The sequence below is a fragment of the Mastigoproctus giganteus genome, chromosome 6 (genome assembly GCF_048544385.1).
Source record: "Mastigoproctus giganteus isolate SK-2022 chromosome 6, ASM4854438v1, whole genome shotgun sequence".
NCBI classification, from domain to species: domain Eukaryota; kingdom Metazoa; phylum Arthropoda; class Arachnida; order Uropygi; family Thelyphonidae; genus Mastigoproctus; species Mastigoproctus giganteus.
Genome location: NC_143580.1, coordinates 170,912,246 through 171,041,841, shown reverse-complemented (window position 1 = coordinate 171,041,841; position 129,596 = coordinate 170,912,246). Strand labels below are relative to the sequence as shown.

Here is a 129,596-nt window from a genome sequence, read left to right as displayed (position 1 = left end):
GTGGCAAGCAACAGGCGGTTTAATAGGTTCAAGCATCGCACTGGTTTCCAAAATATTAAAGTAAGTGGTGAAGTTACCGATTCTGCAGCTGCAGAGAAATTTTGTGATGTGTTGGAATAAAACCCCTTCTAAATCTCCACAGTCCTCAACTTCCGCAGCGGCGTGCTTATCAGCTGGAGAGTTAATTCTGGCAACAATGCTCGAAAGGTAAAACTTGCCGACGTTATGCCTGTCTCCTCTCTTTTTGTAATTTTATAATTTTGAAATTTTTGTAATTTTGTACACTGTTATAATTTTTCCTGCGCATGAGATAAAAATAATTGAATAAATAATTCTGTTTACATGTTCGTCAAACATTTCTTTTTTGTTTCAATCAAATTCAGTCAAATTTGCTTTAATCAAATTTGTGAGTGCTGCATAAGCATTTAGGGAAATTCCGACTTACATAAAGTTCTGCACAACACAACCCTTACGTAAGTCGGGAAGTGGCTGTACTGCATATGTATAGCAATAACCTCAGAATAATATATTCAACTGTGTGGTACAGTCATTTCTGCTGTAATGCACATTTTGGCAATGCAGATTTACTCCCGTGTGACTGAGATATTAGGGAACAATGTGAGTATAACGCGATTTTTGCATTGACTCGTGTACAATTTCATCTGCGAGTAGCACCAGGTGAACCCAAAACTCAACACCAAGCTGAGTGTAGCGACTTGCACATCAATACATACAAGTTTATGAAGCTTAAAAGTCAAAGGTGTGAGAGCTATATTTCCCATTTATTGTAGTTTTATTGAGCGGAGACACTACGCTGTATTCACAGGATATTGTAGACCGATTCACGTTTTCAGAGCTCACATTTTTTAGTTCGAATAGAAATGTCGTGAGGCTTGATAACATGAGCAGAGGAGCACATTTCTGGAGGTCACTACCATAAAACAATAAAAACAATTTGTCAGTCCCAGTGTATTGGGCTTTTCTGTTAGTATACCTATATCTGTGGCGAGAAGGAAGATGGGTTCGCCTCCTGCATAACTACATGGCCTACCTTGACCTCAGGCAACAGCTCCTCCTTCAGACCAACCTTCCAGACCTTCATTCGCTCCATTCCTTGATTGTAAACAAAGAAGCCTTCAGTGCTTTCCTACAATTTTGCACAGCTCTTTTCAAGTGTAGAAGACACCTTCTGGCCACTGCTTCCACACCTGCCATCCCACCTGCTCCTGACTCCTGACTAGCCACCTCATCTGAGCTACACCAGAATCCAGTCTTTTCCAAAATCAGTCATGAAACCTCAAGATTATTGCAAACCCTTTTGGATTTCATTGCAGACCACTATGTTGATGTGTGATGTCTCTGTGTCTGCACTCTTCTTCTTTTGGGAAGGAGTGCCTTCTGTCGATCTCTCAGCTCTCATTCCTATTTCTATCTGTTATCAACTTAAACTCTTGCTGTGCTTACTCACCCTTCTCAAGGGTGTTCTCCCACTGGCGGCTCTGATTTCCTGCTCACCTGGGACCTGCTCCTTGTTGTTCCCACTTTCTCAACAATGTTATCCCCCTTCTCTCTATCCTTACTTCATTTCTTGGGTTGTCTCCCTTCTTCCTTGATGGGGGGGGGAGTAGACCCTGACAGGCATCCCTCTACTGACCTGGTTCTGGCGAGAGGACCTTCTAGTAACTAAGTGGCTAGAAGAACAACACAACTACACTATATTCACAATACCCACACTACTCACACCTTCATCTGGCCTTGGCAGATTTTGCTACTTCACAGTGATACTTTTACACGGGTTTGTAGGGGACCACTAGTACTGCCGACAGATGCACACTATGTCCACTATTTTCTGTTAGTGCAATCTAATTATAAACAGGAAATTTCTTATTGCATTTGTGATAATACTGGCAGCTGGAATTCTGTGGGTTTTTATGTTATTATTATGAAATGTTTCCCCTTCCACGAAATCTTTAATCATAAAAAAAATAAAATAAATAAATTTTCAGAATCTCTGTTCATTTCTATTTTTTTAATGCATGGAATTGTTACTGCATATCTCACTTGTGCAGTTTGTGCATGCCGTGTTTTCGTAGTTATTGATTGTTTATCTTTTTACCGTAAAATTTTACCATTTTTTACTGTAATATTTATTTATTTATTAGAAATTTAAGATGTTTGAACCTGTGTTAGCAATTTTATTGGGTTTCTAACTTTTTTTAGTGTTTTACTCACTAAGTGGGGGGGGTCCAATGATGTACTACAGATCATTGTCCCCCATGTACTGCAGGTGTGCAAATGCATCTCAAATTCACAGTGGGGGATCGAAGGGTGACGCGAGTAATTACAAACCAGTTAGTTTAACTTCTGTTCCGAGTAAAATAATGGAGTCAGTGGTTAAAAATATATTGCAGGATCATCTAGACAAGACTGCAGCAATAATGCAGACACAGCATGGATTTGTTAAGGGAAAGTCTTGTCTGACAAATTTGATTAGATACTATGATGTGGTTACAAAAGAACTGGATGCAAAAAATAAGTTTGATATCATATACTTGGATTTCAGGAAAGCTTTTGACACTCTTGCACATGGAAGACTACTACTGTACAAATTGGAGCAGAATGGTATTAAGGGTAAATTGCTACAATGGATGAAAGGGTGGTTGAGTAGGAGAAGACAGAGAGGGGGTAATCAATGGATGCTGCTCTTTGTGGGCTAATGTTATTAGAATGTAACGTATATCAGGCTTAGTATCGAAGTTTGCAGATGATACAAAGGTTGGCAGGGTTAGTAATGGCAGTGTGCTACTGCAACAGGATCTAGAAAATTTGGACAGATGGCCTGAGAAGTGGCAACTGAAGTTTTTAACAGTGACAAATGCAAAGTACTGCATATGGGTAGAAGTAAACCCAGAGGAACGTACCAACTGTATGGTACTACACTTAGGGTGGTAGAAAATGAAAAAGACCTGGGAGTAATTGTGCAGTCAGATATTAAGTTTTCTGAGCAATGCAGATGGGCTGCCAGAGCAGATGATGGTGTTTTGTCAATGATATACAGGAATTTTGCTAGCATGGAAAAGGAGGTGATTATCCCTATGTATAAGGCAATGGTCAGGCTATGCCTTGAGTACTGCATACAGGTCTGTAGGATGTAGATATGCTTGAGTGTGTACAGAGAAGGGAACAAGATTGGTGAGGGGAACAAAGGGGTCCTTTTACCAAGAGAGGTGCGGCTGGAGACTAGGCTCCTGCAAGGTGATCTGATCGAGATGTATAAGGCCTTGTGAATGGGTTGAGCATGCTAAATTCTGATGGGATTCTTCCGCTTGCTCAGATTACGAATCTAAGGGGCATGAATTCAAATTGAGGAAAGTCAGTTGTAGAATAGATGTGTGGAAATTTGCCTTTAGCCAGCGGGTTGTTAATTGGTTTGAACAAACTTCATCTGTTGTTGTGGAAGTTAATAGCTTAAATAAATTCAATTAAGAACTGGACATTTTTAGATGGAAGAGTTGTATGATTTTTTTAAATTTTGTTTTTATTTTTGTTTTGGCTGATACTACATAAACTCATACACTTCCTTTCTTGAATCACATGCCTCTGTTACTATTATTACTATTACTAACTTCCATCACTTCCAAAATTACTCAAGACAAGTGGGCAGCGTTGGCAGGTACCCAAGATGAAAAAATGTACAAGATATTCTTGTTATACACATGTATATGTTACTTAGTACTTAGATTCCAGAAAAGCTTTTGATACTGTTGCACATAAGACTGCTGTACAAGTCTGGTGTTAGGGGCAAGTTACTGCCATGTATAAAGGGCTGATTGAGTGAGAGAAGACAGAGTAGTTATCAATGGGCACTACTCTTGGGCTAATGTTATGAGTAGGAGTACCCCAGGTTTTGTTGGGCTTGTTGTTTTCAATATTTATTAATGATATTGATGAAGGTATATGAGGCTTAATTTCTAAGTTTGCAGATGATACAAAGGTTGGCAGGGCGGATTTTGACAGTAATCATGGTATAGTAGCAATGAGATCTAGAAAAATCTAGTAGTTAGGCTGAGAAGTGACAATTGAAGTTTAACATTGATAAATGCAAGTTTCTTCATATGATTAGTAGTAATCCCAGAATTACAAATCAACTGTGAGATCCCACACTCAGGGTAGTGGAGAATGAAAAAGACCTGGGGATAACTGTATAGTAGTAGTAGTGGCACATGATGCAAGAAAGCAAGTGTAGGAGCTTATGCAGCATCAGCCAAAAAAAAAAAAAAAAATCACACCATTCCCTCCAAATGCCTGTCCAGTTCCTCCTTAAATTTATTTAACCTATCAACTTCCACAACGACAGATGGAAGTTTGTTCCAGCAATTAACCACCCGCTGGCTAAAGGCAAATTTCCGCACATCTATTCTACATCTGTCCTTTGTTAATTTGAACTTATGTCCCCGTAGGTTGGTAATCTGAACAAGTGGAAGGATCCCATCAGAATTCAGCATGCTCAACCCATTCAAGGCCTTATAGACCTCAATCAGATCACCGCGCAGGTGTCTAGTCTCCAGCCACTGCAATTTGCAGAACTTAAGCCTCTCTTGGTAAGAGAATCCCTTCATTCCCCTCACCAATAGTGTTGCTCTTCTCTGTACACGCTCAAGCAAATCTACATCCTTCCTAAAATGAGGTCTCCAGACCTGTACGCAGTACTCAAGGCGTGGCCTGACCATTGCCTTATACAGAGGGACAATCACCTCCTTTTCCCTGCTAGCAAAATTCCTATATATCATTGACAAAACCCCATGACCTGCCCTGGCAGCCTGTCTACATTGCTCAGAGAACTTCATATCTGACTGCACAATTACTCCCAGATCTTTTTCATTTTCTACCACCTTAAGTGTAGTACCACACAGTTGGTACGTTTCTCTGGGGTTACTTCTACCCATATGCAGTACTTTGCATTTGTCAAGGTTGAACTTCAGTTGCCACTTCTTAGCCCATCTGCCCAAATTATCTAGATCCTGTTGCAGTAGCACACTGCCATTACTGTCATTAACAACCCTGCCAACCTTTGTGTCATCTGCAAACTTCGACATTAAGCCTGATATACCTTCATCAATATCATTGATAAATACACAAAACAACAGTGGACCCAACACCGAACCCTGTGGGACTCCACTAATAACATTAGTCCACGAAGAGCAGCACCCATTGATTACCACCCTCTGTCTTCTCCCACTTAACCATCCTTTTATCCATTGTAGCAACTTACCCTTAATACCATTCTGCTCCAATTTGTACAGTAGTCTTCCATGCGCAACAGTGTCAAAAGCTTTCCTGAAATCCAAGTATATGATATCAAAATTATTTTTTGCATCCAGTTCCTTTGTGACCACATCATAATAACCAATCAAATTTGTCAGACAAGACTTTCCCTTAACAAACCCATGTATAGTCAGACATCAAATTGTGCAGTTAGAGTGGATTTTTCTGACCAGTGCAGACTGGCTGCCATGACAACTCATGGGGTTTTGTCAACAATGTACAGGAATTTTGCCAGAAAGGATGAAGTGAATATCCCATTGTATAAGAAAACTCAACAGATCACTGACTAGGGTAATGGCAACTAGACAAACCACTCACAGATACTCCATATCCAAAGCAAACTGGGAACTCTTCCAAAGTACCTTAAAAACCAGCATACAACAGAGACAGAGAAAGCTTGAGTGATTGAAGAGAGAGCTTGAAGACCCAGATCACCTCCAAAGCAAGCTCGCACACAAGCGACATCGCTTTTAAAAAGAAAAATCCAACCCCTGGGGCTGTGCCCTGGTGGAACCTAGAACTGCAATGACTCCGGAAAGAAACACAAACCAGAAGAAAGGCCTTTCAGCGGGCTAGGCGCTCCTGGCCGACGGTGGAGGTCGAAGTACTCTGACAATGCTACAAAGAAGCAAGAAACACTTACACAGCCCAAATCAGAATCTTGGGAGGGCCTTGTCTCCACTGTGGGAAACGAGAACCCCTGGGGAATTGTCTAGAAACTGACCATGAATAAACTCCCCCAAGTGGAAGTTATTGCTGCCACCATATTGACCCAAGGAGGCATGTCCACAACCTGGGAGCAGACCATTTCCAATATCCTGGACACAGTATTCCACCCAGCTATACAACCGGAGACAACAGAGCAGATCCAACTCTGCTTAGAAAATGAAAGCTAAAAAACAGCAACGACAGAACCTCACTTCACCGTGGAGGAGCTCAACAGTGTTGCCTCCCTCATTAGGAGAAATAAAGGCCCTGGACCGGACCTTTTGGAGCCCGAAATCATCAAAAAGACAGAGTGTTCCCTGAACCTGTTGCTCAATCTCTTCAACCTCTGTCTTCACTGTGGCACCTTCCCGACCTCGTGGAAGAAAGCAAACATCAAACTAATCCTGAAAAATCCGACCAAACCACCACACCTCCCGGAATCATACAGATCGATCGTACTTCTCACGGTTGCAAGTAAACTACTCGAACGCCTCCTCTATGGACGAATACAGCAATATTATGACAGGGCTGGCCTGGCCTCACCCAACCAATTTGGCTTCAGGCAGGGGCGCTCAGCCGTGGATGCCTTAACACACAAGAACAAGTAAGAAGATGCACCAAGAAGTATTTCCTCGTTATTGCCGTGGACTTTGCTGGGGCGTTCGACACAATTTGGTGGCCGAGTGTCTTGGCAAGGCTTCGGGTTGCTGGGATCCCAGGCAACCTCTACAGCGTCATCAAGAGCTACCCCACAAACAGATCCATCAGGATTGTTGCTCACTATGGGACCCCTCTCCAAGAATACATTTCGCAGCTGTCCACAGAGTTCGGTCCTTGGACCACTACTGTGGAACATAGTAATGGACTCCTTCCTAGCTATAGACCTTGACAAGATAAAATTGCAGGCCTTTGCTGTGACGACTTCTTTACTAACACTGTCAGCATACTCAAGGGCACAACTGGAGACACTGGCAAACCAGGCTCTGTCCACCCTTCAGGAATGGGCAAAGCAACATCAACTTAGAATATCCCTTGCAAAGACAAACTCCATTCTACTCGAGGGGTGCCTCAAGTTCAGGCGGCCTCCACAAATCAAGATTGACAAGAAAACAATTAAATTCTCAAAGCGGCTAAAGTACCTAGGCATGATTCTAGATCCGAATCTATCATTTCAGGACCACCTGAAATACTTGAGCACAAAAGTCAGATGATACACTGCATTGGTTGCCAGAGTCATTCGCAGAGACTGGGGCCTAGACAGATGGGTGCTACGTCTTTTCTATAAAACCATCTTCACCCCAATAGTCACATATGCATCTGGCACGTGGTATCAAAAAGCCACAACTGTTGTCAATAAACGAATCGTTGACTCGATTCACCGATCAGTCCTTCTGACCATTACTCGAGTTTTCAGCACAGTGAGCACACATGCCCTGCAAGTCCTTGCTGGTGTCCTTCCACTGGACTTAGAGATCATTTGACGGGGCCTCACGCACCACCTGGAAAAGGGTATCCCACAGACATGTTTGGGATTCACCACCGACATCATCAATAGCAAGACTATGGAAAAGAAAAAGCTGCATGCTCACCTGCTGCAGGTGTGGCAGGATAGATGGGCCACCTCGCAAAAAGGCGAAATCACCAGAAACTTTCTGCCCAACATTGGCCGGGTTTTTCCGAACTTCCTACCCTGGTTTTCCCTGGGCCTACAAGCCACATATTTACTGACAGGACATGGAGCTCTGAATGCAAAGCTATCCCTACTCAGAATACAGGAAGATCCCACCTTCACCTGCGGGGGGCTGGAGAGCTGGCAGCACCTCGTGCACGATTGCCAGCTCTATGATCACCTCTGCAGTGCATTTATCACCAAAATACAGTATCTACCATATGGCCAGGAGCACCACATCTTGGACACCAGGGAAAAATATCAGGCTTTCTCCAGCTATGCACTGGCCCTGTTCACAAGATGGAAAGCTCTTATCGCAGCGAACCGCAACCAACCACTGACACAATAAAGAAATGAACAAACCTCGAAGGAAATCGTCCCACGGAAGATGCCTGAAACCCAATGGCCTCCGATAATCAAGGCACTAAACCCTGAAGTGGACCTAAAGTCGAATCAATGAGAAATGACTCTATAAACAATATTGATGCAAACACCACATGGATGGGAAATGACACAAGAAAGACCCCACAAATGCCGACAAGCAAACCCGGACCTTTTGACAGTAAAGACTGTAGAACGGACGGGAACCACCCCATGAACGATCACACTTCGGTCCGATCACTCCTGGGAACTGACTAGGACCACTAGCAGCTCCGCTGCCAAATGCTATATGGTGAGCTGAATGGGGGTCCCCTAACCTTATTCATCTTTAATTCCCTATTCCTGGCAGGCGGGAGAGGAGACATGCTCTGTTTCCTCCCTCCCCTGCCGACCCATCTCTTCGCCTGGTGAGGCATGGGCCTGCCTCACTGACCACCTGGGGTCGCCTTCTCTATCGTCCCCATGCTTCTGCCTTTCACTTCCCCCCCAGTCTTCACTTCTTCCCCCACTCTACCTGTATATGTTATCCATGGCAGGGGGAGATAACGTTTCTTCGTGTCCCCCACCCGCCATCCAAACTTCCCTCTGGTGTGGCATGGGCATGCCGTACTGCCTAGAAGGGGTCATCTCCTCTATCGACCCCTTACTTCTACCCCCCCAGTCTTCAGCTTCCCCTCCCTCCCACTTTTATCTTTCATCTAACATATAACCCACATGTCTAAATTTAATAACAACAAAATTCTGCCCGACCTATTAGGCCTTTTAACACATCTCTCTAGCGTTCAACCCCAACCACCAATTTGCTAACAACAATCTTATTAAGAATTAACGTCAAACACGTATTATTTTTTTTTTTTTTTTTTTTTTTTTAGGTCCTAGCCACTGAAATCCCAGGAAACTATGTGGCAGGACCTGCTGGAGCAACTTGTCATGATTCTGGACACCCGGCTAGCCTCCACATGGCGAGGTATGGGCAACATCGGGCCCCACTAGGGGCCTGGTGGCCAATAAGCCGAACAAACAATGGGCACAACACATCACACTGCACAGACATGGCCCACACACTTTCAAGTCTCTGGCTTGACAGTGTATTGTCCTCGATACAGCGAACACACACACACACACACACAGAGATGGGAGAAATCCCAGGCGCCGTCTGACACGAACATACCTTATGTATAAGAAAACACCTCAAGCGACATACACCAGACCCTGCCACTCTTACATTAATAACATATTGGACCATATCTTCTACCTTCAATAACTCCACACACGAAGGAACAGAGAACTCTCTGTGAGGGGAATGATAAGTACTCCACCCAGACAGTGGAGCCCCCTTTCACGATAACAGAACTCAACATAGCTGCAGTCAAAATGCAAAACAGGAAAACTCCCAGTGAAGATCAAATAGAGCCGGAAATACTAAAAAAAGGCAGTGGAAATGATACCGGATACTAAACCTAGCAAATCAGTGCCTCGCGGAGGGTTTCTTTCCAACTTCGTGGAAGACAGCTTGAGTTATACTTATCCTGAAAAACCCCACTAAACCCCCAGGACATGCCAGGCTCATATAGGCCTATTGCTCTGTTGTCGATGCTGAGCAAGCTCTTTGAGCAACTCATCTATCACAGAATTGAAAACCGATACCAGAATGCTCAGTTGATGTCAAGAAACCAATTCAGTTTCAGGAGGGGATGCCCTCGAGAGGATCATCAATGCAGTCAGAAACCGTAACAGGAAATATTTCCTCCTCATCTCAATTGACTTCTCTGGAGCCTTTGACTCCCTCTGGTGGTCCAGTGTTCTGGCCATGCTCTGGCAGGTTCAAATCCCATCAAATCTATTTCGCTGCCTGGAAAACCAAAGAATCATGGTCAGCACTCCCTTTACCTCTATGTCCAGACCAGTTTACAGGGGCTGCCTCCAGGGATCTGTCCTGGGGCCGCTCCTGTGGAATCTGGTGCTTGATGAGTTTTTAAATCTGGATATTCCAAATGTCACTACACAGGCATACGCTGATGATCTGATTATGATACTTCAAGCAGACAGCAGGGCTCAACTGGAGGCCATAGGCAAGCATGCCACACACGTGCTATAGGATTGGGCCAAGAGGAATCTTCTAACAAACTCGATACTCCTCAGGGGTGCTCTTGACCCTGGTAGACCTCCACTAATCAAAATAAATGGAGCGACCATCAAACTCAAACAGGAACTAAAATATTTAGGAATAATACTAGACTGAAACTTGAACTTCACATCTCATCTCTGTTACCTCAGTACCAAAACAAGGAGGCTCTCAGCCCTGATAACCAATATCACCAGGAGGGACCAGGGACTAAAGAGGAGGGCCCTCTCCCTTCTATACAAAGCTCTCTTTATCCCTATCCTTGCCTATGGTGCAGGCGCCTGGTATCAGAAAGCAAACACAGCAGTCAACAAGAAGAAGCTGGAGTCGATCCACTGATCCATACTATTGACAACAACTAGAGCCTGCTGCACGGTGAGCACCCATGCGCTTCAGCTCCTGGCAGGCTTCCTTCCCCTGGACTTGGAGATTGTCTGCTGTGGGCTGCTACACCAGCATTCGAAAGGAAGAACCACAACTTATCTAGACTACACAACAGATCCACAGAAAAGCAAATCCTCAGAAAATAAGAGGTTAATGGAACATCTGCAATCTGGCAAAATAGATGGAATCTTACCACAAAAGGGCAAGTCACCAAAAAATTTATACCCGATGTCAGCAGGGTATATCCTATCTCCCTGTCCTGGTTTTCCCCTGGCTTGCACACCACCTTCCTTCTTACGGGACACTGCTCCTTCAGAGGGAAACTCCACGAGCTGGGAATCTCTGACAACCCAAGCTGCAACTGCGGGCAGAAGGAAACCTGGGAACACCTTATCCACGACTGTGACAACTATGAGGATCTCAGATGTCAGCTATACACACGCATCAACTCCTTGCTAAGGAACCAAGAAGAAATAATATTGCAAGAAGAAGATAATTACTGGGCTTTCACTGTCTTTGCCTGTGAACTCTTTGAAAGACAAAGATCCCTGCCACATCATCACTAATCAATGAAAACACAGACATGACTACTTCTAGTGACCACCTGAAGTAGATACAACACATGAATGTGACGAACTGGACCTGACTTCTGGACTTGGACCTCCACCAGACTAATGCAAAGATGAAGATTGTAGCTTGGACTCGGACCTCCACTGGACTAACAGAAAGGTGAAGATTGCATCTTATGATGCCATACAGCCATATGGCGCCCCGGCTAGACACTCTGTCTAGCCTACTTTTTACTCCTCTTTCCCTGGCAGGGGGGAGGGTACTGCCTGCTGTCTCCTCCCCCTCCTGCTGCCCCTCTTTCTCCTCTGGTGAGGCATGGGCATGCCTCACTATTTCAACAGGGGACATCTTCCCTATTGGACCCATTACTTCCAATTTCCAACCCCCCAATCTTCTGCCTCCCCTCCCATCTCTTTCCCCTTACACAGCACCTACCCCACACTTCCAAAATTCATGCCCGACCTATTAGGAAATCTTATCACTTCCAGTGCATATCCCTTATAGCCCCTCTAAATAGTATATAATATACCATCTATGTCCAAAAGAAAAGATTTTTTTTTTTTTAGGTCCTAGCCACTGAAATCGCAGGAAAGTAGGTGGCAGGACCTGCCAGAGCAAACTTTAAGGGAACACCTGGCTGGCCTCCACATGGCGGAGTACGTAAACGTCAGGTTCCATCTGGGGCCTGGCGGCTAACAAGCCAGATGAACAAGGGGCACAACATATTACACAACAAACCCACACACTTTTAAACCTCTGGCCTTGGCAGCGTACTGTCCTTGATACAAAGAACATATGCGGAGATGGGGTAAATCCCTGGTGCCGTTAGACCCGAAAATACTCTGTACAAGGGAGGCGCGTCCGTAGCCAGGTGGGAAGGAGCAGCAGTGCGTAGCACACGCTTCTTGATTAGACCGGGGTTCGAGCCCGTCACCACCAAATACGGAGGATGCGGAAAGGTCAGGGAATGACCACTGCATACCCCCGGAGCAATATGGCCTTAGTTGCTAATGCTCCTAAAAAAAAACCAAAAAAAAAAAAACTCTGTACAAGGCAATAATTAATCCACATCTTGAGTACTGCACAAAGATCTGGAAGCCTCATTTTAGGAAGGATGATCTGTTGGAATTGTTGTTGAGACGAGCAGTCGGGAGTATGAAAGGGTACTCTTACCAAGAAAGGCTAGTTCTGAAAATTTGAGCATTTGGAAACTAGGCACCTATGGGGAGATCTGATTGATGTATTTAAGGCATTGGATGGATTGAGTAAACTAAATGCTGATAGTATCCTCTTCTGTAGACAACACAATGGGGTAGAATTTAAATTAGGGAAGGATGGTTGCAGGATAAATGTGCAGAAATTTTCCTGCAGCGGTAAAAAATCTCCATCTTGGGTTGTGGAAGTGGATTACTTGCATAAATTCTGGGAAGAACTATTCAAATTATTAGAAAAGATGATCTATAATTTTTTTTTTTTTTTTTTTTCTGGGATTATGATGTATAAGCACACTTTCTTGCATCATTTGCCAGTATCAATACTACCACTCCAGTGTTCTGTTTTTATGATAATGAAAGTACAGTAGAAAACTGAAATGTTTTATAGTATACTTAATTTGACAACATGGTACTAGTTTATAGATACAGTCAAACTTGGTTATAACAAGCACAGAAATAACAAGATCATAGCTGTAATGAGCAAAAAGCCATAATGATTTTAATTTACCTATATTCCCATACAATCGTTCACTGTTATAACAGGCGTACTAGACGGATATACTATACAGATTTTGGTAATCATGCAAAGATTCTTAATTACTCAGGTAGTTTGAAAAAACCCAATTCTTGTAATAGACAAAAATGAAAGGGGTGACTTATATGACCACCTGCATCGGATTAGGGGCTGGTTTATGAATAACTTTGTGCATTGGCTTTCCGCTTGTAATTTCTATGGTTGCATTATCCTATTTACAGATTGTCTTGTACGTATTCACTGAACCATAAATTTATTTTGGGATTTCTAAATATTTTGGAAGCGATAATTGTTGGTATGCAGATAACTTTACTTTCATTTTAAAGTAAAATCATTTAGAAATTAACCCTTCCTTCGGAAACATGTCTACTAACCAAAGAAAGCGTCTCTCAATTCGCAAAAAGGTAGAAATTATTCAAGAGTTAGATTGTGGTGCAAAAAATGTTAAAGTGTGTCAAAAGTTTTATTTGTCCTCTTCAACAGTATCAACACTGTGGAAGAATAATCATGTTTACGTATTGGCGCTCTAGAAAACAACATAACCATCATTTACAAATGATGAAGCATTGCTTCATTGTTGCTGGATTTTCAATAGACGGTCTGATCTTGAAGGTTCAAGTGGAAAAATTTGCTAAACAGTTTGGACACAACAATTTTATATGTAACAATGGTTGGCTGGATCGATTTAAAAACTGATATAACATTGTTTATGCAAAAATTAGTGGAGAATCGTGATCTGCAGATCCAGTAATGGCAAATGAATGGATTGACTGTGTTTGGGCAGAAATCAGGAAAGATTTCAATGACGAAGACATCTACAATGCCGATGAAACAGAACTTTTTTTATAATTTGGCACCTGTTAATATATTTAAATTCAAAGCGGGAAACTGTGTTGGTGGAAAAAATCAGACTTGCTTGACGGTGCTCGTATGCACAAATATGACAGGAACTGAAAAAAAAACTTTGTTATCATAAAATCCTTAAAACCTTGGTGTTTCAAAAGTGTAAGTAAACTTCGTGGATTGCACTGCGAACAAGAAAGCTTGGATGACTTCGGATATTTTTTGGCAATATGTAAATGATTGGAATACGAAGCTATTCAAAAAGAAGAAAAATATTTTATTGTTAGTTGATAACTGCTCTGCACATCCCCACATTCAAAATTTGTCCAACATTCAGCTAGTTTCAGCCTCCCAATACAACATCAGTTTTACAACCAATGGACATGGGTGTAATCATGAGTTTGAAAGGATTTTATAAAATATTTCTAGTTCTGCAGCTAATCAGTTAAAGAGAACAGAAACTTAACGAGTCTGTATTAATATTGGATGCTATAAATTTATTGAATGATGCATGGAACAACGTTACTTCAACAACCATATCGAATTGCTTCAAGGTATCAAAATTAAATTCAAATGAAATTTCAGTCATAGTTGAAGATGATGGAAATAAGGGAAACAACTTACCATCATCCGAATTGTTATGTAACAACATTGATGAATTTGTATGAGTCAATGACAACTTGTTAACTAATGGTCTTTCTACAGAGAGTGATATTATAGATGCTGTGCTCAATAAAGACGATGATGATATGATGACAAGTGAATAAAAATCAGTGCCAACACTCTCCCAAGCTCAAGGTACAATGGACACATTAATCAATTTTTTCGAAGGAACTCGAGCAAATAATGAGACTTTTAATGCGTTGAGTGTTTTAAGAGAAACTTGAGAAATATCAAAGTAAAATCTGTAAAACAAACATCAGTTTTAAGATTCATAAATAAAAAGACTAATTGAAATAGTGTTTATTATTAATTAGTATTGTTTTTAATTACACAGAAATAAATTGTGTTTAGTATTAAGGGTATGGTTTTAAAATTACAGAAAAATAAATTGTGTTTAATATTAAGTGTATAATAGTTTATACAAGCATATTAATACAAATAATATGTAGGTATATACTAATATTATTTTTTTCTAATATTTCTTTTGTTTCTTGAATCATTCTTTTTATCAAGTTATTGAGAATTAAAATAATAGGGGATAGATTTAACTCATCACTGGCATTAGCATTAGTAGAGGCATTTGATGCAAGAAAGCAAGTTTATGCAGCATCAGCCAAAAAAAAAATAATAATAATAATAAATAAATAAATTAAATTAAATAATAAATAAATTAATAAATTAATGGTTATAAAGAGGAAATTTTGTCAGTCCCTTGATGCTCGTTATAACCAAGTTCAACTGTATTTAAAAACAAGTCTATCATGTATCCACTGGATCTATATGCAAACCATTGTTCTCCCAGTGCAATCATTTCCATCGAAGTTTGGTGTGATGTGCTCTGCAGCATCTTAGGTGTTACAAGTTTAAAAGCATCCTTTTTGGTTACATTAGTGTATCATTGGGATTGTAATTCTTTTGAGAAACTTTTTCCTTTATGAATCTTCTTATGGATTGTCACAACTTAAGATACTTGGATTTCTTGGGGCCATTTTATTGGGGCTGGCAAAGTTACAAACCCTCTCCCAATGCATTGATCAAGAAATGCCTCATTTAAATATTTAGAAACTCTCAAGGAATAGGGAGGCACTCCATTCTGTTGGAACAAAAGTTCATTCAACATCCCAAGGTTCCACAGTTTAGGAATTAGCCATGTTTGGAGATAATTATTTTGATTCACTTCACTTTCAAAAAAAAAAAAAAAAAAAAAACAGTGAATCAAACTTTCTTTGCTACTAATGTTGGCCATATCATAGTGTATGGCAGCTTGTATTCCAACTCTTCCATGAAATGAGCATAATCCTCCCAACTATAAAATGATATTGCAGGAACAGGAGCCTTGTAAATTGCATGTTCATCACTCAAGATGACCTTTCCTCATTTTGGTATGGTCTGAAACACTTAGTGTTTTCTCACATGTGATTCTCTGATCTGATCAGAGAATCACATGTGAGAATGGCTTTTAGACATTGAGGTTGACAGGGTCAGTCTTCAAATGGGTTTACATCATTGACTGTGATATACCAAATTCGGCAGGTGAATTTGTGTAATGACCTTAAAACACTTCTCAACACTTCTGCATGCCTCTCTTGTTGAAGGTTTGTTGGTTCTGGTGTGTATTTAACTGATCGTGTGATAAATATTTTATTTTCTACTGTGAAGAATCATTCTGTGATGAGGTTTACAATGAAATCTTTCTTGAAAAATGCTAAGTGTATTGCTTCTGTTGGCATGCCTAGTCTGTTATGAACACAAGTAGTGTCCACAATTCTTTTTTCTAAGGAACAACAATTCGTTGTTCCTTAGAACTTGTATCACACACACACTCAACTTTCTGAAATACACAAAAGGAAACCATTAATTGTAAACAAACACTAAAAAAAAAAAAAAAGCAAAAATAATCTTAATTATTAAGTGGTGTTACACAGTTAATTAAAAAACATAATTACAGTACTGGAGAGCATTTACATAGGTGTAACAAGATTTTCAGGACGTCTTGTACATTTTTCCGAACATTCATATTGTTAAGGAATTTCTTTTACAAATTTCATTATAATTTTATTATTATTTTTTTTATGGTGCAATGATTTTTTTATAGCACCAAACTGAAATTCATTAAAATGAAACATTTTACATCAAGATGCACCTAATAAATTGGAAGGGGATTGGAAATTCTTTCATTATTCTGTCGTTCATCATACCAGCATTTTACTGCATTATAGTCATTTGATAACCTAACAATTATGAGAACTTTCTTCTTTTGTATCATGCTTATTCAGTTTTAAGTACCAGGTAGAAGTAAATAAATGGCCTCAGATTGATTTTGAAAAGGACAGTTAAAACTAATTTCTTGAATGTTTCATTATCTTTGCAAAACAAAAGGACTATATTACTGAAACAGTAGAGACTATCATAGATTTATTTGTAATAAATAAACGGTTGGGGGGGAAAAATCTACACTTGCACATAACATTAGACTGTACAGATAATTTTGACTCTCTCTCTCTCTCTCTCTCTGAACTAGCAGTTTTCTTCCCGAAAAAATAAAAAGATCACATCAACATGTAACCCACGTTAGTTCAGAGCCCTCTGGTAGAGGTGGCCTCCTTTTCTCTTGTCTGATATCAATTTCCGGAACACTGAGATAGTGTTGATTATCGAGAGCTGTAAGTTGTTCTTTGATTAGGTTGGTGGGCTCACTACTTTTGCATCCATTGATGTCTTCACAGATGATAATTGGGTGCCTCTGTTTTTCTGGCTGTAAATGAAGGTTACCAATTCTAGACATCAGTTCTGTTTCAGATTCCTTGTTGCAGCTGTTGGTTTTATTTGTGTCTTGATTGACACCTTCACTTGTATTTGCAGAGCTCTCCAAAGGTATCAGTGTTACTTCGTCGGATAAACCAAGATACGTAAGTCGATTAATATTTTTCTTCGATAAATGTGCAATATGGTTATCAGCATTTTTCTCAGATGCAACTATAGGTTCCGTATTCATTGAGTGACAGAACATGTTAGACATGCTTGTTTGTTTGATGTGGTCAACGTGACAGATTCCTTTTTCTGAAGACTGCATGTCATTTCCTCTTGTCTCATTATTTTTTTCATTAGTATTTGGATTACTTTCTAAACTGCTTTTTACAATGTAGCTATCCCACAATAGTTCCTCACTGACTTCTGCCATTGGTACAGAGTCAATACTGAAATCAGTATATGGGACTGGATAGATATTGAAGTTGTTTTTTTTGGATATAAAGCTTTTGACTGTTTGACGATATGAATGTTTTTGGAACTTATTTCCAGTATATTTGGAAATTGCCTGTCTTATTTTGGAAGATAGTATCATTGGCTTATTCTCCTGCAGATAAATCAGTTCTTTTTGATGGTACAAGTCTTTAGCAAATATCTGAAAGAGATTTAAAATAAAAAACATTATAACTTATGAGCAATGTGTAGCAAGAAATGCAACATGAATATTTAAAAATATATAAACCTAAATGAACTAATGTAAGTAAGTGAAATAAGAATGACACCAAATTTTTAGTTATGTATAACTAAGAATTTGATGTACTTTTTTTCATTCTGGTAAATAGACTGCCTTCAATTTTTCATATAAGTAATAAATGAAATGAGCATTGCTCAGAACATAGACTAATGAAATACATAAATTTCAGAACTTTTTGTCCAATTCAAAGTATCCCATTTGGAATGAAATGTCATTCCCAGAATTTGTTCAAAGTGACTGCATCCTTCCCAGATATATGTTCAGCATGCCCCGAGTGATAACACTATTGCTGAACTGCTCGGATTCTGACAAGCAACTGTAGAAGCCATGGGAATAAAGCTTAAAATGCCATCCTAACTAGAAACTCCTGTGTTGCTGATGAGATTTTTCATGTTCCCCCACAGAAATAAATGAATTGGATTTGAATCAGTTGGACTGACAGACATGTGATGACCCACTGTAGCCAAGCCATGTCACGTCTCGTTGGGAGAGCATTTTCTGTAGCCTAGTGGTCAGGTGCGTGGGTGCCTTGAGTGACTGGGATTCAAGCCCGTGACTGCTGAATACGGTGCTGTTTCTTGTATTCTGTCTTATCTTGTGAACTCCTCTGACTGTTTGGTCGTCCCGGAGTATAAACAGAAAATTTATTTTTTTTTTTATTTTAATGGAATATATCTTCCTGTAGGCAACACTACGTAGCTGAGTGGTTAAGCATGAGAGCGCTAGCAGGTTTGAACGATCTGATTCAAACCATTGTATTCGTTATCTGAATGATAAATTCCTGTGACTTAGCAGTTGTGCCAGGGTATAAAAATTTTTTTTTTTTTTTTTTTTTATCTACAAAAACTTGTTTAGAGTATATAACTTGTGTGGTCTGATCAGCAGCCTTAATTTAGTGTTAATGCGTGGAACAGCATTTTGGGGATACAATGCTGCCATATAGATTAACAACTGAGTAGACAGAATTGGGTTTCACCTGTTACTGTGTGTGTTCTCTACTCAAAAACAGAAGATTGTTCATATTTAGTATCTTTTGATGTATAAAAGACTTCAGTCCAGATGGTCAACATAGTAGGGCACGATCCAGCAACAAAACTGCCCTCTTCAACAACACTGATTACAATCACTTCTTGTTAGGGAATCCCATTCCTGGAGATGGTGAATGGACATTGGATGTTAACAGGTCTGATAAAATCAGTGTGATATTTGGCTGTTGTAGCTGCATCATTTCCTTGGCATGTGCCAGACACAAGAATCACATCGGGTACCTAGGTAATGTGGTGAAATGAGTTGTGACCTGTCTTGTATAGGTTGGTCAGTTGCTCCACTATGGCAAGGTTCTTCTGTGATTTGTTCAAAAAGCATACACAGGATTCCAGCTTCTAAAAACAGTGGCCACTGGGGATGAGTTGGGTATTTGCCTACGACCCTGAGACTGAGTTGGAATATATGAAAGGCACACAAGAATGCCCCACAGCCAAAGCAGTCTTGCAATTAAATCGAACATCAAGGTCATGATCGTTTTTTTTTTTTTTTTTTTGGACGATGAGGGCATAGTGCACCATGAATTTGTGACTGGGGGGGGGAAGCATTACTGATGCTTACTACATTGAGGTTTTGACACTAAGAATGTGAGGTGAAGACCACTTCAAAAATGGATGCTGGATCCCTCACCATTACAATGCCCTCCACACGGTGATAGCAGTTCTTGGCAGTGGAAAAAAAAATCAGTCGTTGAGCTTCTCCCCCCCCCGAACTTTCAGTTGAGCCCCACCTTCTCCTCCACTTTCAGTTTAGGAAACAGCCAGAAATCAGCCATCTGATTTCTAGCTGTTTCCTAAACTGAAAGTGCAGCTTTTGGGTCATAATTTCGCCACAATGGATGACATCAAAGAAAATGCCGAAGCGTCCCTACTTGCACCCAAAAAAAAAAAAAAAAAAAACATGCTTTTATAAGGATATTTCATAACTCTAGAAAACACCATTGGTCTTCTCCAGTGTGTATGTGTGCACAGGAATGCAAGCACATAAGAAAGTTATTTTGGAGGTGATTAGATTAGCATGCCCAACTGTTCACTCAAACGTTTATAGTAAAATTCCTGGAACTTTTTGAAAGTACCTCGTACGTTATACTTACCATTTAAGCAGGTATTCAAGCTCACTGATTTTATTGGAAAGCTATTGACATTACTGTAGATGCAAACTATTATTTTTAAGTCTCCCGAATAAATAAATTCATCTGATGTGCATTGTGTATTATGTCAGTAAATTGTGTGTTCTATAGTCAATTTGCCTTTTTTGCTGGACGAAAAGCCAGAGTTTCCTGGGGAGGAAACCTTGCTATCTATGCCTGAGACCTACTAACTCAGCCACAGAGTCAAAAAAAAACAAATTAAAGTTCTTCGCGTCATCGACGAGATTCGAACCCGGCCCTTTTCCACCCATTGTGGAGAGGACGGTGACGGTACTGCTGCTAACCACGCAGACTACTGTAGATACAATTGAGACTAAGTTGTATGGTTTTCAAAAACTGATACATCTCTTGAAGTTATTTAGGCTTGTTTCCCCGCTCGTTTGAAACATCGCTATGTTTAGCACATCTTGCCATTATCGGATTTTGCAGCAGCATTTGTGAAAACCTGGCATTGTCGTCATGAAGGGTAATATTGTTTGGATAAATATCTAATATCAAACATATCTAATAAAAATTACAGGGCTCACCTAACATTAAGAGATTTTTACAATCTCCCTATAAAAGGTCCTTCAGTTGTCACAGACATTCTCTCAGATATACCAGACAAGTTGCACTTGCTACCTGGGAGTCTAAAACGCTGATGGAATTGATATTCGGGTGACACTCAAGTCAAGTGGACCCAATTTCGGCGAAGTCTGGACGGTCTGTGACAGCCAAATCCTCTGCTTGCACCTTCACGATGGTGGGACTGTTAGTATTCCTGGGTATAACCTCCATGCACAAGTACATGGTGGGTGACCACCCAGGTGTGAACCAACGTGAGCAGGGGTCGAGGTGTGGCACCCACACCATATGGAGTAATGCTGCCCCTCTGTTACCAGGCAGTACTAGGTGGTAGTGCAATACCACCACTTTGCTTATTGGAGGCTTGAAGTGGTGGAACCCATGTTTAGTCTCCAGAGCTAAGTTCCGATCAACCCTTCCCTATCTCTTCCATCATGCAGTATGATTGATGACTTTTGAGGTTATGATGAACGTCGTGGCAAGATCCCATATTCCTTACATTTCAAGGGTACAGATCTAAAACGGTGTTTGCACGACGGCAGCTAGTTAGTACACCGGACCAAACCTATTGGTAACTCTAGGAGGCTTCCGGATCAGCTAATGTATAATCTTGATACCTCTACTCTGCCAGATAGTGCCTGGAGGGAGTCTGAGTAGCGTATATACGGGGAGAATTCTCGAGGCCACGTTATGTCAAGGATCTGTGTATATTCTTACCACATGTACACCATATACAAAAATTTCATTACTTCATACAGCATGTCCCACCCACTTTTTCTTACTATTGAATACACCATGAATTGTCAAACTAATAGAGCAAGCTTATCTGAGAAAAGATCTAAATCTCCCAAGGACTAACTAATTCATTTCACAAATATACGTGGTCTCAACGATGTCCATTTCCGCTTGCAGTCTGCCAAACCTCGTACTTTTTCTGACAGAATCTCAGTTATCGGTTGATTCAACTACTGCTCATCTCAGATGCCCAAATTATTCGCTGTATGATTCCTTTTGCCTCAAAGGTGGTACTTGTGCATATGTCCGTTCTGATATTCCCTATCAGAGACTTGGCAATTTGGAATCTTCTCTGGCTTAAAATCTCTGTACCTCATTGTGTTGAATTCATCTGTTGTCTCTACCGTTCTCCCAACTCCACTAATTACTTAGTTCTTTCACTTCCTTTGGAACTTGACTTTCTCCAGTCCAACTTTCCTAACAGTGAGGCAATTTTCCTTGGTGATTTTAATGTTCACAACTCCAGCTGGCTTCCGTTTTCTAGCCAGACCGACCCAGCAGGTCGAGATGCTGAGGCTTTTGCAATTACTAATGACCTAGCACAGATTGTTCATTGCAACTTGACTTTCTCCAGTCCAACTTTCCTAACAGAGAGGTAATTTTCCTTGGTGATTTTAATGTTCACAACTCCAGCTGGCTTCCGTTTTCTAACCTTGCCCTGTTCAATCAGCTTCAACTTCTCAAAAATCTGCCAATGCCGATCTTCTGGTAATTCTCCAGTGGGGCAAAGACAACTTAGTTGATTTCAACCCTTCTAAAACTCAGTCTTGTCTTATATCTCACAAAAAGGATTCTTCTACTCCTATGCTTACCTTTAGTGACACTCCGATTTCTAGGCAAAATGATATATCTCTTTTGGGGATTACCCTGACTTCTAATCTCTCTTGGCACAAGCACATTACAAATATTGCAAACATTACAAAACTTGGTTTTCTCTTTCGCTCTATTCGTTACTTTTCTTCCAAACAGCTGCTCACTCTGTATAAATCCGCCCTGCCATGGAATATTGTTCCCATATCTGGGGTGGTGCACCCAAAACTTCTTAAGCTTCTTGATTCCATTCAGAAGAGGGCAGTTAGGTTAATTAATGATTCATCTCTAACAGTCTCTCCACTCGCTGACTCATAGACGTACTGTTTCTGCTGCACGCCTCTTCTACAGATAGTTCCATGGGCACTGTTCTTCTGAATTGGCTTCTATAATTCCTACTCTCTCTTTCAAAACAGTCCGAAAACGTGCCGCCACCAGCGAGTATCCATTTACTATCCAACTTCAAACTCACTGAACCAACTTTTCATCTTCCTTGTTTATTCATTCAACAGCTGTTTTCTGGAACAACCTTCCTGCATACGTATTTCCTGATAATTACAGTCTACAGAAGTTCAAGTCCAATGTCAACAAATACCTTCTTTCGTCTTCTCAACCACCAACCCAAGCACGGTACTAAGTACTATAGGTTCTAATACCTCTCGTGTTTGGGGTTTACATAAAAAAAATAATAAATAAATAAAAATCATATATTCATTCTTTTTTTGCATTTAAACTTTTGTATGCTGATGTGTAAGTTAGTTCAAGTGCATCATTTCTACATGCAGCCAGCTACTAAGTAACTAGAAATTGGCATTATTAAGTACATTTCATATTGTGAATACCTTTACAACGAATTACTATGAGATTGCACTATCTCGAATAAGTAACGCTTCACCAATGGAGAAGACTACTGTTACTTATTATCAGCAGATGCCACCACCCAGACGGCACCGGTTTGGAGCTTGTTTGCTCCTCATATGTGGATGGGCAGGAACCCTGGTGATGCAATGATGACGACCCAGTTGCGAAGTATAACTCCACGATATGAGAGGTGCCTAGTGGCGTGCAAGTGTGCTCTATAAACGTTTGTATTTATTTTTGCTTATATTAAATATACGTTATTAAAATATACATACATTTAAAAATAATATAGACTTATATTAAACTTTTCGATTCCCACTCCAAATTCCTTCACGTCTCGCCTGTTCAGAAAGATTGAGCTGGAAGGACATATGGACATGTGTTGTATCTTATGGAGGGCAGCTGCTCATGATTAATTCAACTCGGACGTGGTACTGTGATCAGGAGTGTGCTGGAGGGCGCCCGCGGAAATCCCTTGCTGAAAATTTGGCGATTATCGAGTTCCTTGTTAAAAAAAAAAAAAAAAAAAAAAAAGTTAGTTTGATAGAATTCAAACTATTTGAATAGGGGATGACTCTTAGCTGAAATTCTCGAGAGAGAGCCCCTTGACAGTGATATAATTCTGTATAATGGCCAAAGATCAGTTAGTGCTGTTTGTACAGTGTGTCATATGATTTGCGATTGCACTGTTAAAAGGGAGGATCTTCTAAAAGAGTGGTCGTCAACTTTTTTTTTTATATTGGGGTAGTTTTTGTCAATTAGATCCTTTTTTTTTTTCAGTTAATGGGTCGGTATTCAAATTCAAACAAATTTTTATCTGTACATTTTAATAGTTCTTATATTATATTATAGAATCTGTACAAATTACATACGTATATGCACTGTAAAAACCTTATATCTATAAAATAAAAAAAGCATAGACTTAAATAAAGTAAATAGACTTTTCATTTGTGTAAAAACCTTAGTAATGACTACTTTGGTGCTGCTTCTTTTCCCTTGAAAGCTTTGAAATATTTGGTGTATAATTAGTTGATTTTAGTAAAACAGGAAATATTCAACTTGGATTTATTTTATAATAAATATTTTTCTCATTTTTATATGGGTAAATCATATAATGCATACGGATTCGCAAACTGTTGTTAACAATGTAATGTTACATAATTTGATTTTTAAGAAAAAAAACCGTAATTTCACTAGTGGGTCAACTAAATGTTCTGTTTGGTCACAGATTGGTGACCATTGTAATATAAACCATGGTTCAATAGCAGAAGTAACTATGGGAGTGATGACTGATTTATACAAGAAGCTTAAATTTTGATGTTCAGGCCCCTGGCCTGGAGGGTGATGCGCATAAGCATGGCTATGAACTTTGAAGGAGAAACGGTTATTATTATTAGCCATGTGGTGCGAGGAAGCCTCTGGCTTATGCTGATGCACAGGATGTAGTACGACACCGATATGTTTAGATTGAAAAAAGGGGTGTTTATTCCTCGAGTTTAAAACTGGAGGTCTGTTTCAATCAATCATAATCTTGAATACAGACTCGAAATAACGGAACATTGAGATGGAATGTTTGCATACAGCGCAGATGCCTGCAGAAGAAAAAAAAAAAAAAAAGACGCAAGTCACGTGATTACTGTATTTGTTTAGGTTCGCCATTTTGAAAGTAAATTCTATACTGATATCACTGATTATACCGCTGTTTTACATTTATTTTAGCATTATAGCCAAAGTAGTTTATGCCCCATCAAACCCCCATAACAACAACATTAATTTTAAATTAAAAATTCCTCACTATGGCTCCTAAAGTTAATAAACTTCATACAGAGAAGAAAAGAAGAAGAACATTCAAGCTTAGTGACAAACGTAATATAATCCAAACTGTTTCATTAGGGTCACCCGTTAATTCATATACCCATATGTATTGTGCCTGTAAATTGCGTGTGTTCTCTAGTTGATTTGCCTGTTGTGCTGGACGAAAAACCCCAGTTTCTGGAGGAAAACCTTGCTATCTACACCTGAGATCGACTAACTCAGCCACGGAGTGAAAAAAGTTCATTAAAGTAGTAGTGGCATTTGATGCAAGAAAGCAAGTGTATGAGCTTATGCAGCATCAGCCAAAAAAAAAAAATCACACAATTCCCTCCAAATGCCTGTCCAGTTCCTCCTTAAATTTATTCAACCTATCAACTTCCACAACGACAGATGGAAATTTGTTCCAGCAAATAATCACCCACTGGCTAAAGGCAAATTTCCGCACATCTAATCTACATCTGTCTTTTCTTAATTTGAATTTATGCCCCTTAGGTTCGTAATCTGAACAAGTGGAAGGATCCCATCAGAATTCACCGTGCTTAACCCATTCAAGGCCTTATACACCTCAATCAGATCACCGCGCAGGTGCCTAGTCTCCAGCCACTGCAATTTGCAGAACTTAAGCTTCTCTTGGTAAGAGGATCCCTTCATTCCCTTGACCAATCTTGTTGCCCTTCTCTGTACACGCTCAAGTAAATCTACATCCTTCCTAAAATGAGGCCTCCAGACCTGTACGCAGTACCCAAGGCGTGGCCTGACCATTGCCTTAGTTCTTAGCGTCATCGACGGGATTCGAACCCGGTGTGGGGAGGATAGTGACGATTCCACTGTGCTACTTCCCGCGCAGAATGAACATGATATAATAAAGAAAATAGAATGGGCGTAGGTAGGAATGTAGTAATGGCAGAATGTAACATTGGATCGCCAACGTTTTTTTTTATGTGCAGTTCATAAAATTGCATTCTTAATCTCTATATTTCTTATTTAGCTTTATTAGTTCTGTATTAAATCTATTAAAAATAAAACTTTCTAGATAACGGAAAAATCGAAATAACGGCACCTTGAATCCCGGAAGGTGCCGTTATTTTTAAAGTTTACTGTATCACGAATTTTGTTTTTACTGGTGAAATCGTTAATTTATTAGCTGTAGTCCAGGAAATCAGATGAATAAGAAGCTTATTAGAATGCTGTTCAAGCTTGTATCTGGAATTACCACTTACAGTGATAGAGAAGTTATTTGCAAATGCCAGCTGTTGGATATTGTAAATTCAGTAGTTTTTGAAAACCATTTGTCGAAAGCGTAGTTCATGGAGATGACTGAACACAACTGCTGTAGATTGCAAATTTCTCAGTATCACACTACCAAAAATTATGAATCTCTGTTGTCCATAAGTTTTGATATCCTTTATGATTTTCTTATTACGATGAGAGTTGTGATATATAAGGTCAATGTTGAGGGTCAAACGGCACCAGGAATTTCTCCCATTTCCGAGAGTGTTCGCTGTATCGAGGGTCAGTACTCTATCAACACCAGAGATTTTAAACTGTGTGGATCATGTGTTGTGTAGTATGTTGTGCCCATTCTTCTGGCCTATTGGCCGTCGAGCCCCTGATGGGACACGACGTTGTCCGTACTATGCCAACGAGGAGGCTGGCCAGGTGTACCTTGAAATTTATTATACTCTGGCAGGTTCCGCCGCCTAATTTCCTGGGATTTTAGCGACTGGGTCTTAAAAAAAAAAAAAAAAATCGCGGTGGCATTATTGCAAGATCGCTATTAAGAGATAGTATGTGGGGTTTGTTCGCCGAAATGACCATGGGGTTGTACGCTAAAATGACAAGTTCTAGAGGCCTAATGGGACTGTCAATAATTTTGGTGTTAATTTAAATTTGGATGTGTAGGGCTTTCGTGGTGTATAGTCAAGAGAAGGGTAAGGAGATTGAAAGCTGGGGGTAAGAAAGAGAAGTAAGGGACCGATAGGGTAGTGGCCCCTGCAGTCAGTGGGGCATTCCCATGCCCCACCAGGGGGAAAGGGGGGTTGGCAGGAGGAGGAGAAGACAGCGAGCCATCTCCCCCCCCTGCCAAGGAATAGGAGTGAAAGCAGGTCGGTCAAGGTTACGACCCCAGATCGCCATATAGCTAGGTGGCAGCAATGTGCTGCAGTCATTTCTCTGAGCCTTTGCATGGTAGTCTTGTTCTCTTGATTGGGTTGTCAAATGCTTGTGCTGGATGAGGTTGGCTAATCGGGTTGTCACAGTGTGATTTCTTTTTTATTATTTTTTTTTTAGTTCATCACTTCCAGGTCAGGTCCAGTTACCTTATTCATGTCATGTTCATGTATTGAATGAGATTGTCACGTCAGGTGGATACATCTGTGGGTTGTCATAGAGATTGTGACATCAGGTAGACTCAGTTGTGAGGTTTAATTCCTTGGTTGTTTCACCCTGGTGTCAGTTCTTCTTCTGGGAAGGTTTCCGCGGTTTTGTTGACTTTCTGCTGGTCTGAATGGCATGGTTGTTTACTGCAGTGGTTGAGGCTGTGGGAGCGTCCTTCTCCTTTTGAAGAGGTCCTGGGCCAGCTGCGTGAATGGCTTGTATGTGTCAACTTCAGTTATGGCGAGGTCTCGATTTCGGTGGTTAAGCTGTGTTCTAGTAATGAACCTGCAGTAAAGGTCCTCAGTAAAGGGCAACTGTACATTAGGTGCTCCCACGTTTCACGTTCACCACAGAAGGAGCAGCAGTGCGTAGCACACGCTTCTTGATTAGACCGGGGTTCGAGCCCGTCACCACCAAATACGGAGGATACGGAAAGGTCAGGGAATGACCACCGCATATCCCGGAGCAATATGGCCTTAGTTTCTAATGCTCCTAAAAACCAAATAACATCACTGCAGTGGTAGCCTTGCGATACCATATTCCAGCAGCATATGTAATCGCTGCCAGGAAAACAGCTTTACAGTAGACGCTGAGGGTTTTTCTCCTCAAACCCCATTCCTTGCGTGTGATTAGCGCAAAAAGTGCGGAGTCTAATTTTCTTCCGTAAGTTCACTATATGTGGTGTAAAGCTGAGGTTCTTGTCTAGTTCGACTCCAAGGTGCTTTAATTCGGTGGTAAGCTTAATTGTGTTACATTGTATCTTGATTTGAGGGGGCCGTCTGGTGTCTAGGGCTCCTTTTAATAATATAGATCTTGTGTTCAAGGATGAGATCTTCCACTGTGCTACTACCCGCGCAGAATGAACATGATATAATAGAGAAAATAGAATGGGCGTAGCCCAGTCCTCAAGAGTTTCTATTGCTCTCTTGGCGGTGTTCTCCAGTTGCGCCCTAGATCCCCCCAGACAGCATTAGAACCACATCATCCGCATAGGCTAGGGGAACGACGTTGCCGAGTTCCAGGTTCAAAAAGCCGTCTAAAACCAGGTTACATAGGAGTGGACCCAGGATTGAGCCCTGTGGGCATCCTCTGAATACTTCTCTTGTTACTGAAGAATATGGTGCTCTGACTGTCACGAACCTATTCGACAGGTAGGATTTGATGACTTGAGACAGATTTGATGGTAGGTTGTCCTTCCGGAGTCGGGCCAGGACGCTTGGCCACAATAAAGTGTCAAACGCCCCAGCAAAGTCTATTGCTATGACCAGAAAGTATTTCTGATCTGTGGTAGTTGTGGTAGTAATATTTTCCAGGATATCCAGGGTTGAGCATCCCTTCCTAAATCCATATTGTTGGGCTGACTGCAGGCCGGCTGCAGTGTAGTGGATCCCTATTCTGTTTCTTAATAGCTGCTCAAAGAGCTTGCTCAGGACTGATAAGAGTGCTATGGGTCTGTATGACCCCAGAAGGTCCAGTTGTTTGTTGGGACTTTTGGGAATGAGGCACAAATTTACAGTTTTCCAGGCCTGGGTGAACAGGCCTTCTTTGAGGCAGTGGTTGTATACGTTATGAAGCACCTCTGGAATAGTTTCGACGGCTTTCTGGTGAGTTGGACTGGGAGAGTTGGAAGGAAAGCTTCCTATATCAAAAACAAAGGTAATCCCTGTTGATTTATAATATAATAGAATATAGGAATTATTGAGCATTTAATAGCTCTCTATTATCAAATATGTAAACTTTAGAAGGGAAGGGATGAATCAGATTGGTCCACTGGATATTAATGGTTCAACTGTTGATGATCCTGCTCAAGTAGCCAACAAACTAAATGAGTATTTTGCATCTATATTCACACATGAGGAGTTATTTAAGGGAGACGAATGCCAGAGGCGAATTAAACTCTGGCAGTGAGCTAGATGATTTTGTAATAACTGAGAGGAAAGTGGAGGAGATATTTTTGAAGATAAACATAAAAAAGGAACCCGGTGTGAATGGGATCTATCCAGTTATATTAAAGGAGGCAGCAAAGGAAGTAAGCAAACCCTTAACCATAATTATGAGAGCTTCTTTGGACTCATGCGAGGTATCCATGGACTAGAGATGTGCAAATGTGACCCCAATTCCCAAAGGAGGAACAAAGGGCAACAAAAGTAATTATAGACATGTTAGTTTTAACTTCTGTTCCAGGAAAATTAATGGAGGCACTGGTGAAAGAAGCACTGCAGCATCATCTAGACAAGACTTCAGCCATAGCTCGAACACAGCATGGTTTTGTTAAGGGAAAGTCTTGCCTGTCCAATTTAATTGGATACTATGATGTGGTCACAAAGGAACTGGATGCAGGGAGTAACTTTGATATCGTATATTTAGATCTTAGAAAGGCTTTTGATACTGTTACACATGGAAGACTGCTGCACAAATTGGAGCAGTGCGGCATTGGAGGCAAATTGCTACTATAGCTAAAGGGATGGTTGAGTAGGAGAAGAGAGAGAGAGTAGTAATCAATGAACACTGCTTATTGTGGACTAATGTTATTAGTGGAGTCCCTCAGGGTTCAGTTTTGGGTCCATTGTTGTTTTCTGTATTTATAAATGATATTGCTGATGGTATATCAGGCTTAATGTCCACATTTGTAGACGATACGAAGGTTGGCACGGTTGATAATGACACTAATGACAGTACGTTGCTGCAACAGGATCTAGAAGAGCTGAGCAGATGGGCTGAGAGGTGGCAAATGAAGTTTAACTTTGACAAATGTAAAGTACTCCGTATGGGAAACAGTAACCCCAGAGTAGCGTATCAACTCTGTGGTAAAACACTGACAGTGGTAGAGAATGAAAAGGATCTGGGGGTAATTGTGCAGGCAGATATGAAGTCTTCTGAGCAGTGCAGACGGTCTGCAAGAGTAGCTCATGGTGTCTTGTCAATGATATACAGGAATTTTTCTAGCAGGGATAGGGAGGCAATGGTCAGACCACACCGTCAGTACTGTATACAGGTCTGGAGGCCTCATTTTAATCAGGGTGTAAAGCTGTTGGAACGAGTACAGAGAAGGGCAACAAGATTAGTGAATGGAACGAAGGGTTCCTCTTACGAAGAAAGGCTTAAGTTTTGCAAATTACAGTGTCTGCAGACTAGGCACCTGCAAGGTGGTCTGATTGAGCTGTATAAAGCCTTGAATGGTTTGAGCATGCTCAATGCTGGTGGGATTCTTCCTCTTGCTCAGAATAATCACCTGAGAGGGCATAAATTCAAATTGAGGAAAGAGAGTTGTAGGATAGATGTGCGGAAATTCGCCTTTAGCCAGCGGGAATTGGAAGGTGGAACAGACTTCCATCTTTTGTTTTGTGAAGTTGTAGGGCTCAAATTTATCTAGGGCTCAGCCCTAAAGAAATTTAAGGCTGAGCTGGACAGGTATTTGGAAAGAACGGATGGTCGAAATGGGAGCGGTTTTTTTTTTTTTTTTTTTGGCTGATGCTGCATAAGCTTGCTTTCTTGCATCATATGCCTATGCTAATGCTAATGCTAAAAAGATCAGAGCCAGGAGACTTCTTGTTTCTAATCCTCATGGCAGCTGTTTCCAGTTCAAATTTGGTGAAAGGTCTTCTGTTGCAGTCATGCAGTAGGTTTCATGGTCCGTACAGAGGGTTATCTGCTCTTGGGTTGAGGGGGAAAGATGGTCTTAAACATGGTATCCATGATGTTAATAATTGTTTCCTGCCAGGTCCAGGTATAAGTACCCTGCTGTGGCCTTGTCGCTGGTATGGTCTCATCCTTGGGGAGTTTGTTTGTGGTTACTCTGTATACCACACCCCAGGGGTTATCATTCCCAGTGGTAGAAACAAGGTGTTCCCAACTGCGCATCTTACGCTGGCGTATGGTTTCAGTGTACAGGTTCCTTGCATCTCGGAAGTTCTGTCTTAGTGCTTCCACTTCCGTTACCGGCTGGGAGCGCCTTGCTTGCTGGAAGAGTTTCCTTCTTGTGCACCTTCTGCCTAAGCCTCTGTAGCTCTGCAGACCACCAGGGTACGGCCCCCGGGGGTGGGTTTTCTTTTTAATAGAGGTGTTGGCAGCTTCAGTGATGAGACCAGCGACCGTCATCTGGTGCTGATACTGGCTGAGTCCAATGATGTTCAGCGATTGGGCTGCTGTGGTCAGTGTGGCTTGGAAGAGTGGCCAATCCGCCTTCTCTATGGCATATCTTGGCTGTGCCAGCCTCACTGCTTGGTGTCGACTAAGGGAGCGTTGGAGCTCAACCGTGATGGCCCTGTGGTCCGACGTGGACCAGCTTTCTTGGACGGTCCACGATGTTAGGTGGCCAGCGAGGGATCTGGTAGCCAGAGAGACATCGATTGTTGCCTCCCCCATCGAACTAGAGAATGTTGCCAGATTGATTGGTCGGTTGAGGAGTGTGTACGGACTATTCGCTAAGTAATCTTCAAGTCGTTGCCCGTTCTGTACTCCATGCTGGGGACCTGCAATTCACATCCACTCCCACGACAATCTTACTGTTTGGGAAGTCTGTCTGGAGACTCCTCAGATATCTGGTTACTGGTAGTATATCTTCACCTGGGTGAGAGTATAGCGAAACCGCATAAAATTCATCCAGGGGCATGATCATATGGGCACATGCAGCCCAAGATGTGCAGTAGTTGGTTAGTTTTGTTGCTGTTATTTTGGATTCCGAATCAATATGCAGGCCCAGGGTGTTTCTCTGTTATTCTTCACTGTCCTATAGGCCAGGGGGGTAATCCCTGACATCCTTGCGATATGCATATAGCTCCTGGATGAGGAATATGTCGAGATTTGCCTCGTTCGCCTTCTTTGTGAGCTGCGCCGCTACTATTTTGGACCGTTGTGCGTTCAGTTGTATGAATTTTACTCTGTTGATATTATAGGATTTAGGGCGTGTGGCCATAATCTAGTCTCATTTGGAAAGTGCTCTTTGCTTTACAGTACACTGGACATTCGCTGTCCCTAACTGAGTGCTCTGCTGGCAGTTTATGGAATTTGAAATTTACACAGGTCGGCGGCTTGTCTTTATTCGGACACGTGTTGAAGTCGTGGCCACGTTTGCACAGTGGCCACAAGTGGGTTGGGTTTGGGCACAGGTATGAGTGGTATGCCCAAACTGGCAACATCTGAAACACTTAGTGACAGCAACGTGCTCCCTAAAGCGGTGACTGCCCCAGTTTATAAACACTCTGTCGGTCTGGCTAAGCGTGCCCCAAGCCGCTGGTGACAACTCCACGACCCAGTGGTAAGTATTTCCTGTTCTGGGTTTCGTCTTGAACTTGGGAATGATCAAGTTGGCGGGTTCTTCTTCCGGATGTGCGTGCTGGAGGTTTCTGTGGTACAGCTCCTCCTGGAGAGTAGTTGGTGTCAGATCATTGTCGAGGTTACATATCCTTATGCTAGGTCCTTTGAGTCTAGGGTGTAGGGCTTCAAGTCGGAGTGTTTGAATTTTCTCATTTTGTACGATTTTTGTTGCGTCCTCTTTTGTTTTGAGTCTCGATGATAATCCCTGCGTTTCGGGTCTTCCTTACCGATTTTATTTTGGTATCTCTGAAGTCGTCAGAGTTGTGATATAGGGGCGACTGTCTCAGATGGCTCTTTTGTAAGGATGAAATTTGAACAGTGAAATTTTTTCTTACCACAGATAGCAAGTTGTTGCGCCACGAATTGGAATATAATCCCTTTTCGGTAGTGTTCAGCCTAAATTGGCCCAAAGTGGTCTGGCCTCAAGGTAAGGCGAGCATGTCGGTTGCCTTGAGCCCCGAGTTCCAGTTGATAAAAAATTAAAATAAATAAAATGAAAAGTAAAAAATAAAAATTATATATAGGCAATCTTGCTGTGCACATAAGGAAAAGTTGAAGAGAACTGTAGAACTATCTTGCGTTGTAGGATAACAGCTTACAACACACTCAGCAATATAATATACTATAAATTATTTACTAATACCTATTTCTGTCATTATTTATCTTATTATCATTTATTTATGATCTTTTTATTTATGCACATAAAAGCCATTGTTTATAAATAAATTCTGCTGAACTTATATATACAGGATTGTTAAAATTAAAGTATCCCTATGTAGAGGGCTCTGGAGTGAGTTCTAACGCTCGTACTGAAGAGAAATTTGGACAACAGGTACAATAAAGAATGCGCTCGCCATTTATTGAAGAAAAAAAATTAGTTACAAAATTTGTCACTGTATGGCGCTGTAGCAATACAAATCACTTGAACAGCGCTACGATTGTACAATGTATCCTCCATTTTGGTCAACAACAGTTTCCATTCGAAGAACAGCATTTTCTACAGCAGAACGTAACACACGTCAACTGGAATAGCCAGCACATGACGTCTAATGCTGTCCTTCCGATGTGCCAGAGTTTGGCTTCCTTCCCGATACACCTGGTTCTTCAAAAAACCCCACAACCAGAAGTCGCATGGGGTGAGGTCCGGTGATTGGGGTGGCCAAGATGTCTGGAAACAACGGCTGATGACCCGTTCATCTGTAAAGTGTTGTCTTAGCAATCTTTGGGCACAACGGTGGATGTGGATTGTCACACCACCTTGCATGAATATAGTATTCTGAAGGCACCCACGTTGTTGCAGCTCTGGTATTGCGAAATTTGCCAACATTTCATAATATCGCTGTCCAGTGACGGAACAGGTGCGGAGTCCAGTCGGTGTTACCTGTTCAAAAAAATAAATAAATTTATTTTTTTTGCCGTAAATCCACACCACACTGTCACTTTTGGAGAATGCAACGGGACCTCTTGGATAACTCGAGGGTTTTCTGTTGCCCAAATGCGACAGTTGTGCTATTCACTGTCCATTTAAGCAGAAGTGAGCTTCATCGCTCCAAAGGATGGTCCATGGTCAAGTGGCCATATCCACTGTCATTCGCGCCACAAACTGAAGTAGTAGTGCGTATATGAAACGAATATCTGCATCACCATGTTTTAGCTGCTGTAGCGTGTGCATCTTATAAGGATAGCACCGAAACACCTGACGCATTACTAGCCTTACAGTGAAATATGGCATGTCCATTTCACGAGAAACAGCTGGCACACTTGCATGGAGATTGACATGATAAATCCACGACAGCCATAGCCACATCTTCAACACGAGAGGAGTTCACTCCTTTTCGACTTCTACCTGGTTGAACACCAAGATGTCATGTCGCTTCAAATTTCGCAATCATTTTGCGGACAGCGCAAACAGTCATAGTTCCACGCCTTATGCGCTTCTGACCCCGGAATTCTCTGATAACCGCAGCTGCATTATTGCTGTTCTGATAGTACAGCTTCACTAATAGCGCCTTTTCCTGCAACGTTGTTGGCATTGCTGCTGTAGTGCAGACAAACATCTACTGTATGATTTTGAAGAGACTGCTTTGCTTTTATATAGTACAGTAGAGCTGAGGTGGGGCTGTGGCAATAACTTACATTTATGCAAATAACTTACGTTATTTGCATAACGCGCCATACAGTGACAAATTTTGTAACTATTTTTTTTTTTTTCATTAAATGACGAGCTCATTCTTTATTGTACCTGTTGTCCAAATTTCTCTGACAAGAAATTTTCTCCACTTGTATTTGGTATTTCTCCACTTGTTACTACTCCACTTGTTATTTCTCCACTTGTTTACTACTTTCTCTGAAAAGAAATTTGGACAAGTACGAGCCTTAGAACTCGCTTCAGAGTCCTCTACATAGGGATACTTTAATTTTAACAACACTGTATATATTATTTATTAAGAATAATTCGTAATTAATACGTAGAAAAGATTTGACTTACTGTGCATACCTCTACATTTTACGTAGAAAAGCGTGGGCGAGCAAAGTCCCCTAGTATATATTCTAATAGTAGAATTTTTGCTTTAATTTACTTAATTGACAACTTAAAAAAAAATAATAAATAAAATGATAAAATATATGTACTACAAAAGTAAAAATAGTTTTTTTCAGAGTGTAGTTTTGAAAGCTTTATTTTTAACATATACCACACCTTCAGGAATAGTTATCAGTTACATCTTATCCATTGTACTGTATTACTTTTAACATAACAAATACATGTATTAATTTTTTTTTAATTCTTAAATTTTTTCTCCACATTACTGTGAAAATTTATATTTTTTTACTTTATATTTTGATATTTCCCTCTTTTTTATATATTTATGCTTCTTTTTCTATTTTTTTGACCTTTGTGAAATGTGAATATTGGAGAGAGAAAAAATATAAAAAAGCATACACATTCAAAAAAGTTAGAAATGTTGTAACAGATGATGGATTCTTTCACCGAATCATTTTAAACTACTTTTTCCTTTCTTTCTTTCTTTTCTTTTTTTTAATTCGAACGAATTCTTCTATAGCCGTATTTGCAATAATGGCTACTCGGCACCATTCATAATTTTCAAGTAAAGTTTTTTTTTTTTTTTTTTCGTTGTAAACCAGTACATTTTACGTCTTACACTTTTTTGAAAATAACATGTGCTAAGATTTTGGTGTAAACTATTCCATTTAAGCTAGACTTCCAAAAAACTGATAATAAGGGAATTCGGCATGTACCTAGAAATATTTTCACTTATAATGAAATTTCCACTGAAAGGGTATTCGTTTTAATGGGATTTATTGTAATTATATTCTCCTGTCCCACCCCACACACACACACTTTTTACAACCTATAGTTAGGTAAATTGTAACGGTGTTGCGAAAATTTATTTTTATTTTGTTACACAGAGCATTAAAACTACGATAAATGAATTAGCTTTCGGCTGGGTGGCAGCCTTCATCAGATTAAAATACTTTGAATGGCAGTTGGAATAGAGATGCACTGCCAGGATGGTGCGTGAGGCACGTGGTTAATTGTTTGTTGATGTTTGCGGCTGTGACGTATGGTGGTGACGTGGCCAGCGTTTGTCTATGGACAGAATTACTGCTTCTGTGATGGGGTTAAGTTGACAACCACTGTTCCTGTTCAACGAGGTATCCGAGCATTTTATACTTAACGATTCCAACCAGGTGCGCCTTAGGTAATGGTGGGACTTGTCCACAACCAAGACATCGCGGTGTGGGTCGATGTCGTGGTGGGTTGTCCAAACATGCTCGGCAATAGCTGAGTGTTCTACATCCGCCAAACGGATCGCCCTTTTATGTTCTGAGAGGCGTTTCTCGAGTCGACGTCCAGTCTCTCCAAAGTAGCAGCTCGTGCAGTCACGGCAAGAGATGCGATAGACCAAACCACTCTGTAGAAGGGTGGGGACAGGTGTTTTTATGTTGGAAAGGAGAGAACGCAGTTTCTTGCCTGGGAGTTGGATGCACTTTATCCCATGCGATCTTAGGATTCTACCGATCTGCTGTGACAGGTTGGGGTAGTATGGGATGAATGCCCTCGTGGATGACTCGTCACTGTTGGCGTTGCTGTTGGTCGTCACGTTGTCGCGTGCTTGTAGATCACACCTGTTAAGGACGTCGATGGGGTAGCCACACCTTTTATTTTTGTAACGGTGTTATTTGGACTTACATCTCACATCGGCTTGTAGGGTCTGCTGTAGCTTCATGTATATTATGGCCGCTGCACCCCTTCTGGTAAACCTGTCAGGGATTCCTGCGCAGGCACGCCTGTACATGTCTACCAGACGCCCGTAGTGCTTCCACACGCTCCGGTAAACCGGTCACAGTTCATTCAGTCGGATGACCATGGCATCGAGACAAACGACGTTTAAGCAATACTTGGCTTATTATTTGCAACGAAGAATTTTAAACGTAAAATAAAACGTAATATATGGTGCAAAGAATGGTTGAAAAAAAAAGAAAAGTTTATTCACATGTGAACTTGTTAAGGGAATTGCAGTAATTCTCAGAAAAATTCCCCAGATTTATTAAAATTTAATAAAATAATATAGTAATGAATTTTATTATTGCTGTTATTATAAATTATATTTATTGACAATCTGATATAAGTTAAAAATTACTTCTAATCCAGACATATATTTTTTTTAATCAGCGACAAAATTAAAAGTGAATTTTTTTTTTTTTTTTCATAGAATTGATGTAATTATTAACGATAGTCGAATAGGGAAATACCCCAATCTGGCAGTGCCCCTGCCACGTCGCTACACACGCTCCGGTTTGCCTGCACAGGCCACTCCGGTTCAGGCAAATCGAATGAGTTTTCATATCTCCTCTGGTCGCCTGTGCAGTTTTATCATTTACACGCTCCGGTAGACCTGTAAAGGCGTGCCTGCGCAGGCATACCTGACAGGTTTACCTGAAGGTATGTAGCGGCCATTAGGATTATGCAAAGTGCGTATGTTCTCAGGCGATTTATTTTATTGTGCAGTCTGGAAAAAAAAAAAAAAAAAAGGAACTCAAAATGATAGAATGATTTTGTCGATTTAAATAAAATTAGCCGATGATGTGTCAATCAACATCATAAGTTTAAATATCAAGCGGGACGTGATTTTGTATTTGTAAATTGCGACGTTTCGCATCATACTTGTATACTTTCATTTTATACAGAAAGTACAGTATGTATAGTATTGTAACCTTTCTTTCTTTATTATTATTTTTTTTTTAATGGATACAAATCAAAAATGTGAAACAAAATAATGATAAACATGTACTGTGGAAGAATTGTTCCACACTCCGACATGTTGGAGTGTGTAATGCATATGACTGAGATTCTATCCCCCCCCCCAACATACACTATTTTTTCCTTACTTCTAAGCTTTCTGCAATATAGTAAAGAGTATGTACTGCTTTTATCACCCTTAGGGCCCTAGTGAGTAGCACATGTGGTAGGATCGCAGTCCTCCCCACACCTGGTGGAAAAGACCTGAGTTCATGATCCGTCGATGACGGCAGGAATTTTTATGGGCCTTTTTCAGAACGTGGCTGAGTTACTCGGTCTCAGACGAGGGTATGTAGATACATGTCTAGATATCTAGACATGTAAACATGTATCTACATACCGGGAGAAAAAGTTATGCTACCCTCGCCTGAGACCGAGTAACTCAGCCACGTTCTGAAAAAGATCCATAAAAATTCCTGCCGTCATCGACGGAACATGAACTCAGGTCTGTGTAGCACAGGTGGTAGGATCGCAGTCCTCCCCCACACCTGGTGGAAAAGACCTGAGTTCATGTTCCGTCGATGACGGCAGAGATTTTTATGGACCTTTTTCAGAACGTGGCTGAGTTAGCATTAGCATTAGTAGAGGCATTTGATGCAAGAAAGCAAGCTTATGCAGCATCAGCCAAAAAAATTAAAGTAAAATAAATAAATAAAAAATAACCACTTCCACTTCACCCCTCTGTTCGTTCGAAATACCTATCCAGCCGAGCCTTAAACTTATTTAGGCTATCAACTTCCACAACAAGGGATGGAAGTCTGTTCCACCTACCAACCACCCGCTGGCTAATGGCAAATTTCCGCACATCTATCCTACATCTGTCTTTCCTCAATTTGAATTTATGCCCTCTCAGGTGATTATTCTGAGCAAGAGGAAGAATCCCATCAGCATTGAGCATGCTCAAACCATTCAAGGCTTTGTACACCTCTATCAGATCACCTCGCTGCTGCCTAGTCTCCAGACACTGTAATTCGCAAAACTTTAGCCTTTCTTCGTAAGAGCACCCCCTTTGTTCCATTCACTAATCTTGTTGCCCTTCTCTGTACTCTTTCCAGCAGCACTACATCCTTCTTGAAATGAGGTCTCCAGGCCTGTATACAGTACTCTAGGTTTGGCCTGACCATTGCCTTATACAAGGGAATAATCACCTCCTTGTCCCTGCTAGAAAAATTCCTATATATCATTGACAATACACCATGAGCTACTCTTGCAGCTCGTCTGCACTGCTCAGAGAACTTCATATCTGCCTGCACAACCACCCCCCAGGTCCCTTTCATTCTCTACCACTGTCAGTGTAGTACCACAGAGTTGATACGTTGCTCTGGGGTTGCTGTTTCCCATATGTAGTACTTTACATTTGTCAATGTTAAACTTCATTTGCCACCTCTCAGCCCATCTGCTCAACCTTTCCAGATCCTGTTGCAGCAGCATAGTGGCAGTAGTGTCCTTGACAACCCTGCCAACCTTCGTATCGTCTGCAAACTTGGACATTAAGCTTGATATACCATCATCAATACCATTTATAAATACAGAAAACAATAAAGGACCCAATACTGAACCCTGAGGGACTCCACTAATAACATTAGTCCACGATGAGCAGTGTCCATTGATTACCACTCTCTGTCTTCTCCCCCTCAACCACCCCTTTATCCATAGCAGCAATTTGCCTCAAATGCCACACTGCTCCAATTTGTGCAGCAGTCTTCCATGTACAACAGTATCAAAAGCCTTTCTAAGATCCAAGTATATAATATCAAAGTTATTCCCTGCATTCAGTTCTTTTGTCTGCATCATAGTATCCAATCAAATTGGTCAGGCAAGATTTCCCCTTAACAAAACCATGCTGTCTGAGCTATAACTGAATTCTTGTCTAGGTGATCCTGCAGTGCTTCTTTAACCAGTGCCTCCATTAATTTTCCGGGAACAGAAGTTAAACTCACAGGTCTATAATTACTTGTGTCAGCCTTTGATCCTCCTTTGTGAATTGGGGTCACATTGAGTTACTCGGTCTCAGGCGAGGGTAGCATAGCTTTTTCTCCCGGAGACCCGAGTTTTACGTCCAGCAAACACAAAATCGACTTCAGAATACATGCAGTTTAGCCTTAGTCGCTGTTGCTTCAAAAACCCTACCACAACAACAGCACTTTTAGGTCGTACTGAATGACCAAGTATTAACGGAGCTTTTATATCGTATTTTATTTTTTTAATTTAAATAAATAAATAGAGTTTTCTGTTTATGTTCCGGAACGACTACATTGGTCAGAGAAGTTCACAAGATAGAGCATACAAGAAACAGCTCGTTATTTAACATTCACGGACTTAAATCCTGGTCATTCAAAGCACGTGTACTTATGCACTCTAGAGCCTAGAGTGACCAATCGTCCCGAATTTTGTGGGACATCTTGATTTTCGGCTCTCTATAGGGGTGTATCGAAAGAACCCTCGGCGACGCCATTTGTTCCGATTTATCACATTTATATTAAAAAATAATATAAATAATATTCTGTTGATTGTTCGATGTTAATCTAATAATGAGTAAACATTTTATTTACCTACCTACGTGTATCTAATTTATTCAACCTACCTATTTTAAAAATTAATATGCCAAGATATACCTATATATGTGTAATAACCAAGAAGGTTGTTGTTGTTATTTGGTTTTTAGGAGCATTAGCAACTAAGGCCATATTGCTCCGGGGAAATGAGGTGGTCATTCTCTGACCTTTCCGCATCCTCCGTATTTGGTTGTTGCGGGCTCGAACCCCAGTCTAATCAAGAAGCGTGTGCTACGCACTGCTGCTCCTGGCTACGGAGGTGCAACCAAGAAGGGACATATACATACGTTAATATTGGATCAAATATTGGATATTGGTTAATATTGGATACATACAGGCTTGGATCAAAAAGCATGTGCTACTGCACTATCGCTTCTGACCACTAGGCTACGTCAGGCATTTAGTATTCATTAGAGAGAATATTGAAGATTACTAATTTATGCTGATTTGAGTTATACTGATATTATTTAAAAATGTGTCCTTAAAGTTTGATTGTCTGTTATTTATTTTAAATAAATAAATAAATTTTAGTTTTTATGTATTTATTATTTTTTTCATATTCTTCGTAAAATTAATTTTCTGCAGTTCGAAATTCTGGTTGCTAGTCCATAATTTCCAGTCAACATATTTAATTTAACTTTAGATATAAGGAACTGTGTAAACGATTTTTTTTAATGGAAATGTTTACAGTAATTTAATATATAAGTATGCCAAAAAATAAGGCAATTAACTTTTTAAAGTATATAATTAAATAATTTTGAATATTTAATTTATAATTGGGATTAAAATAATCCTTTATTTTTATCTGGCAAGGGTATGGAAGTTTTTATAAATAGTAATTACATTATTATTTATAAAAATTTTAATTTGCCAAGTGTACAGATAATGAAATGTATCAGACACGTCCCACTATTGTCATAAAATAGGGGTGGAAGCATTTGCTCAGCTTCAGGTGTACTCGTAAGAGGCTAATAATACTGTTTTATGCTGGCCGTTTGACTTTTGAGCATGTGCAGAGAAAATACTAGTCTAGAACGAAGATAGGGGTTATGTTTGGTTGTACAGGTGAAGTGTGTTGAAGTTCTGTGGATTTGATTTTTTTTTTGTCTTAATTAAACGAAGTTTTGTAGTTAGAAACAGTGAAATTGTGTCTCTAAGTTGCTGAAAGGAAGTTTTCTTCCTGAGATGATATCTTAAGTTGTTGATGACCCGTAAAAAATAAAGTAAGAAAGATTTATTTCTCTTATTATTTGACGCTATTTCGTTTATGCAAAATGCTTGAAATGTTAAGCCTTCTTTTCTTTTTAGCAATTATTTTCATGAAATTTGAATTGAAGATATAGAATTTGTAATTAATATCAACAAACTGCATATACAATTTTGTTGTTTGATATACTGTGTATGTATATTACTATTTTTTTTTGTGGGGGTTAGATTTTAATCAGTGTGTGAGATGCTATCGGAAGTTTTTCTTCCAACTAAAATTTGTAGCTGTACTGCATGAATTTACAATTGTACTTGCAAAACTCGCTCTGGTTAATAGCAGTAAAATACTAGAGGGGAAGGTAACATCTGATCCTGAAAAATTTCCAAGATGTCTGCTGCACTCGAGTGGTTGTAAAGCATTCCTTGTGCCGTAGCAATCTTAGGAGCATTGCTACTGTCTTAAAATCTCTGACCCGAAGATAATTGGATTTATGAGTGGGGGAGGAAGAGAGTGGGGGGAATTCAGAAATTTCTTTCACAAAATATACATTTTTAAAATTATTTTGTAATCTAAAAAAATTGTTAAATGCTATTTATTTATTAGGAAAAAATTATTACAAGGAATTTGATTAGTGGAATAGATTTCTAATTTCCCGTGTAGCATCTTATCAACACCATGATTTGAAACATTGTGTACGAGTATCAAATGGTTTCGTAAGTTACATTCCAGTTAAACATATAATTATATACAAAATATCACATCACTTCAAATAGAATGGAAGGCTTACTTTTTCGTTATCATTCTACAACCCCGGGAGAAAAAAACGAACCCTGAACGTCCAAAGAGGCGGGAGCACTATTCGAGTGCACTGATAGTGAAAAGTGAATAGCATTGGCAAGTATAAATGAAGTGGTTGTAATAAGCAAGTAATAATGGTTGTCTTATCAATTGATTGTTGGTTAAGGTATATTAGGAAAAAAAAAAAATAATAATAATAATAAATCTTTATTGGAAAGCAGAGTTGGCCACCATGAATAACAAGGAGGGGAGTACAATAGGGTTATAGGCAGAACATGGAAAATTCTAATTATGTAGAGGGAAACACATAAATTATCACTGTCGATTGTGAATGAGGATGTTGAAGAGGAGACTGCAATGTTCCATTTTATGGGTACACCTTGTCACCACGTCGCGGGCGCGGCCGAAGAACTGAGTGATTGTCCGGTCGATTTGTGATTGAGGTGAGTTTTCTTTGTGTTCAAGTAGTCATTTTTGTTTAGTGAAAAGTGGTTATGTTTTTACGCAACTTCGGGAAGGATTCAAGCAAAAAACAGGTCGTTGGCCACGGCCAGGACTGCCTTCTTTCTCGCCGAAGTCGGAGGTGTACCCATAATCTGGAGTATAACCGAGGAGACCAGGTAATCTCAAGCTGTCGAATTCAGCTGATTGTCAACATAAGCGACTGATTTCAGCATTTAATGAATGTGCGAATAACAAGGGTTTTAAGTGGATAGTTTCTTCGGGTAGCCCGGTATGGAGTTGCATTGGAACTTGAGTCAGGAGCTGGCCAGCGAAGATCGGGGGGGGGGGGATTTTTTCCTTTGTTATTGCTTCACTTCGACAGAACCAATCATATCTTCCACTTCTACTGTTCGTCTGCCACACCCAGGGGTACCCGATACCAAATTTCAGCATCTGGTAATAATAATTTCTTCAGCAGAGCTAGAGAGCGGGTTCTAAGATTAAGAATCACGAGATAGCTGTTTTATTGAATTGAAAATGTGGAGTAATGGGCTCAGTTTTTAATTTTTGGATTCCGGCATTTTATAATCTGCGCCTCCGTAGCCAGGTGGGGAGGAGCAGCAGTGTGTAACACACGCTTCTTGATTAGACCGGGGTTCGAGCCCGTCACCACCAAATACGGAGAATGCGGAAAGGTCAGGGAATGACCACCGCATATTCTCGGAGCAATATGGCCTTAGTTGCTAATGCTCCTAAAAACCAAATAACAAACAAACAAACATTTTATAATCGGGCCACGCTATACTGCTGGAACGATTAGATGAAATCCAGAAGTACTAAATCCTTAAGAGCGTAAGTTTTTTCATCATAGATGTATTTCTAGGAATCCTAAATGGAATTCTCACAACTCAAAGTTTCCCAATAGCCTGGAACCAATATATAGTTCGCGATATTCCAAAAACACATGGAGCTACCTCAGTATTACAGTTCAGACCAATTATGAATGCGTCATGCATTCTCAAAGCTCAAAGTTATGGGGAAGTGTCTTCTTCCCCTCTTAACCAACTAGGTTCTCCTGTGTAATTCACAATTTATCCATTACGCACTGAAACGCAGGTCCACCATCACCAACCTGCTGGCAACCACTAACACCATTCTGGAGACTCAACAAGACAGGGAGGAGAATTGTGTATCTAGATATCCAGTCTGCCTTCAACTGCATTGATGTCCAGCTCCTCCTTCATTTATGTGAGGAGGGATACCAGATTAAAGGAAATAACCTTGAATTCTTAAAGTCGCTTCTTACAGCCAGGGTTCTACATCTGACAGTGAATAAAAAATCCTTCACTAGGAAAGTCAGTGTTGGATTTCCCCAAGGCGGAGTTCTTTCTAGACTCCTCCTTACTGCTATCCACCTATTTCTGTGCCAGGAAACGGATTTTCTCAGCTACGCAGATGATTTGAAGGTCCTCTATTGGATCCATGGGACCGATCAACCTGAAACTGCTTCCAACACCATCAACAACAGCCTAAAAAGTCTTGTTACGTACTTAGCACAATTCTCTCTCCAGATTAACCCAAATAAATCTGCACAAATAGTGTTCTCACCCAAATCACACCCAACTCAACTAATCCAAACCTGAAAATTCATGGAACCTCTATCCCTCCAGTAACCAAGCACAGAGATCTTGGTGTTATTTCTGACCCTAAGCTCAGCTTTAAACACCATGGCGCAGATATTCACAACAAAGCCTGCCGATCCAGATGGCTTGCCAAACAACACCTCCTTCATGTCACAGAGTCCCAGTTCACCCTTCAATATATTTACTGGTTTCTTCAGTCAGTCATTACCAACGGATCTGAAATCTGGCCGTCGGTAGCAAAAACCACGCTAGAAACCATCTCATATGATGAGTACTTGCTTCTTCGGTGGGTGCTCTTCAAACATAAGCTTCCACCCCTCACACACACACTTCAGAAATGACCAAACTTGTAAACTACAGAAAAGTCTCAGAACGGATCTCTGAAGATCCGTTCTGAGACTTTTCACCCGTTACCATTAATATGATAGCGGGTGAAATCAATACCCCAAGTTTTTGGCAGATTTGTAATTAGAGAATCTGCCCGAAACCCTTAAGGGCCCTCCCTTCTTTACAGTCCATGGCGTGAAGGATCAGGAAAGGCGACAGATTCCTCCCAATGGAGATCCTCCAAAACGTCCAAGATATGGATGCTGATACAAGAAATTCATTGAGGACAAAGCCTACAGAAGACGTATCATTAGGGAGCAGCTCTAGTCTCCAGCCGAGTGACTGTCACTGTTTTTCCTTGATCGATTTGTTGATATTGTGGAAAAAAAAAAAAAAAAAACTGTTTTCATGTGTTTACAGCTTATTTTTTGTTTTTAGTTTTAGTTCCTTCCTATGTTAAACCCCTAGCTGTTGTGGGCATTGCATCAGGCATCCATGTAAAATTTACTTATTTTCGCTGATTGCAATAAAGATATTATATTTATATATATATTTATATATATATATATATATATATGGCTGCAGTGTGACCTGCATGTCAATATGGAGAATGCAGTTCGGATCCCTGATGAGAACCAATTCGAGGATATTGGAGCCTCTTGTATATTGTTTGACATGCTGTGTTTCCAAGTGACAAACTTTCCTTGAAGTTTGTCATTTCATGAGGAAATGGCAATGATGCAACTCAACGGCTCTCAGAACTTGATCTGACAGTGGGTACTGTCTGGTCGCTTTTAGACATGCTTTTAATAAGAAGCAAGACTCTCCCTACCCTTGACTCACCCTATCTATCCCGAACACGTTATACTCGCCATAATGAAATTCTTCGCTCCCGCCCATCTGGATTGCACCATGTTTTCATTAGGCTCTTGTATTATGTTAGCATAGGTTTCCCTATTGAAAACTTACTCATTTAATTTATTTACAATGCTCGTGCCAGTTCTATACACATTAAATTTTGTATATTTTCACAATTCTGATGCATCCCTTATAGTTGCATAAAAATAATAAACCTCTTTATTGCTGCTAAGTACGGTACCGGGTTTTTCTGTTAAGAGGCCCACCCAAATATAGGCCCATCTGGGCCTATATTACGATTTTGTTTTCCAATTAGAACCCATGGGCTTTTATTGGGAACAAATAATAACGAGCTTTCTCGTAACGCACCGTATATCGGCGCTCTGCGCATGCCCGAGATGTCATTGCAATAGATGTGAACTGCGCGTCTTTACTCGTTGTCAGAATATTTAACCCTAAAAATGGAAAATAAAAAGGCAAGTAAACGAAAATCGTATACTATCCAGGAAAAACTACAGTTTGTGACACGTTTAAAAGCGGTGGAAAGTCAAAATTCGATACAAGTTGATAATCACCTCCTTATCCCTACTAACAAAATTCCTGTATAGCATTAACAAAACACCATGGGCTGTCCTAGCAGCCTGTCTGCGTTGCTCAGAGAACTTTATTTCTGACTTCACAATTACCCACAGATCTTTTTCATTTCTCATTTCCTATTACCTTAGTGTAGTGTAAAATGTATTTGTTCTGTAAAGAAAGGATTCTTTTAAGTAGGTCAGGCCACTCAGAAAATTTTCCCCCAATAAGTTTTAGGGAGCCTTTCAAGACTAGAGTTAATCCACAAACCTTCCATCGTATAATCCACCTTATATCAGGGTAGAATTGCAAATACCAGAACATTTTATCTCGCTTAATTTTCCAAAACGACCTTATATTTTTAACCAAGTTATCAGTTCCTTTGTTTTAAGCCTTTAATATTCGCATGGGTCACCGTGCACCTCTTAGTATCCTTAAAATTGATGCCCGGTTAGTCACATCGTATATTTTCGCATCTAGCAGAACATACTCTGGTTATATTTCATGTCTTCCCCCCCCCCCTTTTTTTTTTTTTTTTTACAAAAGACATTTCTGGTTTCCCTCATAGTTGTGAATCGTCCAGTAAGAATACCTTCTTGGAACCAAAACATTCAGCGCCGAAAGATCCAGGCTTGGGGCTGGATTCCGGGGGGAGTCGTCCGTCATAGAATTAGATACTTGCGTTTCTGTCAAGCTCCACTTCGATTTTTCTCTAGAGCATAAACTCGTGTTCTCTGATGCTCAATTGCGCCTAATAGTACACAGTTGTAATTTAAAGTATGTGCTCGGTGTACTGCTTACACACAGAAAAGAAGCAGAGAAAGTTCTGTATACCTGCGACAGCTAGCACCAGGACAACGAAAATGGACATTATTCACAGGTGAGTTAACAGTGGCAATTGCCTCGTGAGCTATGACGTCCTGTGACATTTATGCGAACCTGTTCCAGTTGAAATCATAATTACAGTAAATATTTGAATAATAAAAATATGCACTGATGAATAATATCCTTCTTAAAAATGAAATAATTAAAAATTATCACAATACAGTACATATAATGAATGAAGTTTTTCTTATTCTGCGTATAGTAAGGTTTTGCAGGAGGGGTACTGTATAAGCTGGAACACGTTTAGTTCGGGTGAAGGCCTTAAATGGATCGCACGATGACTGCAGACAAGAGCGAAAGAATTGTGAATAATGGTTACTTCCCAGATTGGGCTAGTGTTAGAATAAATAAATTTTCTGTTTATACTCCGGCACGACAACCAAGTCAGTAGAGTTTACAATAAATCGTCAATACAAATATTTATCGTATTTAGTAGTCACGGGCTTGAACCCCGGTCCACTCAAGGAACGCGTGCTATGCACTCTCGCTCCTGACCACTGGGCTACGTCAGGCCTAAGTGAGGTCACTCGGAGATTGGTGTTTTGTTTTCAGTTGGTTAAATGACAGTGACGAAGGGATACAGGGCATGTTAAAATTTAATGATGACGTCAAGTTAATAAAAGTGATTAATTAATAATGCTAAGCAGTGCTCCTTCAGGACGATTTGGATAGGTTATAGGGATGGCCAGAAAAGTTGCACCTATATTTTAATGCTGCAACGTGCAAGGTTTTAAAAGAAAACCCCAAAATAACTTGCATACTAGCAGCAGATGAAACCGCAGTTGGAATACTGTGACCAAAGACGGGCGATGCACATAGCAAGACTGTAAAATGAGCGTCCATATGAAGAGAATTAAAGTTTGGACTACGGAGCTTGTTAACTTGGTATAATTTTTAGGGAACTGATTGAAGTCTGTAAGGCTCTGAAGGGGTGAAATGAAGTATGTGAAATTTTCAAAGTTATTACACTCACTACACTACCTTGGGGCCAGGAATTTAAATTATGGGAGGGAGGGGAAGCGTTATGGATTTGTTTGAGGACGTTTTCTTTTAGCCTACGAGTTATTAATTACGGATTAAATTACCGTCATGCGTAGTCCACGCTTGAACCTTGAGGAAATTCAAAGATCATTTGGATCGGCTTACGTGAGAAGGGAAACACGTTTTGCCCACATTGTTATTTTTAATTATTTTTTTTATTATAAATATTGCAATACCCGTTTATAGACTATAACATTAATTAGTTTGAGTGAAGCTTATCTGCGAAAAGATATAAACCTCTCAAACAGTTCCTAGTTCATTTCAAAAATATACGTGGTCTCAATTCTAATCTGAACGATGTCTATTTCCACGTGCAGTCTGTCAGACCCCATGTACTTTTTCTGACAGAATCTCAGTTATCGGTTGCCCAAATTATTCGCTGTATGATTCCTTTCGTCTCAAAGGTGGTACTTGTGCCTATGTCCGTTCCGATATTCCTTGTCAGAGACTTGGTAATTTGGAATCTCCTCGTTTCGATCTTCTTTGGCTTAAAATTTCTCTACCTCATTGTGTCAAATTCATCTGTTGTCTCTACCGTGCTCCCAACTCCACTAATCACTTGGAGCTCTTTGACTTCCTCTCTTTGCAACTTGACTTTCTCCAGTGCAACTTTCTTAACAGTGAGATAATTTTCCTTGGTGATTTTAATGTTCACAACTCCTGCTGGCTTCCATTTTCTACTCACACCGACCCAGCTGGTCTAGATGCTGAGGCTTTTGCAATTACTAATGACCTTGCACAGATTGTTCATTTACCTACAAGAATACCAGACAATCCTAACCATGCAGCCAACACGCTTGATCTTTTCCTTGACCTTCTAAGTACACGGTTGAAGTGAGTGGTCCTTTAGGCACCTCAGATCACAACTTGGTGATTCTCTTCTCCAATGGCTATTCCGAACCTCGTGTTGTTTGGCATTACAAGAATGCAAAATGGGATGGCCTGCGAGATTTCTTTTCTTGTTTTCCTTGGTCAGATTACTGTTTCAAAACTTCTGATGTCATCGTTTGCCCAGATCGTGTCGGTGAAATTATTCTTGTAGGTATGGAATCTTTTATTCCACACTCCACTTTAAAATCTTGTCCTTTATCTAAGCCTTGGTTTTCTAATAAATGTGCTAAGGCTATTCAAGAGAAGAACGTTGCATATCGTGATTGGCTTGTTTCCAATTCTTCAGTTTCATTTTCTGCCTATACCAAAGCTCGCAACAATTGTAAAGCAGTTATTAATCAGTCCAAACTAGATTTTGAACAGGCTAAGAGTAGAAAACTTGCTTCTTTCCCTAATGGTAGCCGAGCATTCTGGTCTCTTGCCAAAGCTATTGGCCGCAACTTTTGCCCATCTCTGCTCCCACCTCTGTCAAAACCAGATGGTTCTGTTGTCACTTCAGCCAAGGATAAAGCTGACCTGCTAGCATCCCATTTTTCTTCCATTTCTTGTATCAATGATCTTGGTAAAACACCTCCCACCATTCCCAACACGCTCCATTCAATGCCTCCTGTGGTCTTCCGTCAAAAGGATGTCAGAAGGATTTTGACGAATCTTGATGCTAAGAAAGCTCCAAGTGCTGATGGTATTTCTCCACTTCTTCTCAAAACCAGTACTCCTGAACTTACTCCTTTTCTTTGCCGCCTTTTTTCACTTTCTTATTCCAAAGGTGCTTTTCCTTCTGCTTGGAAATTTGCTCATATCCAGCCAGTTCCTAAAAAGGTGACAAATCCCTCCCATCCAATTATCGTCCCATTGCAATTACTTCTACTCTTTCTAAAGTAATGGAGAAATCATTTAATCGCGAACTCTTAAAAACTACCTAGAAATCTTCAGTCTGACCAACGATCGCCAAGATGGATTCCGTCAGTGTCGATCCACTGGTGATATTCTGGCTTACGTTACCCATTTATGGACAAATTCAATGGCAAAATTAGGGGAAACACAAACAGTTGCTCTTGACATCTCAAAGGCTTTCGATCGTGTTTGGTATAAAGGTCTCCTAAATAACCTTCGGTCTTATGGTTTGCCGACTGTTTGTTGCAATTGATTATCCAGTTTTCTGTCTGATCGCTCACTGAGGGTGATGGTAGATGGCTCTCTATCTTCTAACTTTTCCACTAATGCTGGTTTCCCCCAAGGTTCAGTTCTTTCCCCCACTCTTTTCCTCTTGTATATTAATGACCTTCCATTGAATGGAAATTCTAAGGTAAGGTGTGTTGGGGTTCCCCCCATCTCCGCGTATTTTCTATGTTTCGGGCAAGCCAGAGATATTTTTTTAAAAAAAATATATATGGTTCATGAGCTATGTGGCGTGTTGTGCCCTTTGTTCATCCGGCCTATTAGCCGCCAGGCCCATAGTGGGACCTGACGTTTCCACACCCTGCCAGGGGGAGGCTGGCCGGGTGTACCTAATGAGGCTATTTTACTCTGGCGGATCCTGCCACTTACTTTCCTGAGATTTCAGTGGCTAGGACCTTAAAAAAAAAAAAAAAAAAAAATATATATATATATATATATATATATATATATATATATATATATATATATATATATATAATTATATTAGTGATAAAAAAGGAAAGAAAGTTAAAAAGACAATAACTAATATTTATGGGTCAATGCAGTTGCAAGCAATCATGCAATACACCCATAATGTCTATAGAATAGTATTAGAAAAAGTAAATCAATCCAATAATAATACCATCAGGGATCTAAGAAAACGCAAAAAATATATATATATATATATATTATCGCTTTTTACCGACAATCTAGATGACTTCAACTGGGGCCAACCACCCAGAATGAAGGCAAAAAACGACAAGAGGTTCTCTGTTTCTGTGATGATCAATATATGCTAAGTAATTTAAATCAAAACCAAATATAAACCAGTATAGGTCAAATATAAATCGAATGATGATAAAAGTTAAGAAAAATTTTGAAATATTAGAATTAAAGGTAAGAAATATAAGTAAAATATAAATGTAAACATATATTAATCATCGTTGACCCGACAGAGAACGTAATTTAATGATTAAAATAAGATTAAATATATAATACATACTACATTTGACCGTATCTAGGACATAATGTAATAGTCGTCAAAATAATATGTGGTGCCCCCTATGTGATGGATACGGTAAAAATAAATAAATAAATAATTAAATTAACGCAAAGAGAAACATGCAGATAGTAAGAAGAAAAACTAAAGGAGTAGGAATAATAGAACCTGAACTCCACAAAGGCGAAAAATAGTGGTATAGATAAGAAATAGTTTCTCCTACGTCCTCGGATTGCCCTAATAATTTCGGAGAAATAAAAATAAAGAGTGTAGGACAGTTTAAAGACATACCACTATTTTTCGCCTTTGTGGAGTTCAGGTTCTATTATTCCTACTCCTTTTAGTTTTTCTTCTTACTATCTGCATGTTTCTCTTTGCGTTGATTTAATTATTTATTTATTTATTTTTACCGTATCCATCACATAGGGAGCACCACATATTATTTTGACGACTATTACATTATGTCCTAGATACGGTCAAATGTAGTATGTATTATATATTTAATCTTATTTTAATCATTAAATTACGTTCTCTGTCGGGTCAACGATGATTAATATACTTATATTACAGAAGAGGACAATTAGGTTAATTAATGACTTCTCTCTAAGAGAGTCTCTCTATTCTGTCTCATAGACGTACTGTTTCTGCTGAATACCTTTTCTGCAGATAATTCCATGGGCACTGTTCTTCTGAATTGGCTTCTATAATTCCCGCTCTCTTTCAAAACAGTCCGAACGCGTGCCGCCAACATCCATTTACTATCCAACTTCAAACTCACAGAACCAACTTTTCATCTTCCTCGTTTATTCATTCAGCTGCCATTTTCTGGAACAACCTTCCTTCATACGTATTTCCTAAAAATTACGGTCTACAGAAGTTCAAGTCTAATGTCAACAAATATCCTCTTTCGTCTTCTCAACCCCCAACTCAAGCACGGTACTAGGTACTATAGGTTCTAATACCTCTCGAGTTTGTGGTTTTCATTAAAAAAAAAATTTAAACGTGTTGCTAGTAAAATAGGACATACAATAAATTTCGGAGTACCTATATTTCTATTATTACAGTATCTTTTCTTTCTATACATTAAAATAATTTTCCTCCTAGTGATATTTATTCACTAATGGGAGAAGAGAGATGCGAGTTACGTGTAATACGTAACAAATACTAAAATACGTAACAGAAGCTTGTTTTTCTTTGGTAAAACAAGCTTCTGTTTGTGCGTGGTCATGCGCTATGTTTATCTAACATGACCACGCGGTACCGTGCTTTATTTCCATATATAACATATTTATGTATTCATAGCATCGAAAGCTTTTGTAAGTATTTATTTTATTTTATCAAAAGAAGCGAGCGCAGCCCCCTAGTCTATTATTATGTTAAAGGCCTGTTTGATGGCAGCTGTAGTTAGCCGATCTTCGGCTGGGAATAGTGTTTTAGATGTAAATCTGACATGATTACAGTAGTGTTGCGGTGTTTCTCTTCCGAATTTGTAGAGCTTACCATCTGGAGCAACTCTCAGTGATTACAACATGTTTTTTTTTTCTGTGCATTGATTACTGTGATCATAATGCGGCAGTTCTTATGGCTTATTTTCTACAGACCGTGTGCTATGCCTGTAGCAGAGAGAGAGTTTACACGCACAGATGCATGTTCTGTGGGGGAGAAACCTGGAATCATTACAGAAGTTTAGACCTTTATGGTATAAACAGTTACCATAAGCATTGAAACACTGGCTAATATTTAAATTGATGCGAATTTTATTTATACAAATATAGAGATCAGTGAGGTAACTGAAAGATATAAATGAAGCTGCAGAAGACAAATGTGCAATTTTCAATGTGCTTGCCATATGAAAAGCAGTATGATGAATTTAAACGTGAATTGTTGCTAGTAAAATAGGACATACAATAAATTTCGGAGTTTTTCAACATCGAAGACTGTCTCAAATACCTTAGGCAAGTACAACAGTTGGCAATGCGAAAATTGATTGTCTACCTGGATAATTGTTTATTTTAATCAAGACATCACCAATCAGTCGATCGCATCATCTGGAATATAACTGCACCCAGAGTTGCCGAAGAATTGGCTAAGAGGTACGAAAACGTACAGGAGTAGTTGTCAGCGTACATATTATACGCATAATATAACATCAACTAGGTTCCTTGGATGAACCCAGCCAAAAAAAAACGTCTTTACGAAAGCCAGTGCTCAGCGGCAAGTGCAATAGTGTCACGGGCAGAGAGAGAGAGAGAGAGAGAATGGTATAATAAATACATTTTGTGTTTATTACATTTTTAAGAAAGACATCTAGCTTCTTGAAAGGGTACAAAGACTGGTAACTCGCCTGGTGAGATCGGCAAAAGGGCGTCCTTATGAAGAAAGACTTCGAATATGTGGGTTGCATAGTTTGGAAACTAGGCACCTTAGAGGAGATTTGATTGAGGTGTTTAAGGTTTTGAGAGGCATCAGTAAAATGAATGAGGACGAAATTTTCAAGATTATAAATGATGCTAGAACTAGGGGACATAAATTCAAGTTACTGGGGGAAATGTTTAGATTGGACTGCAGGAAGTTTTAAATTACTGGAATAAGTTGCCTACATGGGTGGTAGAGGCTGACAGTTTGGGGAAATTCAAAGGTCATCTGGATAGTACCTTCGGGTGAGGGAAGCGCATAGGATGATAGGTTTAATTTCCTTTTCTTTTATTAATTATTATTATTATTTATTTTTATTTTTTTATAATTGTTTTATTCGGGTTTTTTTTTTTTTTTTTTTTTTTGGCTGGTGCAGCATAAGCCATAGGCTTTCTAGCACCATGCGACCAATACTAAGACAGAAAATGCAGGCACATCAGCATATTTAGCAGTCATGTAGCCCAAAACCTCGGTAAACCCAAACGCGTGCTGCTAACATCGCATTTTGACCATTCTACTATGGCTGGACCGATATTTTCTGGATGGTATCTTGCAGGAGGAGCTGTATTGTGGTAGTCACTATATTACATTCATCCAACGCTGGCGCAGGACATTGGCAGTGCCTACTGTCACAAAAGTTGGTATTCGATGGCTTGATTTGAGGAAAATGATGTAGGGAGACAATAATTGAGGATAACTGACGGACTGGACCGTTGAAAGTATCCATCTGAACCCAATAGAACCACGGCTGGCTCAAGGGTATATGGAGCCCCAGGCCACATTGACTTATGGCTCCCCCTAAACCCTTTCCCCCTAGGTCACTGCCTACTCGACCTTACCCTAACCGGCCCTGAATACAAACAGTCAAGTGGGAAGTCTTATCCATGGTGGCCACGTCATGCCACTTAAAAACCTTCTGGAGAAAAGATTAAATATTTCCGTTGACTTTTGTCACAAATTTCACAAAATATATTCGTAGAAGACTGAAGTGCTGCATTTCCGGCCAACAACAACCCTACATTTTTGTGCAAGGCAGAATAAATGTCACATTTTATGCAAGGTGTTAAAAGTAATGCTTCCGTTTTACATTTTAGCTTATTAATCGGAAAGGAAAGCAATGAAAAATATTTGGCCATTTGTTCTGTGAAAATTCGAAATTACAATTTTTTTTGCCCATATGATTTTTTTTTATACGTAGTCTCGAATAATTTATCATTCTGTAACATAAATCACAGGTCAATTAGTGATTTATGTTAGTGATTTAAATTAGTCTCGAATAATTTATCATTCTGTAACATAAATCACAGGTCAATTGGCCATAATATTAGCCTGCAGCATGAGCGGTCACCGAACCAAGGATAAATATCAAGCCTAGAGGTAAAATGTGTGTCACCTCGACTAATAACTGATCATTTGATGGATGATGGTGCGTAATGCCTCTTACAACAGATCCATCATAGAAATTCATTACCTGGTGTCTCCATTATATTCGAGTTTCCGCTTAGAGTTCATCATTATTTTTGAAAGTGTCAATTAACATCAGCAAGCTACACTTTCCCTTTTTAAGTGTATAGAGAGCTTTGTGCATTTTAGCGTAGAATAAAAATCCCCATATTGCCTACCTCGGTCAGAAATTAAGTGTGTTGGATTGACTAAAAAAATAATGTTTGGTTTTATTTCAGTTAAAAAATTTTACACAATTTATTTTTTTTTGCTCTAAAACAACAAATTTATAAATTTATAACATAAATATTTATTCATTCAGGATGGAATGTACTTACTCAAAGCTTGCAGTTTTGAAGATAAATAAAATTTTCTAAGATTTGTCGTGGGCAAAAGATGGTGTATCTTGAATTAGGATATTATTGATCCAGGAGGGCTGACTACGCATGTCATTCTATTAAAAAAAGTGTTTATTTCTTAAGCACCAATTATGAGTGTTTTTATACAGGGCTAATTGTAAATAGGCTGGCAGCCCATAATTAAGTTTTTCTCAAGCAAGCCCACACAGTTCCATTATTTAAAACTGCGAACAAGTTCAGTTTGATCAGGCTTATCATCATTATTTATAACCTTGCTCAAATTTCCACCCTTCACTACAACCACCAGAGTTCATTCCTTCTATTCAGGCCTCAAAATTTACAGTAACTAACTTGTTAGGTTCTACTTCAAACATGGACTACAAACTTGATTATAATATCGCCATCTGTTTCAGGAATTTCACTGGGTGCAATCTCAAATTCTTTTCATAGGTACAACTGTTTTGCGTCCACGAACTTCTTCTAACACTCCCAAATTTTGTCGACGGCTACTCCACTCTTCACAGGTGTCCCACAAAGATCATAATTCGGTCCTCTGTTATTCATAGTAATCCATGACTTCAGCTTTTGTATGTCTGATCTCCACTTTCAATGCCAACATTTCGTGGCATTAACAAACTTTACAAATCGATCTCTATTCTTGAAGATTTAACTTGTCTACAGCATGATCTGACTTACATTCGTGAACTAGGTTAGTCTTAATTGTATGATAATCGGCCATACTAAGAGTACTTCATGAAGTTTATACTTTTGGCGCCTAATCATACACCCATCCTCTTCCTACTCGATGTCATAATATTCTTATACCCTAATTTTCTGTCTTCTGTTCAGCTGAGTCCTATTGCTTCTGTGTTTGCTTTTCTCATTACCCATTGTAATTTTATATTGAAGGGGATAGTGCACTACATTGTTTGACTTCTGTTGATGTAAACCATTCTGTATTTCTGTTTTCCACTCTAACTGCTGCTGTAAAGTTTTGATATTAGAGTTTTATTTTTTTCTGGTATTCCACGTTGTTTTAAAATATTCTGCATCATCTCTATATGGTGTTCAAAGCCATTTTTAAATCATTAAATGCTAGCTGAATAGGCAATTGCCGTTCTTCACATTGTTCTATTATATTTCTTAAAATATAAATTTATTCTGAGCATGAACTTTCTTTTTGAAAACTTGATTGTTGTTTACATTGTATATTTTCTATCTTTGTGTGAATTCTGTTTAATATTAGTATTTATAATATTTTGCTCGGTATTGATAGGAACATAATTCCTCTCCAGTTATTGTGTAGTCTCCTTTTTATATAATTTTATTATTATTCTTTTATTCCAATCTTTTACTATTTGTTCCTCTCCTCAAATTATATTTACTAAATGAGTAATATGTGATAGAATCTTCTTACTCCTTTTAGCATTTTGGCTAATATATTACATGAAATCCAGAGGCTTTCCCATTTTATAATTTTTTAATTGCTTTAGCTGTTTCTTGTTGCATAAAAATTCCTATTTATAGTCTTTCTGGGTGATCGCTAGAATTGACTAACCTAGCCCAGAAGAAAGCTTAAAAACTTTTTCTTCTGGGCTAACTTTCATTCTTATCCAAAAATTAACACAAGATTCTCTGATCTATTGTGCCCACTTGTGGTAAACATCATTCTGCTTATCTTGCCTTCAGCAACGGACCTGTCTTGTACGGAACTTGCTAATCTGAATACACTCGATTTTCCGTATTTTTGGAAATACCCACAATGAATGATACTGAACAGGACGCGATGGAAAAAGAGGGATCAGAACATCCTCCCTACTCGAGAATCGAGACTTCTAACCCCGAAGATGACCTAAATAAGACCACCAAGAACAAGGAAAAGCCAAAAAAAAATCGAAGGAGGGGATGGTCAGGCGCCGACACCTCAACCTAACCCTCAGAGAGGTACCTGAGGAAGGGGAAAATGATGCCTCCAGTGATTCTGATTCAGTGAGTACCCCAAAAGTCAGGATGACCCACTGACTGGTACTCCGGTTAAGCGAGTTATAGCTATTCGGGATTCACTCGAAAAATATATGACCAAGCAGTCTAGAATCACTGCGGCCATCACTGCGAACATCATTAGCTTGATGTTCTAGCTCAGAAACAGGGAAAAACAAATGCTACAACGCCCCCGTTCCTTTGCTGAGGCGTTGAGGAATGGCTTAATTAACTACAGCCACAATTAATCAGCCACCCAGAGCAAAACCTGACAAAGGACCCAAAAAACAAACGGAGGCTCACGTTATATTAGTTAAGTCTACCGAAGACGCAAGAAGGCGCGCCGCGGTAGCCTAGTGGTCAGGCGCGCGGGTGCATAAGTACACGTGCCTTGAGTGACCGGGGTTCAAGCCCGTGACTACTGAATACGGTGCTGTTTCTTGTATTCTATCTATCTTGTGAACTCCTCTGACCGTTTAGTCGTCCCGGAGTATAAACAGAAGATTTATTTTCTTTATTTAAGATTAGGAACGAGTGAGGAGGTCAAAGAGGCACTCACAAAGAACATGAGAGAACAAATGAAGAACATAAGTATTAAAAGTATACGAAAAACCAGGAACCCTGGCATTATAAAGAGATAGATACCAGAGAGGAGGCACTAGAAATCCTGAAGAATACGGATATAACCAACTATGGACTAAAGTGTAAAGTGTTCATTGTCTAACGGCCCAAGGGGTTTCCCCCATCTCCGTGTTGTGTACCCTGTTTGTGAAATACAGAACACTGTGAAGGCCAGAGATTTTAAAAAAGTGTAAGGTACATGTTTATGTTGTGCAGTGTCATGTTGTGTTGTTCCTCTGACCTTTTAGCAGTTGGGCCCCTAGTGGGACCTCCCGTTGCCCACACTTAGCCCCGAGGAGGCAGGTCAGGCATAGCGGGATCGCATTAGAAGTAAGTACTCTGGAAGGTCCTGCCACCTAATTTCCTAAGATTTCAGTGGCAAGGGCCTAAAAAAAATTAAAAATAAATAAATAAATCAATAAAAAAATAAAAAATAAAAAAAATCAATAAAAAATATATATGTATATAATAAAAAATAATAAAAATAAATCAATAAAAATAAAATAAATAAATAAATAAAATAAAATGCATATTTAGTTAGAGTAGGGGTGAAGACTGAGGAAAGGGGGACAGATAGAAATGTGGGGATAATAGGGAAGGCAACCCCAGAAAGGTCAGTGGGGACTGGCCCCACCAGGAGAAAAAAAGGGGGTGGCAGGAAGGGGGAAGAGACAGAAACCCGTTCCCTCCCTCTCCCTACCAGGGGAGGGGATATTAAAGTGAACCAAGTTAGGGTACCCGGTTCGGAATGCTAGTTGGCCAAGAAAAGCAGTTGACATCTAATGGCATGCCGGTGGCGTTGTCAGTCTTTATCTAGGTGATTGTCTTATTGGTCACATCCGTGAGATTCAAGTCCTGAAGTATAAGAACCTTTTGTCTTTCTTATATTGTCTTAATTTGTGGGTTGTCTCTATTCAAAGGTAGTTTTTTTTTTTTTTTTGGTAGTTATCTTTGGTAGTTAATTTGGTAGTTATCTTTGGTGGGTGACATTTTGGAGAATGTATGGTAGTTCACACCAACGATGGTAATGCTGGTCAAATTTAGCTGCCTTGTTCCAGTACCATCAGGGTCCCTGGGTTCATTTAGTAGAGGGTTATCATGTTGCTGCAATTATGGACTGCGGGTGCAGACTCCGAAGCGGAAAGGCCTCATCCAGATGGCTCTCCATCTTCTCCCGGGAGGGAGGCTGCTGGTTGGAATGGATGCCAACTGTCGCTCTGCCCTGTGACACAGCCTAACACCCGATAAAACTGGGTCCAGAAATGGTGAACGACACGAGGACTTCATTTTAACAACTGGCCTTCGGGTTCTCAACAGACTAGGGCCACCTGCCCACCTTCAGCAGCTCCCTCTGGAAGAGTACAATAGACATAACCATTGCTATGCCAGACATAGCCAAAAATCTTGTTGGCTGGAGAGTGCAAGAATCCCTATTTCGGACCACAGAGCGATCACACTCTCTCTCGCACGCTCTGTGCAACGCTCCCCACCAATCCCCGGAGACATAGTACGCTACTGCACTAAAAAAGCAGATTGGCGTCGGTTTCATGTGGAGCTCGCAAGAAGCCTCCCCGAGGACACTCTTTACCAGGCACCAGTTCACCAGAGGATTGCGTGCACAAAATAACCAAGACAATCAGAAATACCTTAGATACGCAGTTCCGTGGTGGAACCAACCTTCGTGACCTGAGGAAACGGGTCCACCTCCTCGGAAAGCATTCTAAAGGGCTCGTGCCCATTTCCCCCCCCCCAGGAAGTGGACGCTGCGCGGGAAGCTTGTTGACTGCTGAGAAACAGTTACACACTTTAAATTTGCAGAAGCAAGAGAGAATTATGGAGGACCCTGGTAAACAGCAACCCATGGGGAATAGTCTTCCGCATTGTAATCAGTAAGCTGCCCAGGGGAGAAGTCTTGGACTCCTCGCAGAAACTTAACGGAACCTTCACCACCTCTTGGACTGACTCTAAATAATATTCTTGATGCCCTCTTCCCTCGGGATAACACACAGATAAGAGCAAATTCAAATAGTAGCCAGCAATGAAGGCTATGCACCGGACAACACAGAACCATTTACCATCGCAGAGTTGAACCTGGTCCTAGAAAAGGCAAAAAAAGGGAAGACCCTTGGCTCTGATCACCTGGAAGTTGACGTGATTAAGAAATTCGCCGAACTTTATCCTACAACCCTACTCAGTCTCTTCAATAGATGCTTGAACCAGCTGTGGTGGCTCAGTGTTACTAGAAGTCTGCGGATGGCTGGAGTTTCTTACAATCTCTATGAAAGTATGAAATCCTACCTCAACAATAGATCCGTCCAAATTGTAACCAAATATCAAAGAGTCTCCAGATGTGTTACCCAGGGTTGCGCCCAGGGCTTTGTCCTGGCTGAGTTCCTGGGGATGGATCTCGGTGGGGTGTTACCCCTGGCCTTTGCAAATGACCTTGCTCTTACACTCTGGCAAAACATGGAATGGAAGTGAAAGCAAATCGAGCTCTCGGACGGCTACAGAATTGGTCCTCACTGCACCAACTATCCATCTCGGGTGAAAAAACGAAGTCCATCCTGTTGAAAGGGAAACTTCAAATCCGCATATCCCCCGTCATCAAGACAAACAACGTACCAATCCGATTATATACTGAAGTTAAATACCTGGGCCTCCACATAGACGCAAACCTCACCTTTCATTCTTACCTGAAGTACCTTGCTGTTAAAATAAGAAAATACAAAGCTATGATCAGAAGAATAGCTGGGCTGACTAGGGTCTGAAGCACAAGGCCTCTCTCCAATCTACAAAGCGGTATTCGTACCGATTGTCTGCTATAGGGCCTCCATATGGTGGACTAGAGCGGAACATACATAAACTCGATTCAGTTCAGCGATTTGTGCTTCTGTCTGTTACCAGGGCGTGCCGCACAGTCAGCATCCCTGCACTCCAAATCATCGCAGGATTCATGCCCCTCTACCTGGAAGTAGTGAAAAGAGGCCTCTACCAGCGCCACACGAAAGGCATTCCCACTCAACTACTGGATATGCATCTGGACCTCACAAATGACCATAAGCAAGAAAAAAGGCATATCGCTAGCCACCTACGGTGTATGGCAGAAGTCCTGTAATGCAACAAATAAAGAACTAACTAAGAAGTTCTTCCCCACAATCGCCCTTAACTATCCCAAGCTTCCTCCCTGGTATTCACCTGGATCGGAGGCAACCTTCTTCTTACTGGGCACGGCCCATTCCAGCAAAAGTTAACAGCGCTCGGTATCGATAACAATCCTTACTGCCACTGTGGAGATGAGGAGTCCTGGGCCCACGTCATGTACGACTGCCCCTCATATGATGATCACTGCCTACGCCTCTTCACCTAAATACAGTCCAACCCCCGCCAACAGGAGCACATCCTCATAAACGATGAAACATCTTATAATTTACACGATTTGCACAGGCAGTTGTTACCACCAGGCGGGTCGTTTTGCACATAATTGGCATATTCAGTAGCAGAGGAGGAGGAGGCCAGGGAAGAAGATATATCTGGAGGGAAGTCACGTCGAATAGACGAGCAGAAACTATTCCATTTGATGTTTTTGATTGAATATCTGATTATATCCTGTGGGGGAGACCAGTTTAAGCCTATTGACCAGAATGTTCCACCACCATTGCAAGCCCCAATAGAGGTAGAATAAATGCTAGCACCCACAAAGTGCAGGAAATTATAGCAACCAAGCTACTATGCAAACCCCACCCTGGGGTAGGATTATGCTGGCACCCTCTTGTGAGTGTAAAGTGTAAACTGTAAAGTGTGTTTAGGGTCAAGCGGCACCAGGGGTTTCCCCCATCTCCGCGTAGGTTACATTGTATGTGAACCAGTTTACTGGAAAAGCCAGAGATTTAAAAGTGTATGGACTTTGTATATGTGTGATGCCTTGTACCGTTGTTCATCTGGTCATTTAGCCGCCAGACCTCTACTGAGGCCCGACGTTGCCCCACTTTCGCCCCGTGGAGGCAGACCAGGTATCCACTTGAATATAGTTCACTCTGGCAGGTCCTGCCACCTAATTTCCTGAGATTTCAGTGGCTAGGACCTAAAAAAAAAAATAAAAATAAAATAAATAAAATAAAAAATAAAAATAAAATAAATAAAATAAAAAATAAAAATAAAATAAATAAAATAAAAAATAAAAATAAAATAAATAAAATAAAAAATAAAAATAAAATAAATAAAATAAAAAATAAAAATAAAATAAAAAAAATAAAATAAATAAATAAAATAAAATAAAAATAAATAAAAATAAATAAATAAAAATGTGATCACGTTGAGGAGGAAGTGCTAGGAGGTCAAAAGAAATGGTGGGCGAAATTGATTTTCACTTGTGGAATTTAGGTTGTGTGGGGCGTTCACTAGCGTGCAGGTAGAGTGGGGAGGGAGACTGAAGACTGGGGGGGAGATAGATAGAAGTATGGAGCCGATAGGGAAGACAACTCCAGTTTACAGTGGGGCATGCCCATGCCCCACCAGAAGGAAAAGAAGGGGTGGCGAGAAGGGGAGGTGACAGCAGGGCTGTCCCCTCATCCCCCGCCAGGGACGGGTAGAAAGTAGGCCAGGCAAGGGAGCTGGCCTATTTGCCCACAGGGCATACATGTGGGGTGGCTTCAGTCGGGCGCCAAGGCGTCAGGGCTGCCCCATTTGGTATTCCCAGGAGTGGAGTGAAGATATCTCTGTCCAGGTTTTCAGTCCAGGTCTGTATGACATTTGTGCAGATCATGCTTCGTCTTTTATTAAGTAGTTACTCGTGGGATCCAGGTCCATCCACTAGTGGTGAGTGCGGGATCTACGTTGCTGGCACTCTATTCAGTGTGGGATATTTCTTCAGAGTGCAAGGCCAATGGCGCTCACACGGGGGCACCTGCCGCTGTGACTTTAATTCCCTATACCATCACCGAGTGAAGGGCCCACCCGGTGATTTCGCCTTAAATCACCGGGTGGGCCCTTCACCTTGGTCCATCTTTGTTCCTTACCCTACATTCTGACCCACTCTACTCTTACTCTAATTCCTAGTGTGCTCTCTTCAACAAAAAGTTTTTTTTTTTTTTTTTTTTTTGTTGCTTGGTCTCTGTCAGGAAGCTCAGGCGAACCTGGCAAAGACCAGCCGGTGTATAATGGGCAGCCTGGTTCACCTCCCAGTGGTGGTGGCGGTCAACGTAGGGCCTCATTAGGGGCTCTGCAGCAAGCAGCCAGAGACATAACAACAGAACAAAACATAATACTCCATAAACCAGGCATGACACTTTTTCTGGCCTTTGCAGTTGTTCTGCATTCCATCACAGAGTACATACGGCGCAGATGTGGGAAACCACCGGTGGCGCCAGACCCCAAATACTATGCCATTATGCGTGTATTAGCAAGTTATTTTGGATGTTGAAAACGTCTTTATTGGGTTGAATTTTTGCGTTTCGAAAAAGCGTTACAATATCAGCCAGTTGTTTAACCATTATTGTAATTACGTACCATAATTATTTAACCGTTATGGTTAAACAATTATGGTACGTAATTAGGCATTTTAATGATATCACAATATTCTCATACAATGTAAGTGGGCTGTCCGTGTTGGCTATATACCTGTTGTGTGGGAATTTAAAAAAAAAATAATTATAAATGGAATAAAATAATTATGTACCAGGTACGTAATAGAGCAGGCGTTGAAAACATCTGCCGGATTACGTACTGATGGCTTTTGGCGCAGTAACTGACGATCCGAGTCCTAACCATTAGAAGCAGATCCACACCATAGCCCACTTCACCTTCGCCAAACTTCACTGTTAGCACAAATAACTTGCTGTAATAAACATTTTTCCCGAATTCTCCACATCCACACTTGACCGTGATTTGAAAATCGTGTATAGCGACTCTTTGCTCCATACTATGCGTTTCAACAATCCTATCGTCAAGAGCGATGGGCTAGACAGCACTGTATACTACCTCTGGTCTTCGTGTAATGTGGAGCTTGTGAGCAGCTGCTCTGCCATGAAAACGCATTCCATGTATTTCCCCAGAGACAGTGCGCACACTTAGCGAAGAAGATCTGGAACGCCAACCCAACGATTTCCAAGAACGTCGCTCGGTTTGATTTTACCACTTTCTTCAAGGATCGGCGATTCTGTCCATCAGCTTGAGTCAACACTTGACGGATTGCTCATATCTACATTGCTCTGGCTTTTCTATCTTTTCTCTATATCTCTACGGTTGAGTTTGTGAAGTTCCAACGTGTGGCTATCGCATACAATTAAAAAAGTACTAATATGGTATTCGATGATTAAGTCTCTTTGGAACTGTAATCCCATGACTCATTCTACTTGTTTTATACGTCTGCTATTGCCTGCACACTTTTAAATCTGTCTCTGGATGCACCTTGCTCTCACCAATCACTTGGGATGCATTCCCGAGTATTGCTGTTTATTTTGTAGCGTGTATGCTGTGTGCTTTATAGTGTGCTCATTCGCTTCATGTGTATTGTAATTTTAGGCCATACCTGTAATGTAGTGAAAACGAAATAAGTATTCCTTACTTTTTAAGTGTAGCTCTTCATTAAAGGGAGCTCGGTAGTGCTTACTTATATTTGTAAAGGAGGGGTAATGCATGATTCTTGTAACGGAATGTTACAAGAATCATTATATGGAATGGTTGAGAAATCGTTTCACTGAAATCAGTGCCGGTGCCGTGTTTTTTTTTTTTTTTTTTTTATTATTAATAGTAGAACCTTTGCGGATCTTTGCAGTGAAAACGATAAACGGTATTCTTACTTTTTAAGTGAAGCCCCTTAAGAAAGGGAGCCGGTAGTGCTTACCCATAAGAAAAGCACTGTGCAAGGGAGATAACATAGATATGGAATGGCTGAGAAATCGTTTAAGCGAAATCAGTGCCGTGTTTTTTTGTTATTATTAATTGTAGATCTTTGCGAGCTACAACCTTTTAAGTGCAGCGAGTTATTCCAGTCACAATGAAATTAATTCAACTTTAAGTTATACATCATTACTGCGCGATAAGCTTGCTTTCTGTCTACGGAGCTGAAACACGTCAATTTAGCAGTATCCGTGCAATATACGTAGATAATGTAGTTTATTCTAAGTTCTGTTTATAAGGTTCACAACTCACTGGAAGCATTTAGTTCACATGTTCAAGACACCAATTTCGACAAGCTCTGTGGTGGTTTGGGGGTTAATGACATACAGACCGCTGCCCACCTTGCGTAGAGTCCACTTGAATTGAGCCTTCTTAACACAGTCAGGTTGGAAATGTTTTCACCTGTGGCCGCAGCAACCTCAAGAGACAATTGATGACAGGACATTATAAGGTTCCGTCTTGCTGTTAGAGCCAGATAGCAGTCTGTTCTAGTTGGCGTAGCCCTCGGACGACCTTGACCAGCTCCTTTTATAATGGTTCCTCTGTCTTCCGAAACTGCTTCTTTAGTGCCAAGATGACACTGCGAGACGCATTAAGCCAACGTGCCGCCTGCGACTGCCTGACATTAAAGTTGTCCAACGGTCTGCCCTCTCAAAGAATCATCTAGACGACGATGACTTGCCATCCTGACTACTGGAGATGTGGCTATACCACTGAGCAAGCCATAAAACGGGAATGAAGTGATGTGGTCGCAAACTGTGTTTTTATAGGCATGAATAATTTGCGGCTCTGTAAGGTGATAGATCGATTTCTATTGGATACTCAGAATTTGCGTGCCAAGATGCCTATTATGTCAAATATTCTTCTTCTGCGACACTATTTACAGTACGCTATTCATGAAAAACATTTTGTTCTGCTCAGTTTGTTGAGCAGTGTACATCTTGTTCTTACTTTTTTTTTTTTTTTTTTTCACTGTCGTTCTGTACTTTCAACCAAGTCCTTAGTCTGTTTGCATTTAATATCATTAGTACCCATGTTTATAGTTCTCTCCTTTAGTTCCCTTGAAAACTGACATTATCGATAATAGCACCATTCTTAAAAATATCACTGTTTATTAACGAGTGTCCCATTTCGACCTATGCTTTGTTGTGTAACTGATTTCTGAGATATTCGTTTAGTTTGGTTAATGTTGAGGGCTCATAGAAGTAATTTATTGTCCACAGCTCTGCCAGTTTAACTTATTTCACACCAAATAGCTATCAGCGTGCCTGATTGAGTTCTTTAACGAAGAAAAAAAAAAAAAAAAGCAGGGTTTACAGTTGTGTGAAATAACTGCTTGATTAATGAAAAGGAGGTTTCACAAAAAACACTTCACACAAATAAGATTTGTCTGTTGTGTTATGGAGAGGAGAACACACCATCGATCATTACAGACTTGTAGTTTTCTTGTGTAGTAGTTTGTTTCTGTAAGGTAAATTTCCCTCTTATGGAGCACGGTTATCGTAATGGGTGTCTTTCCGTCTTATCTCTCCCTTCTTGCTTTGTTCCAGCCTCTGGGTTGCACGTGACAAGATCGATGAAGCTGAACACAAGGTGATAGGAATCAGAGTATACGCCGTGGGATTCACTGGCATCATATACCTTGGAGGGGTGTTTACAGTTTTCCGAAGGAAATATCGGTTTTTCTGTGGTAATTATAATTAATTAGCTATTAGTTAGATATTGTAGCAGATATTTTCTTTTTCCCCCACTTTCGTTCAGTATTTGTTTTTTCCTTCTTTATGAACACTAAAAGAAAAGTGCATTTATATAGGTGTGATGCGCTTGTACGCAAACGAACAGAACAAACTCGATCAGCCCGATTGCTTTATTAGATACCTTTTGGATTACCATGTGAAGAACTCGCAAGGGTTCGTCCAATATTGCTATGGTGGCTAGTAGTGAACCAAATACAGTATCTGGATGTGTTCAAAGGTAATTCTTGTGTGGATGTCATTGTTTCGTTATTTGCAGAGGAGTGTGACAGCGAAAAAAAGCTGCAGCTGATCTACACGTACTTCAAGAAAGATAAATAAATAATCATTATTTTAAATTTGTCTACCACAGCAACAAAGACAGGAACTTTACAAACAAAAATTTACTTTAAAAAATAACAAAATTTAGTAAGTTGTGGCTAACAAAATTAATGCGGACATGATTGAAGTGAGTTTAAAAATGAGGAGTTCGTATCAGCTTTCTTTTCTTTGGCCTGTTGAAGTGTAAAAATTTGAACTAAATTAAATCAATGAAATTAATTAAATTTCTGACATTGGTGTTCTCAAGAAAATTCAAAAAATGTTTAGCAAACCCATACCATACAAAGTTCACATGATGGGAAACGGTGAGATAAGATTTGTGTAGCAGTTCTCTTTTTGGAGGGAGACGAAATGGGTGTATAGAAGATAGGAATTAACCTATTGACGTGATGTTTGGTACAGCTGTCCATAGGAATATTCTAAACAAGTCCTGCAGTTTTAAAAGGACAAAGAGCTATTGTTTTAGATTTGTCGAAGGGATTCTGTAGAAGGGAACTGGGAGGGGGGCTATTAAATCAAAATTGAACCTTAAGGCAGTAAAGAAATCCATAAAAAAAAAGCACTGCAAAGCTGGTCTCTATTGACTTGTCCTTGACAGCAGGAATCAAAATGGAAAATCTTGCGAAATGGAACTCTTGTTAATAAAATATCATAATTTTAATAATCAAGTATGTATATGACAATACTGATGGATGGACCAAACTAGAACACAATTCCTCTGCTCTGGGAAATTCCGAGTTTTCATTAGTACACGAAGATCGGAAACATACGTACTTTAATTTATATATACACTGTACGCATAACACTCGGTATCGAACATTTGGTTAACGCGCATCTGATGATTGATAGGGATCAGACGTTCTCAAACTTTTATACCTTGAGCCCCCTTAAAATTTTTCATAAATTTCTCTTCCCCTAAGTTCCAGATCAAGTGTAAATAAACAGCTTTGATCTAAATTTTGGTTAATTTTAGCCAAATCTAAAATTTAGATATAATACATGCTTTTATAAATTAATATATACACTCCAGCCTAAAAGTTTGAAATCACAGCGTAATTGTAACTTCAATTGTTGTAACCTAGGACCAAGGAAGTTCTGCTTGCCATTTAGAAAGTTTAAATCACGAACTAAATCATTAAACTCTTGCAGCTTAAGTGTAGCATGTTATAATTTTCTGGTTGGTACGTCAAATCTGTTGATGTGGACGGTCCAGAGAGTCTGCAACACAAGAATTTCCACTATATACATCGCTGCTTTCTTTACTCCATGATTTTGGGGACCTGGTATCGATGGGTCTTTATTATGTGGAACAAGCCTTATTGAAGATAATAGGATTGGATATTTGATAATTGTACTTGGTTTTTCTGAATATCCGTGATATTTTTGTCATGCAGAAACAGCAACTGTCTATGTGGTTGCGCGGTTTTCGCCATTCCAGAGGAACAGCTGCTAAAGGCGTATTTTAATTTTCCCAGTTAACAACCTCAGATTTGTGGTGTAGATAATACAGCACATATGAAACCCATTGGTGTTCTGATCACCAATCTTGCAACCATAGTACAAAAGATTATGCACGTTTAGTAATACTGTAAATTTTCCTCCTCTGAGTTTTTGTTATAAACAGTCATCACATGTAGCAAGAGATGTCAGGGTGATTCAGATACTTCCTTTGCTTCTGCTTAAAATGTTAAAATGTTTACATTTTAGCATTGTATTGTTAAAATGTTTGTGTTTTAACAATACAATGCTAAGAAAGAAGAACAAACACAAGAGAAAAAAACAATATGCAACAGATAACCTGTACAAGTATTCATACTACAACTGTCTTTCCGTTACTTGAAAAGGTGGGAGGTAAAAAGACAAGGGTGTCTTTCTGCCTCCCCCATCAACTTTACCGTCATTTATGAACGCATGCAGACATTATTTGAAGGTATAACAACAGATCTACTGTGATTATCTACTTCCGTAAATTGTAATAAGATATACGTATTATATAAACACAAAAAACCTGTATGTGTAAAAATTCTGATGTGCGAAATCTTATGAATTATTTTTGAAATCTACATATAAAAATTAACTGCAAACAGCTGATATATTAGGAACGTAAAATCATATTGAACAGTGTTATTAGAGGATCAGGATAGATTGTACTTTTTAAAAGCCCGGGTTGCATACTAAAAACACTCCTATGTTATTATATATGTGCGTTATTTTGCCAAAGGTATCTGGATATCGTGGGATTTGGAAAAAAAAACTAACCATACCACCAACCACGTTTCAGAAATAGGTACAAAAGTAGTTATAACGTAAATGCGGCTAGCATTCTAGGTAGAAATAAGTGGATCAACTAAATTGAATAGATGGGTTAAGACCAACTCAGCGAGTGCCAAAGATTATTAACAATCTATCTGTCGTAACACAGCACAACGGTGGCCAATTAATCACCACATGGAAAGAAACATGACGGTGCTATTACGGCCGGAATGCAATGACAATCTAGCCGTAATAGTACCACGACTACAGAAACTGATATTAGTGCGAAGTTGATAGCGGAGAGCAAGACGCTGTTCATTGCATGCATCACTGCATGCAATGCACAGCGTCAGCTTGCCAGGTGCATAACACATCGTAGTACGTACCTGGAACGTTGGAAAGCTGTATTATGAAGTGACAAATCACAATACACGGTTTTCCGATTTAACGGTCGTTTTTCTGTCTGATGGATTCCGGAAAACATCATTTGCCATTGTGTGAATATAGTCAGTAGGAGTGTGAGCACTTTGAACCAAACTGACCAGGGGGGCGGTCTGCTCCCCTCCATCCCCACCTCCCGCCGCTAGATGGCGCAGCCGTCTAAACACTTTGAACCGATTTTAGTTGCTACGGCCCCCTCCTAGCAACTAAAATCGGTTCAAAGTGTTTCGATGGCTGCGCCCTCTGGTGGCGGAGTGAGGAAGGGGGAGCAGACCGCCCCCTGGTCAGTTCGGTTCAAAGTGCCCACATTCCTATTATCGTCTCAACCGTAAAGTTTGATGGGGTTGCTTTCACCAGGGACTCGACAAATTATGCAAAAAAACCCTACTCGCCATTAAAAAAAAAAAAGGGACTCTCCACCCCCCCCAAGTGTGTTTTTTTTTTTTTTTTTTAATGATATAAAGTCCTAAAATGAATAAGAAAAACATGAATAAGTAATGCCGACCAGTGCGCCGCTAGTGCGGTTCACGTGACCCAAATCATGCACCACAGAAGACCGGGACGGTATATCTGTCATCATAGCGGCGGTTATTGTTGTTTTTGATTATTTGACGCGGTCTCAAAAACTTCTATGAATATTACAATAATATTTTATTATTAATGTTAATAAAAACATTCTCATTTTGTCTAGTCCGTAGCTACTCGCTAGCGCCACAGGCCAGCGTATTTGTCAAGCCCTGGAGGTCACCATCTCTGATGGTTTCTCATAATTTAGGCTTTGGCCGTTCCCAGAATAATGAATGCGATAATACGGTACATTGACATTCCGGACAATTCCGTCCTTCCTACATTGGGGCAGTAGGAAAAGAAGAGTCACATTTTTCATACTGCTGAAACAGAATACTACTGAAACAAAAAGATTCCCTTTTCTGTTTCAGAATGATAATGCACCATGTCACGCTGTACAGTCTGTACTTTTAATCCCTCCCTCCCTCCACCACTGAACACTTTTAGGAAAGTCGGCTATAGATCAGGCCTTCAAATCAGTATCTGCATTTACCGCTGTGCTAAAGAGAAATGGACCTAAAATAACGGCAGTCCGTTATCAAAAATTAGTTCTTAGTCTACCGACGTGGATACCGCGTGTAATTAATAAGGCCAGCGGTGGGTAGACAAGTTATTAAATATTGTACTTTAAGTATTGTGTTTCTTTGATACTTGCAGGTGTTTGGTTACTTCTGGCAATACAGTAAAACCTCGCTTTAGCCAACTATATGGTGGGGGGGGGCAGGAGAAGAGATCAAGCCTATCTGATAGTTGCCGACGGAGGCCAGCGTGTATATAACTAGGCCATCTTTCTCGTTAACTGTGAGTTACATTTGCTTTATTGTGAATGTTTAATTCATGGTAAATACAAATCATAGTGAGTCAGTTATATCACCTTGCCTCCTGAATAAAAGCCCGGTTCCATGGACACTGTCCTTTATTTCTGAATTCTATCAAAGATCTATAAAAGTTCAAAGGAAGCTAATTTTTCCGAAATTATTTTTACAGAGTGACAGCCTTCCAGAAATTTTATGGATAGCAAAATTCTACACGAGGATCAACGTAACTTTTACGAAAGATCTGTTGATAAACATCGGCGAATGCTGATAATCAGTGCCAAGCAGTGCTCCTTCAGGATGACTTGAAGACTTCAGAAATGGTCAGAAAAGTGACAGCTATGTTTTAATGTGGCAAAATGCAACGTTCTCCAAACACTTGGGGAACAGCAAACCAAAATAAATTATACGCTTAGTGGGAGTTGAATTAAAAACAGTAGAGAAAGAAAGGAATCTGGGAGTTGCGATACGGGCAGATATGAAGTTTTCTGAGGAATTTGAACAGGAAGCGACGAAATCCCATGGTGTCCTATCAATGATTTATCGATCATTATTCTGTAGAGAATGGAGGTTATAATCCCACTGTATAAGACAATTCTAAGACCACATTTAAAGTACTGTGTTATGAAGTGACAAATCAGAATACACAGTTTTCCGATTTAACAGTCGTGTTTCTGTCTGATGGATTCCGAAAAACATAATTTACTTCATTGTGAAGAGCTTATCAGAAAAGGTCCAAAGACGGGCAACTCACATGGTGAGGTCGGCAAAATGGCGACCATACGAGGAAAGACACCGATTATATGGGCAACTATGCACCTCAGAGTAAACCTGATTGATGTTTATAAGGCTCTGAGAGGGGTTAGTAAAATTAATGAAGGCGGAATTTTCACTGTTATAGAGAATTCCGGAACTCGGGGGAATAAATTCAAATTACAGGGAAAGAGATTTAGATTGGGTTTATTGTCAGCGGATCAATATCCTTTAGAACAGTGTTTCCCAACCTTTTTCGTTTCGCGACTCCCTTTTATAATAGCCAAGTAACCTGCGAATCCCGCCACATTTGCATAAAAAGGCATTTTTAATAGGGTAAAGAAACACATTAAAAATAGATTTTTCAGAATATAATTCTAAACTAATATTTAATGCAATGGTTGTACTTGCATCAGGGAACCAACTTCAAAATTCGCCCCTGAGTGTTTGTTAAAGCCAACCTTATGTCATCCTCAACATTCTCTGTTTCTTGCCTTTGTTTTGATATGAAGAAGCGTTGAAAATCCACTCTCGCAGAGATATGTACAAGCAAATGGAAGTAAAACTCGAAAAGGAAGCATAATGATATTTGGATATGACTGATATAAAGCACACCAGAACTGAGTAAACAGTTTTTCATAAAACAAATTACGTGCCGAGGAATCGTTCTGCAGATCCAAGAATTCATCTTGTACTTCATCGGGAATGCTGCTTACATTTAGGGAAGCAGAGAATGACTTTCGTACCAGTGCAGCATCTTCTGTAAGCTCAGGGAAGTACCGCTGAAATTCCTTTTCAAGGAAGTCAAGGTGCCCAATAATCTCCTCCTTCAGATTCTCATCCAGTTCACCTTCAGATTCCTCTACCACGCTGCAGAGTTTTTCAAACGTGGCAATGTTTCCAAGATTCACTTTCCGACGCCAGCTTTGCAGCTTGGATACAAATGCCTGAAGATGGTCTTGAAATTGGATAATGTGTGTTTCCTTTCCCTGAAGTTTCAAGTTCAGCTTATTTAGCTGGTCTAAAATGTCTGCTAAGTATTCACAATTTTGATCAGAGAATCAATTATCTCTTGCAGAGGAGCTAGAAGAGTCTTACTGGCAAGAGCATATTGATGAATCATGCAGTGAATGCCCTTTGGTTGGGGAGCAAGTTCTTTCACTTTTGTCTGAAAGCCCGACTTTGACCCTAGCATAGCTGCTGCTCCATCTGTACAAACCCCACAGACGTTTTTCCACTATAGTCGTCCAGTTTCAAAAAAGGTATTTATCTTCTCCATAATATCTTCACATTTCAATGAAGGCGGAATTTTCACTGTTATAGAGAATTTCGGAACTTCGTGGGAATAAATTCAAATTACAGGGAAAGAGGTTTGGATTGGGATCAGCGGATCAATATCCTTTAGAACAGTGTTTCCCAACCTTTTTCGTTTCGCGACCTCCTTTTATAATAGCCAAATAACCTGCGAACCCGCCACATTTGCATAAAAAGGCATTTTTAATAGAGTAAAGAGTAGTACAGTAGTTTCAAGTGCACTACAAAACAGGAACTCTTCTTTGATGCCATCTGAATGAATATATTTCGCGAAGACAAGCAACTGAGAACTTACGTCCGTTGATTCATCAGCTTGAAAAGAAAACAATGGAGAAACTTTCATTTCATTCAAAACCTGCTCTTTCACGTCTACGGACATATCTGAAGTGCGCCTCTGAATAGTGTTATTGGACAGAGATATTTGTTTCATCTTTATCTCGCTTGCTTCCCCAAGAATTAACTTCACCACCTTCAACATGCAGAGTTTGATGACCATTTCTACAATCGTGTAAGAAATGGTTTGGTTGACAATTTCCAGTGCCACTTCATATGATGCTTGCACTGCGGCTGTGCTCATACTAAATCCTTTTTAGTATGTTCCGAATGCTTTGTCTCTAAGTGACGTTTCAGTTTTGAAGGTTTCATAGATTTAGCACTGAGAACGACATTGCACAAAACGCATTGTGGCTTCTCTGTGCCATTGCTGATCAAGGTGGTAAAGCCATATTATAGATAGTCTTCTGAATATTTGCGTTTTTTCTCAATGGGTACGGATTTAGCACGGACTGATGACGACATGCTGACGTCCTTTAGATTTTAGAAAGTGCAAGCAGCAGCTAACTAAGCAGTAGTGGCTGGTTTCTATCATGGCGCCAACTAAAGGTAGTTGACTATTGGCGAACTAAGTTCGCGCCAGTAGACAGCCCATCGGGGACATTATTGAATTACATCATTGTAAACATGGTGCAGGATTTGTGCATTACAGCACACATAGAGAATGGTGGATCCAGGTGTTAGTTAATCCCTGGTGGCAAAATGGCCTGACATAATGCTCTTTTTTTCAGGCCTGTCTTGCAGACGTTCTGAGCTTTCTCAGGAGTAAAAGGTGGAGATGGGCTTGTGTCTAGGAGCCACCCTTCATATCAGGACACACACAATCAATGTACAGAAAGACTACAGTATATATAAGAGCATGTATATAAATCTGTATATAAATATTGTATATAAATTGATTAATATTGTATGTAAATTGATTAAGATAACTTGAGAATGTATATACAGTTGTGTGTTAATAAATAAAAAAATAAAAAAATAAACATGGCGGCGTCAGCAAAACATACGTGGTGATCTTCAACTGCGTTAAGAGAGCAACTCAACTTTATTCGACATTCTGTTATTCACACATCGAGACACCGATTAAAAATGAATTTTGATATTGAATTTTGCATCATAGTGAATATTTTTTTCAGTTTACTATTTGTAACGTAGAATTTTATTCTAATGATAACACTGCATTTGTATATTTTATTTTTAGGGAGTGAATCAAAGTCCGCCTCGGCGGAAATTTTGAAATAATATTAAAGGTCCGCCATAGCAAATAATTAAAATAATATAAAATGTATGAACACGGAGGGCTTTTAATATTTTTTTAAGTATCCGCTGCGGTGGACCTTAAGTCACTTCTTTCATTTATCAAAAATCAGTGTTACAACCACTAGTAGAATACTGCAGTGTAGCCATATGCCGTATTGAAATAAATAAGTGTTAAAACGTTCGTGGTGAAATTTCCTATAAAAATAATTGTAACTAAAACTAACCGCGGCCATCCCCCAGAAAACGCTTTGCGACCCCCAGGTTGGGAACCCAGGTTTTATAATATGAAACGTTTTGTACTGAAAGTATGTTTTTTTTTTCTTTGTTGGCCAGTGTAATTTAGAGGATTAGGATAGACTGTACTACGCTCGTAGGAGAAACTGTAATCCTCTAATTAGGATAGAGTAGAATATGCTATATAATTGTCAGAGGATATGGAAAAATTCTAAGATCGGATCAAGTGTATGTTAAGCGACTAAGGCTATGAGGCGTCAGTCTGTGTCTGTAAATTGTTTTGTATGGTCGATTTTTCGGTTTGCCGGTCGAGTTTCCAGGAGTGGAGAGGACTGATTATATCCACTGTGAAACTAGCGCGCAAAACAATTATATTGTTTTTTGCGCTAGTTTTCCTTAAGGTTTTTCCGCGTTTTGAAGTTAAAAAAAAGCAAAAAAAAAAAAAAAAAAACCCCGACAACTGGTTAAAAGCTTAAGAATTAAAAAAAAAAAAAGTTCCTGTTTATACTCCGGCACGACCACGAATTCAGTGGAGTTTATAATAAATCAATCAATACAAATGTTAATCGTATCAGTCACAGGCTGTGAACCCCGGTCCACTCAAAGAGCGTGTTCTATTGCACTCACGATCCTGACCACTCGGCTACGTCAGGCAAATTCTTTTCTGTTGCTTTTCTTTGTGATTTTGGATAAAAGAAGATATTCTGTCTGTTAAAATTTTTCTTTTTTAACGTATAGAATAACTTCTTTTATCCAAAAACACAAAGAAAAGCAACAGGAAAGAATTTACGGCCGCTTAGCCCGATTTTCCATAAAATGCGCTACTGTTTCAGTTGGTGGCGTGTTGTCACATCAAGTAAGCGTGCAATATTCATTGTACTGATTGATTCATGATACATGTACTGTACTGGCAAGTGACAGTATGTGTATATGCATTTTTCTTAGCGACCTAGGAGGTCACTAACTGTCTTCATTGATTAGTCGTATATAAAAGATGTAGTCAAAGTACTAAAATTACATTAGAACTTACCTGAATTTATATATTAAAAGTAACCTAATCAAATATGATGTATTAAGGTTTATGAGTAACTTAAACAATATATTCAGTCACATATACATGCATTTTTATGAGGCTGTAATTGTATACGTGGTCATGTTGATATTTGTCACCGAACAGGTAACGGAGTGTGCGTACCGCTGTTGCCTCTTAAATGTCACTAACTTAAATGTTAATTATGCCAAATGGACCCTTCTACCAAGTTGGCAACGGAATAAAAATGAAAAAGCCATACTTTTTCACAATGCAGTTCCGCACACATGCAAATTTTAGTAATTAATTTTATATATAGTATGCATGTATATCGACAAATTTAGGGGTGCTGACCTGTCAAGTGTAATTACCATGAAAAAAATTGAGAATGCCTGCAAGGTAAAAGCAGATTACCTGAAATTAAATGAAATTAAGATTAACATAAAAATAATAATGATAACAACAATGGTACCTAAAGCAGTGGGTCCTAGAACTTTAATTACTTTATGACGGGGTCGGCAGCCATAACCGTAGGAGCCACTGCAACAAGCAGGGTCTCTGTTTCTGTTATGACGTACACGTACGAAACGTATACGTCATAGCCGACCCGACAGAGAGACCAAAAGGAAGGAATAAAATTCAAACATAAATAAAAATAGAGTTAAAAAGCTAAAATAATGCCAATTAAATCCTTTTAAAGGAAAAATGAATGAAAGTTTGAATTAAAAAAGAAGGCAAAATTCAGTATGAAATTTAAACAAAGTAACTTAAAATAAAGCCAAGTTTATGACAACTTACTGTGTGCTTCCGGTCTAAGCACACAGTAAGTTATAAACCTTTTTTCGCATGTAATAAGACTTGTTACTGTTTTTATGGAAAGTTATTTAAAAATTAAGAGTAACTTAAACAATATATTCAGTCACGTGCATGACGATCGCACTGTACATCATCTTCTTATTCCAGAACATGAAGATATGAGAAGGGTGAACTTGCAATACTTTGGAATGCACTAAAAATTGATTTCATATCCAGCCTTTACTTAGATTGTATCAAAACATTGACCGTTCGTACTCGAACGGTCAATGTTCGAAATACTTAATTCTTATCAAATAGAAAATAGTTTTATTTAGCAAAATAATCGAATCTGTTATTAATTCTCTTACTTCTCATAATGCAAAAGTGAAGTATTAATCTGTGGGTTGTGTTGTTGTCCTTTTTACGATACAAATCGATTATTAAATCACTTTAAGGCTATTTACGAATCCTATCAGAATCGTAGTACTACGAGATATAAAACATTTCAGACTCACCTTTAAGGGCATAACTGTGAAACAGCTTCCTGGATTCTCTCAGGTAGAGTGACCGTCAGTTTGCTTCTGACGTGTGTTCTATGTTCCATGGGTAACACCGCTAGTCATCATGCGTCTCAATGACCTCAGAATGACGTCAAGAGCGCTTGTGGCCTTGCCCTTCATCGGAACACCATCATGATTACTCAGCACGCAGGTCTCTGGCTGTCGTGGCGTGTGCCAACACACCAGCAGGGTTTGCTGCAGTGAGTAAAGCGAAGTGGTAATGGCTTTACACCTACCTTAGTACAACCTTATGGGAATCTTATAGATTAGGAAATATGGAAAAACAAGTTATTTCTTTTGTTATTTATACATCTGTTCACGGACCTTGAGTCTGTCTTGAGAACTACCAGGAGAAAATATTTTTGAATATACCCTTGAATATTTTTGTTGTTTGCCAGTAAATAAATTGCAATATTTCGACATCACTGAAATCCTAGAATGTCGTCAGCTAATTCGTTCCGTGAATGGAGAGGCGAAGAGGTTTTAAACGCTGAGCAAATCAGTTAAAGAAATCTAATTTCTTTTATGCACTATCGAAAACCGAAATTATTGTTGCTGTTATTATTATTATTTATACTTCAATTATTATTTATATTTAAATTCTTGCATACAGTAATGTGACAGCTATTTGGAACCATAAATTAACTGTTAATTTGTCTGCAGAATTTTGAAACCCAATTTTGAAAAGACGTACCCAGAAAGTTCCCTAAAATATATACCTAATAATAAACTGCCTAGAGATAGCAGTGTGCTAACGTGCCACGTCATGTTAGATAGCATTATATGAAAGTAGTACGCAAGTTTTGTTATTTATTTATTGAATTAATAATAACAACAACAACCAGCACCCTGTGTACTTGGTAGCAGTACACTTCACGGAGTGGAACCTCCAATCATGGAGAAATAATATAAGAGCAGAATAATAACGTGATGTAAAGGCCTAGAACATGGCTGAACGTCATAGATGCAGATAAAATTTCAATCCACCTATTGAAAAAGCAGCGCTACTTGGAACAGCACATATTTTATGACAATACCTTTGATTATCTTAGACATTTGGTAAGGATTCGATAGTTAAGAACCAAATTTAGTCGATAACATCCGGTAGACTGAGTGTAAATAGGTATAGGTATGTTGAGGGTCAGGCGGCTCCGGGGATTTCTCCTATCTCCGCGTATGTTCTATGTAACGAGTGACAGCACCCTGTCTATGCCAGAGGTTTAAAAATAATGTATGGGTCATGTGGTATGTAGTTTGTTGTGCCCATTGTTCATCCGGCCTGTTGGCCACCGGGCTCCTAGTGGGACCCGGCATTACCATACTGAGCGACGGGGACGCCGACCGTGGGTATCAAGAGACTAATTATACTCTGGCAAGTCCTGCCACTTACTTTCCTGAGATTTCCGTAACTAGGACCTAAAATAAAGGTTAGAGCGATCTCGGTTGATTTAGGTAAAATTGCATTTAGAAAGCTCTGCGTTGGATTTTACGATGAAAGAACTATTTCTAGAGCCTAAAAGGTCGGGCAAAATTTGATGTGATTTAAATTTGGACATGTGGGGCGGTCGCTGTACAAGAGAAAGTGTTGGGAGGGGAGGGTGAAATAGGAAGAAGAGGGGTCGATAGGAAGATGACCCCCATTTTCAGTGGGGCATACCCATGCCCCACCAGAGTGAAAATATGTGGAGGTGAGGAAGGGAGAAGAGCAAATACTCTCTCCCCTCCCTGGGAAATAAGAAAAAAAAAAACGAGGCCGCACAAGGGAGTGCGGTTTTGGGTCACCAGTACGCCATCCAAATCACGCTAAAGTCTTGTCTTACTGTGGTATGGCGAGTTTTTTGTATGTCACGTACTTCTTTTACCTGCAGTCTTTCTAGTCGGGTTGCCTTTGGTGTATTTCTATCATTGTTTTCCTTCTGGAAAATAGATCCTGGGCATATTGACTGAGTGTCTTGTAGTCCTCTTGAGTGTCTAATAGTCTGGGTTCTTGGTTGTCTGGTATATATTGGATTGCCGTTATTAGGCGAAGTCGTAGGTCGTCATATAGCTCGCATTCAAACATTGTCTCCAGGACTCTGGGTTGCCATAGGGACTGTCCGCGTTATCTATGATGTCAAGTGGTGAAGCTTGGCTTCACCAACTTGAATTAGGATAATAATAATAATAAAGTGTAAAGTGTTAAAGTGTGTTTAGAGTCTAACGGCACCAGGGGTTTCCCCCATCTCCGTGTAGTCTACATTGTCGTGTGTTACAGAACACTGTAAAGGCCAGAGATGTAAAAGTGTATGGATATTGTTGGATATAGTGTCGTGTACCGTTGTTCATCTGGCCATTTAGCCGCTGTACCCCTACTGAGGCCCAACGTTGCCCACACTTAGCCCCGTTGAGGCAAGCCAGGTACACCAGTATTTTTAAATAAGTACTCTGGCAGGTCCTGCCACCTAATTTCCTGGGATTTTCAGTGGCTAAGACAAAAAAAAAAAAAAAAAAAGGGGGGGTGCACTAGAGGTTGGGTCAGGCCAAAGGAGTTTTAAGTTATACAGTGTGGAATTAAGAATTTTGGGTGTAGGGCTAGGATAATTTTGACATGGGATGAACGCTAGTTGGAAAGCTAGAGGGGGAGGGGAGACTGAAGGCTGGCAGGTGAGAGGCAGAAATATAGGGTCGATAGAGTAATGACCCCAAAATCAGTGAGGCAGGCCCATGCCCCACCAGAAGGAAAGAGGGGGCGGCAGAGAGGAGACAAGGGAACCTTCATCTCCTCCCCGCCAGGAGAGGGAAGAAATAGGGCCGTGCAAGGGAGCACGGGTTCAGGATTGCCACGTGGCATTGGCAGCAATGCTGCGTGAAGTCATAGTTGGCAGAGTCCAGTCCGAGAAGGTCAAATTTGAGTAGTGCAATCCTGGGACAGACAGGTCCCGTCCAGGTGGTAAAGTCATTTCAGTAGTGAGCTGCACGAAGATATATTTGGTAGAGTCAATCCGAGAGGATCAAATTCGAGTAGTGTCAATCCTGGGACAAAGAAGTCCCGTCCAGATAATTGAGTCATTTCAGTGGTGAGTCAACTTGGTGGGGGCGAAGCCGGAGCGGCAGTCATGGTGGATCGGGTCATTTCAGTGGTGAGTCAACTTGGTGGGGGCGAAGCCGGAGCGGCAGTCATGGTAGATCGGGGTTATGTTGAGGCTGCATTATAAAGGCACAATTATTATGCAGGTTGAAAGTCTTCACGGGGATTGCAGTATGCTGAAGCAAGTAGTGGTCTTGACACATGGCTGATTAGGCCGTTTCATTGTCTGGCTGGGTCTGATTCTGAGGTTGTAGTAGGGTTTTCCGCCTCTTGAAGAGGCCCTGAGCAAAGTTCGAAAAGGCTGTATAGGTATGGTGGTCTTCCAGGAGATGTTGCTCCTGATCTCTCGGGATGAAATGAATTTGTCTGATGAGAGAACATCTGAGGTCATCATATAGTAGGCAGTCATGCATCAAGTGGTCCCAGGTCTCCCGGGCACCACAGGTGCAAAGGGAGCTGTCGGAAAGTCCAAGAAGGTTCAGTTTGCTGCGAAAGGCACCATGCCCTGTTAGGAGGTACGTGGTTAGAAGGCCTGGGGAGAACCAGGATGGTGATTTGGGATATAATTTGCATATGTCCGGTATAAATTTGCGGGTGATGGCACCCTTTGGTGGATTCAGACCATCTAGCTTGCCAGGTCTGTTGTAAGTAGGTTAGGAGTCTGCTTTTTTCACTAGAATAGGTGTTAGCAGGATCCGTGGTAAAATCAATAAAGGTGGTAAACTTTTCTCTGCTGAGCTGATACAGCATCCTCCCCACATGGGCCACCTCAAGGTCTAGGGGCAGTACACCGGTGAGGACCTGTAGAGCGTGCGTGCTGGAGGTGCAACATGCTCTGGTTATCGTAAGGAGAATTGGCCGTTGAATGAAGTTCAGCTTTCTTCGTCCTACCACAGTGGAGACTTTGAACCATATGCCAGAACCGTAGGCGATAGCTGGTATGAATATGGCTTTATAGAATAAGGCTAGAGTGCGTTTTTTGAGCCCCCAATATCGGCGGATCACCCTGGCAACCAGTGCAATGTAATTTCTTATTTTCTTCTGTAGATAGTTGAGATGCGGGAGAAATGTTAGTTTGCTGTCGATGATAATGCCAAGGAATTTCAGCTGAGTAACAAGCTTGATGGTTGTGCCATGTGTCTTGATTTGAGGCGGCCTCTGCGGATCAAGATAGCCCTTCAGGAGAATGGATTGGGTTTTAGTGGATGAGATGCTCAGATGGTTTTTCCGGACCCACTCTTGCAGGGTAGTAAGAGCTCTGTTGGCAGATACTTCAAGTTGAGCCCTGGAGTCCCCTGCCAGGATTAGGGATCATCAGCGTATGCCAAGGTCTGGACATCGCCTAAGTTAGTACTGAGAAGCTCGTCGAGTAGAGAGTTCCAGAAAAGGGGGGCCGAGGACAGAGCCCTGAGGCCAACTTCGGTGGACACGACGTTCCACAGTGGAGAAGGGAGCCTGAACCACAATGCTCCTGTCACTGAGAGATAGCTGGCAATGCAGTTGTAGAGATTTCCTGGGAGCTCAGCGCGTCTCAGCCATCCGAGGACGCTAGGCCACCATAAGGTGTCGAAGGCCCCAGCAAAGTCGATTGAGATGACGAGGAGGTACTTCTGGGTGCAGTTCCTGGCAGCATTTGTAATGGTCTCCAGCGCATCGACCGTAGACATGCCCGGTTTGAATCCAAATTGATTTCGTGCTGGTAGCTGTGCAGTATTGTAGTGGTTTTCCACTTTCTATAGGGAGCTGCTCAAAGACCTTACTCAGCACAGAAAGGAGAGCAGTAGGTCTGTACGAGTCAGGTCGATCGTGCGGTTTAGTTGGATTTTTGAGTATGAGCCGAATGGACGCAGTTTTCCAATCAGTTGGGAACCATCCCTTTAGCAGGCAATGGTTGAAGAGGTTTAGCAGGGTTTCTGGAGCGAATTCGGCAACTTTTTTAATTATTTCGAGCTCGAGGGCCCGAAATAATTAAAAGGCCTGGTGACTTGTTATTTCTTAGTCTCTCAACGGCCATAGAGAGATTCTCGACGTTGAAAGGCACTTCCACGACTGTTGAGTTATAGTTGTTATTTTCAAGGCAAAGCTGCTGTTCTGGTGGCTGTTTGAAAGAAGTGTACACCAAGTGTGGCCTTGTGGGGTGATTGTGGAGCGAATAACTTCACCTCTTGGCAGTTATTTGTTGTTCCCTTGAATACGACATCCCAGGGGTCAGAATTACCAACTGTTGATACCAAGTGCTCCCAGGACAGTCTTTTACGCTGCCTGATAATCGTGTTGTAGGCGTTTTGAGTCTCTCTATACTCCTGCCGGAGGTATTCAATTTTTGCGGGGGGCCAGGATCGCCTCGGTTGGAATGCACGCCTCTTTTGGTTTTCTTCGCGTCTGAGGGCCTGAAGCTCCCCTGACCACCAGGGGACCGCCCCAGGGATGGGATTTTTCCGTTTTATTGCTGTATTTGCAGCGTTCGTAATTATGTCCGTGACCTTGCGCTCATGGGAGTCTGGATGCTGAACTTGCACATTCTCGGTTTGTAGGTGCAATATCCCATTGATGAGTGTTTCTTTAAACAGGCTCCAGTCAGCTTTGTTCAAAGCGTATCTGTGTTGCCTCTGTCTGATAATTGTGGACTGAGTGATCGATCTGTACATGTTGAAAGTTATGGCTCGATGGTCTGAGGTGGACCAGCCCTCTCGCACGGTCCAATCCGACAGAAATCTAGCAAAGGACCTGGTGGAGACAGTCATGTCAATCGTTTTCCAGCTCACTTCCCAAAGTGAGCTGGAAAACGTCGGCAGGCTGTTGGGCCTATAAAATTTAACGATTACTTGCAGTCGATGTTTAAGTGCGTAAGGTGATGCGCTGCATTTTGTTTTTCGTCGATAGTAACCGTAAAATTCCGCCGTTGAGCAGCGTGCCAGTCAAATTTTGTGGGTCATTTAAAACATGTTATTCTGAACGCATGCATGCGTAAGTGTAATAAGCATATACAGAGGATTCTATGAAAAAGCGAAGTGTATGTGGACGAATTCCAAACGGATAGAATCAAAGGACAGAATTAGGCTTGTTAGAATTAGTTTAGTAAATACAGTTACAATTATTATGAAATAATTTTCAAATAACCAAATGTCCTTTTGATGTCATTTCGGACCTTATTTACACTCGGTTATCAAGTTTAGACACAGCCCGATATCTGTTCTTCACTACATGAGCAAATTAGAGGAAAAATTGTTGCAGGTAAACAAGAAAGGCATCTGGGTTGGATGGGATCTATCCAGTTATGCAAGGTGTTTCAAAGATGATGATCAATAATTTAAAGGTGAAAAGTACAAACTAAAATAAGCAAAAGAGTCCCAGTGAACATCGGCCTGCAAATGAACCGTTTTTGAGATAATGCACATTTTCGGTTAAGATCCGCCACTGATTATGGGAGCACTAGTTCATAGCAAAATGCTGTGAATTCTTTGCTAAGGGTGGTTTTATTAAACGTAAGATAATGCATTTTTAATTTTTGGTTTCAACGCTACAGGATTTTACAGATGTTACAGGATGTTACAAAAGGTGTTCAAAATGCTGTCTTTGCGTCCGTACGCAGCTTTGTTGTCTTCTCTGCACTGATTTGCAAATCTCCTCAGGCATTCCTGGGTCATTTCTGATTTGCTGAAAGGCTCCTTCAGCCCAAAGCTGCAATACCTCAACTATTTTAATGTTAGAAGTGTACACCAAACTTTTTACATGACCCGAGGTACAAAAATCCATAGGATTTCAGTCTGGTGATCTGGGAGGCCACATTACAGGCCCACCTCTACCTATCCATCGTTGACCATACCTTCTAGTTATGGTCAACGTCTGGCCATTACAATTTGGCATTTGTCAAACTCGCTTAAGTCCATTGCCTTTCCCACTGAAGAACAAGAGTAACACTGATTAATGGGGCTCATTATCAGGTGTCTTTTAGACCGAGTCCCGACCCGCGCAAGCGCCGTAGTTCACCTGCAGTTGCTTCTATTTTCATACCGACTCGCTGGTCATAATGTTTTGGTTCATTGGCGTTTATGTCAGGTAATGTATGTTCATTTAATTTTTTTCCTCTTCATCGCTGCTAAGCACAATCAAACGAGAACATTTTCTCTCTTGCAGAATATCTTCACCTTCTGAACTTTCTTCTGCAGATTTAGACTTTGTGTATCTTCTGCTCTCTCTAAAAGATCAGTAATCTGGACTTGTTTGCTTTTGCTTGATAGATCTTTGTAAATTTAGTGGCGTTGGGCTAAGCATTTTTGAAGCTCCTTTTGAACTTGTGCTCCGTTCAGTCGAAGGATCTGCATTCAGAAAATAAGATTCTAATTGCTCGGCTCAGTTGATGCCTTTCCCGTATGCTTTTTAGTGTAAAATTTGGAATTTCAGAATTTTCATCTGTGCTGTCATCCTCTGAATTGATTTGGTTTACTTCCAATGCCATTTCCATCAAATCCGCTCGCGAGCCTCTTTGCCTACCAGTAATTCTTGAACGTCTTCAGTAGTCATGGCGCCTCCGTGGGCAGGAGCAGCAGTGCGTAGCACACGCTTCTTGATCAGACCGGGGTTCGAGCCTGTGACCACCAAATACGGAGGATGCGGAAAGGTCAGGAAATGACCACCGCATATCCCCGGAGCAATATGGTCTTAGTTGCTAATGCTCCTAAAAACCAAACAACAACAACAACTTCAGTAGTCATACTATCAAAACTTTCTCCTCCTACCAACTTAGAAATTCTACTATCGCACCGATTCCATTTTCTGTCAGTTCTATCATACTTCCTGAGTGAAATGACTGTGGCCATGCATTTTTCCAACCAGCAGTTAATGTTGCCGGTTGATTTTACTTTGGGCGATAAGGCAATGATTCCGTTATATCTCAGGAAATTAGGTGGCAGGTCCTGCCACCTAATTTCCTGAGATTTCGGAGGCTAGGACCTATTAAAAAAAAAAAAAAAAACGGAGGACACTTAAGTTTAGAAAAAGCCAGGAGAGGTTAATGTGATTCAGGTTTCAATTTAGAAATCGTTAATCTTGATTAGTTGCGTGGGGTGTACGCTGGCGTATTAGTCAGAGTAGGAGGAGAGACTGAAGACTGGGGGGAAAGACAGAAGCATGGGGTCGGTATGGAAGGCAACCTCAGGTGGTCAGTAAGGCAATGCCATGCCTCACCAGGTGAAGTATATGGGATGGCAGGGGAGGGAGGAGACAGGTAGGCCATCTCCTCTTCCCCCTGACGGGGAAAAGGAAAAAAGGCACCAGGCAAGGGAGCTGGTACAGATCGTCATTTGGCTACATGGCAGTGAGGCTGTATCAGTCGTAGTGTAGTCATATAAGATCATGTGCGGTAGTAGAGTCTCTCGTGGGACAGTGTCCCGTCCATGTTGAAAGTCTTTGTCTTTGGTTCCCTATCTTCGGTTAGTACATTTGTCGGTGCCTCCGTAGCCAGGTGGGCAGGAGCAGCAGTGCGTAGCACACGCTTCTTGATTAGACCGCGGTTCGAGCCCGTGACCACTAAATACGGAGGATGCGGAAAGGTCAGGGAATGACTACCGCATATCCCCGGAGCAATATGGCCTTAGTTGCTAATGCTCCTAAAAACCAAATAACAAACAAGTACATTTGTCAGTTTCACTTAGGTCTCATATTTGTTGGTACATATACAGGGGTTTCTTGGTTCCAGTGTTGGTTCGTATCATTGTAGGACGTGCACCGTCACTATTCCTAGGCAAGATAGCTAGTATCTTCCACATAATTGTCATTCCGGGTGTGTCCAAAAGGATCTTTTGATTTGTTATCTGGCTGGTCGTCTTTCACTCCTGGTGTACTGCATTTAGCATTCTTCTTCAGAAGAGTTCTTGAGCGAAGTTGGTTAAGGCTCTGTATTCCTCCTCTGAATCCAGTAGGTGACACTCTTGCCCTTTGGAGAGGTATCTTATACTCGTGATTTGGATGCACCTGAGATCCTCGTATTGCGGACAGTCGTACATGAGGCGTTCCCAGTTTTCGATCTTTTCACAAGTACAGCATGGGTCCTCTACAAGGGCGAAGTTCATTAACTTTACGTTGAAGGGGCCGTGTCCAGTTAGCAAGTACGTTGTTTGCAACCGCGCAAAGCATCAAGTTGCGGCAAGAACATGTGGGTGATGGCTCTTTTGGTTGTTTCTGCCCACCTATCCTGCCACACCTGCAGCAGGTGAGACTGAAGCCGGAACTTTTCTGCCTTGTGGTTGTTTGTTGGGTCTATTGTAAATTCCAGGAAAGTGGTGGTTATTCCCTTAGATAAGTAGTAGAGGAGTCCTGTTCTTGCGATTTCAAGATCAAGTGGAAGTACTGCTGTTATCACCTGCAGCGCTGGGTTACCATTCTGGAGGCGCGGGTGGTAGTGAGCAGGATGGTACATTGAATTGCATCCAGGGCTCTCTTATTTACGAACAAGGCAGTTTTGTCGTACCAGATTGCTGAAGCGTATGTAATTATTGGGAGGAAGGTTGTCTTGTAGTATAAGGCTAGGGTACGCTTTTTGAGACCCCAGTCTCGCCTTGTGACCCTAGCTACCATGGTAGAGTAGTTTCTGATCTTTTGTCTTAGGAATTTGAGATGTGGTTGGAAGGATAAGTTATTGTCTAATATGACACCCAGGTATTTTAGTTGACTGGCGAACTTGATAGTTCTCCCATCAATCTTAATCTGGGGTGGTAGTCTCAGTTGCAGGATTCCTTTAAGCAGCGCTGACGATGTCTTTGTCGGTGATATTGTTAAGAAATTCTTCTTGGCCCACTGTTGGGAGTATATGCAGGGTCTGATTAGCTAAAATTTCCAATTGGGCTCTGGAGTTTGCTTGCACTGTCAAAATCAGATCATTTGCGAAGGCCTGCACCCCCAACCCTCCTAGTCCATCCTCAAGAACTCGACAAATACCAAGTTCCAGAGGAGTGGAACTTGGTATTTGTCGAGTTCCAGAGGAGTGGGCCCAACACAAACCCCTGTGGACATCCTCTGTGTACTCTTCTTGCAACCTTTTTTGTATTGAGTGTTTATCCCAATTTTTCTGTGTGAGAGATAGGTTTGTATGACTTTATAGAGGTTGATGGGTACTTTAGCTTCCCAAGAGTCTTCCCAGGACGCTCGGCCACCAGAGTGAGTCGAACGCCCCGGCAAAGTCAATCGATATTACGAGGAAATACTTGTCACATTCTTAGAACTTGTTAAGTAGGTTTCTGAGGGCTTCTGTTGTGGAGGATCCCGGTTTAAATCCAAACTGATTCCCAGCTGGGAGGCCAGCTGCTTCGTAGTGTTGGAGGATTCGTTTGTGCAGTAGCTTTTCACACAATTTGCTAACTACTGAAAGAAGTGTGATAGGCCTGTAGGATTTCGGGCACTCTGATTTCTTAGTCGGACTCTTGATGATAAGTTATGTTGGCCGTTTTCCGTTTTGTTGGGAATTTCCCTACCTCGAGGCATCTGTTGAACAGGGTCAATAGAAATTGCGGTATATATTCTATTACTTTTTTAAGTATTTCGGGTTCTATCGTGTCTAGGCCGGGATATTTTCTGTTTCTTATCCGGGCGGCAGCAGCATCACTGAGCTCCTCCATGGTGAAGGGGGGGCTCCGTGGTTTGCGTGTTGTAGTTCCAGTTTTCTTGACAGAGATGATTTTGTTCCTCTAGAGTTGAGACCGCCAGTTCTTTTTCAATATGGCATTCAAAATGTCCACCGATTGTCCCTAGTTGTTGTCATTTGACCTTGTGGGTTCGTGTGGTAATCACTACCTCCCCTCTAGGGAGTTTGTTGGTAATAACACTGTAGACTGTTCTCCAGGACTCATCATTTCCAGTTGTCACTAAACTTTTCCGGATGGCGTCCATGTATCGGTTTCTGGCTTCCCTATAATGTTGGAGGGCTTTCACTTCAGCTTCTGGCCACGTCCTGCGCGCTCGTTGAAACTCCTTTCTTCTTTTAGTTACCACTTTAAGGAGGGCATTGATTTCCGGGGTCCACCAAGGGATGGCTCCAGGTTTCGGGTTCTTCTTTTTTGATAACTTCGTTGCTCGTATCTGTGATTATTTTAGTTGTTGTTTGTTTGTTATTTGATTTTTAGGAGCATTAGCAACTAAGGCCATATTGCTGCGGGGATCATTCCCTGACCTTTCCGCATCCTCCGTATTTCGTGGGCACGGGCTCGAACCTCGGTCTAATCAAGAAGCGTGTGCTATGCACTGCTGCTCCTGCCCACCTGGCTACGGAGGCGCCTTTATTTTAGTTTCCTTATCTTGCAGTACGTCCGGGTCGGCTTGTGGGTCTAAACTTCCTGGATTGCATTCCACCGCTTCAGGGAACTCTTCAGGTTTCTGAAGTGTTCCCAGTTGGCACTGGTGATGGTGTATTTGTTTATCATCTGCTTGGCTGGTAGTGTTCTTGTTATCTTGTAGGTTATGCCCCGGTAGTCTATAGTGGTCCACGAATCTTCGACCCTCCAGTCAGTCACGAACCCAGCAAGATTTCTTGATGCCGTCATTGGACTATTGACGAATGGGAAAATAGTTTAATTTTTTTTTTTTCCCTGATGAATCGTGTTTCCTGCTATACCGCATGGACAGTAGATGGGGAGGGTACGCGACAGACTGCGAGAGGAATGATTCCACTGTCCTGGTCCAACAGAAACAGGGAGGTGGCGGCAATGCTTTGGTATGGGAGTTATTTTCTTGGGAATCTCTTGGAACCCTCACAACACTATACTACACTCTGAATGCTAAAAACTACCTATTCATTGTGACTGTCTTCTTGGTTGGCACAGGTGCGTTCCAGCAGGATAATGTCATGCTACTTTGCCGGTATTGTTCGAGAGTAGTTTTCCGAACAATACCGAATATTGGCTGCCAGGTGCTGCCGAATTCGCCCGATATCACCCAGAATGTCTCTGGGATTACATGGGTGACGGATCCAGCGTTTGGATCTTCCACCGCGGACTATCGCAGATCTACGGGATGCACTCATGACGACATAGTACAACATACCTCCTGCAACGTTCAGAGGCCTTATATTTCAATGCCATATTTACAGAATTCCTTTGGCTTTAAAGAAAAGAATGCAGACAGCCACACAGCTTTCAAATTCCTTTACATCAAGATAGTGTTATAGACTTTCTGAATAGATGGTGCAGCATCTGAAGGATGCGGAAATTTTTTCCTAGGTTTGTTCGCAGCAGTATTAAGTCTCGTGTTAGCTTAATGAAACGCAACACTTATGATTCAGTTAGTCATGGAACCTCATTGTAGGAACCGAATATCAAATTATTTTAATACTAGTTCGCAGCTTTAGCAATTCGTTCACTGTTTATAATTGTTATTCGTACTTAAATGTATAGAAAGCTGTTCATTGTCTAAGGAAAATACCAAAAAAGTAAATAATTATTGTACCTTTAGTCAGATAACATTTGAGAATGGGAAAAAGCATGGTTTCTCTCTCCAAATGCCTGTTAGCTTATTTTTTAAACAGATCGCGTAATTTGAACCACTCTTAATGAGGACCGCATATGAAATGACCACGAAAATTCAATGCCGCTTTTTCACTCCTTCCTCTTTAACAATAATTTTCCTGTCCTTTTACGGCAGGTTGTACAATAGTATTCTAATACTACTGTATTTATTTAATTAACATGTCAAATCTGATTCAAACGATGCTATTGATCAGGATTTTTAAATGATTTGATCTAGAGAGTAAATTTTAATTGTGTACGTGGATTTTATTAAATAACATTCATGTTTGCACTTTGAAGGCTTGCGGCTCTGGGTTATTAAGTCTGGCTACCTCTGGTATAGTAGTTTTGTTTGAAGTTCGCGAGAATGCAGTGACGTGAAAGTATCTCCACTCTCTAAGATAATCTGTTGACATGTGTGGGACCCACTTTTATATTTTTGACAGTATATTCTTCGGATGTGTGGCTATCAGTAAGTCGACTTGAACGCTCTTGACGTCAAGCTGCAGTCACCGGACCAGAGCTTTTGGAACACCATTGCATTTAGAACTTATATACCATGCACATCTTGAATGTTTTCCCTACCGTCACCGTTGCGTTTTCTTAAATTCGTAACACATTATGTGACTAATGCATTCGTCTTTGATACCTTTACTTGGTTTTTAATATTTGAAAAATAAAAAAATAAAATCAGAGCACTTTAACATCTACATTTAGGCTTACAACCAACACAAAAAACAGTGTAGGAACATCTTCATTTTTCTCCAGTTCTTCACATTGAATAACTGAATTTTGTAGTTTGGAAACCACTTTTTTATGGAAAGATACCTGATTAAATGGACGGTCAGTCGTAAAGCAATACAGTACAGTGAAGCCTCTGAAATCCGCAACATTGTCGAGACCGTATGTTTGCCGAATCTTGGAATTTTCCTGATTTCTGGTTGCCATGTTTAGTCACCAACAAGTCAGTTAATGTACGCAGTGCGGTGCATTTCGGGTGCGTTTGATTTTTTTTTTTTTTTTCTGTATTAATTGAATTTTTTTTTCTTTTTCTGTGATTAATGGAAGTGAACAGTAAATATAGTTATCTCCATATCACTGTTTTACTAAGATTATAACTTTATAGAAGACTTAATAAACCCATAATTTTATATTCTTTGAACTTATCCGTTCAATTTAGTTACAACTGTATAACATTTATTACTCTCCTCTTGTATACGCCGCCTCCAGGTGGGAAGGAGCAGCAGTGCGTAGCACACGCTTCTTGATTAGACCGGGGTTCGAAGCCGTCACCACCAAATACGGAGGATGCGGAAAGGTCAGGGAATGACCACCGCATATCCCGGAGCAATATGGCCTTAGTTGCTAATGCTCCTAAAAAAAAATATATATATATAAATAAATAAATAACCTCTCGTATACCCCCCTCCCCCTTTTTTTTTGTCTCTTCTATCTACAGCGACACCGCGTTCTCCAGTCTTATATAACAATACACGCAAGGAGTGCGTGGACTGTCTAAAGCCAACAAAACGGCCTTGAAATTACATTGAATCTATGCATGGTCTATACATTCCTTTTTAAAAAATACAAATTGTATGAAAAAAAATAATTAGATTCCAATTTGCTTGATTTTTTTGAAATCTGGATGGCTCGACAAATCTTTCTAAAAGAACTAAATATAAAATTTCATGAAAATCCATCCACTGGAGGCGAGTTATTACATGCGGATGAACGGACTGACGTGTAAGGCGCAGGCAATAGACGCTTTTCTATATACAGGGTGTTTCAAAAGTGATGGTCAGTAATTTAAAGGTGAACTGTACAGACTACAATATGCAAAAAAAAAAAAAAACCTAGTAAAAAAAGCCTGTGGGTCCTTAAGTGAATCGTTTTCGAGATATTGCACATTTCTAGTTTGTATCCAAGGTGCACTGTAGAGAGTTGGAATCCACCACTGACTTGTTTGTTTAGTTTAGGTTATGCTCATTCTCTCCATTTCCTCTCTCAATGCTCTGAGTCGTAGCAGCATACTAGTTCTTGTCAAAGGATAGTCAACATGGAAAGAGGTTGCAGCAACGAAGAGTATGCGAACATGCACTTCATGTATGGTAAAGCCAACGACAGTGCACTCGAGGTTGCACGTTTGTATCAAGAAGCATTTGCACATTCATCAGGGTACATCAACACCTTAGAGAACATGGTCGCTTCGCACATGGAGTACGAGCAGGTAGGCCCAGAAGCATAACACCTGATGTTGAGGAAAGGGTGTTGGAAGGAATAAATTATGATTTAGGGTCTCCCATAAATGATTACATCTACCCATATATTTATTTATCTCTAAATAGCGTGTGTTCTATGGTCGATTTGCCTGTTTTGCTGGACGAAATAAATCCCAGTTTCTGGGGGGAAACCTTGCTCTCTACGCCTGAGACTGACTAACTCAGCCACAGAGTTAAAAGAGCCCATTAAAGTTCCTCGCGTCATCGACGGAATTCGAACCCGGGCCTTTTCCACTCGGTGTGGGGTGTACCACAGTGGTATCGTCACCACACGGTGACGATACCACTGTGATACCCGCGCAGACTGTTAGGAATACATGTGGACAGGAATACATGTGGACATGTGTTGTATCTTATATACGGCGCACCTAAACGTTAGTTCAACTCCGCCACGGTACACTGTGATGAGTATTGCACATATACAACATCTACACACTTTTAAATCTCTGGCCTTTACAGTGTACTGTATCACACAATGTATACTACGCAGAGATGGGGGACACTCCTGGTGCCGTCTCACCCAAAAACACTTTACACTGTGATGAGTACAGAGCTCTGTGAAATGGCCAGATACAAGTACGGTGCTATGTCTGCAAAATGGGTGTCTTGTTTTGTTGTATCTGGCCACTTAACTACTAGGGAGCAGCGATCACCAGGATGGCTGCTCCTTGCTACCCGTCCATGCCACGAGGAGGCGGGCCACACCAATACGCGTATTGTCAAACGAAAGTGACAAGGTAAGAATCCCGCATCCACTGTAGGAAAAATCAATTCCAGTGGATGCTAGCAAATCCCGTACCACTGGGAGCCCAACTTGGTGGTACCAGCAGATAAATAAATAAAAAAAAATAATAAAATAAAATAAAAGTAATTTTTAAAAAAATAATAAAAAATAAAATAAAATAAAAATAATTTTAAAAAAATAATAAAAAATAAGATAAAATAAAAGTAATTTAAAAAAAAATAAAAAATGATATAAAATAAAGTAAAAGTAATTTTTAAAAAATAATAAAATATAAAAAAGATAAAATAAAAGTAATTTTTTAAAAAATAATAATAAAATAAAAATAAATAAAATAAAAAATAAGATAAAATAATTAAAAAATAATAAAATAATAATAAATAAATAAAAATAATTATTATAATAAAAACTGCCAATGAATTGAGCAGTGGTCATGTAGCTTAGGGAATGGGGTGGCAATCAGCAGTAGTCAAGTCGTTAGACAAATCAGTAGGTAAAGTCTGGTTTCCCTCGTTTCATAATAAAATTTCAGGTAGACTTGGCCAGGGTGACACGTGGCAGAACAGAAGACTCAGTGGAACTGATGCCAGGAAGAGAGGAAAAACATATAGAGTCAATGATGGTAGGTGAAATCACAATTCAGTTATAAGGCAGATATCCTGATAGTAGGGAAGCCGGTTAGCTGGCGCCATCTGTTAAAAATTTCTTTTGCAAATTCTTGGAAGATTTCGAGAGTTTCCTTATTTGTAATTAAATCCTGTTCATTTCCAGGAGCAAAGTGATGAGATGTAGTTGAGATCTGTTGCCGAAGGTCTTGGTAAATTGGGCAAGAGTAAATTACGTGTTGCCAGTCCTCGATGCCACCGCATAAGCAAGATTTGGTAGATGACATTCATCAACTAGTGAAATACCACCACTTTGCTTGTTGGAGGCTTGAAGTGGTGAAACCCATGTTTAGTCTCTATAGCAAAGTTTCCAGCAACCCCCATACTTCTCCTTCAACCCATGCACGGTACTAAGTACTATAGGTTTTGATACCTTTCGTGTTTGGGGTTTTCATAAAAAAAAAAAAAAAAAGTGTAGTGATCCGTTATTAAGTATGATGTGCAGAGACTGGGGAAGAATCATTTCTGTACAGTGTTGGAAGAGGTAAATGAGATGTCAGGTCTAAACGACTTGGTTACAATACCTTTAGAAGACAAGGACCACCTGGATTGCCAACAGTTGCTTAGAAGCAACTGTTGGCAATCCAGGATCGACAGTAATATTAAGGAGGGTAATAGGTATTCCTTTCCTAATATAATAGCAGAGACCTTTATAAATAGCATGCAGGTCAGCGGGTAAAGTACCTGCAATAGCTTGTAGGGCCGGTGTGGAGACTACGGCATGTCGAAGCAGCGCCAAGAGAAAAGACCTTTGTTTAGTATCCAGTTGAGATTTTACGGTAAGAAGGCTGGCCCTTTGAAACCAAATACAGGAGGCATATGATAGAACTGGGATAAAGACGGTACGATACAAGGTAGTAGAGTATTGTTTTTTAGTCCCCATTCTTTCCTAGAAATTCTGAAGAGCATTGATGTAAAGTTCTTAATCTTTTTAAAGAGATGCTGTAAGTGTAATGAGAAGGCCAGACGGTCATCTTGGAGAACACAAAGGTGTTTGTGGAGGCTAGAGGAAGTGGATTTCCTTGATATTTTATTACTGGATGCCTACCGTAATTTAGTCTTCCCTTAAAGGTCATCATTTTTGTTTTTGTCACTGAAACGGTGAGCTTGTTTTGAGTGACCCAGTCGGATAAGACTTGAGAGAATATTATTTGCAGAAGTTTCTAGATCCCTTCTGGAATTTCCATGGACAAGAATGGATAAGTCATCGGTGTAAGCCATTCTGTTTATATTGGTCAGGCCATCATTGAGGAGAAGCCAATCATTTAGGACTAAGTTCCACAATAGGGGTAAAAGAATAGACCTATGGGGGCAGCCACGAGTAATATGTCTGGAAATAGACTGGTGTTTCGTTTGTATTAAGACAGAGCGATTACTAAAAGGAATGCATGTGGACATGTGTTGTGTCTTATGTACGGCGGCACCTAAACGTTAGTTCAACTTCGCCATGGTACACTGTGATGAGTACAGAGCTCTGTGAAATGGCCAGATACAAGTATGGTGCTATACTAGTGAGTACCTGGTCTGCCTCCATGGAGCGAAAGTGGGACAACGTCGGGCCTCAGTAGGGATCTGGCGGCTAAATGACCAGATGAACAACGGTACAAGGCATCACACATATACAAAGTCCATACTTTTAAATCTCTGGCTTTTCCAGTCAACTGGTTCACCCACAATGTAAACCACGCGGAGATGGGGGAAACCCCTGGTGCCGCTTGACCCTAAACACACTTTACACTAATCCTGGAAGAGCCACGGAATGGGGGGGAACCCCTGTTCCCGTTTGACACGAATACACTTTACTTTACACTTATCCTGGAAGAGACTCAATCCTACTGATCTATCCCAAATGCCACATAGACAAATTGCAGTGTCCTATTGGCGACCTGCGCCAGCTCCCTTGCCTGGCTCACCTTTTCCAGCCCTCCCTAGCGGGTGGAGGAGTTTACGGTTCCGACGTCTCCCTCCTGCCAACCCCGTTCTTACTCTCTGCTGGGGCATGGGCATGCCCCATTGTAAACTGGAGCTGTCTTTCCTACTGGCTCCATGTCTCTGCCTTCCCCCCCTAGTCTTCAATCTCCCTCCACTCTACCTGAATGCAAGTGAATGCCCTATACAACCTAAATTAAACTATCTAAAATCACCTTCGCCCACTACTTTTGGCCTCCCATTCCTAGTGCTTCCCTGCCATGCGAGTCATAAATTTTTTTTTTTAGGTCCTAGCCACTGAAATCTCAGGAAATTAGGTGGCAGGACCAGCCAGAGTAAATCTTAGTCTACTGGTGTTTCCTGGTCCGCCTTTACGGGGCGAAAGGGGGGCAATGTTGGGCCTCAGTACGGGTCCAGCGGCTAAATGACTAGATGAACAACGGCGCACGACACCACACATGTACAATATCCAAACACTTCTGAATCTCTGGCATTTCCAGTAAATTAGCACATCCATCACAATGCAAGCAACGCGGAGATGGGGGGAAACCCCTGGTGTCGCTTGACACCAACATGCTTTACACTTTATGTCAGCAAAGTGCTGTGTTGAACCATACAACCTCAACAAATGAACCCACAACCCAATCAAAACGCGAATGAAGACTCAGAGACGGAAACTGGATAACAGGAAAGAAAACTGCAGAGGAGTAACAAAGCAACCTTATACAGTATTATCACAAGATTAAGGATAGAGACCAGAATTAAGCCCACCGGGCAATGGAAGCTGAAACACCATCACAAAATGTGACTACGCAGTTCTAACAAAGAACATCATCTACATCTGAATCTAGAGAAATGGACGCGGAACTCAATTGCATGAAAGACCACAATCTTGGACTGAACCAGTGACCGGATTGGAACACACCGATCTAGATCACGCAGCCTTGCTGCCGACACGTTTTGCTGGCAATGAATTCAGCACTCTGATTTGATTCCTTTTAATTCTCTTCCCTGGCGGGGAGAGAGAGAGAGGAGACACTCACTCTCCCGCCAACACGTGGTCTCCCGACAGTACGTGTATTGTTGTGGCCCGTCTCCTGGTGGCATGGACGGGTACTAGGGAGCAGCCATCCTGGTGATCGCTGCTCCCTAGTAGCTAAGTGGGCAGATACAACAAAACAACACACCAAGACACACACTTCACAGACATAAAATGTAAAGTATGTTGATGTCAAGCGGCACCAGGAGTTTCTCCCATCTCCGCATTGCTTTCATTGTGGGTGTTTCAGTTTGCTAGGAAAGCCAGAGATTTAAACGTGTATGGATCTTGAATTTTTGTAGTGTCGTGTACTGTTGTTCATCTGGTCATTTAGCCACTGGACCCTTACCGAGGCCCAACATTGTCCCACTTTCACACCGTGGTGGAAGATCAGGAACCCAATAGACTTAGATTTACTCTGGCAGGTCCTGCCGCTTACTGTCCTGAGATTTCGGCGGCAAGGACCTTAAAAAATGAATTTGAATTTGCATGCATACAGATGGCATGTGCATGCATGTGTCATCGATTGTTGGGGTATCGCTTAGAATGAACAGGCCGAAACTATACTTCGAGCGAAATTTGTTTTGGTGTGTGGGGGCGTCAGTTGAGTACAGATAGAGTAGGGGGGGGAGGTGGAAGACTAGGGGATAAAGGTAGAAGTATGGAGGCGTTAGGGAAGGCACCTCCAGATGTTCAATGTGGCATGCCCATGCCCCACCACGATCTCAGGATACTCACTCCCATCATCCCCGGTCAAGAACTAAATCTGGTAAAAGCAGAAATTAACAACACTCTCATCGCAGTCACATCTTACCTCTGCCAGTTTGAGCTCAAGAGCAATCCTGCTAAGTCCGAATTCATGGTGTATTCATTGAAGCAAACTCCTTCATCTCTCCAGCCTTCGGTCGGCAACACCCTCATCCCAATTGTGTCCAGTCATTGTGATCTGGACGTTGTATTCGACTCCAAACTTCGATTTAACGCCCACATAGACATGCTCCTCACACGTGCTTTAAGACTCCGGTGGATAGCAAAACAACATCTCCTACATATCACCGATAAAAAGACAACCGTGAAGTACATAAGAACAGTTATCTTTCCACCGGATTCCACCTTTACTCTATGCTGCTGAAATTTGGGCGTCAGCGGCACTGTCAATAAAGAAGCCACTCTTTGCTGCAGAAGTCTGGCTTCTAAAGTGGGCCAATAGGAAGCACAACCTTCCAGCTCTGATTCGCATCACGCAACTTGCCGACTCTCTTGGGATTCCACGGCTTCCCACCTTAGTCGACGATCAACTCCTCCTAGCAACAGTCAAAATGATAACAGGCATAATTGCAACACCTTAATTTTGGGATACCTGTGGCTGGAGGATTCCACCTGCTGCCCTTAGGGCCAATCCTGAGCTCTACTTGCGTTCAGCACGAGTCCATCTCTTGGACAGGTTCCTCCCTCAGCAAATGCTCAAGCAAACCCAGCCACTAATGCCGACCTGAACAAATTCGTTGTTGACCGGACTAATCAGCAATGACTGATGTGTACCTTGCATTTGTTCCTGTCTGATTGAGCTGAGTGCTCTTATCTCAATGTTAAGTCAGCTCAATCAGACCTAACTCTCGTGAGGAGTTCTCTCCTTTGTATTAAAATATGTTTGTTTGTATAATTACCTGTTTTTTGTAAATAACTGTTTGATTTTCCTGGTAGTTTCGGGAGGCTGTAAACCCCTGGCTTTATGGCCGTGGAAAATAAAGATATTCTCTCTCTCTCTCTCTCTCTCTCTCTCTCTCTCTCTCTCTCTCTCTCTCTCTCTCTCTCTCTCTCTAAGTACTTCTTATTATCTTCTGTCCCTTCTTTGTTCTCCGTAATTACATTTTCAGTTCCGTTAGCACTTTGCCATTCTCTATCTAACTTTATATTCTCTACCTGTCTACAAACTTATGTATCCGTTATGGTCGTTGGGTTCTTTCTGCATAATTATAGCGGTGTCCCTGGGCCATATACCATTATTTAATTAATAATATTTTATACTGTTGCATTCTTATAAAAATTTATATATATGTATGTATATAAAGACACTATTTTTTTATTTATTTATTATCTCTCTCTATGCATTAAAAAAGTGTTCTCCTAGTGATATTTATTGGAGCCAGTGGAAGAAGAGGGCGAGGCACTACAATGCAATTAATTATTGACAACTGCTTCCATACCGTTCACCAAACTCGTGCACGTGCTTCACTGTCTAACTTTTGACGTCCCATTGTAACGTTTTTATGTATATTAATGAATATTACATATTTGTAATTAGTTTAGTATTTTATAAATATTTTAAATATTTGTTATAGTTTGTAAATATTTCAGTTAAATATTTTAGTCCTGCTGTTTTGGATGCAACAATATTCCTCATGCATTATTGGAGCCCGAAGCAAAAGGCCTTTGGCTAAAATCTGTTATTTGGGTACAACTTGTCTCTGTGCAGTGGGTGTGTTGTAGAATGGAGTGATTGTACGGTCGAGTTCTGTGATTAAGTGATTGTTGTGAATGCGTTTGGTGTCGTTCGGGGGAGAGGGGTGCTTAGCTTAGATTGGGTGTTTATCCATCCATCGCTGTTTTAAAATCAGAAAACGAGTTCCCGATTTTAAAAACTGGTATGCGGGGTTGGGTAACACCCAAAGGAGGAAAGGGGCAGGGCTAAACAGTGAGTGGTATCTGCCAGTCACTTCCTTCTTCCTGACTTTTAGTCGAAGTATGGAGTGTGGTACCCAAGATCTGAATTTTTACCAGGCCTTTTCCTAAGTGACCTATGTAAACGCAGGTAAATAATTACATAGTGATATTTATTTGACCTTGAGAATTCCGCGCACTACAAATGCACTGGTAAATAATTACATAGGTCATTTCCTGATTAAATATCGATTAGTGCGTTTGAACAGGCGTCTTTTATGTAGAAAAGATTTGACTTAATCCGTCGGCGCCTCTGTAGCCAGGTGGACAGGAGCAGCAGTGCGAAGCACATGCTTCTTGATTAGACCGGGGTTCGAGCCCGTGACCACCATATACGGAGGATGCAGAAAGGTCAGGGAATGACCACCGCATATCCCCGGAGTAATTATGGCCTTAGTTGCTAATGCTCCTAAAAACCAAACAAGAAACTTACTCCGTCATACCTCTACATATTACGTAGAAAAGCGTGGGCGGGGGTTGGCAAGGAAAACGAGCAGGGGAAAGAGCCCCCTAGTTATTTATTATTATTTATTTATTTATTTTTGCTGGTACCTTGGGTTTGGGCTGCCCTAGGGACGGGATTGTATTAATTAGTTGTTTTATTTACTTTATCAGGCCTTTTTTTATTCTTTTAATTTTTTTTTCTCTGATGATAGGGCAGTAAGAGCTGTCAACCAGAGGGTTCCGAGGGCGACCGCGGTACATGCGTAGTTGTGGTCTACCCCCCGTGGTGTAGACGTACACTGGGCAGGCTTTCCAGGTGACAAAACTGCCAGGAACAACACACACACACACACACACACAACACTATGCACACTTCTGGACTTTTACAGAGCTCTGTATTCATCCCAATGTGCTAAGGCGGAGTTGAACTGACGTTCAGGTGCCGTCCTGCGTAAGATACCATACATGTCTACATACAAGATATAATACACTGGCGCAATGTGGCCCAAGATAGTGATGCTCTATAAAACCAATAATAAACCAACTGAGAATCAATGCCGATTCTCGAGTTGTTTATCGAATTCGAAAATTTTCCTCCTTAATATAGCCGAAGAATGGGGATGATGCTGGATAGTGGATTTCCAGAATTGGGCTATCCAGTTGTTGGGAGATTCGACTGTATCGTCATCGTGATTGCACTGACATAAATAGTTGTACAACTGGGAGAGCTGCAGAGGACGGGCACAAATAATACTATACATTTCTAGGTTGGCCTTCCTCAAACGTAATTTCCCTGGATTACTTCCGGTTGTTGTTCTAATGGGGTTTTAAGAGCATCGGCACCGAAGTCCATATTGTTTCGTATATACTCTCTAAATTCCGTATGTTCTGTGGTCGATTTTCTGTTTGCTGGACGAAAAGCTATGCAACCCCCGCCGGAGACCTACTAACTGAACCACGTTTGAAAAAGGCCCATAAAAATTCCTCACGTCATCGACGGTAGTCGAACTCCGGCGATTTTACTAACTGTGCTACCTATGAGAGCATTCTTTCCAGTCTCCAGCGTTATATTCTCATTGCAGCAATATTCGAGTAATCGGCGGAAAAAGATAAACAACATACGCTGCCGGAAGATTACAATATAGCTTTTGCTTATTTATGTTTACATTTAATTATTTATTATTAATTTACTATTTTTAGTATTGTAAATATTAAAAAATATACTAAAAACATTGGTATTCCTTTAGGAATTGCACACATTCTGTACTGTATTCTTAATATCAGGTGAAATTTGAGGTCCTTTAAAGCGTGGCATCTGGACGATTGTCTCAGTTAAACAGTGTCTAGATCTTGCCTCGACTGGGAGAAAAGGAGAACCTAATTATTTGGAGTTAGCGCCAAGACAGCAAAGACTTATGTTATGTAAATTGTGTGAAATATGCGTTTGCCTTTTTGTTTTTCGGGTTTAAAAACGTGAGTTTCTGTGGGGTTTGGCTATTAGTCCTCTCCCGAGATCGACTAACTCGGTCAAATTGTGTGAGAAAAAGCCTGTAAAATTTCCTCCCTTCCTAATGTATACTCACTTTTACTGTCTATTTTTATATTTTATTTCCTTTTGATATTTCATTGTTATATTTAATTTTCCCCCATTTGTATATTTAATATGAGAATGAATTTAGTTATTTAAACTGCAGTCGTTTGCTGCTTTGCAATGCCTTTCTACACTGTTGGAGGGGGGGGGGGGGGGAAGCAACATTATTTATTAATCTCGCCCAGAGTTCATTGACTTATTCGAATAAAAATTCATACTTTTTTGTGTGTGGATATCAATTTTTTTTTAATTGAAAACATCAAAAAAAATTTTCCTACTTTTTTTATATGCGATATGAACGTTTTTATGTATTAATTCTGTTTATTGTTTTGTTATATCAACGAAATGCACTTCGTGTGTAAATATATGTCGCGTGTTTAGAATATATCCTGCTTGCATCGGACATTTGCGGCCATTAGTTATCTACTTTCTCATGTCCTTCCCAAAATTTTGTTTGCTTGTGGACATAGTTTGGCTCATGTTAAGATTCCTATCACAACGTCCTTCCTTCCAACCGTGAAGGGCCATTTCGTGCTGTCTGTCTCTCTAGACGTCATTGTAACTGAATCTCATCCGACACTAGTGTTGATAACATCAAGGAAAGGGCGAATGTCGTTCCCTGTAATAATGAGTTCAAATTGCTAGGAATTGGTAATAATGGGGCGTTGGGGGTTTTTGGACGCGATGGCGTACGAGGTCAAATTTGATTTATAGCGAAACTTCTAACAATGCTCATTTCTTAACAACTGTCTAAAATCACTTTGGAATAAGGAGTCACATTTAATGGATTTTCAAAGAAATATTCTTGGAAGGCGATTTAAAAATTGAATTTAAAAGTTCCGAGAAAAATTAGTACTTGTCTTTTAATGCTTACTTGGTGCTCTCGGCTGTTTCCCTGTGGAAAGGTTCGCCAGTTGAAAATTATTTGACTTTTGCTAATATTCCGTATAAATTTAGATCTTAAAGTCTTTAGCTACTCCTTATTGCACTTTTACTTGTATATGCAGTGTGCCCCGCTTATTCTGATCACTTCAGGACACAGCTCAGGTGATAATGATCAATGAAACAAGAATGTTTACCCTGTTAAAAGGCCGTTCAGAGTTGTTTATTGATGCAGAGGGGAAATGTGACAGTATAAAAAATGAAACTGTCATGTTGTTCCTTGAAATTTATACACGATATTAAAATCAAGAATTATAAAAGGATTAATGCTGCATGCAGCACTGTGGACCACCAGACAGGTGGTGGGCATTAGGAACCCCGATCTTAAAAAAACATTTTAAGATCCGCCATACATATCTCTCCCTACGTATCTGAAATTTGGTCCTCTATCCCGGACTGCTATCAAAGCTTTCCCAGGATTATTATTATTATCTTTATTTTCTCTTGAGAGACACCTCTTACGTCTATTAACCAGGGGGTGCACATTCATATATACAAATATAAATTTTATACATAATTATTCATTTATAATTTATACATATCATTGTCTTAATAAATTATAAATTGTCTAATTAATTATATTATACATATCATTGCCTTATTTTTAACTCTGTTTCTATCTGCCTTATGACATGCAGATAGAAAGACAGCACAAGCATAATTTGCAATTTTACAAGGAATTAGAGTATGTTCACATCTACAGCACTATTTACAGCAAGATAACAGAAAGACAAGACGTCCAATATAAACATAACAGGAGCACCGGTGCGGAGCAAAAACAGTGCCGACCAGTTCATTCTTCATTTCCTGCATTCTGTTTTGTTTTCATCTGTGGGCCTCACAACATTTATAGGTGGAGTAATGTATTCTGAAACATTTCAGTCCTGTACCTCTTCTCTGTGCAAAGCTCTTCTTGGTCTGCGTGAAGGGCGTTGTACATTTTTTTTTTTTTTTTTTTTTTTTTAATTATATAATTTGCTTATAATTAATCTTTACAATTCCTTTATTATCTCTGCCGTTTGTTAACCCCTGGCATGGTGTCGTGAAGGGTATTGTATGGTCGTGGTACCTGCGTGTACCGGTGAACTGTACAATAAAGATCTTATTTATTTATTTATTTAATGGTGTTAGAAGGAAAAAATCGCTGAAGGCTTCCCAGCTGCGTGAGCGTGCTACTGAGTGGAGGAGATGGTGTCCTATTCGCCCACCTTGGCGTCATGCGGGGCCGAGTCAGCAGGTAATCAGTTTTCGGCGAATCGAGTCTCCTGGTCAGCAGTTTTGCAAGCGTGAGAATGTTTATTAGAGTATTGTGGATCCTGAGAAGGTTGAACAGGATTGTTACGGCCTTTTACCACATCAAGGGCTATTTTATACGCCAACTTGGATGTCATGCCGCGGACACATAATCACAAAGAACATTCTCACACTCGCGAAACTGCTGATCTGGAGACTCGACTCGCCCAATGCTGAATACTTGGTGACTCGGTCCCGCATGATGCAAAGGTGGGCCAATAAAAACGGCTTCAGCTCCCACGCAGCTGGGAAGTGTGCAGCGATTTTTTCTGTCCAACACTATCAAGAGCTACAACGATCCTCCAGTAGACCCAGAAAGGCTATGCACAAAGAACTACAGGAAGGAAGTTTTTCAGAAAGTGCCTATTGTCTTCACGATGTCCGTCCTGCCATCCGCATGAAGTTTCGGCTTGTTAATGATATTTATCGAGCCAAGCCAAATTTCATTAAAATCGGACAAACAGAAATCCCGGTATTATTATTATTATATATATATATATATATATATATATATATATATATATATATATATATAATTCCCCCCCCCTATACAATTTGTATGAAAGAAAAAAAAAAGTTAATTCAGTATAGTTACCTTTTAGACATTCCGGGTACACTTCGCATGTATTGTTATGCAAGACTTGTGAATGTGATGTCGCTTGTGAAATACATATATATACGGAGAGAAAAGAGACTTAAAAAAAAAAAAAAAGAATATTATACAGTTGTATTTAAACGAAATGGCTAAGGTTAGAGACGCAAACATAGACTTTTATTAGGTGTTCTATAAAGTTATACTTTTGTAATTAATTGAAAGGAGATAACTATATTTACTTTTCATTTCTATTAATCAAAGAAAATGAAAATAAAAAATCATTTAATTTAAATAAAAAAGAAATGTAACACTGCGTACATTAAAACTTTCTTTTAGTGTTGGTTTTAGCACATCAGCCACCTAGAACATATTGCGCCTACACTGAGTGGACAGACATCATGGGATACCTACCTAGTACTGGGTAGGCCCGCCTTTCGCCCGGATGAGGGCAGTCATACGGCGAGGCATTCAGTCCACTAGTTCACGAAAGCGTTTCACAGGTACTTTCGATCCATGCTTGCTGCACCTCTATCCATAATTCCGTCGCATATGCTGGGTGGAAGATCCAAAGCTCAAACAGACCTTTCCACAGCAGACCAAAGATGCTCCACAAGGTTCATGTCTGATGAATGGGGAGGCTATTCCATGGTCTTAGGCCTGACGTAGCCCAGTGGTCAGGAGCGAGAGTGCATAGCACTCTCGCTCCTGACCACTGGAGCGAGAGTGCATAGCACGCGTTCCTTGAGTGCACCGGGGTTCAAGCCTGTGACTACTAAATACGATAAATATTTGTATTGACGATTTATTTTAAACTCTACTGACTTGGTTGTCGTGCCGGAGTCTTCGAACTATGGTCCAGTCACCACGGCTCTGTGAGGAGGCGCATTGCCCTGTGGGTGCACGATGACCATTGAGGGATGCAGATGGTCTGCAAGGATGGACACGTAACCTGGACCTTTCAGAAATGCGTCTAGACGTACAACAGGTCCCAACGTGTGCCGGTTGAACACTCCGCAGACCATTACCGACCGTCCGCCTGCCTGAACAGTTCCTTTTTGATATGACGGGTGCATAGCTTCTTGCGGTTTCCACCAGATACGCACCCTCCCGTCCTTTCGAAATAACTGGAAATGGGACCAGGAGACCCATCTCCAATCATCCAAGGGCTAGTGCCGATGTTCTTTGGGGATGGACCTGCCCACGGAGGAGTCGCTATCCTTGTGGGTAACCATAACCCGTTTCAAGTTGTGCTTCTTACCACTAATCTGGAGGCTGTAGCAGTTCGTCTTACAGTTGGGTTCCTTTTAACTGTCTGCTCCATTTATTTGCCACCTGGGAACGACACCGCCCAGGCAGACCTTGATGATCTCATCAAGCAACTGCCACCCCCTTTTCTATTATTGGGGGATTTCAATGGACATAATCCGCTGTGGGGTAGTTCTGACATCAACAGAAGAGGTCGGATTATCGAGCGATTGCTTGAAAACAATGATCTGGCCCTTCTAAATGTGGGATCTAACACCTTTTTTCACTCGGCTACCCGTTCATTTACTGCCATTGATCTTTCCATCTGCTCCCCTTCCCTCCTGCCTCTGAGTACATGGGAGGTTGAAGAAAACCTTTATGGTAGTGATCACTTCCCCGTGTTATCCACCATTTCAAATGGGAGACAATGTCACCAGTCGAGGATACCACGTTGGAAGATCGATCATGCCGACTGGAATGCCTTTCGTCATCTGGCAACGTTTAATACCACTATAGTCGGCCAGGAGCCAATTAATGAGGCAGTAAAAGACATCACAGAAAGTATAGTCCAGGCAGCAGCAGTTGCAATTCCCAGGACATCATCCCGCTTTCCACGTTTTCCAAAACCATGGTGGAATGGAGAATGCACAGCAGCTAGGAAGGCTCAAAACAAAGCATGGGGAATATTTCGTCGTTACCCCACCACAGATAATTTAATAGCCTTCAAACGTGCACGTGCCAAAGCACGGTACATTAGACGTCAGAGCCAAAAGGAATCTTGGATCAAATTTACATCTTCCCTTACACGGGCCGCCAATCCCAAAGCCATCTGGGACAAAGTTCGGAAAATGAAGGGCAAATACAACTCACACCCTTCATCGATCCTGGAACATAATGGATGTAAAATTGCAGATGTAACTGCAATTGCAAATACTCTCGGGGAGACATTTGCTAAAGTGTCTTCAGAAACAGCTTACCCCCCAGAGTTCCTCGCACACAAGCAGAGAGCAGAAAAACATCACCTGAAGCTGTCCTCTAACAATCGCGAGGAATACAATCAGCCCTTTACACAATGGGAGCTGAAAGCAGCACTCTCGCTATCCAAGGCGAGTGCTGTTGGGCCAGACGACATCCATTATGAGATGATAAAACACCTTTCATCAGAATCTATGGATCATTTGCTCCGTCTCTATAATAGAATCTATTTTGAAGAGACATTTCCGGACTCATGGCATATGGCAACCGTCCTTCCCTTTCCGAAACCTGGAAAGGATCCAAAAATAGCAAAAAATTATCGTCCTATCGCTCTGACGAGCTGCTTGTGCAAGATTCTGGAAAGAATGGTCAATGCTCGTCTTTTGTGGTATTTAGAAGCTAACGACCTTCTTTCCAGAATACAGTGTGGCTTCCGAAGGAACAGGTCAACACTTGACCATTTAATCCGCTTGGAAACATCTATACGTGATGCTTTCCTGAAACGTGAGCACCAGGTGTCGGTTTTCTTTGATATGGAAAAAGCGTACGACACGGCTTGGAGATATGGAATTTTAAAAGACATATATAACTTTGGTCTTCGAGGACACATTGCCCTCTTTATTAAAAACTTCCTTACAGACCGGTCTTTCCAAGTTCGTGTAGGATCCACTCTCTCCCGGCCATTCTGCCAAGAAGAGGGAGTTCCACAAGGATCAGTTTTAAGCGTTACGCTTTTTGCTATCAAAGTTAACTCTATAACTGAACAACTTCCTCCAATCGTAAACAGTGCCCTCTTTGTAGATGATTTTAGCATCTTTTTGCAGTCATGCAATATGAGGGTCATTGAAAGGCAATTGCAGCATGCCATAGACCACGTCAACACTTGGGCAATGACTAATGGGTTTAGGTTCTCGCCACAGAAGACTGTCTGCGTACACTTTTGTCGCAAACGGAACCTTCACCCTGAACCAGAACTTAAACTCGGACAAGACATCATTCCAGTAGCACCCGAGACAAAATTCTTGGGGCTCATTTTCGACAAGAAGTTGACATTTTTACCTTATATTCGTCAACTGCGGACAAAGTGCACAAGAGGGTTGAATCTCCTACGCTCTATTTCCTCCAATAAATGGGGAGCAGACCGCTCCACTTTGCTCAGCCTCTATCGTGCACTTGTCCGATCTAAACTAGACTATGGGTCCCAAGTGTACGCATCGGCCAGAAATAGCGTACTTAGGTGGCTGGACCCAGTTCACCACCAAGCCATCCGCATTGCTACTGGAGCATTTAGAACATCCCCTGTCCAGAGTTTATATGTTGAAGCAACTGAACCACCACTGTCATTTCGACGAAAGCAATTGTCTTTAAAATATACTTTTAAATTAAAATCCCTGCCAGACAACCCTACGTGGACATCCGTTTTCAAGCCACGATGGGAAAACCTATATAACACTCGTCAGACTGCCAACCGGCCTTTTGGTATCCGCGTCCAAGAGCTGCTAAGAGAGCTCGACATCATGGTAGACAATGTTGCCCAGTCACCAAGGCAACCACTTCCACCCTGGCATGCTCGCTTACCATCATGTGACTTCTCCCTTAAAAATTGGGATAAGTCAGTAACTCCACCTGCTGTCTACCACCAACTCTACGCTGCCCACCGGGCCGAATATTCCAACTTCTTGCCTGTCTTCACTGATGGCTCGAAGTCGGAGTTGTCTGTTGGATCTGCTGCTATCTTTCCAGGTCTTTCTATATCTGGAAAGATTCCCCAACAATGCAGCATATATACAGCCGAGTTGTATGCTATAGAGTTAGCCTTGGACCATATTAAAACCCACAGGTATCAAAGGTGTATGGTGTACACTGACTCTCTCAGTACACTGCAGGCTTTATCTAGTATGAGGTATAATCCTCATCCATTTGTGATCCGGATTCAGCAGATGCTACACTCTCTGTCTGAGTGTTCTTTCGACATTCGTTTCTGCTGGATTCCAAGCCACATTGGGATCGTGGGAAATGAACTGGCAGATGCTGCGGCTAGGTCACCAGAACCCCACAGCACTTACTGCCTGTTAGTCCCCTATACAGACTACAGGCAGCTAATACAGGCTAAATTACTGTCCCAATGGCAAAATTCTTGGCATGATCATGTCACAAACAAGCTTTATCAGATAAAGCCTGTAATCCGACATTGGCAGTCTAGTCTGCGCAGGAGTCGCAGAGAGGAAGTTGTTCTAGCTCGCCTCCGCATAGGACACAGTCATCTTACGCATGCATTTCTGCTGAGGGCAGATGACTGTCCTATGTGTGAGAACTGTGACACCTATTTAAGTATACGTCACATTTTAATCGAGTGTCCACGTTTTAGACATGAACGTGACTTTTATTTTACCGATTTTAGTCATCTGGCTGAGCCTTATACACTCAGTCAGATTTTATCTGACAATGACAATGTGTCTGCTGTTTTTAGCTTTTTAAAATCAGTAAGCCTTTTTACCCGTATTTAAAATTGAATTTTTATTGCTTTGCTGATATACTTTTATACCTTTAACATCTATGTTATATCTCGACATGGTGGCCTAATTAACTAGGTCACTGAATACTTTAATTTTTTACACATGACCTGGATTTGGCGCATTATAGCCTTAGTTGCTAATGCGCCAATAAACCCCAAACCAAACCAAACCAAGCCGATGTTCTTTCGCCCGGTTGAAGCGTAGAGTTCTGTGTCTTCGTGTTAGCAATGGGACTCTGGTGGGTCAGCGGTTCCCATAACCAAATGCGGCTGATGAGGAAGAACTCTTTATTGCATACAAAAGGCACACGCCGTACACAATACCCTTCACGGCTACAAGCCAGGGGTTTACAGTAAAGGCTAATACAATGTAATAAACAAGGATGAGATAGGAGAAAAAAAAAAAAAACAATACAAATTTGTATTATTGCTAATTATACAAGTGTAGGTTTAAACACTGGAAAAAACTTTAAAAATTTACATATGGGATTGTCTTGGTGGAGACATTTCTGGCACCTCCCTCTTTGAAGTCGGCAGTGATTTGTGCCACTGTCGTTCTCCGGTTGGCTGAAACAATGCGAGAAAATGTCGACAGCCACGTTCATCCATCACCTTTCTCTGCCCGAAGCGCTGTCCACGATGAGATGTTATTCCGGAAATGGCGGATTCCCGATACAGTCTTGATACTGTCGAACGGGGACAGTGCAATTGCTGTACTACGTCCGCGATGGTGACCCATGCGTCGGGCACTCACCATCATCCATCTTTCAAACTTGGTTAACTCACGACGTTTATCCATACTGACATCGAATTACCGTTTACATGAATGCAGTGTACCTATATACCTGCCAAGCGGTGATTGGCAGGTATATAGCTACACTGGCGAGAGGGGGTGACAGCGTCGCGTTGCCCAGGAACCAAGTATCCCATAAATTCTGTTCTTTCAGTGTATAATGAAAGGACAGAATTGTTAAGGCAGGTGGACAGTCGGTAATGCTCTGGGGCGTGTTCAGCTGGCACACGTTGGTATCTCTGGTACGTCTAGACGCATCTCTGAACGGTCCAGGTTACATGTCCATCCTTGCAGACTATCTGCATCCCTTCATGGTCATCGTGTACCCACAAGGCAATGGACTCTTCCAGCAGGACAATGCGCCTCCCCACATAGCCGTGGTAACTAGAACATGGTTCTAAGAGCATTCCACATATTTTACCGTTCATCGGGCATGAAACCTGTATAGCATCTTGAGCAAGTTGAAGCAGACTAGTTACCTTACTCCCTTACTCTTCAACAACAAAAACACTCAAACGCATCCATCAGCTCACCTCGATAATATTCTTTCTGTTATTCCATAGTGAGGAGCGTGCATTTGAGTTCTCTAGCCAACAAGATAGGAGTATTTTCCAATATCTGTAAATTATGGCAAGAATTAACTAAAGGACCTTTTTAATTGAACAGAAAACTTTCCATGTGGTCGTGGCATAGTATTCAAGGTCAGGCGCCACCGGTGGTTTCCCACATCTGCGCCGTATGTACTCTGTGAGGGAATGCAGAACCACTGCTAAGCCAGAAAAAAGTGTAATGTCTGGTTTATGTAGTACTGTGTTTTGTTGTGTTGTGGCTGTTTGGCTGCAGGACCCTTAGTGGGACCCTACATTTCCCGCTACAACCACTGGGAGGTGAGCCATCATACTCTGGCTGGCCACTGCCAGGGTCGCCTGAGCTTCCTGACAGAGGCCATAAAAAAAAATTTGTTGAAGAGAGTATATGGGGGAGTAAGAAGAAGAGGTCAGAATGGGGAACAGTATTTGGAGTGAACCAATAGGGAAGGCAGTCCACTCGAACTTATGTGAAGGCAGGGGATGGAGAAGGGGTTGAAAATCGCAACAGCAAGTGCTCCTGTGTGAGCGGCTTGCGCTCTCTCAGTATCCTACACTCTGAAGAGTGCCAGCATGAATCCTACCCTTATCGAGTTAGCAGGGCAACTTGCTTTGAAATCCTGGACCCAGGATGCTTGCATTATCCCACCCCAGTTCGGGTACGCAGGGGTGGTGCATTATTCTCTTCTGTCCTGAGTTCCGCAAGTCTAGCTCTTCTAGAATTGAATACAGCCTGGGCGTAGCGCGTTAAGGCTAGGTATGTGGCCTCTTGTAGTAAAGTTGACTCCTGATTGCAGGGGTTTCCTTGTATCTCTGTGAGGAATTGAAGTCTGGCGTTGTTGTAAGTGAGACACTCATACATAAGGTGTTCCCAGGACTCCTCTTCACCACAGTGGCAATATGGATTATTTTCTATTCCCATGACTCTCACTTTTTGCTGAAACGGTCCATGGCCTGTAATCAGGAAGGTGCTTTGCAATCCAGGCGAGTACCACGGAGGAGGCTTTGGGAAAGTGCGACTTAATGAGGGAATAAACCTTTCGGTGATTGTCCCTTTCTTATCCCATGTTTCTTTCCTGTTTGGGGTTATTTGCATGGTCCGACTGCATATTCAACTGTTGCGTTGGGATTCCCCTTCTTCAAGCGCTGGAAGAGACACCTCTTGACAACTTCCAGTTAGAGAGATAGGTATTCTGCAATGAATTCTAATGCAGGAGTGCTGATACAGTGTGAAAAATTTAAGGACCAGTCAGGTTTTCACCTGTAGCTACCCATAGGAGTGGCCTGGTTATGGGAAAAGCATACCAAAGAACCTCGTGAGGTATAGAAATGATGAAGGAAATAACATCGACACAACAACGGAAACAAAACGGTACAGAGGGACTTTATTCAAAAATGGCAACATAGCACTGGCTGCCATCATACAGATGCATGACTGCCAAATATGGAACATAGGGAAGAGATGGTCCTCAGTAGATATGACCACCCCTAATGTCGATGCAGGCTTTGCACCGCCTGTCCATACTTAGAACAATGTTTTTGAGAAGATCTTGCGGTAACATCGTCCATTCCTCTGTCAGCGCCATCTTAAGGTGGTGAACATTTTCTGGTGGGTGTGGACGTGCCGCTAAGCATCTCCCCAGAGCGTACCATATGTGTTCGATGGGATTGAGATCGGTGGGAGGCACGCCAATCCATACGAACAATGTCCTCACTTTGCAAAAGCATATCTACAGCTGCAGTACGATCGGGTTTGGCGTTACCATCCGTAAACACGAATGCGGGGCCAATGGCACCTCGGAACAGATGCACATGGGCAAGGATTACCTCAGTACAGTAGCATGCAATGGTTACAGTACCGCCTTCCTGTATATGGAGTTGTGCACGTCCATCCAAGATAACGCCTCCGCAGACGAGAACATCTCGACCGGCATATTGATCCCTTTCAGTGATGTTTGCGAGTGATACCGTGTGCCAACCTCTCGCCAGATTAGCTGACGTCCAGAATCGCTGCTGAGACTGAATCTACTCTCATCAGTAAAGAGTACCTTAATTAAAGATTTTGTGGTTGTATCCTTTAGAAATAGCGTTGGTCCTTAAGTTTTGCACACCAGTGTAGTACAGTACGCCAAGGTAGCCGATAGTAACATAAATCTTTGAATGGCTTCAAGCTTGAGCTTGTTCCTTTCCAGGATTGCCTTTTCACACCAGATGGAGGTTCTGTAGCACACAATTGGGAAATATACTACCTTATATTCAATGATAGAGCTTTATTCTTTAGGCCCTAATCCGCCTTATCATTGCAGTGTATTTTTGGATTTTAGCTGACAAGTATTTTTAGTGGGAGTGGAAGGATAAGTTGGTCTAGATACAGAAGCAGATACTTCATTTCTGTGCAGAGACGGATCGAGGTGTTGTTAATTTTCATCACTGGTGGTCTTCGGATTTGGAGCTTTTCTTTTAGAAGGATTGACTGTTTTTTTCACTGGAGATTGTTAGTTTGTGCATGGGGCAGCCCAGTCTTCAAGTTTTCCCAGTGCAAAGTTGGTTTGTATTTCCAATGTGGCTCTTGTACCAGAATGAACAGCCAGTACGAGATCATTGGCAAAGGCTAGGGGCTTGACCTCGCCGAAATTCGTCCCCAGGAACTCGTCCAAGACAATGGACCAAAAAAATGGCCCAAAGACTGAGCCCTGAGGACAGCCTCGCAGTGTATTCCTGGTGACTGTTTGGTATTTGGTGGTTACTTGCACTGTTCTATTCCTGAGGTAGGATTTTATACTATAAAGACTGCTGGACGTCTTGGTCTGCCGAAGTCTTCGAAGTACGCTGGGCCACAATAGTCGATCGAAGTCCCCAGCAAAGTCCACCATTATGGCTGTAGAGTATTTAGATTCTATCTAGGTAGCTAGGGAGATTAATCTGTGGACAGCATCTTCTGTACTGCAGCCTGTTTTAAATTGATGCAGAGATGGTAATTGTTGCGCTGTGTAGTAGTTGGTGAGACGGGAGAGCAGAGGTCATTCTTGGAGTTTGGCCAAAACAGAAAGCAAGGCTATTGGTCTGGAAGAAGTCGGGGTTTTATGTGGTTTTTCGGGTGTTATAGGATTAACTTGAGTGTTGCAACTTTCCATAATTCGGGAAAAGTTCCTTCAGCAAGGTATCTATTATATAAACTTAAGAGAGTTATAGGATTGTGTTCTGTGAACTTTTTTACTATGTCGCTCTCCAACAAGTCCAAGCCTGGGGTTTTACCCTCCTTCGTTTTGGCCAGGGCCAAATTCATCTCCAGGGATGTGAAGGGCGGTTCACTAGTATCTGATATGTATACCCTGTTTCTGTCAATGATTTCTTGTTGCTCCAGTGTCGGTGTCAAGTCATCAGTTGGGTAGATATTGTCCAGTATGTTGTTGAGAGAATCAGACCAAGAGTATGTCGAGGTTCCATCCGGCCTTAGTGTGATGTCCAAAACTTCACCCAGAGGTGAAGTTTTGGACATCACACTCAGACACATCACATTTGGATCGTTACAAAGCCTGTTTGTAACGATCTGGAATAAAATGTCCCATGGGTCGCCATTTCCCATTGTGGCAACTAGAGTTTGCCATGACTCCTTCTTACATCTGCGTATTTCTTTGGAGTACGCATTTTCTTATCATATGGTAAGTCTCCTGTGCCACAGATGGCTCCTCCGTAGCCAGGTGGGAAGAAGCAACAGTGCATAGCACATGCTTCTTGATTAGACCGGGGTTCGAGCCCGTCACCACCAAATACGGAGGATGTGGAAAGGTCAGGGAATGACCACCGCATATCCCGGAGCAATATGGCCTTAGTTGCTAATGCTCCTAAAAACCAAATAACTAACTAACCTCCTGTGCCACAGCTATTCCTCTGGGGGGAAGGTGGACTCTGGCTCGTTGAAATGTCTTCCTGGCTAGGTGGATTCTTCTGAGATCTCGCAAATTTGCGTTCCACAGGAGACCGCGTACCTGTATTGTCTTCTATGCGGGATGTAAGCGTCAGAGGCACTCCTGATGGCAACTGCTACCCTGGTAACGCATTCTTCAGATGTGAGTGTAATAGGTAGTAGGATGTCTTCCGGGAGGAACTTGGCCAATTCCTCTTGGAATCGGCCCAATCTGCGTTTCTGGTGTTGTATCTTACTATGTCACTACGAATTGGTGGTGTGCGTCGTTCCACATAACGAACAAGAGAGAAGGTGATCTCTCTGTGTTCTGACATTGTCCATGACTCTTGAACAGCCCAGTCGATCAGTTTACTTTCAGTGTCAGGTGTTGCTATTAGTGACATCAATTGTGCTCTCTCAGAGGGAGCTGCTGAAGGTGGAGAGGTGACCTGGACGATTCAGGATCCGCAGACCAGACGAAATGATGTAATCTTCAAGTCTTGTACCATTTCTGATTGGTGTTCTGTTTGGAGTTAGTCTGTGCCAGAGTGCTGAGCGGCAGTTAGCATCCATGCCTATGCCTATCAACAGTTGCCCACCTGGGAGGAGATGAAGTGCTTCCTGGATGATGGAGATTGCAGTAGTAATATCCTCACCCGGGTGAAAAGATAGTGAAAGAAGATACAGGGACCTGAGAGATGTCATAATCTGCGCACAGGCGCTGATGGTGGTGCATAATGGTACGATTTTGGCCACCGTTATTTCTGGACACGTGTATATGTAAAGGGCAGCACCAGGAACATTTGTTCAGCTCCGCCTCGTGTCTCTATAAAGAACAGAATCAACTGTGAAGGGCCAGAAATGTGTAGGTTTGTGTGCGTGTGTTCTGTTGTTCTGTTCTAGCCTTTTGACTACCCAGAAGCATCAGTCATCTGGACAAATGATTCTGGGTACTCGTCCACACCACGGGAAAGTGGACCAGTTCCAGAATAGCACGTACCCGTCTCAAAAGAGACTCTGGCCCATTGCAGAGGGACGACAACAACAACAAAAAAAAAAAAAAAAAAAAAAAAAATCCCACCCGTGGTGCAGGTTTTTAGAGGAGAAAAAAGGGGGGAAAAAAACAGAAAAGAAGGAAAAGGAAAAAACAGAAAAAAAAAAAAAGAGAGACGAGGAAAGGGAAAAAAATAAAAAGAATAATATACCTGAAAAGGTCGACAGGTCTTTAAATGGAGCTACCGCATTGGTTGTAAGTATATCTTTCCTTCTGGCAAAGACAGCAGCTGCAGAAGCCTGGAGTGCAGGCAAATGATGTGGGGTCAGAACAAGTTGGTCAACTTGATTTATGCTGAAGGATGGGACTTCATTTCTCAGCCTCATTCATAATGTCTTCATAGCAGGCACAGTCGTGGAGAAGATATTGCCAATTTTCTCTTGCTCCACAGAGACAGAGGTCAGTATTTAACAGGTATAGCTGGTGGAGTTTTTCGTTAAGGGACCCATGCCCAATAATAAGATATGATGTTTCCAGACTAATCGTAAACCATGAGCTAATCTTTTTCTACATCACAAAGAAGATATCCGGTAGGAAATTTCTGGTTACAGTGCCAACATTTGAATTGTCCCACCTTGTTTGCCAGACATTTATTAGCTTGTTTAAAGCATCGAGCCTTTTCCCTTTTATTATCTTCATTCAGTGATAGGTCTATATCCATGATGGAGGTAGGTATTCCTTTTTTGAGTCTGAGGCATAATCCTCTAAATATTACATATAGGTCTAATGGGAGAGTCCCTGCAATAACCTGGATTGCCGCAGTGGATACCGTTCGGCAGATACGATGTGTTGCTAATAGCCTTGCCCTCTGTGTCAAATTCGGTTTTTCTTTCATTTTGACGGTTACCACTCGAGGTCGGTTAGCTGACAATGCAACTGTATGATGTTTGTCTCTTTTTAGTTTTCATTTGTTTCTAGTATTCATGATTAAATACCGACATTACTCCACAAAGTAATTAGCATAATTTATGCGCACGGTTAGCTGCTATCAATATGATGCTTTTCAAGCATCAGCCAGCCGAACGATCCTTAAGAAGTTAGGGAAAAGTTTTTTGTGTCTTATGTGTAATAGGTTGGCTGCTTAGCAACCACACATTGTATAAGACCTTTTAGGAAATCTGATTCAATTAAATAAGGGCAGGATATCCAAAAAGTTGTGTTTAAATGCTTCGAAGAAACCAGAGCATGATATTTTGTTACTGTTTAGTACTAGAGTCAATTTCCGTAAAAAAGCCGGCCCATTAACGTTATTGTATTAAGGCTGGATTACATAAATTTGCAAAAGAAGCAGAAGAAAGATATTTCTTCAGAAGCATGATATTTTGTTACTGTTTAGCATTAGTCAATTTCCGCAAAGAAACCACACCCAATATTGTTAATGTATTAAGGTTGGGTTACATAATTTTGCAAAAGTAGAAGCCCGCAATCGAAAGATGAATGCTACGGACAGTAGCGAAAGTAACCAACACACTAACGGCTTCTAAAATATTCATTGATTTTATCATAAGCAAACATTGGTACCAGATGAACACTAAAAACGTTGCAGCACATAAACATAACGTCATCTCAGGCATACATAATTCATTAGTGGAAACAACTGAAAGCTAAGAAGGGACGAACGCAATAGAAATAGATTGTCAGCTGATTGACAATCGCGACAATTTCTTGGGAAAGTTTTTCTTGTTAAAAAGGCCGTTTAGTTAATTCCTGGGAAATTATAACATCCTGTAGAATCAGTATAAAATACTCTGAAATCCTAGCACTAGCAGTAGACTGAGATCACATATAATTTGTACTGAAATATCAAAAGCTGGCAAATCATGTAACTAGCGGCTTGATGCATTACCGTGGTAATGTAAATACTGTCTGCAGGTAGACAATTTACGCTTTAAAGCCTTTTAGTAACCTAATATAAAATTTGACCAAGTCTCTATGACACTATATCTTTTTTTTTTTTTTGTTGTTTGTTTTTTTCTTGTTCAGCTGTTTTATACGAGGGTTTCTGAAAATTAAGGTAACACATTTTTTTCTTAATAATAGTGAAAGGGAATGAGATAAAACGTGGTGAACAGACAGACCCGTTAATAACGTTCAAAAAGACTGCCAGTGCAGTGTTGCGGTACTGTCGCCTCAGCAGATTCCAGTTGCAAAATGGCGGCTATCGTGCGAGTGTGGTCGAGAACAGGTTCGTGAAGTTATTCGCTTTTTGCAAGGAAAAGGGTCTTCACCGAGTGACATTCACCGTGAACTGGTTGCTGCGTATGGCGAAAAGGTGATGACAAAGAAGCAGGTGTGTTTTTGCTGTAATGAATTTAAAGCGGGCCGTGTTGATATTGAAGGTCGACATCGGGCTGGCAGGCCTTTATCGAACAAGACGGAAGACAACATTTCGCGCATTAATGGCATCGTTCTTGAAAACAGTCGAGTGAAATTGCATAAATAATGAACGTGAGTAAATCTACTGTTCACGAAATTGTTCACGATGTCCTTGGCTTTCGAAAGGTGTGCTACTGCTGGATGCCCCGACAATTGTCGTAGGAGGACAAAGCAAAACGCATGGGGATGTGTCTGGAGAACCTGTTGCGATACAGCGATGAAGGAGGGGATTTTCTTGCTCGCATAGTCACAGCAGACGAGACGTGGGTTCATCACTTTACCTCCGAGAGCGAACAAGACTCTTATGACCTGGAAACATCCACAATCTGCTGTGCTCAAAAAAATCAAAACGGTTCCCAGTGTCCGAAAATTCATGGCCACAGTGTTCTGGGATCGTCAAGGCGTTCTGTTGGTAGATTTCTTGCCGAAGGGGTGAACAATCAATGCTCAGCTTTAATTTTTGCTTTTTGCAACGTTGGATGCAAACGGCCAGGACTCTTGACAAGTGGCGTGATTTTGTTGCACGACAACGCAACTCCACACACTGCCCACATCACTCTTGAGTGGTTGCGCCGTAATCGTTGGGAAACTCTGTAACATCCCCCTACAGCTCAAACTTAGCGCCTTCAGACTTCCATTTGTTCGGCCCTCTGAAAAAACATCTTTCAGGAAAGCATTTCACCACGGATGAGAAAGTTTATCAGGCGGTGCGATGTTGGTTATTGCGTATGGCCACGGACTTCTTCAGTACTGGTATTGATAAACTGATTCATCGTCGGGACAAGTGCATCAATAAAACTGCAGACTTTGTGGAGAAGTAGTGCATGTTCACTTATTTCTTGGTGTGTAATTTCAACTTCATATTATTAAACATCATCGAGAGAAAAAATGTGTTACTTTACTTTTCGGAAACCCCTCGTATAACTCCGATAATGCATTCGTAGACCATTGGCCATTGTAATGTTTATACAGTATTATTGTACCTGCAAAATAGCGAAATTCTCCAGTACGACTAGAAACGAGAAATAGCGCCCTCTCTTTAATTAACAATTAGGAGGAATCTAAATCACGTGTTCCCTTCTCGAACTCTGCTAAGAGAATTGGCTAGACCTATAGTGATAGTATTATTTGGAGAGTCCGGTATTATCAGATATTTGTCTGTAGACTACCCCCCCCCCTTTTTTTTTTCGTGAAATGTGCGATTTGCAATGATTGGAGTACAATACTGTTGAGAGAATAGAATTGCCTTAACAGAACTGAAAATTTCAATCGGTATCAGTGTACTACTGTCAGTTTAAATCGATTAACAGAATGAAGCATTTCTGGATTCCTCTGCAAAAACTAGTATGCATGTTAAACGTGAGTAAAAGCACAGATAACAAATGACGTATCCATTTAAATATACAGTGCAGTATATGTAGTATGTATGTATAGTACCCACAGTGGCAAGAGAACTTACATAAATTACAAAGCATAAAAACATAAATAACAAAGATATTAAGGACATATCATGCAAATATATATATATATATATATATATATATATATATATATATATTTGTTTTTTATGAAAATCACAAGCACGAGAGGTATTAGAACCGATAGTACTTAATACGGTACATGGATTGAAGGTTGAGAAGATAGAAGAAGAGGCTTGAATTTCTGTAGATTTAATTTTCAGTAAATACATATGAAGGAAAGTATTGAATTATTTGCTAATAAACAAAATGTATTCATCTGTAGAACATAAAATATAGTTTAGAAACAGAAACTGACTTGTTATACTTGAACTATATTTAGCGGTGTTGGAAAATGCATGTTATGTTCAATGTTTATCAGTAATGTGTCGTTTATCATAACGTGTTCACGTTTATCAGTAATATGTCGTTTATCATAACATGTTCAACGTGTTCACGTTTATCAGTAATATGTCGTTTATCATAACATGTTCAACGTGTTCACGTTTATCAGTAATATATCACAGTCGGAGTGTGAAGTTGTGAAAACAAGCTTTCTCCGACACGAAATATTTCATCTTAAATCACTTTCTTCAGCGCAGGAATGGTTCGTGGATTCTTTTGAAACACTCCGTCTTTGAGATAACGCTGGAGACAAAAAAAAAAAAAAAAAACCACATGGGTTTAAATCAAACGATATTGGAGCCCACGCCCGTCCTCTGCCATACAACTCAGGGTAGTGATTAGAAACCACTCTGTTGTCAGAAATTTCATTCAGGACAATTCCTGCAGTATATAATGTTGCCAGTCAAATCTTCAAACATTTCTCTACACCGTTTAAAGAGTGAAGATGTCGTAATTAATAAATCTGAAGCTTGTGAAACTGCACAGAAAATAAATATTATGATGAATAAAAAATATCAACTTGTATATGCTAATTAAAATTTATCTTTCTGTGATAGTATAAAACGATGCAGTTTAGTGATTTTTCATCAAGGCTTCTCAGTGTTTGTGGAAAACCTTTAGTTTTTCCCACATTTCACTGGAGCTAACATTTTATTTAATCAGTTACCATTCTGTATTATCAGTCAGTATTTTCAAAACCACTTTCCCCGTCTGCCATCTTTTGATCTAACTGGAATTAATCTGCTGTAGGTAAGCTATTCCTGGCTCCAGGTAGTAATTGTTACTCTTTTTTTATATGAAAGACTGAACCGAATAGATCTGCGATTTCCAAACTGGGAGGCGCGAACTAGTGCAAAAGGAGGCGCGAAAAGTTTAACAGAAATGTAATTTTCATAATAACATATATAAATAAAAAATATATACATGAGTTTAATAAACAAAAGCAAACCTTCAAAAAAATTGTTTCTGTTCAATCAAATGCATTGCTAGCGTCGTACGAAGTTTCTTACAGAATCGTGAAATGTAAAAAACCACACACAATAGGAGAAACTCTAGTTTTGCCGAAGAACTAGAAATTGCATAATTATGGATGTTTTACTTTAAGGGAGGCGCCGGGAAAATTTTACAGGTCAAGGGAGGCGTGGGCTCAGAAAGTTTGGGAAACGCTGGAATAGATCCAAACGCCAGTTCTAGGGAATGGAAAAGCTGCATTTTCTTGTTTGTATCCACGTGCATAAAGGTCATGACATAGCCGTGATAACTGTGTTAAATAATAATAATTATTACATTTACAATGTTGTAGTAATTGTTATTATATTTACAATATTGTAATAAGATTAGGCTTAAATATTCATTATATTGTAATCAATAAATTAAATAAGTTTTCATTGTTCACGTAGGTTTTTTTAAGACTAGACAAATTTCAGAAATTAACTACCCTAGTCCCAACTGACGTTGGTGATTTTTTTAAAAAGTACTTTAAATGTAATTAAAAACACGAACTGTACGTAGTATGATTAGCCAACAAAATAAAAGTTACGTTTGTAAGATGCTACTTTGGGAAATTGCAAGGACAAATACATGTATTATCCCTCTAGCTTGTGTTACTTGTTCCGCTTGTAACAAGTTATGTAATATTTCTACCAATGTCTAAGCAGTAAACAGTAAAAAATCAAAGAATTAGACAAAACAGCTAAAATATACTAGCAAGAAAGCGCCAGTAGTCACTCTGGGAAGCGCAACAGTACAGAATCCTATTATGATATGCATAACTGCAGCCCCAAAAAATGCAAGGAAACTGCATCCCTGCACAAACAAAAAAAAAAAAAAAAAAAAAAAGCAAATACTGGCACCCACTATTAGAGAATGCAGCAAATCAAAAGAAATATTGGGGGAACTACAGCAACATCTTCATCTAGGAGATCTGTCTCCTAGATGAAATTATGATAGGAAGGCGAAGAATTATTAGCTGTTTCTAGAAATGTATTAAAAAAAATGGGAGTTCTCTAGGATTTGTTTCCTCTGTATTTCAGTGTGTAAATTGTACATATATTTCCGCCGCTTATCTTTGGTCTAAATCGGCCTTATGGAAATTGTAAAATTCTTGAAATTTCTTTTCAAAAGAAAACTTTTTTTTTTTTGAAAAACTTTTCTGCTAGCAGTCACTAACCTTTTAATGGCTTTACAGAACCTGCATCATGCATCATTCATAGTGACTCATTCTTGGGTCACAAGCTTGGCTGTCAAAACGGCTTATTTTTGCCCATCCAACGTTATTGCTGCAGTCTTCCGACTGGAATAAGCACCACTTACAACATCAGAAGCACTATATCTGCGTTTGACGTCATAAAGTTGCGGCAAAAATGCGAAATTATGACTGGCGACGTCACTAGACAGCAAAGTAGAACTCTCGTCACAGAAGCACGTGATAAATTTGGAAACTGCAGATTTTTTACAACAAAAGAACTACTGCTAAGTTATGAATTAAGAAATTTTCGTGGTTGTAAAGAGGAAGCTTGTACAGGAAACACGCGAATATTAGTCAGTAATCTAATTTTCATGTTAGTAGAAGAAAATTTGATTTTAAATAAATAGAAATAGGTCTAATATTACTTCATTTATTTCGCAAGTCCGAAATATATGGGTCGATAAAGATATCATTATGTTTGTGTAACGCTTATTTGTGGGTTATTTGTTCTGTAATATTGTTAGTAGACAAATAAGAGAAGGCTAAAGAAAATCAACATAAAGATGCGACGTTTTAGCATAAAATACTTTATATGATAAAGCTTGCCTTAACAGCATATTAGCTACAAATACAAAAGCGTTTGTTTTTTTAGTTTATATTTTATTTGCTTTTATAAAATATTTGTGTAATTATTTTGTACGGGATGGCTTTTAAAAATCAATAACTCGAAAGCCAATCGCCAAAACAATTCCCATTATTTTCTAATGACTAATCAAGACGGAGGTTGTGCTTTCTACAATTGCCTTCAAAATTTATCCATTCAGGAGACCTCCTTAGTGCACAAGAACAGCCTACTTACAGGAACTCTCTCAACAAGGCATACAGTCATTGGCATTGTACCAACCTATCAGATTTAATACCCATAACCTCGATGGAAAGAATCGGAATACGGTTGATTTTTTTGTATGGAGAGGATCAAATTACACTAAAAACAAACATTTCTAGAAAAGTGACTACACTAACTAAATAATTACTGATTACTGTCAAAAGGTGAAATTGTGCAAATATCACTGACAAATGAACATATTGATAAAAATTGTAATATTAAGCGGGCCCCATACCTCACCTTGTTCTGTAAATTACCATGTTGGGAAGGTCCCACCACCATTCAGTCCCTAACTTATCTTTTTAGGATTGACAATTCCTCTTCAATTAAATCAGTGCCTGACATTGTCGACGTGTTTATGACTGGGCCTGACCCATCTATATATGCTGGGACCATTTTCGTGTAGTGATTTTTCCCACATTTCTCTGATAAGGGAGGAGAAAACAGAAATTCGGACATCAATTAGAAAGACAAATACCAAACGTCCTACACATGCATACAAATTTGTATATATCCTACGTATACATTCTTTCACACAACCTGCAAGGAAAACGAACTACAAAAAAGTTATTGAACCTGATATATGGAACAAAGGATCTAAGTTCGGGAATTTATCCTAATAGATACAAACCATGCATGCAAACAACTCGACAGTCACCCAATCAACGTGGTCAATAAATCATAAAGTTTCTTCTCCAGTGCTTCGTTTAGAATTGTAGAACCATTTCTAATAAGCTTCATGCATTGCAAGTCATTCTAATTTCACAGGTTTAGGTTTATTCATTAATTTGCCTTATTGAAACTTGTTTATCCAAAGTAAAGATATTGATTTCTAGGTCGAATTAGAAATTTATTGGAAACAGCAGAGGTGAAACGAAAGGAGGTGGTGTTGCTTTACTTTATTACACCTTCTTCGAGGTATACAGGGTGTCTCAAAAATACACGACATAACTTCAGGAATGAATTCCTCATATGTAGACATTAAAAATATTTTATATCAACATAGTTCCGGAAATGCTTGGTTCCGGAGTTATTAACCGGAATGTCATATCTCCCGCAGGTGATTTCCTTCATCACAAGGTACTGTGTGTATATATATATATATATATATATATATATATATATATATACACACACACACACACACACACACACACACTGTGTCGGGGTTGTCCCTAGGCATTTGCCCATCTCTACCTAGGTTACCTTTTTGACAGATGAACTGTAAATTGGGCCTGACGAAATAGAAATGAATTTAGAGATATCAAAACAAGAAAATTTGATTAAAACAAAATCATTTAAAATAATAATCAAAATTTGAATAGGAAAGAATAAATAAATATTATAGAAATGTCTGTGAGTTTAGTGTGTTGTTAATGTCAGGTCACTTTGCCACCAGGGAGCATCTGACACCAGGGCAACTGCTGCCTGATGTCCGTCCCCGGCACGAGGAGCCGGACCTGTATCTACTTTAAGAAACTGTTGTGCAAGAGCACAAATCCTCCGCACCCACCTGAGGAAGTGCAATACTGGTGGGTGGCAGCAATCCCGCTCCCAGGTTGCCCAATCCTGGGAGCCAGCAAAAAAAAAAAAAAAAGTGCTTGTTACTCCAATGGACACAAATCAGTCAGGAAACAATATCATCCAGTTGAAGGTCATAATAAGATCAAGGCAATGACACAATGAGTTATGCAACACAGGTAATTGGGTCAGACCCAACACCATGAGTCAGGTCTAGCCTAGTAACTAAACTTCATAACTCATAGATAGCAGCAAAGCTCATTAAGAACGTCTTATTATAGTTCTTTTAGTGAAAACAGCGTAGGAAAAATCCTGAAAAGCCCGAAAGCTCAATGCATCTCTGATGAGAACATGCACAGCATCCTCAGCCAACTCGGGAACCGTACACATGAGCAACTGTCTCTCCAAAGTATAATGAAAGCAATAGAACAACACATGTAACCATGACTCTTCTTCATCACAGGAACCGAACGGATCACTTTACTAAGATTCGACGAAAAAGCATCGCTCGAAGCGAGCCATGTCCAGTCAGTAAATAAGATGTATACATCATTGGAGAATATCAGGAAAGAATTGGTTTAGGGGTAGCAAAATCAGCAACAGGTATAAATTTCTTTGTAACATCACCATTCGCGCTGTTACTCCAGTGTGCTCTCCAAACATCAGATTAATCCAGATTCGAAGCTTTTCCATCTTAGGGTCATTTGTAGGATTTGTAGTAATATCCAAAAAATTAGTAATTAAGCTCTTCTTTAATCTATACATCAATCCACGGTATGCTATGTATAAATCCAAAGGGATAATTCCTATAATTACTTGTAGAGCAACAGTGGAGACAGTTCTTGGAGTTGTGAGTATAGACACAGAGACATAAGTCTCTGTAAGGACATTAATTTTAACTTGATCTTGACTACAAGGTACTCATTTTGGCATCCATTTGAGAATCCACTCCCTAGGCCTATCCGTGGCAATATTCTAAAATGGGTATAGTGTCCTAATATGAAATTCAAAATCTATTTTGTTAATAAAACGAACAACAACATTAATTTTAAACAAAAATTTAAACTTTTCACGTATGCCACTTAGCCTCGTGCAAGAAAGAATTTATATAGATATTAGTCCATAAATCTTAATTGCCCGAGTTACCATCCCTACCTCGTGGAGGTGTGGCTCTACCATCAGTCATTTGAATTTGACATCTCCTTTTAAAAACTCTTTCTACAAATCTGTTAAAGTATGAGAATGAACATTTATCAGTGAACAAAACATAGAGGGCCTCTCTCTCCAGGAAGCCTATAGAGAGTTCCAATTCAGTTCTTATATCAACATATAGACCACATTCAAGCATTATGTGTTCTGAGGTTTCTAGCCCTCCACATGGACACATACCAGTATCTCGCAATCCCAGCTGAAATAGCCTTAGTGCCAAGCCATGCCCCGTCATTAAGAACATGGCCTGCAGTCCAAACTGCAGCCATGTTTTCCTATTAGGATTGACTATCTCTACATTTGGTAGAAACATATAAGTCTGTCTACCTTTTCCGGTGTTATCCCAACTTTCTTGCCACATGATCTTAATCTCATCATAAAATCTTTTCTTCTCATTTCTCACGTCAGCCCCAGAATATATCCTATTTTCATCTTGACATGTACTGACACCAAGTACAGTTTTCCTTATATCTCTTTTAGTTAGATAAGACAGTCCAGAAACTAAGACCTCGTAATACGCAGGGATCCTCCCAGACACCACCTGCAAAGACTCAGTGGACACTGTCCGACATGCCCTCGTAATTCCTAAAAGAGCGAACCTTTGCGCTTGTAACAAATATTTTTGCACAATCACTTTATCAACTCTATGCACCCAAGCTCCAGCACCGTAACTTATGATAGGTACGAAAAGATATTGATATAATAAATTAAGGGATCTTCCTTTGATTCCCCAGTCTCTCCTAATTACTCGCCGGAGCTTGGCGTACAAAGTTCTAACTTTGTTTTTTAAATATTTCACGTGCTCTACAAAAAAGAGACGTTCCTCTATCATTATTCCCAAATATTTTGTTACTCTGGCATATCGGACAGCACCCCCATCCAGCCTTACAGTCGGGGCCCTATTCCTACTCAGTTTTCCTTTCAACAGCATCTGTACTGTCTTCTCCTTAGAAATACAAGGTACTGACAGAATCTGGTGGTTTTCCCTTCCGACTATGTACTCAAATCAGGAGCAAGCAGATATGCACTTTATGTACTGTTTGGCGGACGGCAATTCTCTGGAGGCTTGTCGTTTGTACCACGAAAGGTTCCCAGAACGATGTCCAGACAGGAAAACGTTTGAAGGTATCCATTGGTGAATTGTGTTGATATAAAATATTTTTATTGTCTACTTATGAGAAACTCATTTCTGAAGTTAAGTCGTGTATTTTTGAGACACCCTGCATAGGACAGTTAAAAGCTCTTCTAATGATATTGAAGTGCTTTCCGTTAAACTGAAATGTAATGATCGGTACATATAAATTTCTGTTGTCTACCAACCATCTGTCATACCTCCAAGAACAGCAATGAGCTGGATGGCACTCCATATTATTCAATCGCTTAATCCTACTTTCGCACTAGGGCCACTCGCATGGCATCTTGTAGCAAAAACTGCTGTAATGTATTCACTATTCTAAATAAATAAAACGAATTAAATGCATCTTGAATTCTTGTAGAAGACCTGTAGGTCTTTTACAAGAATACACTCGACCAACCAGAGGTTGATCTCCTTTTCCATAATCACAACAAGAGGTGGATGTTGATATCAATGATGGTTTTGCACAGATCATGAACTTGTTGTCTTTTGAATGTGATTTTTTGGTAAACGCAAAGAATGACGGTAAAGTAAGTTCCAAGGCGGTCTTTCCATTGAACTACATACACCCAATGTGATATTATATAACGTAACCTCCAAGCTGTGGACCGGCTTCGGCTGTACGAACTGAGTGTGGAAGACACGATGAGTGAGCTTTGCTTCGTAGGACTACTTTAGTAAGCGCTTTAGAAAGGGTTCAAATTTCTTCCAGGACAGAGGTTTTCTGAGGAGTTGAAGACAGCATTTATATACAGTATAAATAAAGATCCTTAGGTGGTGGAGAAAATTAAAAGCTAAAGGAAATTACATTGTTTAAAAAGCATTATGGGCAATATACTTCCATCTTATAAAAGTCACATACAACAGGATTGCGTTAAAAAGGTTGTGGGGTGGCAGAAGTAAATGAATAATGACTTCTTTCAGGAATGGTCAGTGAAGACCTTTGAATAATTCAAAGATCCAGCTATGGTAATCCCAAGTGGGATGAGGTTTTCTCAAGACCAGAATTAAGAACGGTCTTGCTCTCTACAGAAGCCAGTATAAAAGCAATTAATATGATAAGTATAGATGCCGTAGGACCAGACAGATTCCCATTCTTTATAATTAAAAATTACAGTCCGTATATTGATGTGATGATATTGGATAAAAATATTTTTCTCTGTATTTGAAAAATACAGAGAAATCATCAGAATCGCGTATACACCGATGATTTGGTCGACATATTTTGTCAAGCCTATTCCCAAAATTATATATCAAAAGTTTATAGCTCATTTTCAAATTGGCTGCTCGCTACTGAAGGTTTTCAACAAAATCATTCATGAAGCATTGATTGAACAGTGTTTCAGGCATACCGGAATTAAGAACGATCTCGCTCTCTACAGAAGCCAGTATAAAAGTAATTAATAAGATGAGTAATAAAGATGCCGTAGGACCTGACCGATTCCCATTCTATATAATTAAAAGTTACAGTCCGTATATTGTATAAAATTAATTAGCATGATGAGTAATAAAGATGCCGTAGGACAAGACGGATTCACATTCTATATAATTAAAATTTACAGGCCGTATATTGATGTGATGATATTGGATAGAAATATTTTTCTCTCTACTCACCTGCATAACGTTCTTCAAGGTCGATCGACGGTTACAAATCTCCAGACGTTATTCCAAATTCAGGAAGCTCTCAACAAAAGTTCACAGCTCGATATCGTATTCTTAGATGTCAAATCTGTGTTTGACAGATTATCAGTCAAGGACCCTTCTATACCTACTTGAATTTTATTTCAATATTTCCGGAAACCTACAATTTATCCAAATTATGGTGCATTATAGCCTCAGATACTGATGTACCTACAAATCTAACAACATATATAAATTATTGAAGAAACGCAAGCTTTTGGTTTTTCACGATAACTTTTACTAACATTAAAAATTATTCCATAGGGGAGCAGAGATCACATTAATTCATTGCAAACGGGGTTGCTGCGACCCTATATACCGCTAGTAGGCGAAATAAAATTTTCTGCCCTGTTTTCTGCTCTCCCTTCACAATAGTTTCCTTTACAATAGTCAAAATGTTGACTATTGTGAAGGAAAGAAATAAGCGAAATTTTATGGTGCCACAGATTGCAGTGTTATGAGTGAGTGATTACGCAAGTGTGCAATATCATTATGTTTATGGTATATTTGAAAAAAAAAATTTGCGCGTAGTGCTCCGAATCAGCAGACCGGAATCCCCCTCATGTTCTGAGATCCGGGCCTGGAGCCTTCTTCCAGATTTCCCGGTGTAGCAACCGCCGCAGTCATGGCAGGCAATTAGTATTAGTAACGGCCGCATGGTGCAAGAAAGCCTATGGCTTATGCTGCACCAGCCAAAAAAAAATAAAAAAATAAAAAATAAATAAATAATAAATAAATAAATAATAAATAAATAAATAACTAACTAATAATAATTAATAAAAAAAGGAAATTAAACCTATCATCCTATGCGCTTCCCTTACCCGAAAGTACTATCCAGATGACCTTTGAATTTCCCCAAACTATCGGCCTCTACCACCCATAACTTATTCCAGTAATTTATAACTCGCTGGCTAAAATAAAACTTCCTGCAGTCCAATGTAAACATTTCCCCCCGTAATATACCGAGCCGCTGCGTAACAATCGCCGTCGCTTGTTACGCAAACTAACTGATGTAAAAATGCCCATCCCCTCCTTGTTACGCAGCGGCTCGGCATATCGCATTGCCTGCCATGATTGCATCAGGGAATCTGGCAGAAGACTCCAGGACCGGATCTCAGAACATGAGAGGATAATCCGGTCTGCTGATTCGGAGCACTCCGCGGTCACAGAACACTATTGGTCCTCTCAACACGATCTCGACCCACGCCGAGAAATCATCGACCACTCACAAAGTTATCATTAGCGAGTATTGCCTGAATCACTCCACGTATCTGGTTGCCATAGTAATTTTAACCACAGTAAAGATATACATCCAATCATGGTTGTCCTGCAATGTGATAAGGTTGGCACGCACCCCATGT

At 40.5% G+C, this 129,596-nt stretch overlaps 1 protein-coding gene across 2 annotated transcripts; it reads right to left on the bottom strand.

Annotated features, from left to right (window-relative positions):
* Positions 1 to 16,897: 16,897 nt before the first annotated feature.
* On the bottom strand, positions 16,898 to 121,895 carry LOC150084744 (uncharacterized). 2 transcript variants are annotated; one of them, XM_090375482.1, is made up of 2 exons: positions 121,787 to 121,895; positions 16,898 to 17,820 (listed from the first exon to the last, which is right to left on the bottom strand). In XM_090375482.1, exon 2 carries the CDS (start codon positions 17,758 to 17,760, stop codon positions 16,972 to 16,974), a length of 789 nt encoding a protein of 262 aa, XP_090231608.1. In that variant the 5' UTR covers positions 17,761 to 17,820; positions 121,787 to 121,895; the 3' UTR covers positions 16,898 to 16,971. The 2 variants fall into 2 exon arrangements, with proteins under 2 accessions (XP_090231608.1, XP_090231607.1); XM_090375481.1 differs by lacking the exon at positions 121,787 to 121,895 and adding an exon at positions 77,457 to 77,556.
* Positions 121,896 to 129,596: the final 7,701 nt, after the last annotated feature.